Source organism: Pelecanus crispus, chromosome 18, assembly GCF_030463565.1.
Source record: "Pelecanus crispus isolate bPelCri1 chromosome 18, bPelCri1.pri, whole genome shotgun sequence".
NCBI lineage: Eukaryota > Metazoa > Chordata > Aves > Pelecaniformes > Pelecanidae > Pelecanus > Pelecanus crispus.
Genome location: NC_134660.1, coordinates 2,316,447 through 2,450,930, shown reverse-complemented (window position 1 = coordinate 2,450,930; position 134,484 = coordinate 2,316,447). Strand labels below are relative to the sequence as shown.

The 134,484-nt window shown below is 58.7% G+C and overlaps 12 protein-coding genes across 13 annotated transcripts in view; 4 read left to right on the top strand and 8 right to left on the bottom strand.

Moving 5' to 3' along the window:
- Positions 1-2,379, bottom strand: part of ZPBP2 (zona pellucida binding protein 2) — a 6,010-nt gene extending 3,631 nt beyond the window's left edge. The window contains exons 1-4 of the mRNA XM_075723015.1: positions 2,307-2,379; positions 1,555-1,635; positions 890-1,015; positions 175-336 (exon numbers count right to left, since the gene is read on the bottom strand). Coding sequence (XP_075579130.1) covers positions 175-336; positions 890-1,015; positions 1,555-1,635; positions 2,307-2,379 — 442 coding nt within the window. The remainder of the gene's footprint in view (positions 1-174; positions 337-889; positions 1,016-1,554; positions 1,636-2,306) is intronic.
- A 5,697-nt stretch (positions 2,380-8,076) lies between these two features.
- IKZF3 (IKAROS family zinc finger 3) lies at positions 8,077-42,935 on the top strand. 2 transcript variants are annotated; one of them, XM_075722625.1, is made up of 8 exons: positions 8,077-8,110; positions 13,447-13,500; positions 14,776-14,886; positions 27,932-28,192; positions 28,886-29,053; positions 30,783-30,899; positions 36,899-37,015; positions 42,238-42,935. In XM_075722625.1, exons 1-8 carry the CDS (start codon positions 8,104-8,106, stop codon positions 42,933-42,935), a joined length of 1,533 nt encoding a protein of 510 aa, XP_075578740.1. In that variant the 5' UTR covers positions 8,077-8,103. The 2 variants fall into 2 exon arrangements, with proteins under 2 accessions (XP_075578740.1, XP_075578741.1); XM_075722626.1 differs by lacking the exons at positions 8,077-8,110; positions 13,447-13,500; positions 36,899-37,015 and having other exon boundaries at positions 14,797-14,886.
- Positions 42,936-51,330: 8,395 nt separating this feature from the next.
- Positions 51,331-54,741, bottom strand: LOC142595227 (retinol dehydrogenase 8-like). Its single transcript, XM_075722950.1, has 6 exons — positions 54,645-54,741; positions 54,407-54,568; positions 53,161-53,340; positions 52,992-53,085; positions 52,716-52,899; positions 51,331-51,570 (listed from the first exon to the last, which is right to left on the bottom strand). The coding sequence occupies exons 1-6, from the start codon at positions 54,739-54,741 to the stop codon at positions 51,331-51,333; spliced, it is 957 nt and encodes a 318-aa protein (XP_075579065.1).
- Positions 54,742-55,909: 1,168 nt separating this feature from the next.
- Positions 55,910-59,854, bottom strand: GRB7 (growth factor receptor bound protein 7). Its single transcript, XM_075722717.1, has 14 exons — positions 59,709-59,854; positions 59,415-59,562; positions 59,164-59,320; positions 58,958-59,079; positions 58,746-58,823; positions 57,987-58,124; positions 57,784-57,894; positions 57,553-57,651; positions 57,150-57,230; positions 56,947-57,063; positions 56,806-56,866; positions 56,598-56,685; positions 56,135-56,228; positions 55,910-56,056 (listed from the first exon to the last, which is right to left on the bottom strand). Exons 1-14 carry the CDS (start codon positions 59,852-59,854, stop codon positions 55,910-55,912), a joined length of 1,587 nt encoding a protein of 528 aa, XP_075578832.1.
- A 5,618-nt stretch (positions 59,855-65,472) lies between these two features.
- MIEN1 (migration and invasion enhancer 1) lies at positions 65,473-68,038 on the top strand. The gene is made up of 4 exons (XM_075722946.1): positions 65,473-65,558; positions 66,207-66,304; positions 66,807-66,883; positions 67,311-68,038. Exons 1-4 carry the CDS (start codon positions 65,473-65,475, stop codon positions 67,875-67,877), a joined length of 828 nt encoding a protein of 275 aa, XP_075579061.1. The 3' UTR covers positions 67,878-68,038.
- Positions 68,039-69,119: 1,081 nt separating this feature from the next.
- Positions 69,120-75,905, bottom strand: ERBB2 (erb-b2 receptor tyrosine kinase 2). The gene is made up of 26 exons (XM_075722945.1): positions 75,756-75,905; positions 75,491-75,677; positions 75,077-75,214; positions 74,929-74,997; positions 74,274-74,386; positions 74,037-74,178; positions 73,845-73,961; positions 73,527-73,653; positions 73,367-73,440; positions 73,199-73,289; positions 72,900-73,099; positions 72,681-72,813; positions 72,483-72,573; positions 72,242-72,402; positions 72,105-72,152; positions 71,827-71,965; positions 71,603-71,725; positions 71,424-71,522; positions 71,151-71,336; positions 70,916-71,071; positions 70,732-70,807; positions 70,497-70,643; positions 70,305-70,402; positions 70,054-70,224; positions 69,548-69,821; positions 69,120-69,463 (listed from the first exon to the last, which is right to left on the bottom strand). Exons 1-26 carry the CDS (start codon positions 75,888-75,890, stop codon positions 69,120-69,122), a joined length of 3,639 nt encoding a protein of 1,212 aa, XP_075579060.1. The 5' UTR covers positions 75,891-75,905.
- Positions 75,906-80,196: 4,291 nt separating this feature from the next.
- PGAP3 (post-GPI attachment to proteins phospholipase 3) lies at positions 80,197-83,705 on the top strand. Its single transcript, XM_075722839.1, has 8 exons — positions 80,197-80,395; positions 81,337-81,434; positions 81,508-81,660; positions 82,112-82,174; positions 82,339-82,400; positions 82,524-82,660; positions 82,763-82,967; positions 83,589-83,705. The coding sequence occupies exons 1-8, from the start codon at positions 80,197-80,199 to the stop codon at positions 83,650-83,652; spliced, it is 981 nt and encodes a 326-aa protein (XP_075578954.1). The 3' UTR covers positions 83,653-83,705.
- Positions 83,706-84,829: 1,124 nt separating this feature from the next.
- Positions 84,830-87,775, bottom strand: PNMT (phenylethanolamine N-methyltransferase). The gene is made up of 3 exons (XM_075722987.1): positions 87,622-87,775; positions 87,187-87,394; positions 84,830-85,265 (listed from the first exon to the last, which is right to left on the bottom strand). The coding sequence occupies exons 1-3, from the start codon at positions 87,773-87,775 to the stop codon at positions 84,830-84,832; spliced, it is 798 nt and encodes a 265-aa protein (XP_075579102.1).
- A 1,500-nt stretch (positions 87,776-89,275) lies between these two features.
- On the bottom strand, positions 89,276-90,312 carry TCAP (titin-cap). The gene is made up of 2 exons (XM_075723068.1): positions 90,164-90,312; positions 89,276-89,531 (listed from the first exon to the last, which is right to left on the bottom strand). Exons 1-2 carry the CDS (start codon positions 90,310-90,312, stop codon positions 89,276-89,278), a joined length of 405 nt encoding a protein of 134 aa, XP_075579183.1.
- A 1,965-nt stretch (positions 90,313-92,277) lies between these two features.
- On the bottom strand, positions 92,278-113,094 carry STARD3 (StAR related lipid transfer domain containing 3). Its single transcript, XM_075723014.1, has 16 exons — positions 113,071-113,094; positions 106,354-106,633; positions 103,340-103,417; positions 102,971-103,048; positions 102,827-102,880; positions 102,607-102,724; positions 101,391-101,489; positions 100,571-100,626; positions 99,632-99,724; positions 98,107-98,169; positions 96,936-97,031; positions 96,290-96,369; positions 95,785-95,889; positions 94,326-94,419; positions 94,053-94,062; positions 92,278-92,441 (listed from the first exon to the last, which is right to left on the bottom strand). Exons 2-16 carry the CDS (start codon positions 106,567-106,569, stop codon positions 92,344-92,346), a joined length of 1,338 nt encoding a protein of 445 aa, XP_075579129.1. The 5' UTR covers positions 106,570-106,633; positions 113,071-113,094; the 3' UTR covers positions 92,278-92,343.
- Positions 113,095-114,147: 1,053 nt separating this feature from the next.
- Positions 114,148-118,087, bottom strand: PPP1R1B (protein phosphatase 1 regulatory inhibitor subunit 1B). Its single transcript, XM_075723070.1, has 8 exons — positions 118,007-118,087; positions 116,936-116,996; positions 116,388-116,410; positions 115,767-115,842; positions 115,496-115,624; positions 114,670-114,738; positions 114,323-114,472; positions 114,148-114,236 (listed from the first exon to the last, which is right to left on the bottom strand). The coding sequence occupies exons 1-8, from the start codon at positions 118,085-118,087 to the stop codon at positions 114,148-114,150; spliced, it is 678 nt and encodes a 225-aa protein (XP_075579185.1).
- Positions 118,088-133,108: 15,021 nt separating this feature from the next.
- Positions 133,109-134,182, top strand: NEUROD2 (neuronal differentiation 2). Its single transcript, XM_075722858.1, has one exon. The coding sequence runs from the start codon at positions 133,109-133,111 to the stop codon at positions 134,180-134,182; it is 1,074 nt and encodes a 357-aa protein (XP_075578973.1).
- The last annotated feature ends 302 nt before the right edge of the window (positions 134,183-134,484 follow it).

The window sequence follows — 134,484 nt, the reverse complement described above, 5'->3', positions numbered from 1 at the left end:
CAGAACTAGGAGGGGGGCGCGTGTGTGTATAAATACAAAAAAAAATTCTATTCTGGGAGAAAATATTAACTAATTATTTCTTTTTATCAAGCCTTGCAATGAACATGCACTTCACAAACCCACCAAATTACAAAGGCTACGTGCATTAGCTTACTCGTAAGTTAGCAATCCTACCGTACAGCATGAATTTATATGCCTCAAACATTTCTCTTTCTTCTTGTGTCGTAGTTTCTATGATTTTGTGAGCAAGAGTGCAAGTGTAGGCCCCAGACATAGACTCCTTAAAACCCATCACCATCAGCTTTCCTGTTTCTGTGAGATTCACATACATTTGCCCTAGAATAGAAACAGGAAATACTTGATTACTGGAAATGTTTGGTTTCTGATGCTCTGCTCACTTAGAACATTTGAAGATGAGATCTTGCTCTTGTACATAATGACACTGATTCGTGTTAGTCTGAAAGGGTTTAAAATTTATGGCCTTTAGGACTTATTGCAAGTTTCCTTCGATCTCAAGCGTTTGAGTATTTTCGAGAGAGAGAAGAGAAACACAGCCTAATGTCAGAGCTCGTGGAAAAGTTTAACAAAGCACCAAGTGACTATTTGGACCCACCATCCTATTGCGGGGTGGCATCAATAGAAACAAGGAAAATATGTGATTTCACATAATCTACTTAGCCATTTGTGGCTGACTTTTTCCCTTGTAAATAGAAAACAGAAACTATTTCTTTATTTCAGCATATTTTCCTGATTGCCTCCCTGCCCCCTGAGGCAGAGGCTGTTTCTAAGTTTGTGAAAAAGCATGGTAAAAAGCCTGTTCTGTTAGTGACTGGGCAAAAATGGCTAAGGCAGGCAGAGTGGAAATCCTTTGTAGTCCAAAGTGACTAACCTTCTAAACTTCTTCCATCTGGACCAATCCACAAATACTTGGGATCTATTACTTCTTCTTGAGACCGAGCCAAATCCATACATACTAGAAACGGGCTATTTGTAAACACCTTAACATACACGCTTACTGCAATACAAGACAATAAGGTAAACGATGTGAAATGCTTATATTGAACGAAATCACCAAAATACTAATTTCAAAAATATATTTAATGTAATGCTAAGTTTAGTTTTCATGTTTGGACTTGAAAAGTGTAAGGTTACTCTTTTATCTCCATTTGCTCTTATTAATATCGTGGAACTGTCCACAGCGTGGTTGGTGCTGACTGTACATAGGAGACACTCGAGTCCCACACAAATCGCACTGCAGGGTCACAAAAAGCACCGGATTTTGAGCCTTTTGCAGAGTGGGACCCTCATTTAGACGTTAAATTTTCAGAAGTGTTTATAGTAGCACCATGGGATAAATGGATTTCTAAACCCATCCTCCCTTGTTACTGTATGCTATCAGGATCGTACTCTGGAGTTGCCAGCACCGTGTTTAGCGAAGCTTGCTTGTGTCGCTTCCATGTGTAGTGTTGTCCACATAATGATCACTGTACTTAAAACTCCATTTTAAGTCTAGTAAGACCTAAATATATGTATGTAAAAAAGAGACAAGTTTACCTTCATGTTTGATATTGCCATAAACATAATTCTTTTCTATTACGTCAACAGAATGTTGCTCTTCCTTAGGTACAGCTCTCACTGTAGGGAAAAGGACTTATAATGTTACAGAGAAATCTAAACGTGTGATTGCAAAGCTTTTATTTTGTCCTAGGGAGTTTCTGTCTCTTGCCTTACTTTTTCTTTCTCCCCACACCCTTTCCTTAAAAACAAAGGCTCCCTTGTTGCTGTTGCTTGCCAGTTTTTGTTGCTTTAGTGCCCAGGTTGCAAATCTGACTTCATACAGTGGGTTCCAACCTAGCTGAGCCTTTCTCTTTCCAAAAACACAGTAAAATATTTTTAATATCTAACTGGAAAGCTAAGGGATGATGACCGTGGGAAGGTCTTCAAGCATCTGTGAGCCTTTGCCTTTTGGGAAACAACGGGCAGATGTCTAGGCATGAGGGTTTCTGTTGCGAGAGCCCATGGGAGATGTGAAAATCGTTGGAATTTGTGCTGGCTTTTTCAGGCCACGGTGGCAGACTAGGATAGACCTGCCTGAGCGCTGCCGTCGGGGGCTCGGGTCAAGAGGGGGAAGGGCGCTGCTGGGATCCACACCTTCCCACCTAACAGGGGCTTTGCGGCCATCTGCTGACGGGAGGCCCCGCAGAGCACAACCGCTCTCCGCAGGCGGCTGAGGTGCCCCCCGCAGCCGCCCCTCCGAGGAGCCCAGGCCGAGGGGCGCCTCATGGCCACGGGCCCTCCCTCGGTACCTCCACTCGGGGCACCCAAGCCTCCCGCTACCACCGCCACTGCCATTGCCACCGCCACCATCGCCGCCGCCATTATCATCCTTCCCCCCCTCCCCCCCCCCCCGCCTCCCCCGCGCCAACGGCCGCCGCGCGGCGCCAACCGCCCTGCGCGAGGCGAGGCGGGGGGGCGCTAACGGCCCTGGCGCGCGCCCGGCGCTTCCCGCCCTTTTCCTCCCCTCAGCGCCGCCGGGGGCCGGCGAGGCGGGGGCGGGCGGCGTCCCCTTGCCTCACCGCAGCGCTTCGGGCAGGAAGGGGGGTCCCCAGCTCCTCACTCGGCCGCCGCTCTTCTTCCCCACCCACACCCTCTGCTTTTTAAAAAAAAAATTTTTTTTTCTTTTTTTCCTTTCTTTTTTTATTCACAGGCCTGCAAGGTCTGCAGGCCGCTTGGCTAGTGCGGGATGGCCCCGCTCCCTGAGTGCCCGCCATCCCCTCCCCGGGCCTCCTGCGCTGTCGCGCCTCAGCCCCGCGCTTGAGAAACCACCGCGTCGCTCTTCCACGCTGCCAGCGAAATTTATTTTTGACTCTTAAGGTGGTGTTTCCAGCTGTGTGGGCAAGGATAGGAAACTACGAGGGGGTGGAGGAGGGAATAGGTTCAGGCATGGGCTGTGGTCTGTCTGCTCGGTGCGCGGAACCTGCCCTGTAACCGCAGGGCTGGCGTCTCCCAGCTCCATGTTTCGAGTACCGAGGGCTTCGGTAAGAAGCTTTGCAAGCTTTGCATGCCAGGGCGTTCTTCAGCTGCAGGTTTCTGGAGCAAATCATTATGGGACGGGTACCTTCAGCTTAAAACCAAAAAACATTCCCGCCGCTTGCTGTGAGAAAGACTGAGAAAATACAAGCTGGGCATATCCTGTTGGCTCGAAAATAAAGCCGAACACCACATTATTACTTCAGGTACTCCGTGGTTTTTTTTCTCAAGTCAGTGAGATGTTTTGGAAGACTTGCTTATGACTTTTAAACTCTTAAAAGTAGAAATACTTTGTTTCTAGAGTAAGCGTTATAAAAAATACTCAGGAAACGCAGCTGAGCAGGGAGAGGAGGGTACTTGCATTTGACCACACTGCACACCATGAGGCACTCGAGATCAGGAACTGTGGCCAAGCCTCTGGTAATTAGCTAAATCATACTTGTCCTGCAGCCCCAGACCATGCCAGTGTCCAAACCTGATGTAAAAGTATTTGCATAACAAATATGGAAACAGCCAACACAGGAATTAGTTATTTTCATAGATAGCTGTAAAAGTTTTAATTCAACGGTTCCATGTAAAAAAGCACTTAAGTTAGGAGTTTTCTTCAATAAAGCATGCAAAAAAAAAAAGTGTGAAAAAGAAGGCAACAAATTATTGATGGAAACTACTTTTACTCAAGCCTGGTGGTATTTTAAAGTAGTGTCCCTCTCATTTCATGTCTTGCAAAACTCCTTGCCCTACTAAACGTGTGCAGTGCCTCAGTATTTCACTTCTCTCTCTTTGCAGGGAAGCGGCCACACTTTCTTCTTCGTAGACCAAGATATTAACTCTCAAGTGGTTGGTTAAGGTATAAGAACTATGTCAGGGTTTTCATTTTTAATTTCCTTGAGCTGCTGAGCAGTTCATAGTTAGGACCACCTCAAAAGATCCAGCGTTCCCATGTGTTGAATGTTTTCAGTTTTACTCAAAGTTAACATTTCGCGCTTACGTTGTATAGGCAAAATGATTCAGTTTTTAACGTGTCTGCTATAAACTAGTCATATTTCAGTCTGAACATCCTTTGTTCCTAAGGATGTTTATACCCTATCGTCATGTAACTGTCCTACACAGCCCATCGGTCCCCAGCATGTTAATGATTACAAAATAGTATCTTTACTATAAAGCTTTGTCTGCAGTTTCAAATCTTTACAAACTTAGGCTCCTGGTCTGTGTCTTTAGTCAAGTGACTCATTCCTTTTCCAGTCGATGAGATTTCTAAGTTACAGAGTGATAAATTGTCATTACAGATTTGTAAACTCGGGGGGGGGGGGGGGGGGGGGGCGGGGAGCTGGTTATCTTTAAAAACAGGGTAATGGGTGTGGGGGGGGGAAGGATTTGATAGGACAAAATGTGAAGTAATGTATTTATGAATTACTAGGTATTTTTTGCTAACAGCTAGATGCTCTGTCAGTAGGAAATGACAGAAGAGGAAAAAAAAAATCTATTGTAAACTTGTTGATCATGGTGTGCGTAGGTATTTGGTCATTAAAAAGGCAAATATTTTTATCCTAAGAAATAAGTAGAGCTATTTCCAGGAGCACAGGGTCACGTGAATGACCTGGGCAAGGCTCTGGAGAGATGTTACCTGGGTGCAGAACTCAAGTTTTGTCTCTAATCTTTAAGGGGGGTGACCTAAAGCAGGGATAACGCAAAGGAGGGCTGCGATGAACATAGTGGAGGGGTTTTTTTATAGGCTGGCAAACCCAGGCTCTTGATTTCTGCCCTTGAAATAAAAGCAGAGAGAAGGCATGGTTGAGTGTCTGACGGTGAATGTGAGGGAAAGTGAAGATTTAAATTAGAGAACAAATCTGGCAGTAAGAGAAAATGGCTGTGAGTAATCCTGGGGTGGAAAACCGAAGGAGGTTTCTGATCATCACAGCAGTAGAGTCCAGGGCTTCCTCAAAGTTCGTAGGAGCAAGAAACCTTCCGAATTATTAAATGAGCATAGCTGGTCCTGGAAGGGGAATACAGAGATTGTCTGGAAGAGCAGAGAATTGGGCTTGATGATCCCAGATATCTTTTTTTTAACATTGTATTTCCAGAATATCTTTTCAAGTGATGGAAAAACATCAATTTAAGCAGCAGTCACTGACAGAACACATCAAGTAAGTAGAACAATCCTGTTTCTGTGTTGTCTTGTTATCATGCACCCGAGCTATGGTAATCTGCACTCGCTGTCTTTTGGTTTTATGTCCAAGCGATCAGGTCAGATCAGTTTTGTTTGCCACCTGGTTCATTTGTAGGTTCTCAGCTGCATGAGTATTATTCCTGATTTCTGGACTCCTTTGTGGAAAACATGTAGTAAAGAACCAAAATCCATTAGGCCTTCATCAATCTTACCCCAAAACATTCATTTCTCAGTATTAAAATATAGCTGAGTTGCAGGGCCAAAAAAAACCCCAAACCCCAACTCAACCCAAAAGCACAATGTGATGAAATAAATATAAAACTGTAATAAGCCGATGTAGCAATAACCCCAAAGGTCCAGAAGTGCACTGAGCTTTCCATCTACAGCATCTTGGCTTTGTTTTACTCTTTCTCTCTCTGGCTTATCAGCGTTCAAAGCTGCAACTGTGAACTCTGTGCTGATGTCGAAGCACGCCAGGTAAGGGCTGTTCTGCGCTGATGTTCTGTGCTGATCTGAGATCTAGGCCAGCTATTATCTTTTTTAGGCCTTTTCTTGGTAAACAGCTCTGGGCTTCGGGTGAAGCAAAAAGCCGTGACTAGTGCTTAGCTTGCACGTAAAGTCAAGACGGCATTGGTCTGGCCACGTTCACGCTTTCTTGTGAATCGTAGAAGGGTTTGGGTCGGAAGGGACCCGTAAAGGTCATCTGGTGCCACCTCCTGCCGTGGGCAGGGACATCCTGCGCTAGGTCAGGTTGCTCAAAGCCCCGTCCAAGCCCTGTGTAGAGTGAGCCTCTTTTCAGACTTCTGTCTTAAACATACAAAAAAGGCCGTTTAGCAATCCCCCGAGGACTATGAGCAAAATTAATCTTTGCTTTATTAAACAACTTTGTAGCTTGATTTTCTTTTAAGTAGCAATGCTATTTCATTAAGAAAAAGCTGCTAACTTAACATAAGTTGTATTTTACTCTTATCTGTCATCTAACTTTAATGTACAGTCCGAGGAGTGCGACCCGTTAATGAATGATGCAAAGAAAGCAGTGTTTGTTTAACAGTTGAGGCTGCCTCACCATGTTTACGTGATGTGTAAACAGAGCCAGGACAAACTGCACATAAAGGAAATTAAGTATGTAGAAAAGAAATTAACTTTCGCATGTGCGTGGGCATCGCGGCGCACAACTGCCACACCAGTTCTAATAAAGGCTTAGACCGCTTGGCTCTGCAGCGTAAAATAAAATGAGTCGGAAGTCTGCCAATGCAAAATAGCTCTGTGTCGCCCTGCTAAATTCTCCATATGAATAGCTACTGTCCCTTGAGTGACCTAACCCAAGTCATCACAAACGGCTTTCCCGCGCTATTTTGGGTGTTAGTGCTTGCTGCAGGCATTCAAGATGAAGGGCTCCCTAAATGCTAAGCAGTGGTTTTGGCCGGCTGTCCATAACGGGTTGCGGATCCATTTTTCTTGCTGGCGAGCCTCTCGCGGAAGGGGCTGTCAAATGGCTTCCCGCCTGGCAGTGCCGAGGGAGCTGGGGGGAATCGGAGCAGGCCGCTTGCGAGCGGAGATGTGGGTCGGAGGGAAGTGTTGAGCTAGCTCGCGGTGCGGGGGGCGGCTGGGGATCTGTGCCATCGCCCGGCTGCCTTGGCCCCGAAGCTGGCAGCGTGTCTAAGCCCTCGGGCTAGCGTTACTCTGGTTTATGGCTCCTGGAGCTGCTCCCCTCACCCCCGCTCCTGGCAGTGTGCCTGCCTAAGGACCTGCTGTGGCTTCTTCACCCGTGGAGCCACCTCTGATGGTGGAGAAAGGGCTCATCTCCCATGGAGAGGGACATTTTCTCTAAAGCAGAGGGGTTCCCAGTGCTTTGTCTTGGCCCCTTAGCATCTCGGGGGTGCTCCCGGGGGTTCACGGTCTGCCCGTGCCCTCTTTCAGCCTGGTGTGCGTGGGCCTCGGGGCTCCTGCCGCAGCGTGGCCTGGCCCCCAGCCTTCACCCGGCTGCCGGGGGAGAGTGCGGTGCTCGGGCTGCCCTCAGCCTCCTGTCGTGGTTTAGCCCCAGGCAGCAGCTCGGCCGCTTGCTCATTCCCCCTGCCCCGATGGCATGGGGGAGAGAATTGGAGGAGTAAGAGTGAGAAACACTCCTGGGGTGAGATAAGAACAGTTTAATAATTGAAATAAAGTAAAATAGTAATGATAATAGTAACAATAAAATAATAATAATAATAATATACAAAGCAAGTGATGCACAATGCAATTGCTCACCACCTGCCGACCGATACCCAGACAGTTCCTGAGCAGCGATCGCTGCTCCCCGGCCAACCCCCCCAGTTTCTATACTGGGCATGATGCCATATGGTATGGAATGGCCCTTGGGGCAGTTTGGATCAACTATTCTGGCTGTGCCCCTGGCAGAGCATGGGAAGCTGAAAAGTCCTTGACTGGCATGAGCAGTACTTAACACGCTGATGTTTCAGTTGTTGCTATCAGCATTCTTCTCCTACTAAATCCAAAATGCAGCACTGTGCCTGCTACTAGGAAGAAAATTAACTCTATCCCAGCCGAAACCAGGACACCTCCCCTCCTGGAGATGCCCCGATGCCCTTTGCCCTGCGACAACGGCCGGGGTCTCCCTCAGCCCCCCCCCAAAAAAACCCCACCCCACGCTTCGCCCTCACCCCCCCCCGTGCCCCGCCGAGCAGCCGTGGCTCAGCACCGGCTCCGCCTCGGGCAAAGCGGCCGGGGCTGGGAGCGGGGCGGCTCCGCCGGCCGCCGCCCGGCGCCGCTCTCCGCCCGCCGAGCGCGGCCGGGCCGGGCCGGATGTCGCGGTGCCCGCGGGAGGCGAGGCCGGTTCGCTCCCGCCGCCCGCGCTGACAGTCCCCGAGCCCGGGCGGGCAGGTGGAGCCGGGAGCCGCGGCCGGAGCATGGAAGGTGAGAAACGACCCCGCTTTTCCCCGGGCGCGGGGGGCTGCCGCTCCCCCGCCCTCCCCGCCGACCCCCCCGGGGCGCTGGCACCGTGCTCCGCCTCCCGTTCGCTTCCAAGCGGCTTCTTCAGCGCTTTCTGCAGAGAGATCGCAGCTCTGGAGGAGAAATCTAATCGCGTCTTGCAATTAAACAGGAAACGAGCGGGGCTTTTTTTTTTTTTTTTTTAACCCCCCCCCCCCCCCCCCCCCCCGGTTTAATTTCAGAAACATCACAACACGTATGATAAAGTTGGGTTTTAGAGCCGGCTTTATCCACCGTTCATACTCTAGGGCTTAACGAATTAAAAGGCGTCTTGGTTTCTTTTCGCTTGTAAAACTTTCAAAGCCAGCAAAAAAAAAAAAAAAAGCCAAACCAACCAACAAGTTGCGTGTTGATCTCGGGCTGCAGCGTAATCCGCTTTTGAAGAAAAGCAAAATTACCAGTGCTTTTAACAAGCCTGGCAAAGAAGCGTTGCGAAGCATCACTTGATTTATTAGTTCAGAGGTGGATGTTCTGACCGGGCTGTTTCAACTCATCGTTTTAAGGGCTTGAGTTTAGAGTCCGCTGTGTCTCAGTGACTTGAGGTTTTTGGTTATTTTATGTTAGATGCAGTTGTCTATTTAAAAAAACCCTATCTTTTCCTTTGCTAAAGGTTTTTCCAATGTTTGTATTTAAATATTTGCTCTCACAGAATCTGACTTAATTGAGACTATCGCTCCTTGCGAGGTGTACCTAATGTTTTGAAAGAAGGGGTCTGGTGGTAGTTTGGCACTTAAAACGCAGCCTCATTTTCTTGATCAAGTCAGGACGACTGTCTGTCTGTCTCTTGTGGGAGAAGACGGCTCTTTCGGCGTGTCAGTAATTTTAGTCTCTGATTAGAAAATAAGCACGTTTCTGCCACTACAGCTGAGATTATCTGAGAAGTCTCTTTTTTGTGTTCCTATTTCTTGTACGCTTCAAGTCAACGTGCAAATAATCCTTCAGGTTTTAGTTCTGTTTGTGGGGATTATGAGGATCAGTTAATGTGCCTGAGCTTGTTATGTTGGGGATGAAGTTAATGTAAAAGACAGCGATATACTGTATTATCTCTGGATACTGTAACTGCTACGTGTCTCTGTTTTCACGGGTCTTGGGAAAATCTCAGTTCTACTGGACTTGATGGGAAATTTGCTGTTGAGGACAAAGGGGTAACGCTTCTGTCCTCGATTTTCTGTGCTCAGCGTGAGGAGGCTCAGTACGGTCGCTGACCGGGAAATGGGCGCTGGCAAGAGTAGGTGTTTGAGACCTGGGTCTAGGAAGCCAAAGTCTGCAGTCTGCTGCGCTGTATCCCTTCACGACTGGTTTACTTTTGCAAAGATCACAAGAACTGACCTCGTGTCATTTCCATTTGCTGCACTGGGGTGAACACCTTGAGTTACTAGAAGATATTCTGCTGTTTTCAGAAGGTCATATGCTACAATATGAGAAAAATTTTATCTTCAGTTACACGTTGCTGATGAGGATTTCTTCCCAAAATGACATGTGCACTTAAAATGCCTGTGTCATTTCAAACATTACATGGCGCTTAAGACCAGCAAAGTATTACCTGTTATTAAAAGAGCAAAGAGTTTATTTGGTCCAGGTGCCTTCTTCAGAAAGCTGCTGAGACTGTAAATACTGCAGAAGGCCATTCAGTGGGGAAATTAGATAGGCTTTCTCTCTTTAATAGTACAACGCGGGCTGGAGGTGGAAAAACATGCTGGGGTGAAAGAGGTTGACTGCTGTACGCAGCAAAGGCGCTGGCTCCGCTGCGAGCGTTTAGGGATAAGGCTGTGGGAGTCTACCTGCAGGGTGGTGGCCAAGATCGGTGTGGTTTTTATTTTGGCGTGCTCGTGCCTCTCAAGACGGCGCAAAGACAAGGAAACGAGTTGTGTTTGTTCCATATGCTGTGCTAGAAGGACTAAGAGCATATGGGATTTAAAAAGATGTCCGCTTCACGACGTTGTTGGGTTGAAAAATGCAGCTGGCAGTAAAAAGGCAATGTTCTGGTTTTCACTTTGGAGGCAAACAGGTAAGACTATAATAATTCAAGACATACCTCCCGTTCTGTTCCCTACAGCTGTGTTTGTGTTAAAGGATATTAGTGGAATAATTTATTTGAAATTTTTTATTATTATTATTTTTTAGTTAAAATACAGGTAGGCTGTTTTGTTGCTTCTATTAATTGGTCAAATACCAGGATAAAAAAATTAATACATAACTGTATTAAAAAAATGCCATTACACTTTTTTAGCAAGCTATTTGAATATTTTTGCTCACTTTGGCTATTGGCGCAGAACACAGGATGGCTAAGGATTGGTTTCAAGGGCACATGAATTTTACTTCTGCTTTGTAAATGAACCTCGTGCGTCAGCTGCAACACACACAAGACAAGCGTTCCATGCACCCTAGTCAGTGGATCTCTGTGAAGCTTGGGAAGACTAACGTGTTCTGTAAGTGATTTCCCGTGTTGTGCTTTCTGAACGTTAGGTAGAAATACGGTCTTATTTGTACAGAATTGGGGATGGAGGCTTCATGGACCTTCTCCTTCTAGCACACTTAGGTGACACAGTGAAGGATCTGGCTTAAAGTACTTGGGGAAAGAGACCTGAGGTTAAATATTAAGAGACCATTAAGGCTGTAAAAAGCTACTTGAGACTAATATCATAAAGAAACCAGGTACTGATGAGTGGATGTTGGAGGCTTGAAAGTGATACAAAGACTGGGATATTTCTCAACAGAAAAGAGAAACTTTACGTGGTGTGTCATTGTTCTTATCTCTTCAGAAGGATTGTACTGTCCAGCAGCCCATCATGGACAGGAACCTGTTATGCTCAACAAAATGTAAATAAATATGCGGAGATGATCTCAAAATTAGCTAGATGAGTGTCAGAGGACTGGTGGAACAGGTCCTGCTAGGCTGTCGCGGGTTCAGGCAGTACCGTTCTCTAGCAAGTTATCCTGTAGCTGCAGCTCCGAGGTGCTCAGGACAGAAGAGCTGACTTAGGGGTCTTGCTTGTGCAAGAAGAAGAACAATCGCAGAAGCTTGTGCTGATGTGATTTACCCAATAAGTTGTAGCAATGTATGCATCCTTAGTGGAGTGACTGCGCTCGGGAGATGTCCTGGGGAATGCAGTGGTTTCTAAAACTATATAGTTACACAGGAATAGAGGCAGAATTATCGTACTTGAAGCAGCCGCGTAGGGGCTCTAATTCTTCGTTTCAAGACGGGCTCTAAGTCTTCATTTCAAGACCTCCTGGCAACCCAGGGGAAGGCAGAATTGCTGCAGAGTTTCCAAGCCACACCTCCCCCCCGCAGCAGGCACCCTTTTTGCTTAATCCTGGGGCTCTGACCAGTTCAGTGCTTTATCACCCAAATGGGGCAACAGCACAGGATTCCTGAATGCAATTAAAATCGAATTCAAGTATTACAGAATAATGGGGATTTCATTGTCTTGCCCAGAGCTTAATTATTTGCACAATTACAAGGGTTTGTGTAATTTAAGTATCTACATTATTGCAATGTAAAATTAAAATGAATACTAGAGAGAATTTTGTTCACGTACCGTGTGTTTGCTGATGGTTCCCCACCATTATTCGCAGTATAAATTGGTCCGTTTGCTTCTTGTACCTCACTTTTCCTGGTATGCTAAAATGAAACAAAGACAAATTGAGAGCCGTAACTATGGAGTTTCTTGATCTTATTTATTTATTTTTAAAATACAGCTCTAGTAAATATTTGAACTTTTTGTTATTTAATTCCGTGACTATGACACAAGGCAACATTCTTAGCCCTAATAAAAGGCACTTAATGAAAAGCTTGCATTCATGCTCGATTTGCATGAAAGGATAGGAGCTCTGATTTAATTTTAGGATACACTTCATAAGTGCTAATAGCTTAACACCTTGTCTCCAGTCAGGAGTTACACCCTGAAGAGCTCTGGCCACTGCTGGGTGGCTTGAATTATTGCTAAGTCCATCCTTAAATGCATTGGGGCTTTTTTTGCTGCTCTTTGGTAATAGCTGGTTAAGAGTAATGGGAACTACATGCATAATGTAACTCTTAGACCCATTATTGAGAAATGGGAGCTGAATGCTTTCATTTAGGAGACAACAGAACCAAACATTTAAAAAAGATTTGCTGGATAGTTCTATTCTTGCCTTTTTTTCCCCCCTTCCCTGAGTTTGCCTTTATTTTGTTGGACGCAGCAGCCCATCCTCTATTCATGCAGTTTTTTGGATAGCCTCAACTGATACGAGGCTTCTTTGCCGTAGAGTTACCAGAGCTTTATATTTTGACGTTGCAGAGACCACAAAAATGTTCCATACGCAGTGGTGGTAAAGATAGATAATTATGGGGTAAATGTCACTAGTGGTTAACACCTCATGGCCACTGCATGTGTATTTCTGTTATGTAACTGCCAGGAATGAATTTTACGAGTCCTGGAGCTATTATTTTTTATGTTCGAAGATGAGAAAAGATTTTCTGGTATGTAAAAAAAAAAAAAAAAAAAAAAAAAGAGGAAAAAAGCTAGAGGAAAGAAGGGAGGAAGGAAGCAGGTTAGCTGTGACACTTAAGAAAATCAACCCTCATATCAATGAAATCTCAAGACAGCAAGGCATTGAGTAAAAACTTCTCTGGACAGGTCAGATCTGTGCCTCCAGTTAAACTCGCCAGCCTAAATTTGGGCACTGGAGTGGAAGATGTAAATACCTGCAGCTTATATTGTCTTCAGAGCAGTCTGCTGAGTGCTCAGCACTTTTGGAAACCAGGCCACATACGTAGTCCTCTAAAATTTTTTAAAAATTCCTGACATGTGATTCCGATCAGAATTTCTAAATGGGAAATAGACTTGCATCCCCATGAAAACCAAGTAGATCTTGTGAAGATAATAGGGTTTTCCCTTTGTATTGTAAAAGGAATGTAAAAATACCTTGTACTTTATGCTTCATAGAAATTCACTTCATATAGAGTTACTACTGCTGTGCTGTGCTCACAGGGTGCAAAATGAGATGTTAAATCAAAAGTGTAGGCTACTCTGTTCTATAATTTTTTCAAGTTAGAAAATAATACTTAATCCCTTTCCTGTGCACGTGACAGCACTCAAGATATGAAGAAGCTGTACAATGCAACATAACAATTATTTGATATTTATTTCTTTGAGAATTTTGCTTTCTCAATTTTGCTTTCAGTCAAGAAAACGGGAATTTATAAGACTATAACAACTGTGTCATGAATGGTTCTAAATATTAAGCAACTCAGACTGCTTTTCTATCTTTTGCAGATTCACAGGGAGGTATGGACCTCAGTAATTCTCAGGAACAGCCCATGGCTGCAGGTACTGTGCTGTTCAAGTTAAGTTCTTTCACCCTCTCTTGAAAATTTTGAATTTAAATGGAGAAAAATATATGAATTGCAGCTTGTTTAGATTCCCAGGACACTGAATAGCAAATAGTAGAGTCACAAATGCAAAGATGGGCATTAAAGGCAAAAAGTAAATTCTAGAATGGAAATAAAACTGTGGAAGTTCAATATAATATTGGAAAATGATACTAAAGGGGGAAAAAAAGGCTATATAGTAGGAAAGGAAATGTTTTCAGAAGAAAGCTGGAAGTTTTGATTAGGGAAGCAAGAATAATGTGATTCTTTTGGTTGACTGCATTTCTGAAAATATGAAAACAAACCTCCTGTGTGAGTTGGACAAATGTTTTACTTTCTTGTTAATCAAAAAATAAAACTCTTTTTTTTAGATCCAATGTAATATTTAGCTTGAGAAGGATTGGGTTTTTTACTCTCCAACTGTTAACAAGTTAAACAATTTTAACAGCAATTTCACAATGTTGCTGTGAACTTTAAAAATTCACAGGGTTGTTGAAAGAAAATGATGTCAGTTTTTTAAACAAGATACTGATCTGAAACTTAGAGAATATGCATAATACTGAGTTAGTTGGTATTATGGATTTTATGAAAGAGGCTTTGTTTGGAAAACTTCACCCAAATAAATTTCACTATAGTTAAAAATTTGGCTTGCTTTTGGAGAAGAGAGGCTTGGATTTCTGGGACGTACTGCTGCCACAGTGATCAACAGAAAACTTTCTGATAATGTTGATGCTTAAAAAGACGTACGTGAAATAAGCAGAGAAGTGCAACTGGGTTCAAAGAGGCTTCCAATTAAACGTGCTCGAGCAGTTTCCTGGCCTGGGGCCAGAATGATTAATATTTTGCCCAAACGAACAAAGTAGAGCTGTGATTCCTTTTCCATGCTCCGAAGCGCGTGCTTGCGTACCTGCTAGCAGCAGTTGTCAGAGCACCTGGGATACATAGAGCTGCATGTACTGGATTTTATTCCTGTTTTGTTGTCATTTAGAACAACCTCCAGAATAGTTAAATCTGAGCAAAAGCTCAAGACTTAAAGGCGTGTACTCTGTGCGAGAGAATGGATTTGCTTCCCAAAGTCATATACAAACAACCAAACTGCAATTAATGTATCTATAGGAAGAGCATTGTGGGCATTCTGAGCAATATTGGGAGTCTGCAGATACTTTGATGTAACCCCTGGAAATACTCTTGGTGCATAAAGTTAATTATCTGTGTGGTTTTTTTTTTTTTCCAGAAGGACAGGCGGTTTTGACAGACTGTAATCTGAACAAATCCCAGGAAATGGAAAGTATGGATAATGCGGAAGATATGAAGGAACACAATCGGTCTAATGAAGAAGCAGGAGGTAAAGTGGAGATTGAATTCTGAAAAATAGTAGTTATATTTTGTCTTTTTATTCATCTGATTATGCTATGAGAGTGATTAGAAAGTTTATTCTGGATCATGGCTCTGGTTTTCCTGCTTGTCTGTAAAAAGGAATAACAATACAATCAGTTTAGAGCGTTTCAACATGCTCTAAGGGAGGAGCAACTGTTTTCCATCAGGGAACCTCACGTGCATTTTATAAAGGTCACTTTTACAGGATCTATGAAATATGGATAGCGAGATAAAAAAGCGTGTGCATATGGTGAGCTCTTCTAATGTGTGTTGTAGCATACAAATTCTTAAAAGTAGTTTGCATATGACAAATGCGTGTGTTAGGACTGCACTTCTTATTAATGTTGTTAAGCTACTCTGATATCTGAAAGATAACTTGGCAACTTTTTTTTTTTTGAAAGAAAGGACAAGTTACCTCAAATTCATAGGACAACTCAGCCCTGTAAAATTTAAAACTGTAGCAGTAATCCTGTACTTTAAACTGTGGGTGAACAGAAGGCTGGTCAGTTTACCGTGTTTATTGTTTAATTTGAACAGCAAACCCTTCCTATACAACTCTGAAAGAAGACACAGGTATGAATAAAATATTAAACCAATATGTACTATTTTTTATTTAAGAGGTCCCACATAAATGCGTATTTCTGTGTATCTTTAAAAACTAGTAGGCCCTCTTCACTTAATAGAGAAAAGAGAAAAGCAGCAGCTCCTGGACTCAGCAATCTTCCAGGCCCTCAGAGTTCAGGATTTGTATCTGTGTATATGCCATAGATGTAGAGCAAGAGACTTTGAATTTCTTCCTCGATGCAGAAGCTCATAAACTGAAATCACAGCATTAATAAACATTCCTGCCAGTGAGCTGAGCGTGTTCATTTATGCCAGTTCTCAACCACAAACAGTGAAAAATGCTGCCTGGTAGAGGATGTGGTATACATATACTGGGGAAAAGACATACATTGTTTTACCAGTTTCATGTTGCCTTTCAAGTACTGCATGTCCATGGCAGTACAGCAGTGTCAAGACAAATTATGTCTGTGGCTTTGGTTAGCAGTTTTGAGGTAGTGTTTACGTATCGCATGAATCAAGCAAATCACTAAAGAATTATCTCTGTTCTGCTTGCCCTAGTAGCCTTGGTTGTTCCCTGTAACATAAATGTGATTACCTTATTTTGGACTAAAATGATGTGTTCAGAGGTTAAAATTTTGCATTATTAAAGATTAAACTTTTCCTATTTATTAATGAAGTACAAAACAACATAAAGCACTCAAGAAGTGCTGCACTAGCAAAAGAGTCCATGAGGAGGGTGAAATTAATCTCACTTAGGCATCTACAACACTGGTGTCTGGAACTGTACTGGTGTCTGGAACTGTACTGGTGTCTGGAACGGTACTGGTGTCTGGCCTTTCTTGACAGTCGATGGAGAGAGAGCACGTGGGTTTTCTGACCAAATTTGGGTGTCTGACTTTGGATGAAATGCCTCGTGTCCCCAGAGTAGTTGCTTCTTAGCAGGACTCTATTTATAGTCAGTGGAGAGTGGTTTAGTATAGATGTCTGCGGTGTAGAATCTAGCTTGGACAGATCTGCTCTGCTTACCCTAAAAAGAGAAGGGTCATGTTTTTATCCACAGAACATGGAAGGCTTGAGCTTTTTATCTACATCCGAGGCATCTGATCCCTCTTTCAGATCCCACAGCACATAAAATAGTCACAGCCATATTCCAGCTATTCGTCCATCCCTTACGCCATTTCCACTTGCACTACTCACTTCTACCTCTGCTTTCCCAGTGTCCCCACCCTTCGCTCCTCCCAGTCACTAAGCTGTGGATACAGGAATCCAGGACAGGGTTTCTTCCACAAACCCCTCACTATTGACCATCCAGGAGGAATTGCTCTAGCTTCTCCCCACCTCCCGTTCCAGCAGCCCTGTCTGTACCCGCTTGCAGGTGCAGCGTCATGGGCATCTAGCAAGTCTTTTTTCAGTTCCATGACTATCCTGCGCCCTTCAGCTTCAGCACCATTTCTCAGGCTCTTTTCCATACATTTAAGTCAGGTACAACTTAAACACTTGTGAGAGAATGTTTATATTGATACTGCTCTAATATATGATTCATCTTTTTATATTCTTGCTGATCTCTTGATGTCGCTTTACAATTTGTTCTGGAATGCAAATACTGAAAATTTACATCTCAAAGATAATGCTATAAATATCAATAAAACATCATTTCACTCTGATAGACTCCCTTACCATTAGAGCGTTCATTCATTATAAAGTGAGTACAAACCTACTCAGTACCACCGTGCTCTATTCTTTGATTCTCACTGTAGAAATAAAGATGTGATTGCTAAGAGAAAGCTTTTTTAAATGCACAAAAAAGATAGCTACAGTATCTTAGTGTTAAGTGGCACAAAATAAAATATATATTGTGTTTACTTCATTGCTTCGCATACAGTTCTCTACAATCATTCTGATACCGGAAGCACAATAAATCTTAAATATTTAAGCACGCTGCGCTAGTACTCTAGGCTGTGTGGGTATCAGTAGGTGCATTTAAATTTCTTCCTAAAGCCCAGTGCCACTTCAGTTGCTGTTGGATACTAAAATTCACAAATAATCTTTCATGTCATGCCTACTGTATTACAGTAGCAGCTATGTTAGTTGCTGAGCAGTCCTTGCGGTTCAATAACTATCTGTCTTACTTCTAGATAAGTGAAACCACATTCTGACAGTGCTGGCCTGGTGGGAGTATTATCATTCGGGGATCACTAGCCCTGGTAAAAATGAATATATAGTATTCTCCAGAATCATAGAATAGAAATATCGTCAGTATCAGTGATGGCTCTTGGGAAATGCATTCTGTCCTGCCTACACCTGAAAAGTCTGTCTATTTAGAGGGGAAGAAAGAAACCCCAAACCACTATTGGCACTTTTCTGGGTGCAATCAATAATACCCTCATTACATATCAAATTTAAAGAGAAATAATAAAAAATGTTTGTGTGGTTCTCATAAATGTTAATCATGGTATTCGTGATCCACCCCTTTTGTGAGTGAGCAATTCTGCTTTGGTATCTTCACAATTCATCATTGATGATAGCCTGCATCACAGAAAACTCTCCTTTTTTTTTTTTTTTATCCTGAACCCCTGCATGATCCATGCCCACAGGGTTTGTTCCATCTGCTGAAGGCCATCATAAAAGAACATGAGGCCACTGACTCATAGATGAGATCAAGCATTTGATAGCCTGCTTTCCACTGCCTTAGTATGTCTATAACATATTTTTCTTCAATACAGTTATGTCTGGTTTTTCCATGTTTTGTCAAGCATTCATAGTAAGTAGTAATCTTCCAGTTTCTTGGACTACGCATTCTTAGTGAATCTTGCATTATTAATGGGTGGCACTCTACATACATTGTGGGGACTTACTCTGAGACTGTGAGCAGAAGTTGGAGCCTGATCAAATCTAGATGTTGTCTAGCTCTAGTTTGGTGGAGCCTTTTATGTTAGGTCTGCAGAAAGTGGTACTGTGATCCTTTCAAAAGGCTACAGAAACGCTGTAAAGACACTAAAACTAGTGTATAGGGCTGAAGCATCATCACAACTGGTGCTCTTTTGGTGTAAGAAAATCCACTTTTTCAGCAAACAATTCCATATTTGTACTTGGAGCACGTGCAAACACACTGGCTGATGTGTGGTTCATGATGTGTCATAACTGACGAAGGTGAGATGCCGCTCAATGAAAACAGTTCACCCTGTCCTATTACACACCCCTTTTAAAAGGACTTCAACTATGATGATTGCTAAGTATAGGGCAAACGATCAGGCAGAAGGCTATAGTAATATGTTAATTAAAAGCTTGATGGAGAACAAGAAAAAAAAAAAGAAAGAAAAAACTTTTTTTTTTTTTTTTTTGCCTCAAGGGAATGGAAGCTGCATGCTGTGGTGCACATGGTGTATGCTTGCCTGCAACCATAAAAATACACTGTTCCCATGGTGCTTCCTGTGTCTAGTCTGAAAAGAGACAAGCAATGAGACAGATAGGGGAGGAAGCACTTAATTTCCCTTGTTTCTTTATGTGCCCCCAACACTGTCACCTTTGGTGGCCGAAGTTGAAGCATCCTTAATTTAAAAATTAAATTTAAAAAGCCACATTCTTTCCTATGGGAGTCACAGTCAAGCACGAGTGTTTAATTATGTCTTAATTCCCTCATCTGTTGAGGCAGACAACTTTTCGGGTGTTATGAATGTTAGCTAGCTTTCATGGTTGTGAAATAAAAAGAAATAGAAGCCACATTTGTGGTTTATGGATGCTAATTGCTGCTGCATTTAGGTGTGTGAAAGGGGGCGGTTAAAAGGCTGGAGTGAGACAGGAGAGGATGACAAACCCTCGCTTAGGCGTGTACTGAGGTTCCAGTGGTGCTGCTAGCACACGCACTTATCTGCTTGAAAAGGAAGTGCCGTTTTTTATCAGAATATTACATCTCCCAAGCCCAGATCGAGCCCTGCCGCTCATGGGACTCTGGGGTTATCTCACAACATCAGCAGTACTGTGCTGCAGAAGTTCACTTAACAGGGGATTTCTGTAAGTGTTAAAACCAGGCAAGGAGCCTGTAATGCTTAACTGTGTCAGGTCTCTGCTTTGGTGGCTGTGCGTGAACTGAAAGTTGCATCTGAGTGTTATCAACAAAAGATCCTCTTGACTTTGTTTTATCTCTACAGTACTGTACTATCAGCAGCAGGAATGCTGCCAAGCACGTTCAGTGACATCAAGGCAGTCAGTTGTGTCACCGCAGCCTGTGAAGGGTTGACATCAGCGCGGACTCTCCTGCACAATAGGTAGCCCAGAGCACCCGGGGCTGATGCAGAAACACGGGTAGTCTCATTGCCTCGAAGTAATCAGAAAAGTGCAGCTATTTCTTGCTCTGATTAACCCACTATAGTTAGCAGAAAATGGAATTTGCTTTTGCGATATCCTGACTATCGGTGTCAGCCAAGACGAGGTCTGGAAGGAGATGCACAGCGTTATTCAATAGATGATGGACTCCTTTCCATAACTTTTAAACTGCATTTTTCTTCACTTGTTCTACAACCTGTATCTTGGATTCATACAAAAGAATTCCTTGAAATTAAAAGCGAGAGAAATACTTATTCCTTTGGCGTCAAAATAAGATCTAGTCCAGGGTGGATGAGTTGTGGTGTGTTCCCTCCCTGCCAGCCTGGCAGGAAATAAGTGAAGATGAAGAAAACGGCCCTAGGAACTCAAATCACATGTCACTGTAGAAAATAATCCATTTTTAGAAATTTGGGTTGGTGGAAAGGAAATCAGTTAATTAAGATGACTCATGTGTTGCCCCCAGACTAGGCTGTTCATTTGGCACAAAATGTGTGAGTTTAAGGGGCAGGTTTACTACTGTTTGTGCTGCTGGAAAGGTATCGGAAAGCAGAAATAAATCCACAAAACTTTGCTAAAATGCAGCAAATAGTTCCATGAGCGTTGGAATTGATGAAGCTCGGTTTCCAGTGGGTTATGTCTTGTCGCTGGCTGACTTTTAATTGAATTGTGCAAAGTTTGCATCATGTGCTTGACACCATATTTTAGTGCTGGTACCTCAGGCTAGCTTTACCATATTCTCAACGCCGTCTCCCATCACGCTGCGTTCAAGTGCTCCAGTTCTTGTTCCTGTTTTTGTTCCTTCTGCTGCACCTCACCTGCCAAGTGTGCCAAACACACTGACTGTTTCTCCTGGTGCAGGAGCACCACCTCCAGGAGTGGTTTTGGGAGATGCAGGTACTCCCGGGCCGTCTGTTGAACAGGCCAATTGTCAGAATGGAATAATTCTGAGAAGCCTTCCCCTCTGCCAGATAGGATCGGATTTGGTGTAGGGGTCTGAACGTTACTGAGGGAACACAGAGTGGATGCATATGCTTCTACGGAAGACCAGGCTAAAAGTAAACCACAAGTATTTAATTACAAAACCCTCAGTTTGGAGAGAATGTACTTGTGATCCAAAATTCAAGTCTCGGAATCAAGATTATTTACTACTGAAAATTTTTTTATAGCTGAATCAAATCAATGCACTTAGTTGTGTGAAGATCGTGCTGTTCAAGGATTTTGAACGACGTCTTAACCAAGCTTCTGTCTTCAGTTTATAGGTGTTAAAATTCCATTGATATTTATCACAGATTTCCCTGTTCTTCATATTATCATATTTTCTCTTCATATTATATTTTTCCGGTACCAAACACAAGAGTATATTGCATTGTAAGAAAGTCTTTTGGGAGATGAATTAAAAAAGGCTAAATAAAACCACGCTTTCAACTTCTTGGATTTGAAGTTCATTTGAAAAAGCAGTTGACCAGAGACGCTCATGCCTGAGTGGTTGTATTAGTAATAGGTCCCTTGATATAACTAATGAAGGCGATTATCTGAATTTAACATGTGGCCTTTTTCAGTCTGACTGTTAGGTCCAGATGTTCTCTGATTAACTGTCTAATTGAAGTCTGATTTAACGGTTGTGATTGTATCTGGCTTTCTGGACTTTAGGAATTGTAATTTTAGAAATGTTTTCTATAAGCGATGTTAACTGTAACAGAAGGGAAGAACTCATACAGTTTCATCATCTTCTGTGTTCTTTTTTTTTTTTTTTAAGAGGGAGACTTTAAAGATACTAAGATTTGAAAGGATAATGTTAACAGGTGTCATAAATGAAACAAAATTCATCTGGGACAGACTTTGGAAAATCTGGGCACTGCAGGCCCGGGGATGTGGATGGCGTTCCCTCTGATCCCCTGGGCTCCTGTGCAACACGGGGTACAGGCAGTTGAGGAAAAATGGCAAGCTATTGACACTTTTTTTAAAATTAAAAAATAAAAATAAAATCCCGGGATAGTTTTAGCATAGTACTAACCATAGTTTTCTAGCCCACAGTCATACTGTCTCAGGTAATAACATTCTGCTTCCCCAAATTCTGTTTGTAGTGTCAGTTAAATGCATTATTTTTCATTTCCTTCCCTAAACCATGGCCTAGTGCTGCCTGGTGTTGTTGTGCACTTGTCCTCTTTAACTCCAGCTTTGGTAGCGCTCAGTTTTGGATAACATTTTTCCTTTATCACTATTTCTGTTAGTGTAACTTTAACATACTTTGGAAACCTTTTGAATGAAAGTCCTAAAAACCCCACACGATTATTATTAGGCGGAAATTGGTAATAGATGGGAAATGCCAGGTATGAAATTAGAGATTTACACAGGAATATACACCTTTATAAGAAAAATCCTTGTATTTGAATAAGAGGCTTTAAGAACCAGTTATATAATTCAAGTTTCCTGGCTCACATGAGCTGGGAGATGATGTGTGGTGTTTGATTCTTTTTTGTTGTTGTTGTTGTAATTAATCGTACAACTAGATAAATTATACTGTGTTTTAATGATAGAAAGACGCTGGTATTAATGAAGTAGAAAATACACATCCGAGTGCTTGGAAAATGATGCCTGGTTTGAGTTTTTTTTTTTCTTTCCAATTCTCAGTGCTGCATTTCAATTTGATTTGTTTCTATTTTTGTTTCAAGTCACAATAAAAACAAGGAAACTCATTACCATAGAGCATGCACTCCACAAAGGGGAATTATGAAAGTTTCTCTCCTATTTTTAGAAGTGAAATTTCCACCAGGTGCATGCTGCACTGGTTCATTTAGGAATTACCACTCAAGTATGCTTTATACAGTATCTGAACAAAATAGAGGCTTTTTTTTTTTTGTACAGAAATGGATGCTGAACAACAGTATGAAGAAAATACTGGAAGGCAGAAAGATAAAACAAAATCCAAGCCAATATGTCCAAGTAATAATTTTTAGTAAGTCAAGGAAGTGAAATCTATGGATTTCCAGTGCATTGTGGAACAGAGGCACTGAATGCAGTACTTGGGATTTTTAGTGCAGAAGAATCTGCTTTGGCCTGCAGCGGCACAGAAAGGGGACCTCAGCTGTGGGGACCCTGAGCGGGACGAGCCCAGCGGCGTCTGCGCTGCACGAGGGAGTGCACGTTCGGTGCCACTACGCCTTCGGTGCTGTTGTTGCCACTGCTGTCTAGCTGAACGCTGATGCTGCTTCTAGGTGATCGCTTCTTCCTTTGTTGGCAAACGGTGATCTCATAAAAGCATTGCCGCTGTTGTAAAAAAGGGAGTTTATCGCTGGAGTCAGTGGAAGAAACAAAGCCAGGTTGAGCCAAAAAGGCTTGAACTCCTTTCCCTTTCCTAGAATTGGTATCTGCAGTGGGGTGGAAGACAGACGTGGAGAAAAGTTGCCTTACCTGACCGTGGTGCCTCTATTAAAAAAAAAAAAAAAAGTCATGTTGCTGTTGTGTCACTTCACATTTTATAATTCCCCATTACTTATAGTCTCCAAATTTTCATTATATACATGTATATCACATGTACTTGTTTTCTTCTTGTTATTTAAGGAAAAAACCTTAGGTATAGCGGGGTTTTTTTCCTCCCCTCCCAGTTTATAATTTTGATGGGATGTACTGCAGACCTCCCTTTATTCATTAAGGAATATGGGTGGTTTTTTAATTCATGACATCTTCCCCCACAGCGCGTTAATTCCACTGTAGAGGTGTTTTTCATAAACATGCAGGATTCTGACTTTAATTTGGAAACTCCGCTGACTTTTTCAGTTTCACCACGTATGTCTGTTCTGTTTCAAGCTGGTTTAGGTAAAGGAATCTCGCATTCTGGGAGGGGAGCGACTCTAGTATGTGTACACTAGGTTTTGGCTTTATACTGCTATTTCTGGGGACAATTTGTGGGGACAACGGTGATGAATCATCAGCTAATACCTGTCAAAGCCAGGTAGTCACAAGAATCCTTCAATATGCACATGTATCGACTCCCTTGTTCTTCGGCATCTGAATCCTATTAACAGCTGTCAAAACCTGGTAAACTATTTATATGCTTTCACAATTTGTTTAATTGGATAGTTAGGAAATGGCATACAAGAAAAGCTTTTCTTTTTTCTTTTTTTTTCTTTAGTCTGGCTGAACATCTGTAGCATTAGGGGCTCATTATCTCTGAATTGGCATAGCAAATCAGCAGCATCATTAAAATGCCACATTAAGATGATTAAGTTTCTTTGTTATCCAGTTGACTTTTTGCATGTGCTGAGGATTTCATGATTATGACCCCACTCCTTGTAAAACACTTGAGCAACATCACCCTTTTGTGCCGTTGTCTTTAATAGCTTCTGGTTTTTATTCTTTGTGCTTTTCATAACACTGCTGGCAAACTTTGCTTAACAACAGTACGAAACTTATGTTCTTTTCTCTATATTTGATGCCAAGGTCTTGGATTAAATATAGTAACTGGGGGGTTTTCCTTCCGAGACTTCCTCCTAGAGAGAATAGCTAAGATAACACTCTAGCTTGTCCTAATTGTTCGCTGCTATTGACTTCTTTTTTTATTCATGCATTTTATAGAACATATACAAGCACTGTGCATGCGGTGACTCAGTCTGAAGTTGCCACCACAGCTTTATTTTGGATTTTTTCCAGAACCCATTGTTTTTACAGTGTTTCAGGTGAAACAAAAATATTACTCTGGAGTATGTCTTTCATCTTGTAATCATCTCCCCAGGAAATGAAACCATGTGCATCAGCCTTAACGCATCACACTGGTACTTTGTTGTGTAAAATCTACAACATTTTTTTTTTTTCTGCAGTGTGTATTACCTTCATGAACTGCCTCGAGAAAAATAGTTACCTGGGTTGGACACCATGAATGCTTTTTTCCTCTTACAACCTCTATGCTTTCCTAAGCATTTCTTCTTTCAATTGGGGAACTTTGTTAGTGTTGTTAGGGATAATCATGTTTTTCCTCAGTTAAATTTCCCTTTTCTACTTGAAGTTACAGCCGCCTTCCTCTTGGTTAAGGTGGACCCACCTGGAAACTCCCTAATCTCATTAAAATATGTTGATATGATTTTTTAGTGACAGATGCAAACCTTTCCACACAGCTGCCAATCTCCTGATCTCACAGTATTCCCTGTGCGTGCCAGTACACAGAGCAAAAGTCAGGGCTGAAAAAGGAATTTGGTTGCTTCAGACATCTGCAACCACTTGGTTAATTTTAGGCTGACCTGTACTGAGCCATCTTTTCCTCAGACTGCTTTGTACCAAAGGTTTCTTGAAAGGAAGGCAGAGTAGACTCTAAACAATAGCAGGTGTGTTAGGACAGAAAAATTCCAACCCTTCTAACACTTATTTGGTTAAAAAAAGCCTCTTCCCTAGTGGCTTCTGCTGTCTGTTCTTCTCAGTCATCAGAAGGTGAATTTTTCCGTTGAGGTTCCTCAAATGCCTACATGCAAACCATGAAAAGCACTCGAGCTTTGGTGGGATATCGCTGACAGCTGGAGTGGTGGTGATGTTTGCTGGGGGGAGGCAGTGGTGGAAAATCCTTGATCAGAACTCAGGTGCATCCTTCTCTGTTACCATAAGAAAACACAAGTATTGCAAGCAGTCAGCATGCAATATGGAAAATGCAGAGGTAATTATTTTCCACAGTGGAACCAAAGGATGGCTCGCCTGGTTTGTGCCAGTCAGCAAGTGCTTGCCATGGAGAACTCAAAACCAGCTATGCTGTGCTATGCTACGCTACATGAACGCTGGCATAACTCTGTAAAAGAGTGAAAAGCTGTGAGCCATGAACTTGTGGTGAGAAACAGTAGAAAACGGTAGAGAAGTCTTCTCCGTTGGAGGTTACAACTAGTCCTCCACTGCTAAGCAATTGCATTTGATGCAGACAAAAGGTGAGACGTTAAGTAGAAAGTGGGAATTGAAATTGTTTCTGAAAGTACCAACAAGGTGCAGCTGCAATGTGTACTTCCTTTTACCATGCTGTGCAGGATGTAGCAAATTATTTTGGAACTGCCTCCTTTTGAGAGGGAAAAAACCCAACCAACCAACCAAAAACCTTTTTTTTTTTTTTTTTTTTTTTGGAAAAGAGATGCTGTTGAAAGCTGCTTTCAGCAATAGGCAATAATTTTTCCTTAGAGTGATGGCAATGGATGCATAAACTAATTTTGAAGGAGTCTTGATCGCAGGATCACCCTCGCACACTCAGACACGAAGATGCCAGCAGAAGGTTCCTGCAGAGGAAACACTGTTTCAGTGGAAGTGGGAATCCCTGGGATGTGAAGCGGAGCTAGTACTGAAGAAGGTGCAGAGAAAAATGGCCCATTTGTAGGTGAAGGTAGACCTCCCCGTCACCCTCTGAGCAAACACCCAAACCTGCGTGAGCTCTTCTGGGACCAGGGCAGTCAGTCCCAATACCAAACTCTAAAAAACCGTCTAGGATAGGGAGATAAAAACCACACAATATGGGGAAAAAAATCCATCCTTCTGTGGGTATGATCATCTAGGGAGAGCACCAAGAGGAATCTCGGAGTTTTCCACGCTACTGTGGATTCTTGCATAGGATGAAGAAATTATCGCCCACCTGTTTCTTCCACCTCGCTTCAACCCAAAGTAAGATAGATTGGCTGGGCTTAGTGCAAACATTTAGGGTAAAGGAGTGATTTTATCACTAAAATACAGTTGAAAATTTTGATTTCATGAAAGTATTGGTTGCCAGATCTTTATTTTTCAGTGCTGCTTTTATGTTGCCACCTCATTTTCGCTGTCACCCATTGTTTGTTCTTGGCATTTGATGTGGTTTATTACTCAGAACCAGAGCTAATACATATTCAGCAGTCCATGTTCTGTACTTTGGAGAAAGGACAAGTGATTAAGTGCCATATTTAACTGTCTAACCCTCAGTTTGAGAGAGGAGCAGGTGGCCATGAGAACAATACTTTCAAACAGGAAACTATGTATTTTATCTCTTGGTGCTTTTCTTCACTTGGTAGCTTGAGGCATAACTCGGGTTTCAGCCGTAGCCTAGCTCTTGGCTAGATGGAAAAGTTAGCTTCAAGCAGAAAAAAGCTGTCCTGTCAGTGAGGATTTTAATGCAGGTGCTGGTAATGCTGGAGTTAATAGTGGAAAGGAAGTTCAGCAACATAAGTTGGGAATTGTCAGCTGTTCATATAGTGTGACCAATTTGCTTATATTTTTACATGGGAGCATTATTGTTAGTAAATTATTAGCTACTTGTTACAGTCTCCTCTTGTCATGAAATTGCATTCATTTAAGGCAATGTCTTTGGTTTTCTCTGGACACGGCTACAGGTCCAGGAACCTATTCAAAGGCCATGGATGCTGATCTTCATGAATCTTTGGGTTCTTTGCCGCATGCTTGCAATATGACTTCGGACAAATCTTTTAACCTTTCTGGGATAAATAAATGTATCAGGAAATCTTTACCCTAGCTCTGCTAGTTTTACTTGCATAGTAACCTTATGATACAGGTATCAAGATTATCGGATGCTCCTCACACATTTGAGATCTTTGGATAAAAATTGCAATTTGCAAGTGAAAATTAGGATTATTGATTAGGGCTAACGGATGAGAATCTGTACCATAGGAGCACTGGAAGTCTTACACTGGATCATACATATTTCTTAGGCACGTTTCAAGCACCAGAGGTTCCGCAGGAAGATATAAGTATCCTTTTTAATTTGTGTCTTTCTGTATTTCCAATTCACAGGAACAGCCTGAGACACTAATTTCTGTAGGCTAATTGTGAGTTGTGGGAATAAGTATTTTCTTTTGAATCCTGAATCGTACCCTGTAATTGCAGAAGAAGTTTGTAGTGTATTATACTTTTATAATCTATAGAAGGAAATAATCCATCAAAGCTAATTAACAGGCAGGTCAACATTTGTAAAGGTTATCTCACTGTGAGTATCATTAAGTGTACATGACCCATGAAGATTCATGTCTCAGCTGCATTTCTTCATCTTTGGTGTTTAAGTAAAACTTTTAGGAAGACTGATAATGTAATGTTATTTAATTTTTGGTGCGTTTTTTTCCTAAGATACTTCATTGTGCCTAAGATGAGCATTTTTTCACTTTTGTGCTTTGTTTTACCTGCAGATGATGTGGTTAAAGTGAAAGGTGAATACAGTGAAAGAGAGGAGAGTGCTTTAAATTCAGAGCCTATGGAAAACCCAGAAGAATCTGAAATGCCTTACACCTATCCCAGAGAATATAATGAATATGAAAGCATTAAACTGGAAAGACATTCTGGTTCATATGACAACGTCAGGCCAGCTAGTGGAAAAATGAATTGTGATATCTGTGGATTAGCCTGCATTAGCCTCAATGTCTTGATGGTTCATAAGCGTAGCCACACTGGTAAATATCCCTATATTATTCTTGTACAAGCTGAATACTGAAAGGATAATAATTTGTAATCTAGACTACTTATTTTAAAAAAGGATACCAAAATCAGTATTTCCTTGTTGTGTCCTTGACGCCACATGTGATCTCTAGCAAGTTACTCGCTTTTCTGTGCCTCGCTTTACCCAGCTTTCTTCTTATCAGGATTGAACGTTAGTAAAAGCATGTTGGTGAGGCATTTTAAGAATTTTGGATGAAAGGCACTATGTAATTTAAGTATTTCAGGCACAAAACACAAGTTAGATTGGTTTTGTGCTGCCATTTCCAGTCTGTATATGTATTTCTCTTTGTGCTGTACTTTGGCAACAAACCAATGAGCATATTAGGTTTTGACCTGCAGTAAGATAAGACCTTTTTTTTTTTTTTTTTTCTAAAAATTGCTAGCTTGTTGGAATCAGCCTCCTCCAGAACACTTATTTCCATGGAAAAACCGTACAGTGTTTTCCATAGTCGTACGTATGTTACAAGAAGCTCTGACACCAGAGCTGCACGCAACTCCCACTGAAGTCAACGGAAGGGCTCTGTGTGTTTCTATAGAAAGAAATTGATCCAGTATCTCATTCTTTCCTCTTCCAAAAAGGAAAGGGTATGAGGATAGCATGATACCCACGTAACCATTAAATGTGCTTTTTTGTATGTCATTTTAAGGTGAACGGCCATTCCAGTGTAATCAGTGCGGAGCTTCCTTTACTCAGAAGGGTAACCTCCTCCGCCACATTAAACTACATACAGGGGAAAAACCTTTTAAATGTCATCTTTGCAGTTATGCCTGCCAAAGGAGGGATGCGCTAACAGGTCACTTAAGGACACATTCTGGTAAGTGACTTCAAAGACACTTCATGTGTTTTAGATGTGTGTCACTAGGACACTAGGTGTGGAAAATAAAGAGTCACGTCAGCAAAGTTTGCTCAGCCGGTCTAGTTCTGAAGAGCCGACAAATAGCAGTGACCACTCGCTCTGCCTGCTGTGCTGATGGAACCATCTCGGGACTCGGCTGCGCTCTTAATGCAGAAAGAGGGCACAGGGAAACCCGCTGTCACAGCTGCATGCTGTGAGAAGCAGCCAGCCTCGATACCTGCTTGCACAAAATAACGCCTTGTTTTTTTTTTCAAATGAGTAGAGCTAGCTATGCCAGCAAGCTCTGAATCTGAGGAGTAGCACGAAGACATGCTTTGCTGGGACTTCCTTCCGTTCCTATCCTGAGCTGTTAGGGTAGCTCTAGGAGCATAATCCAGGGCAGCATGACTCTATTGCCAGTTCACACCTCGCTGTTGTGTAGTGCCTTTCATCTGAAGGTCTTAACATGCTCAACAAATGCCAGCGGTTTTTCTCAAGACTGGTAGGGTGTTCCATCCATTTTGCAGATGGGAGAAATGGAGGCACAGAGCTGAGGTGACTTGAATAACAAGCCAGGTATAAATTGATTAATCTTAGTTTCCCCAGTTCTGCAAGAGCCAGGCTGTGCTTACTCTTTGATTTGTGTATATCCTGTGTTATACAGGGGCATAGAAAGAAAACATTTATTCTAAATGAGAGATTGTATCTCTGCACTGCACTTTACAGAAAAAAAAGGTTCAACCTCACAAAGAATCAAAGTTAAAAATGAGATTATCTGACGTGGATACATGAGATTCTGATTTAATCAAGACCCAGCACAGTGGTGGTGACTGTCCCCCACCAGCACAATGCTAAAAACATCATGCTTCAAACACATCGTGTGGTTATTGTGACTGAAGTTTTAAAGAGCCGGCTTATTAAACAGTATAAAGAAAATCTCTTCAAGTGAATCACATAAATAAGTGAACAATTGCATTAGCAGTAAGGGAGTATGGTCTTTTTGCACAGTATACAAAGCAAGGCTAGTTATATTTGCGCTGTACAGGGATGATATTTTGCCTGGGTGTGTTAGAGGTTGGTTGTTCACAAAACAGTAATGAGAGAATTTAGGAAGTGCTTCCAGTCCTTGTGTATGAGGCACTGGGAAAAAGGCTGTGTGGATATCTTGAGTTTCAAACAGGTTTGCTTTAGCTTAAATGAATTGGGAACATAATTCGCTTTACAATAAATGCCTTTGGAAATGAAATAAACCTCACATGTGGTTTTGGTTTGGTTTAACTTCATCAGTGTCATGAAATCCTTGAAAAATTCTGTATAGACAGGACCTGGGTCAGGCAGTTAGGAGAGTTGCAGTCCCGGTTTAGCAGCGGTACAGTCGGTCTTCCCTAGGAAAGTTATGCCAAGAAAAGTTGTCAGCTAGAGCAGGGCTCTAGGAACCTGAGCTCCTGCGAGCAGTGTCTCGTTGTAAGCCCTCGTCTTTCCTGGTGCTGAGCTCGGGGGATGCAGAGGAACTCTGTGTGTCTGGTGGGTTTCATCCTATGTAACCCTAATTTTGTGATGATTACAGTGCTCATAAACTTAAGAGAAATTTAAAGCATTCTCCATGAGCTGAATGTATGCTATTAGTAACTATATACTTGAGTGTCAGGGAAGACAGTGTTTTAGTAGTCTCTTGTGGTTATTTTATACTGCGCTCTTATTTTTCTAGTGGAGAAGCCATACAAATGTGAGTTTTGCGGAAGGAGCTACAAGCAAAGGAGCTCATTAGAGGAGCACAAGGAGCGGTGCCGTACTTATTTGCAGAATGCTGGCATGTGCGAGGCTGGTGAGTTTATCACATTACAGTGGTTTTGGGTTTTTGGTGCTTAGAAGGAGGCATCTGGTAAGCTGTTAATTCACAGGCTGAGAACAGTTTTTACTGCAATCATTTTCAGTAACCTAAGGGGCTGTAACATCTTATAAAAGGGTCTGGTTTAATGCATCCCTCAGGCAACTAGTTAAAGAATGCTTTTATTTTAATCACTTTTTTATTTCACAGTTACTTTGAATAAAACATCTAAAGTACCTTCTACGCAGCATTTCTGTAGGTGACACAGTAAGTTAAATTATTCCTACGTTAATGCTGTTATGTGGCTTATTTTATTGGATGAGTGGATGGCCATGATTGTTGACAACAGTTGTTCACATGTCTCGGTCCGTTTGGTGCTTCCTTTTCTTTAGAATGAGAACTGTTGGTCAGAATCAGTTAGAATTTGCAGAAGTTTTAGTGGTATGGATCTAGGGCATGGAAATGGGGTGGTATCCCGAAAATCACTGATCACAGCTTAGGAGGTAGTGAGAGGTAAGGGACTTCTTTAAGTGTACAACTGTCTTTGAAAAAGGCTGAAGAGAAAATGTATCAAACCACAGTTTTTCTTATTTTCCTTTCCACAGTCTCAGCACTGCAGTTCTGAAAATACTTTGGTGAAAAATAACTGCCATAATCTTTGAGTCTGCTTCACCTGAATATTTCAAATCCTAAAATGAATTTGTGTGATTTAAGTCCCACAATATGCCAGTAAGTCAGGAAAGAATTACTTTTCCCATTCAGAGGCAGGGAGTGGTTGTGACCTCCCAAAAGATTATACGACTAATCTGTAGCAGAGCTGAGGCTACAATTTCAGAATTCAGGTTCCCATTCTTTTGCTATGCAGCCTTAAAAAAACAAACAATAACTTTAAGGACTCGAGCTTCCTCGTTTTGATTGTGAGTTTCAAATAGAATTTTCTTTTCAAGGACAAGGTTAAACTGAGTTTTCAGAGAAGAAATCTAAAATGTAAAAATATACTTAGAGACATGACAATGTTTACCAAGGCCCTTTATTAATTTAAAAAAAAAAATTATTTAGTGATGTGATTATCAAGCAAAGATACTGCAGGCATCATCACAAGCCGGGCCTGAAAAGCAGTGTGAAGACCCGTTGATATGTGATGATAACTTTGTGGGTACGAGAGTCCTTACCCTGCGCAGAGGGAATAGGTTGGTGTATCAGGCTTTACCACACGTGCACACACAAAAACTGCCATAAAGGAACAATGATCTAACAAAGTTAGAGTTTTATAGTTTTTCATGGACTGTCTTCTTTTTAGCAAATTACATGTTTTTTTAAAGCATTAGTAAAAGTAAATGGTTATCAAAACATCGGCAAGTTTTGGTTTTCATGAGAACCCATACATATTGTAACTGTGGTTTTATGTTACAGTACATACTCCCATGATGGCAATCACTCCGAGATGTCCACCACGTGAAAATGGAAAACATGATACCTACTATAGATTTCTGCTTTTAAATGATTCTCATGGTTTATATTCATTTCAGAATAGCAACATTTCACTTATCCAGAATCTGCTCTGCAGTACTTACTGCAGTAGTACGGTATGCCTTAAATTGGTCACAGAGGAAATGTAAATTTCCAGTACGACACGATGTGGCTGTACCTTATGCCTTTAAGACCTTTGCAGTTTAAAAAAATACTGCAGTGTTTTTAGTGGAGTAGTAAGTTTTATGAAAAACAGGAACTCCAGTCTTGCTGAGGCATTTCCATTCAATTCTCTGGTATCAGCACTATGTTAGATCACAGAATCAGAGAGAGGGAAGGCTAGAAAGGACCTCAGGAGGTCATATAGTGCGTTTGATTTGTTTTTTCCCCTAAGTGTAGCGTTTTGCACTTGTGTTTAGTGAACACTGGGTTTTGATTTCTGACCATTTTCCTACTTATCCGCATCACTTTGAATTTCGGTACTTTTCTGAAGTCCTTGCAACCTTCTCATATGGAGCCACGTTTAAGCGCAAGTCCGCTCTACATGCCATCATCCAATAATTAATTAAAATATTGAAAAGCATCAGGACGGTAGTAACCATTCTAGTTGCTTTTTAGTACGAGGTTTGCATGTTCCAGACGTAGCAGTGTGGAAATATTTCTGAAGGAAAGGTTTTATGTAACAATACTGTTAGAGTATTGCTCAGTTCTTGATAATAATCTCTGGTCACATTGTTCTCACTGCACAATAACCCACCTCTCTGTTCCACTCTCCATTATTTACTGACCACATAGAGATGCTACAGGAAGCAATGCCTCTAATTCGAGCTCTGCTTTGTACTTCAGGGTTTTGTTAACGATGGCCGCGTGTTCTAAAAATTGTACTCACATTTACGGTGTGGCAGAAACCACACTATGGAAACAACTCAGTACAGGCTAAATGATCGTGTGTTTGTGCTCTGGGCTGGAAGAAGAGTGTCTGCTCTCTGTACGTCTACAGAATGACATGATGGCTCAGTGACAGCATTGTTTTAGAGGTGGCTCGCCACCCAGTGATTACAAGAAAACACACGTCGTCCTTGGTCATGGATAAATCATGTTTACACAAAAATTCTCTTATGGAAGTGTTTTATAAACATAAGGTTGCAACTGAAGCATACACGCCACTGAGGTAGGCAGCAGTATGCAGAAGCACCACAGAGACATCTCAGGTGGTGATCGGGGAACGCCGTAATCAGTCACTAGTGCTGGGGAAGTAGGAGATGGTGACCCAGGTTTAAAAGTGGTCAGGACACTGGGGCTAAGCCCCATCCTACTGCTGTGTAAAATGCCCTGGTTAGGAGCTTGACTTTCCATGTAAGTCCAGAGGCACATGCGAGAGCACCGATCAAGAGGGAAGAGGGTGATTTCTTTGCTCTGCAGAGCTTCTTTCAGCATCCTTAGAGTTTTTGTTGTTTTCTAGCCATGCAGTTGAACCCCAGAAGAAAGAGGTGGGCGAGATCTTTTTAAGTCAGCTTTCGGGCAGGGAGAGCAGCGTTGTGGGAGAGAAGCAGCGTAACCACCTGTGTCTCAATGGGAGCAGTCTGTTTCCCTAAGGCTGTATTATGAAGACATTGTCAAAGACCTTTTGTACCCCATAAATAGAGATTATTTTTTTTTTATGTAGGAAAAAATGGCCGTTAGCAAGGAGTAGAAAACCCTAATGTGAAAGAAAAGACCCTTAACGTTAAAATAAAATGGCAGGCAGACATCAAGCTGGAAGATTGATACTTACAGATGTCCCAGAACATATTATGTAGGTCAATAGTTACTGTCTCTTCAGCAATCTCGTCTGAGTAAAGACTATTGTTACCTCTGCAGGAAGCCGCTTGTCTGCCCTCTTGACACTAATTTAATAAAGTTCCTTTGGTGGCACATAAATAACCTTGACAAGACAAGTAGACACTGATAGGCTACGTGTAGCTTCCAATGGGTTTCTAGGGCTGGCTAAGAGGACTTACAGAAACCTCACTCTTTGAGTTCTCTCAGAAGATAGAGAAGCAGGTTCCAAAAACGTGAAATTAAAGCTTTAATAGAACATGAGTACAACTCATGAAGTTAAAGATTGAGAAAAAGAGGAACTAGAAGAACAAAATAAGAAAAATTAAGAAATGGTAGGGACCAGGGAGCTGCTTTTATGACATGGATGAATTGTGTTCTTTTTCTTTTTTTTTGTCTTTACAACAAAAATTTTTGAATATACAGCACTGTTTGTATTATTATCTTGTTCAGGGCAGTTGTGGGTTGCCAGAGTTTTTGAAATTTAAATTACTATTATTAATGACTTGTGCAATGATCCTGTCAAGATGACAAGCTTTCTGGGTTGGGGATAGTTCAAACCTTGAACCGCAGTTACCTAAAGGCAGTGTGAAGAGCTCAGAAAACATATGCTAGTTCTTGGAGCATGAGAGTTAAACAGAAGTTCTGAAATTAAAAATCCCATAGCATTATTCTCAAGAATTAACTAGAGCTTCTGGCCAAAATCCAAACAGATGATTATGTTCTGCCTACCTAACTTGCCCTTAGAGTTTCAGCTTAATCTGATGTTTTGTCTCACTTTATGTAAACTCTTACGTAGTGTCTTGGTATTTCATGCTGGAAGCAGGTGCATTTTAGCAGTTGATGAATATATTCATGTAAGTCTCTAAACATACTAGAGTAATTAGGAATAAAGATCAGCCCAGAAAAGCAGTATGTTATTACCTTTAAGGCATTGCGTATGCATGCCCTCTGTGGGTCTGGTTATCACGTACATCATGGGGTTACAGCCTGATGAAACAGGACTAAGGTAGTGCTGAGCTGAGCCCTGTTATCCCATCCATCCTGAGTCATATTCGTAGCTAGTATTTGTGGCATCAAGTACTTATGAAGCACTTTACCTTTTCAAAATGCTGAACAAACATTAACAAATAGTTCTGGCTGAGGTTTGGTGAGTCATGGTTTGTGCTGACTGAAACTCATATGGTATCAATAACAGCAATAATAAACAAGTAAGGAGTGACTGACTTTGAAATTTATGGGGAGATGCTGCACACTAAGCTATGGAAGGATGATACTGCATTTTTATCACTTGCTGTACTTAGCAAACTGCAATTTAAGTCCAATACTTAATAAAACTGCGTTTAGCAGGACTGAAGTGATACCGAAGTGCTTGTATCATTTTTCTCTGGCATTCCTTCTCTCTTACGTAGATTATGCTTCATATATTTAGGTATGCTAGTGCGACAGTACAATAACACAGCAGCCAGGATTCTTTCACGGTGAGGTGTGACCTTTTGTATTACCTTGGCACAGTAAATTTCCCTTCCTTGTCTTCATTTTCCTCTACTTAGATACCAACCCTTAGAGGCGTGGGCAGTCTCTTAAAATGTGTCTAGTTTTCACCACAGTGGTCCTTAATGCTGAAACTCTTAGTGCTACATTTTAATATAAAAGTACCACTACCGATACTTGTTCTTCAGGCGAGAGCAAGCTTTTTGGGGGGGGAAGCCGCAGCAGTTATATTCAGTATTAGTCTGGCAGTAGTGATATGAGGTGGCAGTCCTTCAGCTTGGCTGATCCAGCTCAAAAGCCTGTGCAGCCTCCCTGAGGTGAGAGCAAGCAGTAATTTCCGTGAAATGATGGGCACTGGTTAGCACGGCTAAAGGAGAACTCTGGAAAATGGTAAGATCCTTAAAACAGCCAGTGGCCCAGTCTCAAGGGAGTGATCATAGGGCACATGTACTTTTCCTAAAATTCAAAATTCTGGAAGTTGTAAAGAGCTTTAAAACACCTAATGCTTACAAGTATGCCAGAGAGAAAACATTCTTAATTAGTTTTAGCTGTAGCATTTAGGAAAAAAAAAAAAGTGATAATGACACCTGGAAAAAATGAGTTAGAAGTGAATATTGAAAGGTTATATTATTTTGATTTCAAGGGAAGATTGATATATTTCATACAAGTTTCTTAATGATTAGTTAAGAAGGCATCTATGTATGACTGATCTCTAAAAAAGTGTAGCAAGAGGACTGAATGTCTTATATTGAAGTTTTGAAGCACTATGTCGGTCTGCAGGTGTCACACAGTCTTAGTCAGAATAAAAAAGAAAGGCTAACAGAGGTTATATCTCCATCTACACTTTGTAACCAACCCTTCCAGCCAGTTTATTTTGCACTTCCTCTTGCTAATGAAGATATTGGTTTTGTATGGTTTATGCTCTCCTTGCATGAGCTCAGGACTGCAAGATTAGTGTCTGTTTCTGTGCTTGGTTCCACTGACCGCAACTGGTGCCCAAGATGCAAAGAGCAAGAACGACAGAAAAAGCAAAACAAGTTTTCATCAGATCTCCAAACTGTTTCCTCCCAGTTAGTGTGGCAAACTTCGGAGATTAAACCATTCATCTCTTCCTTTTTTTTTTTTTTCTTTTTTTCTTCTTTTTTTTTTTCCTTTTCACCTACGTGTTGTTGTTTTTGTTTTTTTTTTTTTTCTTTTCACATTTTCCAAACTAGCAAGCGTGGAGGCAAGGCACATCAAGGCAGAGATGGGGAGTGAAAGAGCCCTTGTGCTGGACAGGCTAGCAAGCAACGTGGCAAAGCGAAAAAGCTCAATGCCTCAGAAATTTATTGGTAAGAACAAAAAACCTTTTCATGTGCAACAGTTAAATATGTGCAAGTTGGTAACCTATAGTACAATGCCTCTGCTTATTTTAAGTATCCTTCTCAAGTTTATAATCTAATATAATGCAAAAGAATATAAATAAAGTAACTTTGATTATTCTGATGTGTTTTTAGTGATTTTTGTAGGGGTTTGATTAAAATAAAAAGAATATGTTGTTAGATACTTAAACTGGATGGAAGCTACTGTTGTGCTTTGTGTCTATTTGTGTAGGCAATTTATAAATATATTTTATGAGCTGCCACGTGTTGTTTTCTATACCTGTGCATTTGAAATGTTCTCTGCTAGGTTCTTTACAGGAAAAGAACAGGAAGGCTTAACGCTGTTAAGAGCTGAGTGCTCTTTCTAGTCAGCAGTGGAAGATACTTGCAGGATGCATGTGTGGAATAAGGCCTAAAGACAGAAAAGTGTTGGATTTCAGTTAGTCATCCTGCTGAATTTGAATATGGTTAAAAAAATATCAAATCCTTTCTTGTGGTAACGTAAGCAACAAGATGTTTCCATAGCATTTTCTTTGCATTTAATTTTATGTGATCAGAGTTTTGCATGCTGGGGATCTTAAATACTAGTTTGGCAGGTTCTGTGTTTCAGTGAACGCCTGATCCTCTTGGCTAGCTTTATTTCATTAACTTGCCTTTTAAGAAAATAAAATGCAACTCTTGTGTCCTCAGTAAAGATCTGACTTAGTCAGCAATTGCATAATACTAGCACTAGTAATGCCTTATTTCTTATATTCTGTATGGTTATAGACGGTACTGAGTGCTTATTTTTCTTCATATAAACTTCACCCTCAGAATAGGGGCCTGTGTGGTGGCTGGTGTGCACACACATGACTGGGGAGGGGAGAAGCGTGGGGCTGAGTGTGCAGGCAGGGATCAGCTGCGCTCGGCCAGACCCACCTGGCAGAGGGACGTTCTGAGGACCTGGCTTGAACGTCTGGGGCTGAGGGCCAAACCTAGGGAAAGGGGTGCTGCTAAATCCATTCCTGTAAAAGCAACTTGATTTTCTGAAGGTAAGGTAGCTCTTACTGGATTCGGTGGGTAGCACTGGACGTTCATCTATGAAAACTGGTAACTTTTATTTAGACATCTTAGTATCGCTTTGAAAAGGTCACCTTTTTCTACAGGAGTGAAGTGACACCGGCAAACTCCATCTGAGTGCCTTTGGGTACTTAATATTGAAACTGTTGACTGTGTGACTTAGACCTTGCATGTCATGCTGTGATTCAAAAAGTAATACTAATGCAAATGTTTTTGAAAAATGTTTTTAGCTTCCTTTTTTTTTTTAGCACTGAGATCAGCTTCACCCTGTCTTGTTTTACAATAGCTGCCAATTCAATCTTTATGTATTTTAATAAACACATCTGCAGCAGGACACAACCATGCAGCATACGCTTAAAGTTAAGTACTAGTGGTTTTCTGATTTCTTTTACCAGCATACTCGTTACCATATGGAATAGATCCTTTTTTGATTTGTGATTGTGCTCGGTAGGTGGTCTGCAGATGGCATGAACTGATACTGTGTCATGCAAGTGTTTTTGTGGAGAACTTGGAGAACCCAGGGCAGTTCACCTAAAGGAACAAAATAACCAATTTCTGAAACTTACTGTTTTTCTAGAACCTATGTGATTGGCATGTTCTTGTTAAGTAATGTGTGAAAAAATTACTCACTGGGTCCCTTTTATCCCTGGGAAGTATGTCTGCAAGAGCAGTCTGTCCGACCTTGATTTGACTTCTGTGACTTTCTCAACTCTATGTGTAGGAGTGCAAATCTGCCAGGACAGCTTTGTGATTTCTTGGGAAATGGCGTTCTCAGAATGGGTGCTGATTTTTCATTTTGTCAGGAAGAAGGGATAGAGATGTATACTAACAAGGCATCTTTGTTTGGCTCATTTCTGTGAATGAAGTCTATTGATCAGAAAAAAAAAAACCCTTTATTATTATTTGAGGGCTCTACAGAGATTCATAGAAGCACCAGGAGTCTTGTCCACTTTATTTTTTCACATTTTCATCTTCAGTAGCTACCTCGTGTGCACAATTCTAAGTCTCAAATAAAGATGTACATCAGCAGACCGTATACTTGACTCTTAACCTCCACACCAGGCCCCCCTTCAAAGGCTTCTCCTACAAAGGTTTTGTCCTCAGCTTTTCTTTTAGTTATGAGGGAATGACGATTTGAATGGAAGTTTATGATTTTGTGTTTCCTGTTTTGCTGTGGATTTCTATTTTGCATGTATATGGACGAACTCTACAAGCCTTGGCTTTTTGTACTTCCTGGTTTGATTAATGAACAGATATTTAAAAAAAAAAACCCAAAACCCAAATAAAAATAGCCCAGCAGAATAGATACCTGTGCCGGTGGTACTTCACTGCTGTATGAAACACTCATGGGGCTCTATCTTCAGTTGACGCAAGTCGAAGTAACCAGTGCGGTCAATGCATTTCTACCAGTTTACACCAGCTGAGTATCTTGACCCAGAGACTTCTATGTCTTCCTTTTTAAAAACAAGTTGTCCCTGAGATCAGGAGTAAAAATATATTTCTCATAGTGGTAAAAGTGCTAGTGCAGTTCTGACACGGTAACAAACACCATTTATCCCCCAGCGTGCAAAGTCTAATGAGAAATGGCCTGCTTTGGTTAGCACAGCGGCAGGAAGCAGGTTACTCCCTGTTTCCAGTGTCCACACCTCATCAGGCTGCAAGAATCTACGTACATTTTAGAGTCAGTGAAGCACCACTGAGCAGCACATGAGTATGTGTCATACGCTATGGCTCATGTGTGAATTTTGAAGGGGAAAGCTTTTGCATTGCAGTGAGACAAAAAAAAAAAAAAGAGGAAAGGGGTTCTGCTAATCAGTGGCTGCTTTGTAAATGAACACTAGAGAACCTGTAAATTTAATTCTTAATGTAGAGTTTTTCAGTAACGTTATGGCACTTCCCCTGGTGCAGACAGTGGCTTAACTCAGAATAATCTATGACATTGTCCTGCCGGCTGCAAAGATAAAGCATCGACTGCTTTAGGGACAGTCCATCTTATTCATCCCCTGGCCCCCATATACTCCTTTCCCTTTCTCTAAATCATCAATACCAACTTTCTCCTGACCGATTGCTGTCATTTTTGAGTGAAGCACTGATCTGGCTTTTTGTCTCTTTCCATGGAAAAGTTTGCTGTATTTGACTGAGGGGAAACAAAATCAAAAATCAAGAGTGTCCCCTCCATCCACTTGATTGTGATACGGTGCCACAGCTTGATGTTCTGGATATACGATTAGCACTTTCTGTGGCACTTCTGTGCAGATTCAGCCTACCTAAATATAGGCGTCTTACTGAGGTATCGAAATCAGATGCGCGCTTGCCTTGGGGTGTCTACTGAGACAGTGGGGAAAGCGAGAGAAGCCATTCTCTCAGAGGCATTAGCCTTTTCCTCCCAAAGCATCTGAGAAATGTCGCAGTCGGGTTTACAGCCTGATTTCTTGTCCTCTCGTATAAAGAGTTCGCTTCTGATGTGCCGTGGCCTTTTAAAAGCGTACAGCCAACATGACACGTTAATGTCTGTCAGCAGAGCATTTGGGTATTTGCATTTCATTTGATATAACTTGGTAATTCAAGGGAGGCAGAATGGGCTATTGTGGGGATCTTAAAAAGCCACCAGGATAGTGGAATTAACAGAATACTGTGAGAGCCTCCGTGATGGTGTTTTTTGTGTCTTATGACAGTGACTCCTAACGCAAAATTTATAGGGAGTCCTGTATATTTTTGCTCTTGTTGCCTTTTTTATTTTTTTTTTCCTTAAATTTCAAATTTGTTCACTTCTTTCACTTGCCTGGAGCTGGTTTTATGAGTCATACAAACGTGCTATATCGTTTTGTTTCCTTCTGTGTAAAGTTGGATCGCAAGTTTTGTTGAGGGTTGGAAGCAGTTACACTCTTGTGGTTCACTAACCTTTTTGAGTGTTTTAGAAGAGAAACGTGAGCTCCTGGTTTTCTGCCTCTGCAGTGAAACCTAATGAGTTTCATATACATTGAGTCATGGTGTTGACAGGTGACTGATAAACATCTGCACTACTCGAGTTACCGTAACTAAAAGATTAGTGGATCTGATGTTTGCAAGTCTCTTACACATGAAACATTTGGTCTGGTCCATTTTTTTTAAAGCTATGAACAATTTTCTGTTTTATGTAACCACAGAATTCGGTTACTTATTTCTAGACATTCACAAAAAAGGTGACTTTAGTCCTTCTGGGGTGCAGTTTTATTTCTTCTCTGCCCCTGGCATAGAGAAAACTAGTTGCAGCGTGCTGCCCAGCCCACCCTCCCTTGCCTCAGTCCTTGCTAGAAGAGGCGTGAGCAGAATTTCAGGTACGCGCTCTCTTAGCTCTCCTCCCGTTCTGTCTAATTTAGAGCTTTCAAAGCCCTCGCACAACCAGAGAGGAATGCGTTTCACTCCTCTTTGACTAGCCCCATATCAAGTCACCCTAAACATGTTCTTCTATACATACGTACGTAGCTGCCAGCGTTAGATTATCAGAAAACCTGTGTAGAGTTCAAAGAAACCAGGCGTGGTGCAGGGGAAGCTGTAGTTGTCAGAGGACAGTGGGGAAAATTGACTTCAGAGTCTTCTTTTATACATCCTTGGACACTATCAGGTGGGTAAAAGTAATGAAAAGTGCATCAGATGTCAGCCAGCACTTGTCTTCACTTTTTCTATTAGAGAGGGGTACGCTTCTCGGGGGACAAGTCAAGAAGGAAAGGTTGCAGTCTTGGTACCGAAAATGGAGTATTTTGGTTCATTATCCATTAGCTCTTTTACAAGTATTTTCATTAATGATTATTTACCTTTTTCTAGAAGAAAGGCAAGATAAGTTAATCTATGGAAGCTTTGATAAGATTCTTCCCCTTAAATCCTAGAATAATTTTTAAAATTTAGTGATGATTTGTCCAGTAAGTATCCTCACCGTCTCCTCTATTAAATTTTTGCTTCCAAGGCTGGACTTTAAAAAATAAATAACAATCCCCCCCCAGGAAAAACCCCACCCAAGAGCTACTTGTGTATATGAACGGCCTCCTTCCGCAGAGAACATTTCGTGCCTTTCTACTTTCCAGAGACTACTGCCATTTAGAATTTAAATACCGCTTTACCCACCCAGGTGATTCAATACCTCTCCTCTCTTGCAGGTGAGAAACGACATACTTTTGATGTTAATTACAATTCGAGTTTCATGTACGAAAAGGAAAGCGACATAATGCAAGGACGCATGATGGACCAGGCCATAAACAACGCCATCACCTACCTCGGGGCCGAAGCCTTGCGCCCTCTCGTGCAGACGCCGCCAGCTCCCACCTCCGAAATGGTCCCCGTCATAAGCAGTCTGTACCCCATTCCGCTGACCCGCGCCGACGTGCCAAACGGCACCTCGCAGGACGCGGAGAAGGGCCACCTAAGGGACAAAAGCCTGTCTTCCGACAGAGGCCTTTCCCCGAACAACAGCGGCCAAGACTCCACAGACACTGACAGCAACCACGAGGAGCGGCAGAACCCCACCTTCCATCAAAGCCAGATGATCCCCGCTCAGGCCCGCAACGGCCTCCAGTCCTTGAAGGATTTCCCAAGGCCGTACGACATAATCAAGCCACCTGCCATATGCCCACGCGATGCCTTCAAGGTCATCAACAAGGAAGGGGAAGCCATCGGGGTCTACCGGTGTGACCATTGCCGCGTCCTCTTTTTGGATTATGTGATGTTCACCATCCACATGGGCTGCCACGGGTTCCGCGATCCCTTCGAGTGCAACGTCTGCGGGTACAGAAGCCACGACCGATATGAATTTTCCTCGCACATAGCGCGAGGAGAGCACAGAGTAGTGCTCAAATAAAAGGACTGGCTTTCCAAGGTCAAAGGCTTTGTTTTAGATCGGAAGGGAGGCTTGCTTGTTTGTTTTTTAATTAGTGTAAAGAAACTTCCTGAAGTATTTTTCTATGCCGGTTTTTAAACGACTGTCACAGGGTGATGACACCTTTTTAAATTTTTTTTACAAATAATTCAGTGTTCTGTAGCATCTGTGCCTAGCTGCTGTGGTGAGTGGTACTGTATAAAACACCAGGAGCAGAGACCGATTTTTATATGAACTTTATTTTTGTGAAAATTAAGAGCCATTTAAGATGTTTCTGATTTTTAATGTGCATTTGTTTTTATAATGTGTGCTTTAACTCAGCGCAAAAGGTTTTTATGGCCTGCTGCCAGTGTCCCCGCTTGGTCAGATGTATAGTCAGAAGTATAGAGGAGTTTTTTCTAGCTGTTACGCTCCCGATGGTCTTCAAATGGCTAATCACCGAAACGAGGAAAACGCGTGTCTAGGAGGGATTATTAATTCCTCTTTAAAGGTTTTCCCCCTAAGTCTTAAAGAGCATGTGGCCCCACCACACTTTCATTTTTCTTATCCCTCCGTTCACTTTCTTTAAAGTCACTCCCACATGTGTCTTACTCAGTAATAGCAAAATAAGAAATGAGACCTATTTTGGGGTTGGGGTTTTTTAACAGTACGCGTTTTTGGGATACCCGGTGAGGTCACTGGTTGGCTCATCCATGCAGTCTGGGGGAAATCCTGATTTTTGTTGATGGAAAGTCCTCCTTTCTGACGGGTGCCAAGAATGAGGACGAAAACGGCGCTGTGTGTTGTGCCCCCGCCTTGCTCCTGCTCAGCTCCAGCAGCAGCAGAACTCCCGGCCGTGCCGTCCGGTCCGCGGCCAGCCCTGGCACGCAACATCCCTGCGGACGGCGGAAGGCGTTGGGCTCGGAGCGGGAGTCACCCTGTCCTGGCAGCAGACACCGTGAGAATCTGCATACATGAATGTGTGGGAGCTGACAGCTCAATCACACTGTCTGGTTTTACGTGGGGATATCCCTCGGAGTGAAATGTGCTGTTTTGCAAAATGAGTATTTACCATTACTTTGAAGCTGGTTTTTAAAATAGTTCTTTTAATCTAATCATTGCTCTGCAGCTGTATTATTAGTCACTGTGCTGAAGATATGAATTTGATAACAGTTTTGCTGAGTGAAAGTTTATTCTTTGCAAAGTTATTTTTGTATAATGTAGAGTTAAGTGTGTTCTGATGGACTTTTTGCATCCATTGTATGGTTTGGTATCTACACTGCTTTTGTACTTTTTCGATGTTGCCGTGCTAATGTCTGTGGTGATCCATCCTTTTCCGTGAGGGAAGGTTGGGGCGCAGAGGCCTAGGTGGAAAGCCGAGGGTCAAGAAATACTGAATTTCGTTCCTCCCTCTGACCCGGGCTCACTCTTTTGGCTCAAATACTTTCTCCCTCCCTGAATTTTAAGGTACAAGAAAGAAAATTATATTAATTTTTCCCAATAAGCGTACGTCTGAAGAAGGATAAATTAGTCTGCAGAGTGCTTGAGTGTAGTGTGCTGTAGAAGTGCCGGATCCTAGATCCTGCTTCTCCTTGGGGGTAAGGAGAACTCTTTTGCTACCTTGTGTGACGTTATGTGTGCAGTTATAAAATAGGTTTAGGATCTTGTCCAATAACCAGTTTCCCATCATGAGGCGCATACAGCGAGCGGGTGGATGTTGGTTCTTCCCTGATGAATACCCGTTGTCACGGCATGCCGAACGACCCTTCCGTGAGCGGGGCTGCGGTTCCACCAAGGGCTTAACCCGACCGTCTGAGGACTGCCTTCCGGGCTGCAGCCTGGACTGGAAAAGCTTTGGCCAGTTCCCCGCTTGGGTTGGTGTAAAGCCTTCGATAACTCCATCTCTCCTGCTGCGTTTTCACGGGGGAAGCGACTGAGGTACTCGCACATCGTGGCTGATGAAAACGCTCCTCACGGTTCAACAGAAATGCATAAGATTACGCATAGTAAAACGTAACTTGTCGTTTGCACAGGAAGCTCCTCAGATTGCCGAATGTGTGTCACGCAGCACCGCTGGTTTCTTTCTCACGCCGCTACCGAATCCTTGAAAACACTCTTCAGATTACTCTCCGCTCTTCACTTACCGCCAGGCAGGGCTTCAGCCACCTACCCTTGCTTCCCAGATAAGGTGAGCAATCAACCGCTGCGCCTCTGAGCAGCTCAGCGTCAGCAACGCTGCCAGGTTTTTGAAAGGAAGGAGGGAGGCTTTCGCAGTGTCTGGCCTAGACGGCACCGTTTTCCCACCACTGCTCGGGCAGAGTCACGATTTCGAGATAGGCTGCACCAAAAGAAGTTCCCTGCGCTGTCTGGAGTCGATGAGCGGTAACCTTGTTACAGCTCCGCTGTTGAACGGCCGTGTGTTGTGGAATTTCAACCCAGTCATTTATTAAAACATATCTATATTTTTATGAGTACCGTTTATCTGCTGTGTGATGCTCGCCGCTCCCTGAACCCCCAGGGCCAGAGCCTTGCCTTAGCTGTGTCCTGGGAGCGGGGCTGGAGAGCTGGACGTGCCGGGATCAGCACCCTCTGCGTGTCCGACCCCCCCCTTTGCCGGGGACCCCGCTGGTGCAGCAGACCCCGTCCCGCAGCGCTGCCCCGAGCACCCTCCCACGGGGGCCGAGCCCCGGCCGCACTGGCGTGGGAGGCAGGAAACCCGCCGTGCCGTGCCCGTGTGTCGAAGGGCTGCGCTCGCTCTCGGGTAGGTCTCTGAGCTTTGCAGAGGAGCTTTGCAAATCACCTCATCTGGGAAAATAGAGGTGGGGGGGAGCCAGCTGGTATTTGTTGTGAGCCTGATTTATTCTGCTCCTGGTTTGGTTATTTTGGTATGAAACAAATTTCTGTTTGGACCGTTCTCTTTGAACGCATTCCAGCCAGCTGTTTCGTCTGTCTCACTTGGTTTCTTTATTTACTGCTGAATTACACCTAAGCAGCGGGCAGCACAGAGGAGGCTCAGGAAACCAGCTTTTAGCATTAAGAAACAACCCTCTGGTGCTTAAAAGTTTATCGACTTTTTTTTAAAACTTCAGTAAACTCCTCGTGTACGTAATAGTTGAAAGGACCCCGGGTGCTGCACTGTGCTTCACTGCTCTCCCGCACCGAAGCTCCTTCCTTACGGCCATGAAAGCGGAGGCGAGATGGCAACGCTCGGAGCTGGAAAGGGAAGGGCGAGAGCTGGCTGACGAGCAGGAGCGAGCTCAGGGGATGCAGGCCCGGAGTGCCAGGGCTGGAGCTGCTCGCCTTTTATCGCCTCGGGGAATCTGTAAATCACAAAAGATGCGATGAAACCTGTGACCAGCCTGTAGCTGTGGTGCTTCCACGCGGGGCTGCCGAGCTGATGGCGATGGCTGTGGTTAGCAGAACACTGACTAGTTACTCAGTGGAGTGCTGATACACTCTGAGATTTAAATATGATGTAGCCTGCTCCTCTAACTGCTGAAAAACGGTATCTGGCTTTAGTTCTGGTTAATAGATGAATGATATGGTTCAAGGAAGTGTGCCCTTGTCTGACCTGGGGCTGCCACCGGCTTTCCTAGTCTCCCCAGCAAGCTCGGGAACAGCCCAAATTTGCCCCGGTAGAGCAGAAGCAATTCCCGTGGGATGCCCCTGGGCGCCTGCCCGAGCGTGCGGGCAGGCAGCCGCTCCCAGCCTCGGGACTCGCTCCTTGCGACGTGATGTGTCACGAAGCCCCATCCTCCTCGCCTTGGTGTTACCGAGCGCAGTCATAGCGAAACCAGGCTCCGGTAGAAGCGCAGAGGAGCCCTGACGCGCGTGTCGGTGGTGGCCTTGCCCGGGTGCTGAGCCGCGGGCGCTGGCGAATGCTTATGGCCAGGTTTGCGCCTGGGATCCCAGGCGTCTGCAGGGGATGCCGGGCGCGCGCGAGCACGTGCGCGCAGGGCGTCCCCCTTGCAGGCAGCGCGGGGGAGAGGAGCATTTGGGAAGGGGACGGTGGAAGGGGCACGCGCCCCTCGAATTTCGAATTCCTCCCCGTGCAGCCGCGCTCCTGCCGCTCTTCCCGGCAAGGCCTGTGGCGATGGCCGGTGTCCCCCGTAATCTGCACGGGGACAGCTCTGCTCCCCTTGCAGAAGCGTGGGGTGAAGGCGACGCTCAGCCCCACGTGCCTGGACCCGCTCCAGGACGTGCTTGAAGCACGGCTGCTCCAGCGAGCGTGGGGTGGGCTCAGGGTTTCCATGGGGCGACGGGGGCTGCGCCCACCGTGCCGGAGCATATCAGTCAGACGGAAACATCCCGGCAGGCGGGGAGGGTGGAGGTTCACGCCAACCCTCCCGCAGCCCTTTTTTAGCACGTTTTAGCAGGCTGTCGTTGTTCACGCTTATTTCATATTCTCCTGACACCTTCTACCACAAGAAGCTGGACACGCTTGAAACACAGAAAAGGGAAAAAAAAAAAGAAAAAAGTCAGAGGATCCTTTTTTTCTTTCACCTTCACTTCCTTCCTCGCCTGGGTGAAACGCAAGCGCCAAGAGTTATTTTCCCCTCGCTGTGACGCTGCCAGGTAACTCTGAAGGACTGGGTGAAACGCTGCCAGCGCTCGCAGCCCCAGCCGAGGGGGCTTGGGGCCGGGGGGCGGCGAATCCCACAGCGTACCCCCAGCCTGGCTTTTCCCTGAATAAGAACTAAAAACCCCCTCTGCCCTCTTCTGCCTGCAACCAAAACCCCTTTAAAGCACCAGGCTTATAAAAACGTTCGGTTGGTGTTATGACAGAGAGATCCTTATCTGCCGATACGCTGTAATTATGATAGAGCAGAGGGGAACTCTTTCCCCCCGTCGTGTTGCAACACGCTTTGCAATGCACGAAAAATCCTATAAAACTCTTGCCGGGTGCTGAACTGCATCCGCTGAGCATCCCCGCCAGCTCCTGCTCCCCTTCGGGGTCCGGCACCCCAAGAGCAGCAGTGCCGGGAGGGGAGAGCGGGTGAGGGAGGACTGAGTCACCGCCGCCACCTCCTCCTTGTCCCAATTCTCCAGCCTTTCACTGAGTCACGCTCCTCCGCGCCATCCCGCCGAGGACCCGCCGGGTTTCGCAGTCCTCCGCGTGGGCTGGGCGGCTCTGCCGGGGCTCCCGCTGCCCCCGGGAGGGTGCGGGGTTCCAGCTGCCCCCTTTTGCCGGGAGGGGGCAAGGTGTGAGCGGGGCGCGGGGCCACCTCTGCGTTTCCCTTGGGGGGCTGAGCGACAGCGGAATGGGCGCCCAACGCCGGCACCGCCGAAGGGAGCTTTGCAGCCCCGGGGCGCACGCCCTGCGGGGCACGTGGGTGCAGGCAGCAAAGCGGGGACAGGGCCATGGCTGTCACCGGGGCACGGCGATGGGGGCAGCGGGTTCACGTCACGCCCGATGCCCCCCTCGCTTTGCCGGGAGGGAAGTGAAGCCCCCGGGGAGCCGCGCGCTCCCGCGCCACCGAGCCATTCCCTCCGGCGGGGTTATATCTGGCATCACATTTGCATCGCGGCAAGCCGGCGCACCTGGGCGGCGAGCGAAATCCTCGGGGGAGCGAGAGCGCGGGGAGTGGCTGACAATTGTCACACGCGGGCTCGCCGGGGAAAGGAAAGTCCCAGCAGACAATTGTTTTTAGACGAACCTGCTTCCAACCTGAGCGGCTTCGGCCCCTCAGGCAGAGCCTCCAGCCTGACACCCGGCGGGGCTGCAGCGAAGGGTGGGGTGAGGAGGATGCTCCTGGGCTCTGCGTGGTGCTCCGCGAGCAGGGAGGACGCTCGGCCCGGGGGCCCCCCGCCGATGGAGGAGCTCCCCACCCAGCCCAGGCCACAGCAGCTCCCTGTTCCCCCCTTGCTTTGCCCGGGACCCCCTTCCCACTGCAAGCGTCGGTGCGATGGGCTGTGAGCGGGGCTGAGGCCATCGCAGCGCTGCTGCCCCCAGACACCCACTGCCCCCCTGCTCTGCAGTGAGTGCTGGGGTCCATCCTGCTCCCCCTTTGCTCTGCAGTGAGTGCTGGGGTCCATCCTGCTCCCCCTTTGCTCTGCAGTGAGTGCTGGGGACCATCCTGCTCCCCCTTTGCTCTGCAGTGAGTGCTGGGGACCATCCTGCTCCCCCTTTGCTCTGCAGTGAGTGCTGGGGACCATCCTGCTCCCCCTTTGCTCTGCAGTGAGTGCTGGGGACCATCCTGCTCCCCCTTTGCTCTGCAGTGAGTGCTGGGGACCATCCTGCTCCCCCTTTGCTCTGCAGTGAGTGTTGGGGACCATCCTGCTCCCCCTTTGCTCTGCAGTGAGTGTTGGGGACCATCCTGCTCCCCCTTTGCTCTGCAAGTGAGTGCTGGGGACCATCCTGCTCCCCCTTTGCTCTGCAGTGAGTGCTGGGGTCCATCCTGCTCCCCCTTTGCTCTGCAGTGAGTGTTGGGGACCATCCTGCTCCCCCTTTGCTCTGCAAGTGAGTGCTGGGGACCATCCTGCTCCCCCTTTGCTCTGCAGTGAGTGCTGGGGTCCATCCTGCTCCCCCTTTGCTCTGCAGTGAGTGTTGGGGACCATCCTGCTCCCCCTTTGCTCTGCAAGTGAGTGCTGGGGACCATCCTGCTCCCCCTTTGCTCTGCAGTGAGTGCTGGGGTCCATCCTGCTCCCCCTTTGCTCTGCAGTGAGTGCTGGGGACCATCCTGCTCCCCCCTGCTCCCCCCAGTAGCAGCCCTGTTGCTGCTTCCCTGGGGGCTCGGGGACACGGTGGGCCTGGGGCTGTCGGGGGGGTCCTGTCCTCCCTCCGCCCTGTTCCCTACGGCTGTGGCTCTGTGCCGGGGGGGCTGAGCCGCAGGCGGGGGCCCCCCCCGCTTTGTTGCTCCCCAGGGCCAGGCGCAGCCCCCCCATCCCTGCCCCCTGGAGCGGAGAAAGTTAGTCAAATCTGCAGAAACCGCAGCGGGGAGCAGGGGGAGAGGCTGCGTCTCTGCCGCCGCTTTGATGTCACTCCTGCACATCCCACAGGTGCTGCGCCGTTGCCATAGCCCCAGTGCCCCACCGCCGCTTTGCCATTAACGCGTGCGAGAAGGGGGGATAATGCAAAAATATTTCCTCTCCCCCCCTGCCCCCCATCCTGTCCCCAAGGTGCCTGGAGCCGGCCGGGCCCAAGGAGGCCACGTGCGTGGCACGGGCTGCTGCTCGCTGCTCGCTGCACGGTGCTGCAGCTGCCATCCAGCCCCTCGCTCGCGGGGCTGGGGGTCCTGGAAGAGGTTTGGGGTTGGGGGGGGGGCTGCACCCGGGACCTTGCACCCATGCCACACGTGCATCCCTGCACCCTCCATCCTGGGCGCTTGGCGAGGCCGCGGGGCGTCCCTGGCTCCGGTGCAGTGGCACCGGGAAGCTTGGTGGGAGCCAGGAAGGTTTCTGAGAAACAGCCCCGCGGCGTTGAATCATGCCGGGCCTCCCTGCGGTTTCCCCCTGCTCTCACCTCCCGGGTGCAGTCACGCCAAGCGCCCACACACCAGCACCCTGCGCCCAGCTCGGGGGGCGGCACAGGCTGCACCCCCCTCGCCATCGCCATCCCCCCGAGCTGGAGGGGACCCCCTGGGGCAGCGCAGGGTGCTGGGGTCCCCCTGACACGCCTGCTCCCGGCGCCCTACCTGCACCCATCGCGCACGCTTGCACCCAGCACCCCTGCACCCACCCTGCACCCAGCAGCCATGCACCCTGCAGCCCTGCACCCAACCTTCACCATGCAACCCACACCCGCTCTGCACCGGGCCCTGCAGCCCCTTTGCACCCACCGTGCACCCCCCACGCACCCTTTGCACCCTGCTCCTGTCCCTGCACCACCTCCTGCACCCTCTGCACCCGGTGCTGCAGCCGAGCTGCCGGCGCGGTGCCCTGGAGCCCTTCGTGCTGCCCCGGTGCCGCGGGGCTCGGTGCCAGAGCGGGGGTGACACAGTCCGTCGTGCGGGAACCCCCCCACCGCAGGGCATTGCCGACCCCGCCGCAGAGCCCGGGGAGAAGGGGACACAACCGGCGCTGGCGGCCGGGGGGGTGCCAGGGCAGGGCCCCAGGGTGCCACATGCCCACGGGCGCAGGGGGCCGGGGCGGGGGGGCCGGGTGCCCCCAGGGAGCGGGAGGCAGGTGGGGGGCAGCTGCCAGCCCTTCCCAGCCCCGTCACGGCCGCTGCACTCTCGGAGGAAGCCGCTCTGCTTTTTCACCCGGCGCTGGTTAAAAATACCACTCCCGATTTTAATACAGCGGCGGCGGGCACTATTTTGAGCCAGGAGCAGGAAGCGAAACCCTGCGCGGGTCCTGGCCCCGCTCGCCCCCCGCCTCCGAGTTGCCCCCCGAGGTGAACCGGGTGCCCGGGCGGCTGCGCCGGCGCGGTGCCCCGAGCTGCCGGGGGCCGCCGGGGCTATTTGAAGCCCAGCAACCGGGCGCCCTCCTTCACCTTCTGGGCCTTCCAGCGGAGCAGGCGGATGGCGCGGAGGCTGAGCCGCAGCACCGCGTCGTACTTGAACACCAGCTTGTAGAAGGCGTCGGTCATGAGGGCGCCGCTGGGGTCGGCGTGCTTCAGCGCGGCCATCGGCGTGTACGCCACGTTGGTCTGGTGCCGGAAGGGCGGCCGGGCTGCCTCGATCACCCGCAGCGTGTGCTGCACGTGGGGACGGTACTGTCCCCTTCCTGTCCCTGTCACCTCCTCGTCCCCATCCCTTCTCCATTCCCATTGCATTCCCATCCCCACTGTCACTGCATTCCCATCTCCCTCCCATTCCTTTTCCATCCCCATCTCCATCTCCATTCTATCCCCATCCCATCCTCAACCCCATCCCATCCTACCCCCTTCCCTGCCTCATTCCCATTCCATTCCTATTCCCATTCCCATTCCATTCCTATTCCCATTCCCATCTCATCCCATCCTATCCCCATTCCCATCCCCACTCCCCATTCCCATTCCCATCCCACTCCCCATTCCCATCCCATCCCATCCCCATTCCCATCCCCATTCCCATCCCCATTCCCATCCCCATTCCCATCTCATCCCATCCCATCCCCATTCCCCATTCCCATCCCCACTCCCCATTCCCATCCCACTCCCCATTCCCATTCCCATCCCATCCCCATTCCCCATTCCCATCCCCATCCCCATTCCCATCCCCATCCCCATTCCCCATTCCCATCCCCACTCCCCATTCCCATTCCCATCCCATCCCCACTCCCATCCCCATTCCCATTCCCATCTCATCCCATCCCATCCCCATTCCCCATTCCCATCCCCACTCCCCATTCCCATTCCCATCCCATCCCATCCCATCCCCACTCCCATCCCATCCCCATTCCCATTCCCATCCCATCCCCATTCCCATTCCCATTCCCATCTCATCCCATCCCATCGCTATTCCCCATTCCCATCCCCACTCCCCATTCCCATTCCCATCCCATCCCCACTCCCATCCCATCCCCACTCCCATCCCATCTCCATTCCCATTCCCATTCCCATCTCATCCCATCCCATCCCCATTCCCCATTCCCATCCCCACTCCCCATTCCCATCCCCATCCCATCCCCACTCCCATCCCATCCCATCCCCATCCCCGCTCCCAGCCAGGCTCAGCCCCCCAGGATGGAGCTGGTGGGAAGGAGCCGCCGGGGCAGGACCCTGCCCTGGGGCCGGCTGGGGGTCGCTGCTCCACACTGGGGCTGGCAGGGGCCCCTCCAGAGCCGGCCAGGGGCTGCCGGGTGGGAGGCGTGGGAAGAGGGCAGCCCCCGGCCCGGCGGGGCCACCCGCCCGCCCGTCACCTCCGCGATGTCCTCGGGGCTCTGGCCCAGGCTGGCGAAGATGTCCTTGGAGTTCCTCAGGTAGAGGTTGGTGAAGATGTCGGCCGTCTCGGGGTCTGTCCGCGAGTAGTCGGCGCGTTTGGCTTCCTCGTACAGCTTCACCTCAAACTCCGTCATCACCGGCCCCGGCTCCACCAGGCTGATCCTGCCCGGGGATGGGGTGCTGGGGACCCCGGCACCTCCCCAAATCCCCCCCGCCCCGGGGGGCCGCGCCGGCCGCCAGCCCCCGCCACTCACGCCACGTTGAAACGCAGCGCCTGGACTACCAGGCTCTCGCAGAAACCCTCCACCGCGAACTTGGAGGCGGCGTAGATGTCGTTGAAGACGATGCCTGGGCGGGCAGGGGGTCCCAGTCAGGGCTGGGGGCGGGGGCTGGTCCCACCAGGACACCCCGTCCCCCCCCTACCCTGCAGGCCCATGATGCTGCTGATGACCACGATATGGCCCCCGCGGCGCCGCTTCATGTCGGGCAGCACCTCCTTGACCAGGCGGACGAGGCCGAAGAAGTTGGTGTCCATGAGGCTCTGCATGGCCGCCAAGCTCTGGCACTCCAGGGGACCCGCCATGCCCACCCCGGCGTTGCTGACTGCAGGCACGGGGTGTCAGCAGGGCAGCCCCTGTGTAGGGGGGGGTCCCGTGCCCCCTGCTCAGAGGGTCCCCGATGCACAGAGGGTGCCAGGTGCATGGAGGGTCCCCAGCATGCGATGGCCTGGGTGTGGAGGGTCCCTGGTACACGGGGTGTCCCCAGCACAGAGGGTCCCCAGAGCACAGAGGGTCCCTGGTGCGGGATGTCCCTGGCATGGAGGGTCCCCGGTGCGTGGGGTCAGGGGGTCCCTGGCGCACAGGGTGTCCCTGACATGGAGGGGTCCCAGCACTGGGTGCACAGAGGGTCCCCGGCACAGGACATGCTTGGCATGGACGGTCCTCAGTGCACAGGGTACCCGTGGCACACGGAGGGTCCCTGGTGCAGGGTGCCCATGGCGCACAGGGTGTCCCCAGCATGGACAGTCCCTGGCACAGGACATGCTTGGCACGGACGGTCCCCAGTGCACGGGGTACCCGTGGCGCACGGAGGGTCCCTGGTGCAGGGTGCCCGTGGCGCACAGGGTGTCCCCAGCATGGAGAGTCCCCAGCATGGGACATGCTTGGCACGGACGGTCCCCAGTGCACGGGGTACCCGTGGCGCACGGAGGGTCCCTGGTGCAGGGTGCCCATGGTGCACAGGGTGTCCCCAGCATGGAGGGTCCCCAGCATGGGACATGCTTGGCACGGACGGTCCCCAGTGCACGGGGTACCCGTGGCACATGGAGGGTCCCTGGTGCAGGGTGCCCGTGGCGCACAGGGTGTCCCCAGCATGGAGGGTCCCCAGCATGGGACATGCTTGGCACGGACGGTCCCCAGTGCACGGGGTACCCGTGGCACATGGAGGGTCCCTGGTGCAGGGTGCCCGTGGCGCACAGAGGGTCCCCAGCATGGGACATGCTTGGCACGGACGGTCCCCAGTGCACGGGGTACCCGTGGCACACAGAGGGTCCCTGGCGCAGGGTTCCCGTGGCGCACAGGGTGTCCCCAGCATGGAGGGTCCCCGGCGCAGGGGTCCCTGCCGCAGGGCACCATGGGGACGCGGTGGGAGGGGGGGTCCCAGCGCTCACCCAGGATGTCAACGTGGCGCCCGGGGATGCTGTCGAGGCAGGCGCGGATGGAGCCCTCGTCGCAGACGTCCAGCTGCTTGATCTCCAGCGTCCGGCCCAGCGCCGGCCCCGCCGCCGCCGCCAGCGCCCCGCTCCTGCCCACATTCCTCATGGTGGCGATGACTGGGGGCAGAGGCGGCTCAGCCCCGTGCGGGGTCTCTCCGGGGAATGGGGGGGGGGGTCCCTCCACCCCGCTCACCTCGGAAGCGGCGCTGCTTGTCCCGTGCCAGCCGGACGGCCAGCGCCAGCCCAATGCCGGAGGAGCAGCCGGTGATCAGCACCGTCTTGGGAGCCATGGCGCAGCCACGGCCCCGCTCCCTGGCCCCCCGCCTTTAATAGCAGCTGGCCTGGCCCCGGCCCTCCCAAATCCGAGCCCTTAATCTCCCCCCCGGCCGCTAATCCCACCAGGATTTGCCGGCGGCCGCGTGGCTGAGCCGCACGTGGTGCCCGGGATGCACAGAGAGGCCTTTGTGCAGGACGCGGGGCACGGCGGGGACACGTTGGGACATGGGGACGCTGCCAGCCGCGCGACTGCTGACAGCGGGGGGCTGGGGGGACGGGACCCCCCCGGCACCCCGGCTTTTTCTTTAGAGGGGGCGAGGCGGGAGCTCTGAAAAAATAACCTTTATTCTCACTGGTATAAAACACATCACAGTTCGACTGGCCTCGCGGGGACGGGGGGGGACGCGGTGGTGGGTGCTCCCCCCACCCCCCCAGGACCCCGCCTCTGGGGCTGGGGACCCCCGATCCACCTGGCCCGGGGGTGAGGAGTGCCAGGGCCCCACGGGGACACTCGGGGACACTTGGAGCCGGTGCTGCGGGGGGTGGGGGGGAGAAAGTGCTTGAGTGTTGGGGGGCCCGGCGGCGCCGGCACCCCAGGACCCCGCGGGCAGAGCCAGCACCTGGGGCGCAGGGCGGGCGGCTGGCGGCGGAGGAGCCGTCCTCAGCCCTGTGCTTGCTGCGCCGAGCTGGCCCCGATCCTGCCGCCCCATGCTGGGCTGTTCCAAGCCGTGCCGGTGGTGCTGGGCTGTGCCAGGCTGTGCCAAGCCATGCCGGTGGTGCCAGGCTGTGCCAAACCGTGCTGGTGGTGCTGGGCTGTGCCAGGCTGTGCCGTGCCGGTGGTGCCAGGCTGTGCCGAACCTTGCCGGTGGTGCTGGGCTGTGCCAGGCTGTGCCGTGCCGGTGGTGCCAGGCTGTGCCGAACCTTGCCGGTGGTGCTGGGCTGTGCCAGGCTGTGCCGTGCCGGTGGTGCCAGGCTGTGCCGAACCTTGCCGGTGGTGCTGGGCTGTGCCAGGCTGTGCCGTGCCGGTGGTGCCAGGCTGTGCCGAACCTTGCCGGTGGTGCTGGGCTGTGCCAGGCTGTGCCGTGCCGGTGGTGCCAGGCTGTGCCGAACCTTGCCGGTGGTGCTGGGCTGTGCCAGGCTGTGCCGTGCCGGCCATGCCACGCGGTGCTGGTGATGCCGGGCTCAGAGGGCCACGCAGGTGCAGTAGTGCCGCAGCTTGCAGGGCAGGATGCCGCGGTTAATCTGGTGAAACTCCACGAGCTGGATGAGGTCGGCGAAGCGGGTCTGCCCGTCGTCCATGGTGAAGTAGAGCTGTCCCTCCTCCTCGCTCTGCCGGGGAGCGTGGCTCAGGCCCTCGCAGCCCCCCGGTGCCCCCCCGGCCCCGCACCGCCCCCCGCCAGCACTCACCGGCAGGATGAGATAGTGTTTGACTCTCTGCAGGTGGCACAGGGACAGGACGAAGCCCTTGGGGTTGCGCTGGCTCTCCCGCACCAGGAAGACGCTGCAAGCCCCGGGGAGGGGGTCACTGCTGGCCCTGGGCCCCCTCCGCTGCCCCCGTGTCACCCCCAGGGTCGTCCCCCCCCCCCGGGGTGCTCGACCCCCCAGAGCCCTGTATCCCCCCCGGGAGCCCCAGGGTCCTGCCCCCACCCCCCAACCCCAAGCTCCCGTACCCCTGGGGGCTGCAGATCCCCTGCAAACCCTTGGGGGTCCCAACCCCCCTGGGATCCCGTTCCCCCGCCATCTCCCAGGGGTCCTGCATCACCCCAGGAACCGCAGGGCCCTATAACCCCAGGGGTCATGTACCCCCCAGGGGTCCCATGTCCCCCCACAATGAACCCCGGGGACCTCGACCCCCCTGGGGTCCCCGTACCCGTCCACCAAGCCCTGACGGCCGATGAGCTGCTGAGTGTCCTCCCGGGAGATGCGCCCGTGGAACCAGGGCTGGGTGCGGTGGATGGCTGCAGGGAAGATGGGCGTCAGGCTTGAGGGGGGGAACCCCCACATGGGGCAGGGACACCCCCCGCCCTCGGCACAACCCAGCTCTGCCGGATGGGACCCCGTGGCTGGGCGCTGCTCACCGGCGCTCAGCGGGGAGCTCTGGCAGGCTGCCGGCAGGCTGTACCGGTGCGTCGTCTTCTTCTGGATGTGCAAAGCAAGGAGAGGGCGTTAGGGTGGGCTCGGGGGGGACTCCCCCCTCGCACCCCTGCACCCCAACTCACCCTCCAGGCCTGTGCCTCCTCCAGGGCCACCGTCAGCACCTCAGTGGGGTTCTCGATCACCCGGCCCGTGCATCCCGAGAAGTCCATGGCCACCAGCGCGTTGTCTGAGACGCTTCGCTGGGAGGGACGGGCAAGGGTGGGGGGTGACGGGGGGGCTCCCTGCGGGATGGGGGCTGCAGGGGGGAAGTGGGGGGGGCACTCACCAGGGGTGTGGGGCCGATCCAGGGGGGCTGGCTCAGCCGTGCTTGTGCTTGCTGGTAGTTGCGGTAGAGCTGCATGCCGTACTGGGGGGAACAGCCCTGTGAGCTGGGGGGGGTCCCGTGGGGCCCCCGTCCCACAGCGGGGTGGGGGAGCACCCGCCTGGTGTGGGAACGGGGATGTCCGCATCCTCCTAGCTTGGGGCTGGGGACATCTACATCTACCCCGCACGGGGACGGGGACGCCCATCCTGCATCTGTTCTGGCACAGGGATGGGGACATCCCTCCGGCATTCCCCCCAGCATCCCCCCAGCATCCCCCCAGCATCCGCCCAGCATCCCCCCAGCATCCCCCCGGAATCCCACCCAGCACAGGGACCGGCACCACCCCGCTGGGGCCAGAGCCCACCTTGAAGAGGCGGAAAGCCGCCATCCAGCAGCTCCGGCTCTGCTCATCCTCACTGCAGAGCAGCTTCAGGCCCTTCACGCCGCTCCGCACCTTGTAGGGCTGCGGGGAGAAGCCAAAGCCGTCACGGGGCAGCCCCGGTCGGCTCTCGGGGGGGCAGAGACCCCTTGGCAGGGGAAGGCACGCAGAAGGGATGGGACCCCCAGCCCTGCTTCCAGGCAGGGACATCCCCACCTTGATGCAGAAGCCAAACTCGGTGGGCGTCCCGTAGTGCTTCTTGCCCTGCGTCACGTAGTAGATGTTGGACTCGGTGAGGTCGGCAAAGTACTGGAGGTGCCGGGGGTCCTGGGATGGGGCGGGGGGGGGGTGTCAGGGCTGTGGGGTGGGTGTCAGCCCCTCCGCACCCCCCCAGCCGTGCCCCCCACCCGCCCCCTCACCTTGGAGGTGCCTTTGGTGGAGTAGTAGAGCCCCGAGCGGCGCAGGGAGAAGTAGAAACGCTTCCAGACCTTGCGCCCAGCCTCCCGCAGGTGCAGGAAACCCTGGACCTCGGGGCAGCTCCCGGAGTTGAGGAAGTTCTGGGGGGGAATGAGGGCTGAGGGGCACGGCAGGGTCCTCACAGCATGGCGGGGTCCCCATGGCACAGCAGGATCCCCATGGCACATTGGGGTCCCCACGGCATGGCGGCGTCCCCACAGCACAGCAGGGTCCCCACAGCACATTGGGGTCCCCATGGCACAGCAGGGTCCCCATGGCACATTGGGGTCCCCACAGCACACTGGGGTCCCCATGGCACATTGGGGTCCCCACAGCACAGCAGGATCCCCATGGCACATTGGGGTCCCCGTGGCATGGTGGGGTCCCCATGGCACATTAGGGTCCCCATGGCACATTGGGGTCCCCATGGCATGGTGGGGTCCCCACAGCACATTGGGGTCCCCATGGCACATTGGGGTCCCCACAGCACATTAGGGTCCCCATGGCACATTGGGGTCCCCACGGCACATTGGGGTCCCCATGGCACAGCAGGGTCCCCATGGTACATTGGGGTCCCCATGGCACAGCAGGATCCCCATGGCACATTGGGGTCCCCATGGCATGGTGGGGTCCCCATGGCACATTGGGGTCCCCACGGCACATCGGGGTCCCCGTGGCACATTGGGGTCCCCACGGCATGGCTGGGCACGGTGGTCCCGTACCTGGATGAGCTCGGAGTGTGCCATGCTCTTATTCGCCTCCAGGCAGCTGGACACCATCACCTCGGGGAAGAGGGACTGCTGGGGGGACAGGGGGGTCAGGGGACACCCGCGGGGTGCTCAGGGTCCCCGTGGGACGTACGGGTCCCTGTGGGGCATCCGGGTCCCCGTGGGACACCCGGGTCCCCGTGGGCTTTGCTCCGGCAGCCACGTACCGCGTTGCTCTTGAAGAGCTCGTACTTGGCGAAGTTCTTGCGGAAGACGAAGCGGCTGTCGGCGCCCGGGTGCCAGGAGCTCTGCACCTCCACCACCGACTCGTGGTCCTCCAGGCATCGCTCTGAGAGGGGGGACACACGGGGCTCAGTGGGGCGGCCGGGGGGGGCCCAGTGCCGCGCCGTGCCGCGCTGTGCCGGCGGCTCACCCAGGGCCAGGTGCTGGTGCAGTTCAACCAGGGCCCAGCTGTGGTCCTGCAGCGCCCGCGTCCTCCGCACCAGCGTCTCGCAGAGCTGCCGCGCCGTGGTCCCCGCCGACGCCTCCAGCGAGCGGCACGCGCCGTCCTCGCCGAAAACCTTCACCACCTGCCGGCACGCGCCAGGGCGGGCGTCAGGGAGGGGACCCCGCGTCCCCGGGGGGCCGAACCCCCCTTCCCTTGCCCCCTGCTCCCCGACTCACATGGGAGGTGCCTTCGCGGGGGGGACCCTGCCCCAGGGTCGGGCTGCTGAGGATGGGCGAGTTGGAGGGGCTGCAGAGCTCGGGGAAGGGGTTGGGGATGCTGGGGAGCGACGAAGCGCGCGGCTCCTCCTCCTCCGGCAGCTGCCGGCTGCGGGCAGAGAGGGGCTGAGCGCCCTCAGACCCCCCCCAGCACCGGGTCCTGTGCCCCCATCCCCACACCTTTGCCCCCCCTCAATCCGCTGGACACCCCCCCACTTCCACGGGAGAGCCTCGGCATCCGGGCCCCCCACCCACCTGCTGCCATGGATGAAGAGGGGCTGGGAGCGCTTGACCTCGGGCGGCCCCTCGCCCCCGTCCCACTCGCCGAGGACCCCCTCATGCTCTGTGCCGCCCGGCCCGGGGGGCTCCCGGAGGCTGCTCTGCTGAGCCCCCCCGTCCATGGCATTATCTGGGGGGGGGGAGAGAGAGTGTGTCCTGCACCGCACGAGGCTCCGGGCCTTTGTCCCCGGGGCAGCGGGGCTGGGGGTCCGTGGCCACGTGTGGGCAGCCCCCGTGGGACACCGCGCCGGGCTCCACGTGGGCAGCATGCCGGGAATCGCCGCCGCGCCGGCGCAGGCAGCCAGTGCCGCGGCGCTGCCAGGGGCTGCCCACCCTTGGCACCCGCCTGGGTGGTGTTTTGCCGGCGCCCAGACAAGCGGTGAGTCAGTGCGTGCCGGCGTGACTCAACGCCGCCCCGCCTGCCCCCGGCCCCCCGCACCCCGTGGGGGTCCGGCCAAGCCCCGAGCAGCCGCCAAGGGTTGGGGGGTCCCCGTCCCTCCAGCCCCATCCCAGTGCGGGAGCTGGGGGGGCAGGAGCGTGAGCCCAGCGGGGAGCACGGCCCCCCGCGAGGAGACCGAGAATCCCCCAGCGCCTCCACGTCCCACGCGGGACCCTCGCCGGTGCCCCCACATCACTACGGAGAGCCTGGTGACGCCGGGAGACACCGACGGAGCCGGGCTGGGGCTGGTGGAGCCGAGGTGGGCTGAGACGAATTGGGCCAAAGTGAGCTGGGCTGTGCTGGGCTGAGCTGTGCCGGGCTGAGCTGTGCCGGGCCGAGCTGTGCCGGGCTGGGCTGTGCTGGGCTGAGCTGTGCCGGGCTGAGCTTTGCTGGTCTCAGCTTTGCCAGGCTGAGCCGTGCTGGGCTGAGCTGTGCCAGGCCAAGCTTTGCCGGGCTGAGCCATGCCAGGCTGAGTTGTGCCGGGCTGAGCCATGCCAGGCTGAGCTGTGCCAGGCCGAGCTGTGCCATGCTGAGCTGTGCCAGGCTGAGCCGTGCCAGGCTGAGCCGTGCTGGGCTGAGCTGTGCTGGGCTTAGCTTTGCCAGGCTGAGCTTTGCTGGTCTCAGCTTTGCCAGGCTGAGCCATGCTGGGCTGAGCTGTGCCGGGCTTAGCTTTGCCAGGCTGAGCTTTGCCAGGCTGAGCCGTGCCAGGCTGAGCTTTGCTGGGCTCAGCTTTGCCGGGCTGAGCCGCAGCGGGCAAGCACGGCGCCGGTGGGAGCAGGAAGTGGAGCATGGTGGCGGCCCAGCCCAGACACCTCCTCGGGTCTGGCCAAACCAGTTCTGGCGGCCGCTCCCAGCTCCACCTCACCGCGCTGGCATCCGGGCCGGGGCGGCCGCGCCGACAGGCCGGGGGCGAAGGAGCCGGCGCCCGTGCCCGCCGTGGGAACTGCCCCAAGCCCGCCTGTCGGCACGGCCCCCCATGCTGCGGCGTCACCCCTCGCCCCCGCCCCGCCGCCGGTGCCAGCGCCCACGCGGTGCTGCAGCGCTTGGGGAGCGCATGGCCACCGGCCAGCGCTCCGGTTTCGGCCCCAAAATGATTTGCAACGGGTCTGCGGGATGTGCACGGCCCTGGGCTGGCCCACGGAACGGCATGGCATGGCATGGCTCGGCACGGCACAGGTCGGCATGGCGCGGCGCAGCCTGGCACAGCTCAGTACGGCTCGGCACAACCGGCCCTGCCGCTGGTCGCCTGGGCCAGGCAGGGGCAGGCGCAGCCCGGCCATGGCGATGCGGGGCCGTCCGGCACGCGGCACACGTAACACACGTGCGGTGCCCACGGCCGTGCCGGCGGCACTCGGTGGCTGCGGGCTCGCGCCCGCCAGGCCCTGCCGTTCCCAGGATGCCGCGCGGACCCGGGTTAACCATTCACCCACTGCCCGTCCCCCTCTCCCGCCTCCTGGCCAGCTCGGGGTCCAAGTCCACAGCCGGGCAGGGCCAACGCCATTGCATGGCTGCCACCACCGTCCACATCCCACCCCTGTCCCCGCCATGTCCCCATCCCTGCCCCGGTCATCCCACTGGTCTGGATCCCCTGTTCCGTCCCCGCTCCCCTGCCCTGGCTGTGCCGGAGGGGCTGCGTCGGGGTCTCCCTGCCTGGCCAGGCCCCCGGTGAACCCGGGGACACGGGGGACAGCCCGGGGTCACACGGGGTGATGCTGCCCACGGTGGGACACGGCGCGGGGCCACCCCAAGCCACGCAGGGGACACCAGAGGGGCTGACGGGAGATGTGAGAGATGGGGACCCCACAGGGCACTGGGACAGTGACACAGCCCTGCCACCAACCTGCCAGCCCATCACCGTGGCCTCAGGTCACCCCGATGCCAGCCCTGTTCTGGTGGCCGCGACAGGGCTCTGATGGGGGGGTGATGATGGGGGTGGACACACAGGGTGTCCCTGGGGTCTGGGACAAACAGAGGGACCGGGCCCCTGGGGCTATGGGGCAAAGGCCACCAGGGTTATGGGGCGGGGGACTGGTGGGTGTCAGAATTATAGGGCTGGGCCCCAGGGCCACCAGGGTTATGGAGCAGGGGAACCAGGGCCACCGGGTTTAGGGGACAGGTTCCTAGGGCCACCAGGACTATGGGATGGGGTCCCAGAGCCACCAAGTTTAAGGGACAGGATCCCAGGGCCACCAACACTAAAAGATGGGGTCCCAGGGCCAGCAGGACTGTTGGGCAGGGGGGCTGGGGGATGTTGAGGCTATGGGATAGGGTCCCAGTGCCACCAGGGCTATGGGGCAGGTTCCTAGGGCCACCAACATTAAGGGATGGGGTCCCAGGGCCACCAAGTTTAAGGGACAGGATCCCAGGGCCACCAACACTAAAAGATGGGGTCCCAGGGCCAGCAGGACTGTTGGGCAGGGGGGCTGGGGGATGTTGAGGCTATGGGATAGGGTCCCAGTGCCACCAGGGCTATGGGGCAGGTTCCTAGGGCCACCAACATTAAGGGATGGGGTCCCAGGGCCACCAAGTTTAAGGGACAGGATCCCAGGGCCACCAACACTAAAAGATGGGGTCCCAGGGCCAGCAGGACTGTTGGGCAGGGGGGCTGGGGGATGTTGAGGCTATGGGATAGGGTCCCAGTGCCACCAGGGCTATGGGGCAGGTTCCTAGGGCCACCAACATTAAGGGATGGGGTCCCAGGGCCACCAAGTTTAAGGGACAGGATCCCAGGGCCACCAACACCAAGACACGGGGTCTCAGGGCCAGCAGGACTGTAGAGCAGGGGGGCTGGGAGACGTTGAAGCTGTGGGATGGGGTCCCAGGGACACCAGGAGTACGGGAAGGGCCCCAGGACCACCATGGCTATGGGGCAGGTTCCTAGGGCCACCAGGATTAGGAAACAGGGTCCCAGAGCCACCAGGACTACAGGGCAGGGGGACCAGGACCACCAGGGCTATGGGATGTGGTCCCAGGGCCACCAGGGCTATAGGAAGGGTCCCAGGGCTACCAGGGCAAAGGGATGGGGTCCCAGGGCCCCCAGGGCTATGGGATGGCATTCCAGGGCCCCCAGCTGTGGGCAGGGGTCCTGGTGGATGCCGAGGCAGTGGGACAGGGATCCCTGGGCCACGGGGACTGCAGGGCCGGGGGTGCGGAGGCTGCAGGGCAACGGCGGCGGCGAGGCCGTGCTGGGGCAGCAGAAGAGGAGGAAGAACCGGGAGGAAGGAGGAGGGAAGGGGCGGGGGGTGCAGGAGGGGGCCAGGTTCATGCCGGTGGGATGGGGCCGACATCCCGGGATGGCCAGTAGCCCCACAGCGTGGGAGACCCCCACCCCGGCCCCGTTCCTACCTGCAGGCGCCCGCCGTGTCCTGCCACCCTCCCGCCGGACCGGGGATTCCTGTTCTCCCTGGCTTTATCTACCTGCGCCAGCTCCCGCCCCCGCCTGACATCATGCCGCCCCGGGCCGGCCGCCCAGCACCCGGCCCCCCACCACCACCCAGGGGTGTCCCCCGGCCCCCCAGCCCTGGGATGGGGCACCCAGCCTGGTCCTGAACCAGCACAGGGGGGTCCAAGCCCCCCCACCCCCACCCTGCATCCCACCACCCCACGGTGGTGATGGGGAGTTTCCCACAATGCACTGGGGTGACCCCACGAGCAGCCGAGCTGGGGGGCAGAGCTGGGGGGGGGGGACCCCAGGGCCCCGTGGCTGTCCTGGGAGTGTGGGTCCAGCATGGCCCAGCCCGCCCCCCCCCAGGGGGGTCCCCAGCCCCAGGCTGTGGCGTTTGGGTTGGGGATCCCCTGGGACCCCACATGTGGGGGGGCCCATCCCTTAGCTCTGGTGGCCCTGGGACTCCATCCCTTAGCCCCTGTGGCCCTGGGATCATTTCCATAGCCCTGGTGGCCCTGGGACCCCATCCCATAGCCCTGGTGGCCCTGGGACCCTTCCTATAGCCCTAGTGGCCGTGGGACCCCATCCCTTAGCCCCCATGGCCCTGGGACCCCATCCCATAGTCCTGGTGGTCCTCGGACCCTTCCTATAGACCTGATGGCCCTGGGACCCCATCCCATAGTCCTGGTGGCCCTGGGACCGCATCCCATAACCCTAGTGGTCCTGGGACCCTTCCTATAGCCCCAGTGGCCCTGGGACCCCATCCCATGGCCCTGGTGGTCCTGGTCCCCCTGCCCTGTAGCCCTGGTGGCCCTGGGACCCTGTCTCCTAGTCCTGGTGGCCCTGGGACCCCACCTCATAGCCCTGGTGGTCCCAGTCCCCCTGTCCTGTAGCTCTGGTGGCCCTGGGACCCCACCTCATAGCCCTGGTGGTCCCAGTCCCCCTGTCCTGTAGCTCTGGTGGCCCTGGGACCCCCCCCCCCCCCCCATAGCCTCAACATCCACGGGGTCAGCCCAAGGACTGAGGCAGGTGGGGACCCCATGGGGTGCAGGGGGTCCCGTGGGGGTCCCATGCAGGTGGCAGGGTCCCCTGGGGTTTGGAGGGTTGTGGGGACCTCATGGGGGGGGCCTATGGGTTAAAGGGAGGATCTGTGGGGGTCCCTTAAGGGATCTGGGGGGGTCCCATGGGGATAGAGGGTGGGGTCCCTCGAGGGTCCCCATGGGTGCTATGTGGGGGTCTCTATTGGGGCTGTGGGTGTCCTCATGGGGGTATGGGGGACCCCATGGGGAAATGAGTGTCCCCCAGGTGCCGTGGGAGTCTCCATGGGGTGGTGGGAGCCCCGTGGGACCTGTGGGTGGCTCCGTGGGGTCTGGGGGTGTCCCCATAAGGGGGGGGGGTGTGGATGTCCCCACAGGGGGTGGGTGCTTGGGGTCCCATGGGGCCACAGAGTCCCCAGGGAGCTCCCCATAGGGCGTTCAAGGGGTCCCCGTGGGGGATACTGAGGGTCTCATGGGCTCCATGGGGGTCCCACGGGTCCGCGGGTGATCCCTTGGGGTCTGTGGGTGTCCCAAGGCCCTATAGGGCTCCCACGGGGGGGGGGTGGGGGGGCAGTGGGGGTCCCAGGGTGGGCGGTGGGGGTCCCATGGGTCTGTGGGGACCCCCATGAACTACAGAGCTCCCTCGGGGGTCGGTGCGGGAGTCTGCGCGGGTCCCGGGGGGGGTCGGTGCGGGTCCCCGTGGGCTCCGTGGGGACGCGGCGGGCGGGGACGGCCCCGCGGCTGTGCGGTCCTCCCGCCAGCAGGTGGCGCGGCGCGACCCGCCCGGCGCAGACGAGAGGAGCGGTGCGGCGCGGCCGGAAGCGCCGCGTCACGTGACGGCAACCCGGAAGCGGCGGGCAGGCGGTGGGACCGGCGGCGATGAGCGGCGGGGTCGAGGAGGCGGCGGCGGCGGCCGGGGCTGATGCCGAGGCCGAGCGGCGGGTCCGCATCGTGGTGGAGTACTGGTGAGCGCCGCGCCGGGCCCGGCTCCTTCCCCGGTGCCGCTCCGCAGCCTGCGGGGGAGCGCGGCGGGGCCGGGGGGCGAGGAACCGGGGGGGGAGTGGGGAGGCCGAGGGGCCTTAGGGGGGTGAGGGACCCGGGGCGGGCAGTGGGTGGGAGGGTGCTGGGGAAGGGGACACTGGGGTGCCGGGGGCAGCAACTGGGGGGACTGGGACGGGGCGTGCGGGGGCTTTCAGGCACGTGGGGGTCTGGGGGATAAGGGGGGGCTGAGAAGGGGGATGGGGGGCTCTGCGGGGGGGATTTGGGGTGCAGATGAGTAAGCGGGTCACAGGGTGCTGGGATATGGGGGGGCTGAGGGGTGTAGGGAGATGGGGTAGTGTAGGAGTTGGGGGGCTTGTGGGGATGAGTGAGGGGGTGTAGGGGGGTAGGAAGGTGTCGGGGATGGGGATTTGGGGGTGCAGGGGGTGCAGGAGGTGGGGGGACTTTTGCGGAGGATGTGGGGGCCTGGGGATACAGGTGGTAGCAGGAGAGGGGGATGCTGGGGGGCTCCTTAGTTTGGGGTGGGGTTGGACGGGGAGTGTCTGGGCGAGGGGTGCTGTTGGGGGCTCCCCGTGCCGAGACCCCAGCTCTCACCTGCTTCTCCCTGCACCCAGCGAGCCCTGCGGCTTCGAGCCCACATACCAGGAGCTGGCAAGCGCTGTGAAGGAGGAGTACCCTGACATTGAGATCGAGTCCAGGCTGGGGGGCACAGGTAAGGGCCCATGACAGCCCTGCTGCAGCCAGCGCCGTGCAGGGATCACTGCTGGGGTGCCCTGCGGTTGGGGTGCCCCTGACCTACCCCCGCTTACGGTTCTGGGTGTCAGCCCTGTCTTTGGGGAGTGCAAGGGGGGCTGAGCTGATGCAAACCTTGCAGTGAGGCTGGGGGCTTGCGCCTTGCTTGCCCGAGCGCTGCGCATCGCAGGGGCTGCCCCTCACTGACCTCTTGGGGGTTGCAGAGACTCTGGAGCCTCGGGGGCTGCCAGGAGCAGGGCAGGAGCCTCCCGAGCTCTCTGGGGGGGCACAGTGTGCTCTGCCAGCCCTGTCCTGCCGCTGGGGTTATGGCCTGCTGAGTCTGGGGGTGCCACCGCAGCGTTTCTGCCTCCCGGACGCTTGTGCCGGGGTTCGGTGTGGCAAGAACAGCTGCAGGACGGGTGTGGGAGTTGGCGGCACTGTGCAGGGCAGGAGCACGGCTTACGGCCCCGTGTGCTTTTAAGGTGCCTTCGAGATTGAGATCAACGGGCAGCTGGTCTTCTCCAAGCTGGAGAATGGAGGCTTTCCCTACGAGAAGGATGTAAGTACCCAGCCCTGCGGGGTCCTTGCGTCAGCCAGGCTGGTGGCCGCGGGGAGGTTGGTTTTGCAGCGAGCTCCCCTGCCACTGGTTTTTCCCTCGTCGTCTCCATTTCATCACCCACCAGCTCTGCCCGAGCTCCGGTGATGCCTCACAGTCCCGTTGGGTGTTGTTCCCCCTCCTGCCACCCTGCCGGGACCTGCTCCAGGTCCCGCTGCGGTACAGCACGAGGCTGAGCTGCTGCGCATGTGGGGAGAGTGGGGACGGTTTCGGCATGGCTGTCGTTTGGGCCCGTGGAGCTGCCTGACCTCCACGCGTTGTTCCAAGCGCTCCCAACTGCTGCATTCCCCAGCCTCGAGTGCTCCTTCCCCCACCAGACCTCGTGGTGAGGCCGGCCCGGAGCATGACCCCCTCCCCTCTGTCTCCTCAGCTGATCGAAGCGATTCGCAGAGCGAGGAATGGGGAACCGCTGGAGAAAATCACCAACAGCCGCCCCCCCCTGCATCATCCTGTAGCCCCGCACCCAGCTGGGAACTCCCAGCGCCCGGCAGCCAGTTCCTGGCCCCCTCCGCGTCTCCCTGCTTCTCTCCTCGCTGCCTTCGTTAGCTTCCTGTGTGCCCGGGGGACCGGGGACGTCAGGGGAATGCGAGAGCGTAAGGAGCCTCCCAGGGAATTGGGGGTGCAAGTTGGGACAGGCAGAGCTGTGGTACTGGTGTCACTGGTGGGGGGGGCATTCCAGCCCATCCCTTTGGGTCGCGTCCCCCCCATGCCTGACCCACTGCAGGGCGGAGCTGTGGCGCGGGGTGGCTCCCCTGCCTGCTTTTGCCTTCCCCATCCCTCTGCGCCTGCGTCCCCCTGCACCCAGCAGTGCAGGGGGGCTCTCCCCTCCGCCACTGGGGATTTGGGGGCCCCCCCACGAATGCTCTGCGCAGCCCTCAGGGGAGCCGGGCTGGGCGTTGGAGGAAACTTTGCAGTTCCATACCTCCCAGCAGGTTAATGCAGAGGAAAAACCACTCGCTGTAAACTTTAGCGTGATTCGTTAATGATTAAAGTCTCTCCTGTCACTGTTTAAACTGGTGTGAGGGCAGCAGGGACCGCCTGCCCGGGCCAGGCATGGGAACCCCGGCTCAGCTGCGTCCCCACGGCCAAGAGGTTTATTTAACGGCTGCGAGCTTCCCCCACCTCCCTGTTCTCAGGCTCTTGGCTCTCGCTTTCTGCCTGTAATGACTCTGCCCTTCGCCACGGGGCGGCTGAGCTGGCGGAGGGGCCCCCTGTTTATTCTATACTGTGTATAAACCCAGCGGCCCGGTGCTGAATAAAGGACGGAGGAGAACGCAGCCCCTCTCATGTCCCTCAAGTACAGGGTGGGACACGGGCACCGAGGTGTGAAAGCGGGGTTAGATCAGGTCCCGTCTCCTGCCTGCCCTGCCTTTGGTTGGCGGCCAGGCAGGATCAGGACGTTTTATCCTTCAGGTAAGTGGGTCCTGCCCTTCACTGCCTCCTCAGGCAGTGGCAGCTGAGGCCAGGAGGGAAGGGACACGATGGTCCTTGGGAGACGGAGCTGGCTCCCCTGCACTAGTGCCGGCGAAGGGGGAACCACACAGACAAGGGGAGTAGAAAAAAAAAAAAAAAAACCCAATGTACAATTATCAAATATACATCTCGGTGCGATACAGTCGGCTTCAAAGGAATCCAGGAGGAGCCGGGATGCGGGCCCGGAGTCCGCCTGCTCTCAGTGCAAGTCCATGTGTGCTGGCGCGGCTGGGGCGCCGGCGGGGAGGGCGGTGGCGAGGTTCATGGATGAGCCGGACCGTGACAGCCCTGGAGAGGTGGGTGGTGGCAGAGGAGCCTTTGGGGTGACGGTGGCAGGCTGGCCTTCTCCAGGCCACGCTGGGGGCTGAGCTTCCCCAGGCTGCTCCCGGTCACAGTCTGAGCACCATCCGGCTTGGTGCGGTTTGTGGGTCACCTGCGCCGGTGCCCAGCTCCAAGGAGACCCCCAGAGCAACACCTGGCACGAAGGGTGACCCCCTCTCTGTCCCCACATGTACTGCCGCGCTGTCCCACAGTGTCCTGGGCTCTCCAAGCCCTCCGTGGCTGGCATCGCCCTGTGGCATTAGCGTGGCCACCACCGGGCAGAGGGGACAGCCACCGGTCCTGAGTCCGCGGCTCGCCGTGCTGTCCCTCCCCAAGCTGCCTCAGCGAAGTGGGGTGTGTGTGGGGGTCTCTCCGTGGCCTGGCCCTATGCGGCTGCGTCGTCAGGGCCGGCCAGGCCGAGGTACTCGGGGTTCTCGGCCGTAGGCGTCGTGCCAGGGCCGCCCTTGGGACCGCCAGCCTTGGCGGGGTCCTGGTTCCAGTAGTAGGGGTTGTCGAAGGCCTGGCTGAAGGGGCCAGGGGCGGGCTGGCCAGGGGGCACCAGGTACTCGGGGTTCTCCACGGCGTGGCCAAAGGGCGCTGGGAAGGGGTGCTTGGCTTCCTTGATGAGCCCATTCTTACCCTGGTGCCCCTTGGGCTTGTCCGGTGGAGACGGGGGTGCGCGGGGGTGCCGGGGAGGGGACTGCCGCTCCCCGGCCTGATTCACGTACTCTGCAGGGACGAGGGATGCGTTAGGGACCACCGTGGCCGCGCTGGGAGATGGGGCGGGTGCACGCTCAGCCGTCCCCTCCCTACCTGGCATGGCGGTGCGGGGGGCCGGCGCGGTGAAGCCCTCGGGGTCCAGGCCCTCACTCTCCTCGGCCGACAGCCCGGTGGGATCCTCGCTGTACCGTGGCAGGGTGCCAGGCTCCCGTGCCGCTGGGCTCTGCAGAGCCACCTTGGCCCCGCTGTCCCCCTCCGGCACCTCCGGCACGGGGCCCTCCGGCCCCTCCGCCAGGCCCTGGGGGGGGAAGGGGAAGGCGGCCAAGCCCCCACCTTCCTCCATGTCGGCTGGGGTCTCCACCGTGCTCTGGTTGCAGGAGAGGGCGCAGAGTCAGGCGCTTGCAGCCCACACCGAGGAGCCTGTCCCAGTGCAGACGGGCTCCCTGGGCAGCACGGGGTGGGGGGCTTCGCACCCCACATCTCCCCCAGCACAGATGTGGCTGCAGCCTTATCCTGGGCTGCCCTGGCACTGGGACACCCCACAAACCTGTGCCAGGAAGGGGGGGGTCCTGCCTGGCCCCCCCTCCCAGCCCACCTACCCGTGTGGAGGAGATGCGGCTGCGGTAGGTGGTGGAGGTCTCGGCGCTGAAGAAGCCCTGGTGAGGCACCAGGTACTCCTCGGCGTCCACCAAGTCGTCCATGTCCTCCTCCTCGAGCAAGGCCCGGTAGAAGGTGCTGTCGATGGAGCCAGGCAGCCCCACCATGTCGTTCTGGGGGGGGGGCGAGGGCAGGGGTCAGTGCCCGCAGCAGGGTGCTGGCAGGGGGACAGGACCCCCAGGGACCCACGTACCTGGATGACCACGAAGCGCTGGGGGTCCCGGGCCATGCGGGAGAACTCGGTGACCAGCTCCCGAAATTTGGGCCGGCACTCGGAGTCAATCATCCAACCTGGGGCAAAGCCAGGCACCGTCAGGGCCGGGAGTGAGGTGCCACCACGGCACCCTGTCCCTGGGCCGTGTCCTTGTGTCCCCCCGCCCCGTACATTTCACCATGATCATGTAGACGTCGATGGTGCAGATGGGCGGCTGCGGCAGCCTCTCGCCCTTCTCCAGCAGGTCGGGGATCTCCCGGGCGGGGATCCCATCGTACGGCTTCGCCCCAAAGGTCATCAGCTCCCACACCGTGACGCCTGGGGGGGACAGGGATGGGGGTGAGCGGTGCCCTGGGCCCCCCCCTGCATCCCCCTGGCACCCGGGGATGGGGCCGCCCCGACGTACCGTAGCTCCAGACATCGCTCTGGTGCGTGAAGCGCCGGCGGAGGATGGACTCCAGTGCCATCCACTTGATGGGGACCTGGGACAGGGAGGATGGAGAGGTGAGCAGGATTCGGGGCGGTCTGGCTGTCCCCGAGGGGGAGCATCGTGGTCCCCATCACTCTGTCCCTGCGTCCCCAAACGCCACCTTGCCGCCGTCAGCGTGGTACTCGGTCTCGTCGATGTCCAGCAGCCGGGCCAGCCCAAAGTCGGTGATCTTGACGTGGTTGGGGCTCTTGACGAGGACATTGCGAGCGGCCAGGTCCCGGTGCACCAGCCGCACCTCCTCCAGGTAACTCATCCCCTGGGGGTGGCACGCGTCAGGCTGGCCCTGGCCGCCTCTGTGTCCCCTCCCCAGGTCCCCCTGGACCCCCTCGTCCTACCTTGGCGATCTGCACACACCAGTTGAGCAGGTCCTGGGAGCCGATGCGGTCCTTGTTCTCCCGCACGTAGTCCAGGAGGCAGCCGTAGGGCATCAGCTGCGTCACCAGCTGCACCGTGGAGGTCAGGCAGATGCCCAGCAGCCGGGACACGTAGGGGCTGCCCACCCCTGCCATCACGTAGGCCTCCTGCGGGCAGCGTTACGGGGTGGTCAGGCTGGGCAGGGGCTGCCACCGGCACCGCTCGCCCGCCGCCGGCACCGCTGGCACACTCACGTCCAGGATCTCCTTGTTGGCTTTGGGCGACGTGTTCTCCCGCAAGACCTTGATGGCCACCGGGATCTTCACGCTCTCCCCGTCGGGGATCCAGATGCCCTGGGGCGGGGGCAACACAAGTGAGGGGGTGCGGAGAAGGGAGGGTCCCAGCCTGCCGGCAGCACCCCCCCACCCCTCACCTTATAGACAGTGCCGAAAGCACCGGAGCCCAAGACTTTCACTTTCTTGAGCTCCGTCTCCTTGAGGATCCGCATCTGGGCCTGGTTGGGGAGGGCCCCGCTGGGCGTCAGCGGCTCCACCAGCTGCGGGACACAGATGGGTGAGGGGGGCCGGGCTCCTGGCACCCCCCCAGGCGCTGGGGGTCCGTCCCCTCCCCGAGAGCCACGGGTTCCGGCGTCCCCACCTCGGTCTCCTGCAGCAGGCGCCGCATGGTGTGCTTCCGCTCCTGCTGCCGCCGGCGCTTGACGCAGACGACGGTGATGAGCAGGAGGACGACGACCAGCAGAGCCCCCACCACGCCGGCGATGATGGACGTCACCTGGCTGCAGGACAGGAGGTGACCGGGGAAGGGAGGCGGGGGGGGGAGATGGTGACAGGGTGGGGGGTCCCAGCTGGAGGAGCCCCCCCCACAGCACCCAGAGGGGTGGGGGTCAGGGTGGCACAGGGCACCCACGCTCGTACCTCGGCTTCTGGTCCACGGGACAGCCGTCCTCGTCCCGGATCGTGCACCTGGGGACACAGTGTGCAGCAGCAGCCCCCCTGCCAGCAGCCCCCCGCCACGCCACCCATGCCTGGCTGGCCTCCCCCCCCCAACTCACGAGTGGGTGCAGTTGGTGGGGCAGAGCTGGCAGACGCCGTCTTCATCCGGATACTTCCAGACGGGCACGAAGGAGGCATCCGCCTTCACCCCGCTGGGGCACCGCCGCACGCACTGCTGCCCGTCCTTGTAGTGGGCACAAGCCACGCACTGGTCCGCTTCCTGCGGGAGCGGGGAGCGTGAGGGGACCTGGGCGTGCGGGGCCGCCCCCCACTCCCCCCCCATGTGCCCCCCATCCTCACCGATCCAAAACAGGTCTCGGTGCCGTTCTGAGGCTGGCACTCGGGGTGGCAGGGCAGGCACCGCGTCCCGTTGGCGTGCTCCCGGATGGCTCTGCGGGGCGAAGGGACCGTGGGGTGGGCGTGGGGAAGGGATCCCAAACCCACCGCAGCAGGCAGGGCGGGATGCTCTGCCCGCCGTCCCCAGGGCTCGCTGCTTACCCGTCCAGGAGGTTGCAGGAGGCGACGCACTCCTGGCCGCGCAGGAACCGCTCGCAGGCAACGCACTGGGTCGGGCCGGGACCCCAGCAGTGCCCGTGGGCGCAGAGGTGGAAGCAGACCAGCCCCTCGCTCTCTGCGGTGGGGCACCGTGAGCAACCAGGGGGTCCGCCAGCTCCCCCCAGCCCCGTCTGTCCCCCCCCCGCCATGGGTGCTGCTTACCGCACTGCTCGGGGGGCTTGTTGTGGGTCTGGAAGAGGCGCTGGCGGGGATTGCGGAAGATGCTGCCCCAGGGCACCTTCTGGAGGAAGCAGAGCTGGGGGTTGTGGTGGACGAGCACCATCCCGCTGCTGATCTCCTGCAGGGCGCGGAGCCCCAGCGCCTGCACCGCCAGGTCCCGCAGCGTCAGCGAGTAGGCGCCGCTGCCGAGACACCGCCGGGTCAGCACGCTCGGACCCCCCCACCACCACCCCAACTCCGTGTCCCCAGATCCCCCCGCACCGTGTTCCCACCCCGCTCACTTGTGCAGCACGCGGCCCCGGATGACCCGCAGGTTTTGGAAGACGCCCAGGTCCTGCAAGCCGGGCGGCCAGGCGGCGATGTAGAGGAAGCCTGCGGGGAGCCGAGTGTCACCACCCCGTGTGTCCCCCTGCCAAAATCCGCAGCCCCCCGGCTCCCCCGACTCTCACCCGTCAGCTCCTCCAGGCTCTCAAAGATCCGCAGCAGTTTGGGGTCCAGGGGCGGTGTGTTGGTGCTGGGGTCCCTGCCGGGGACGGGAGGGAGGTTGGGACGGGGGGCAGGGGTCCCGGGGGCCGCCTGCGGGCTCGGGGTGGGGGCCACGGCACTTACCCGGCAAAGGTCTCGGGCAGGAAGGCCAAGCTGCCGAAGATCTTGGTGCAGCCAGTGAAGTGCTGGATGTTGGAGGCGTTGACGGCGCGGACGCCCTTGAGGAAATCCACTCCCAGCCCGTAGCACACTGCGGGGGGGGGGGCACAGCGGGGCTGGGGTGCTCTGCCGGGACCCCCACTCCCCAGAAAACACTCGCTGCTCCTGCCCCGCCGGCCATGGAAGGACCCCCCCCCCCGCCCCGGGGCATGGCCAGCACCCCCCATGCAACCCTGGGGGTCCCCAGGGCCCCCCCGCCAGGTGCCGGGGGGGGCTGCTCACCCTCTGGGCAGGGCTTGCTGCACTTCTCACACTTCTGGACGTTGTTGACGGTGACCTCCTGGCTGTTCTGGGGGCACACAAGGGTGCAGGACCCCACCTCCGTTGCAAGGTAGTTATCTGGGGGGGGGTGGGAGGGGGTCAGGGCCATGGTGGCTCTGCACCGGACACCCCCCCCGCCGGCGCGGTACTCACAGGGGCACTGGCTGACGCAGCTGGCGCCGAAGGTGTAGCGGCCGTCGCGGTTGGGCACCGACTCGAAGGTGTCCGAGTTGTAGATGACGAGGGGGGGACAGTGCAGCTCGCAGATCCCGCTCCGGTTGAAGTTCAGGCACGCCTGGAGCGGGGGACGACGGCTGGCGTGAGACCCCAGCGTGTGTCGTCCCCCTCCCCGCCCCAGGAACCGTCCCCATCCCCGTCGCCGGTGCGCACCAGGCAGTCGGAGTGCTTGGGGCCGGTGCAGCCGGCGGCACACTGCTCGTGGCAGCAGTCCGTCGGCTTCGTGCCCTTGCAGCGCGGGCAGCCGTGGCAGATGCTGTTGGTCACTGGAGGCGGGGGGGGAGAGAAACACGTGGTGGGGACGGGGACCCCAACAGCTCCCCCCACACCCAGGGAATGAGGGGGTCCCCAGGATGAGGAGCTGGGGGGGTACGGGGGTTCCCAGGGTCCCTGCGGTGGGGATTTGGGTGCCAAGAGGGGGCAGTGGGGCAGGGATCTCTGGGGGCAAGTGGGGATCCCCAGGGCAGATTTTTGGGGGGGTAAGCAGAGGCCCCCAGGGCAGGGATTTTAGGGGTCTCTGGGGCAGGGATTTGGGTGCCAAGCAGGGGTCTCTGGGGCAGGGATCTGGGGGGGGCAAGTGGGGGCTCTCCAGAGCAGGGATTCTGGGAAGCCCATGGGGAGTTGCGGGGGGGGGCAAGTGGAAAGTCTAAGGGGTCTCTGGGGCCAGGATTTAGGTGGCAAGTAGGGCTCAATGGGGCAGGGACACGCAGAGGGAAGGGGGGTCCCCAGGGATTTTGGAGGGGCCTGCAGGTCAGGGGTTTTGGGGGTCCCAGGGAGGGGCAGAGCCGGCTGCAGGCCCCGTACTCACGTGTCTGGCAGTCCTGCGGCCCCTCGCCCCAGCAGTGCCCCTCGGCACACAGCGCCCGGCAATCGGGACCTGCACCGGCGGAAGCCGTCAATGCCATGGGGGCCGGCAACCCCCACCCCCCCCCCCTCAGTGGGGTCCCGCTGCTCACAGCTGCGGTTGCGGATGGTCTCCACCTGGGTTTCCTCACGGAGCTCATTGTGCCGGTGGAAGATGTCGGACCAGAGGATGGTCTCCTGGAAGCAGAGCTGGGGGTTCTTCTCGATGTGCACCCCTCCTTTCAGGATCTCTGCATGGGGACAGGTGGGGAGGGGGTGTCAGCATGGGGATCAGGGGGTCTTGCAGCCCCATGGGGACTCCCAGCCCTGGGCAGGGACCTGGAGCTCCACAGGGACCCCCAGTTCTGGACGGGGACCTGCTACCCCACGGGGACACCCGGCCGCAGGCAGGGCCAGCAGCCCTGGGCACCCACCCCAGGCAGGACCCGGCAGCTCCCAGGATCAGCAACCCGCAGCCCCGAGCCCCCCACACCGGGAGCGACCACCCCGGGAGAGCGGTCCCTGACCTGTGAGGTGCCGCATGCCGAGCTGGCGCAGCCCCGGCGTGCCGGTGGGGCCGGCGTTGCCCACCACGGCCAGGGCGTAACGCTCCTGGAAGAGCTGCGTCCCCCGGATGATGCGCAGGTTCTGTAGCTCCAGCCGGCTCACTTGGTTCTCCGCGATCAGCACGTAGCCCTGCACCTCCTTGATGTCCTGGGGACGGGGGCACAGGGGTGAGGGGCCAGCCGGACCCCTGCTGTGATCTCCCCAGGGTGTTCCCCACCCACGCACCTTGAGGAAGGCGGTGTCGGCGTCGGGGGGCAGGTAGGTGAGCTCCAGGTTGCCCTGCACCACCTGGCAGCCCTGGTAGAGGTGCCGCAGGGTCTCGTAGTGGCTCTCGGGGCTGGAGGGACGCAGCAGCTTCATGTCGGTCCCCGTGCAGACTGCGGGGACGGAGCGGGAGCTCAGCGGGTCCCTTCGCCCGGCCCGTCCTCACCCCCGCGGGGAAACCGAGCCGGTGGCGGCGGCGGCGGCACCAGCCTCCGCAGGAAATGCTGCGGATCTGGCGGTGGACGTTTATCTCCGGGGCTGCTTCCAACAGCTTCCGATGGGCTTCCTGGCTCGCTGCTCCCGCCCCGGCACGCGGCAAAGCTGCTCCCGCTTTGGCACCCGGCCCCGGCCCCGCACGAGGGACAGCCGGGGGCCGACGTCGCCCCGTGCCCGCCGTGGGCGTCAGGTGCTGCTGGGGGGGGGCCAGGCTGGGACCCACAGACCCGGCCGTGCCGTGCCGGGGGCTGGAGCGGGGGCCGCAGGCAGGAATGCTCTGCCCACGCCGGCGGGGGGGCCACGCCGAGACAAGACCCGATTGTTGAGCGGCGATGGCTGCCAGAGCCCGGCCGGCCCGGTCCCACCGGGGGCTGCTGGCCGGGGGACCATCCCCGGGGCATCGGGGCAGGCGGGGGGTGCAGGGTAGGGGGTGCAGGAGCCCGCCCTGGGCCCCGGGCCTGGCGGGTGAGTCACGGCCACGGGTGGCACGGGGCCCCCGGCCGCCCGCTCCCAGCAGGAACCGCCTTTTCAGGTCGGGCGTGTTTGGGGAGCAGTGGTGACGCAGGGCTGGCGGGCACGGCCCAGCCCCGGCGCGCCCGCGGCCCCCGGCGCCCCGACGGGACAACGCTCCCCACCCCAGACCCCAGCCCAGCTCCGCCACCGACCCCGGCACGGCTCCAGCACCCACCCTGCCACCGCCCCGGCACGACCCCAGTGCCGCCAGCCCCGAGCCGCCACCGTCCCCTCCCCGGGCGCAGGGGAACCGAGGTGCACGGGGCTCAGGCGGCCGTGCCCTGCCCTCTGCCCAGGGCAGGGGTTTGGCATCCCCGGCCCCGGCTGGAGGGGGCTGCCGGCCGCACCGCGGCTGAGTGACAGCCCCCGGTGCCGGCAGCTGCCTGCGCGGCCTCATGGCTGGGGGACCAGGCTGGCAGCCGCCGCCTCTGCCTGCTCCAGGGCCGCCGAGCCAGGGAGACCCGCCCGGGCACGGCCGGGGAGGGAGAAGCTTCCCGAATTTGGGGTTCAGCTCTCACCCCACCGCGGTGGCCTCGGCCGTGCAGCGGAGGGTTCCCCCCCGGGAGGAAACGGTGCAGTCACGGCGGGCGGCCAAAGCTCAAGGTCTGCCCGCCACCTGCCCCGCGGCACGGGCAGAGGATGCCGCTGGATTTCCCAGGGCGAAGGGCAGGCAGGGCGGGCAGGCGAGCGGCGGCGGCGGCAGGGCCAGATCCTGGTGGGATCCTGGCTCTGTCCCGTGGGCTTCGGCCCTGCCTGTTCCTCCGGGTCGCTGGCCAGACGCTGGGAAGGGAAGTCAGTGATCCATCCTGCCCGGCTCGCTCCAGCGGGCAGTGCCGCCGTGCATCGCGAGCCGTGCCACCGTGGATCGCCCCGTCTGCCGAGTCGTCCGGCAAAGTCCCGTTGGCCACGTGCCTGCAGGGCTGCCCTGGCTCCGGTGCTCCCCGGTCATCCCCTCCCAGCCAGCACACGGATTCGGCCCCAGGGATGGGGTTGGGGCTGTGGGGAGACGCTGGTGCGTCCCCAGCCTGGAGCTGGGAGCTCCTCCGGCACAGACCCTCTGAGCAGGGCGAGCCGTGGGGTGCCGGGAGCAGAGGGCACCCAGTGCATCCCCAAAATTCCTGCCCCACGACCCCACACCGGCTCAGCCCGGCCGGGCGTTCGCTTCCCAAACCCCTAACCTGGGGCTGCATGGAGGCAGCAGGCAGGCCTGGAGCAGGCAGCGGGGTCAAACGCTGCCGGTCGCTTTTGGGAGCTGCTGATGCCCACCTTGGGGCCACCAGCCCTGTCCCCGTCCCCTGCCAGCCCTGTCCCTGCGTGCCCAGCCGAGGCCTGGGGACAGGCAGGGCTCCTGCCCAGGCTGCTCCCCTTCGCTCCCCGGCCGCTCTCCCGGGCTGGGCAGGGTGCGGCACGTCGAGAATGTGGATGGGAGCGACGGGGACGCACCCACCCGCCCACCCACCCGCTCCGTGGGGCACCGCGCCTGCCCCAGCACCCTGCGGCTCCCTGCCCTGCACCCCAAAACCTCCCCGCGGCTCCGGGAGGGGAACCCCGGGAAGTTGGGGTGTCCCCCTACCACCACCCCGTCCCTGCTTCCCCGAGCGTTACCGGAGCCCCGGGAGCGGCTGCAGCCGGGGGAGGCGGGGGGGGGGTCCCGCTCGGGGCAGCACCGGGTCCCCCCAAACTCCTCCCGGGGCAACGGACCCGGGGCTCGTCCCGCTCGGGGGGGCCGGGGCGCAGCGGGCAGGGCAGCCCCGTCCGGCCCAGCCCGGCCCCCGGCCCCCGCGGGCGATCGCGGCGTGGGGCCGCCGGGGACGCGGTGCCCGCGGCGGGGAGAACCGGGGGGGACGGGACGGGGACACCGGGGGGGCACCGGGGGGGGGCGATCGGGGAGGGACTGGGGGAGGGGGCGGGCCCGTCACTTTCCACCGAACAGCCCCCGGGAACGCCGGACCCCCCAGCCCGGTGCCCCCCGGTCCCTTCCCGGTGCCCCCCGGTGCCGCTCGCTCCCGTGCAAAAACTTTGCACAAAGTCCCGGCGGGGGAGGGACGCTCCCGCGGCCCGGTGTCCCCTCGCTCCCCGGTGCCCCCTCGCTCCCCGGTGCCCCCTCCCCCCGCCCCCGGTGTCCCGCGGTCCCGGGACCCACCTTCGGCGGCGGCGGGGGGGCAGAGGGCGGCGAGCAGGAGCCCGGCGCAGAGGCAGCCTCCGGCGGGGATCATGGTGCTCAGCGCGGGCCGCGGCCCATGGCCCCGCCGGCCGCTCCGGGAAAGTTTGCGGTGCGGAACCGCCGCCTCCCGCCGCTCCCGGGGCTCCGCCCCGCGAGGGCGCGCCCCCCCCCCCCCCCCTCCGCGCGCGCTCCCGCCGCCCACGGACCCCTCGGTGTCGTCGTGTCCCACCCCAAACCCCCGGGAGCACCGGGGACCCCCCCGCTGCGGAGGTGGGGGCTGCAGCCCGCTCGGTGCGGGGCCCCCCCCCGGCCCGGTGCTCCCCTGGCCCGCGGGGTCCTGCCGCGGCCCCCGGGGGGGGGGGCTGCGGGGTGGGGGTGGGGTGTGCGGAGGCTTCGCTGTGGGGTCGCCCAAATAGCGGGGGGGCGACCCCCTGACTTGCCCCGTTGGGGCTGGGGCTGTCACCGGTGCGGGGGGGAGCAGTAATGGGGGCGGGGGGGGAACAGTCCCGGGGGTGTGAGGGACAGGGCTGACACCCAGGGGTGGTCCCGGGGGACAGGAACAGCCCAGGGTACGGGGACGGTGCAGCAGCATCCGATGGGTCCCCACGGAGGGGGCCCGGAGCTGGCGTTTGACGCCCACCCCGGCCACAAGCCACTGGTGCAGCTTCACCTGCTGCCCTGGCTGCACGAGGCGGGATTGGGACGTGGGGTCCCCACGGGAGCGTGGCAGCCCACGGCGGGGACCCCGCGCACGCCCAGCTCCGTCCGGACCCCCTGGCCGGATCGAGCACGGCGTCGCGGCCAGGAGCAGCCGTGCCGGGGGGCCGAGATGGGATCCCCACATGGGGCTGGTTCTGGCCGCCATGTCCCCATTGGCCGCCCCATCCGTGCTCCCACAGGTGCCACCGTAGCCCCCGAGGAATGAGCCGGCACCCGGCTAGGATGGAGAAGGGGGTCCCAGTGCTGGGGGGCCGGGACCCCGTGCACCCAGGGGTGACGGCTCCATGGGGACGGCTCGGTGGGGATGGGAGCGGGGAGCCGGCCCATCACCGCCACCCCAAGCCAGGATGGCGGCCGCCCCAGGGGACGGCACAGCGGGGCTGGGGGCAGCACGTCCCCCCCGTCCCCCCATCCCCAGCCATTGGCACCCCGTGGGAGAGCGGCCGCCTCGGGGTCCTCGCCCCACGGCCCCTGCCTGGGGTCCCACATGGCCGGGGCCTGCAGGGCCCACCCCGAGGCGAGGCAGACCAGGCCACGCTGCCCCCAGGCCCTGGCCTGGCCCCGAGCCCCGCCAAGGAACCCCGCACCCCCCGGGGCCCAGCAACCCCCCGGGACACGCAGTAGGCGAGTGGGGGGATATATCCCATGAGCCTCTGCGCAGGGCGCCGGGGGGGATATATCCCATGAGCCTCTGCGCAGGACGCCGGCGGAGGCGCTATATCCCATGATGCCCCGCGCCGCCACCGTTTCCGGGGTGGGCCGGAAGTGGCGGGGCCGGGCCGGGCGGCGATGGCGGCCGGCGGCGCGGCGCGGGCCGCGCTGCTGCTGCTGCTGGGGGCAGCGGCGGCGCCAGGCCCGGCCCGGGCCTCTCAGGGGGACCGGGAACCGCTGTACCGCGAGTGCCTGGGCCGCTGCGAGCGGCAGAACTGCTCGGGGGCGGCGCTGCGGCACTTCCGCGCCCGCCAGCCGCTCTACATGGGCCTGACAGGTACCGCCCCCACCCCGCGCCCATTGGCTGCCGGGCTGGGCCGCGCCCCCGCGGCTGGCAGGTCCCGCCCCTCGGGGAGGCCGCGCCCACTCGGAAGCCATGCCCCTCGCAGAGGCCACGCCTCCGCAGCGGGGGGTTGGGCGGGCGGGGCCGGGGCACCGGGCCGTACTGGGAGGCACTGGGCCGCACTGGGGCTGGACTGGGGAGTACTGGGGTGTCCTGAGGCTGTACTGGGGGGTGCTGGGCTGTACTGGGGCCGAGCTGGGAGGCGCTGGGTCTGGCTGTGGCCACGCTGAGGGGTGCTGAGCTGTACTGGGAGGCACTGGGCCATACTGGGGACCGTGCTGGGGGTCACTGGGCCGTGCTGGGGGTCACTGGGTCATACTGAGGCCATGCTGGGGGGCATTAGGCCATGCTGGGGCTGTGTTGGGAGGCACTTGGGCTGTACTGGTGGCCACTGGACCATGCTGGTGGCTATTGGGCCATGCTGGGGTCATGCTGGGAGGCACTGGGCTGTATAGTGGGGTAATGGGCTGTGCTGGGCCATTCTGGGGAGTCACTGGGCTGTTCTGGGGAGGTCACTGAGCCATACCGGGGGCCACTGGACTTTGCTGGGGGAGGTGCTGGCCTCTATTGGGCCATTATGGGGGTCACTGGACCATTTGGGGGACACTGAGTCGTGCTGGGGGTTGCTGGGAGCCCCCTCGGGAAGGCTGGGGTGTCCTGCTTGCACCCAGCACAGCGGAGGGTCCCCCAGCCACACAGAGTGAACCCCACCCAGCTCCCCCTCACCCGAGCTGGGACCTGGCACTCCCAGTGCCTATCGTGGTCTGACCATGCAGCCTGATGGTCCATACTGGGAGGGACTGGGAGGGACTCAGCGGCCAGGACAGGGGCCGTGCCGGCTGCCCCCTCCCACCGCTTCGTCTCGCCGGCTGCAGGCTGGACCTGCCATGACGACTGCAAGTACGAGTGCATGTGGCTGACGGTGCGGCTCTACGTCCAGGGCGGCCACAGGGTACCCCAGTTCCACGGCAAGGTGAGTGGAGGGGGGAGCAGGGGGGTTGCTGGGGTCCCCCTCCGCCCGCTGACGCCGCCGTTCTCCGTTGCAGTGGCCCTTCTCGCGGTTCCTGTTCTTCCAGGAGCCGGCCTCCGCCTTCGCCTCCTTCCTCAACGGCCTCGCCAGCTTCATCATGCTGCTGCGCTACAAAGCCGCCGTCCCCCCAGCCTCCCCCATGTACCCCACCTGCGTCGCCTTTGCCTGGGTGAGCCCTGACCCCCACTTTCCCCTCCCTGGGGGGCTGTGCTGCGCCCCATGTCCTCGCTGCTCTGTCTGAGGGTCTTCTTGCAGGCCCTGTGGTCTCCCCTCATTGCAGGGACCTCCCAGGACGACCGGGGGGCTTTGGGGGGCACAGCCTGCGCTGGCAGAGCGGCACCAGGCCAGCAGCTCTTCCCGGGCATCTTCTGCCAGAGCGCAGAGTCTCGAGGGCTTTTCGATAACCAGCTGATCAGCAAACCCTGCACGGCTCCGGCTGCTGCCGCTGCCCCGGCCGCCGGTGCCTCCGCATCCAATTTTTGGGGCACTCGTCTTACTTAATGAGGCTGACGAGCTGCTGAGGGGGGAACGTGACCCAGCCGGGGAGCTGGCACTTAGCTGGCAGCGGGGGCCGCTCAGCTTCTCCCCCCCCTCACTCCGGGATTCCGCTTCTCCCGCAGGTCTCCTTAAACGCCTGGTTCTGGTCCACCGTTTTCCACACGAGGGACACGGCTGTGACGGAGGTGAGTGGCACCCCACAGAGCCGGCGTGACCGCGGGTTTGTCACCCTCTGTCCCCAAACCCGTGCTGGGGTCCTGTCATTCAGCCCCGCTCGGGGTCGGGGACACCTGTGTGCCCTGGCCCTCCTCGAGGTGCCGGCACGGCTCACCCGGCCCCGATCCCACAGAAACTGGACTATTTCTGCGCTTCGGCCGTCGTCCTGCACTCCGTGTACCTGTGCTGCGTCAGGTGAGCCCTGCCAGCGCCGTGGGGCACCGAGCCGTGGGGTAGGGCACTGGGGACGCCGGCGGTGGCCGGTCCCCGGGGCTGTGAGCGATGCCTTCCTCCTCCTCCTCCTCGCCCTCCCCCCAGGACAGTGGGGCTGCAGCGGCCAGCCTTAATCAGCATCTTCAGGGCCTTCCTCCTCCTCTTCCTCGCCTGCCACATCTCCTACCTGACCCTCGTCCGCTTCGACTACGGCTACAACATGGCCGCGAACGCGGCGATCGGTAAGGCTGAGACCAGGGAGGGGCTGGAACCGGGGGCTGTGCCTGCGGGCGGGTGCTCCCCTTCTCCCTGTGTGTCCCCCCCCGCTGTCCCCGTGTCCCCAGGGCTCCTCAACCTGGCGTGGTGGCTGCGGTGGTGCCTGCGGAACCGCCCGCGCCTGCCCCACGTCTGGAAGTGCGCGGCCGTGGTGCTGCTGCTGCAGGCGCTGGCGCTGCTGGAGCTCCTCGATTTCCCCCCCCTCTTTTGGGTGCTGGACGCCCACGCGCTCTGGCACATCGGCACCATCCCCCTCAACGTCCTCTTCTACAGGTCAGTGCCCCCCGCCCCGGCACCCCTTCCCTGCAGGGTGCTGGCGGGCCCCCCCCTCTTCAAATATGGGTGCCTGGGGCCCCAGGCTTTCCCACAGGGTGCTGAGTGCCCCTCTCTTGAAATTGGGGTGCTGGAGACCCCTCTGTTTCCTGTGGGGTGCTGGGAGTCCCACCCTTGAAACTGAGGTGCTAGGGAACCCGCTCTCGCCCACGGGGTGCTGGGTGCCCCTCTCTTGCCCATGCTGCGCTGGGTGCGCCCCTCTTGAAATTGGGGTGCTAAGGGGCACCCCCCTTTGGTGCATGGGATGCTCAGTGCTCCCCTCTGGTTCCCATCGGGTGCTGGGGGCCTCTCTCTGGCCCATGGGATGCACAGTGCCCCCCCCCTTGAAATCAGGGTGCTGGGGGCCCCCCTTCTTGTCTGTGGGGTGCTGGAGGGGACCCCGCTGCTGCTCCCCAGGGGCCCCGGGGTCTCGGGGGGGGTGCTCGGGGGGGGTGGGTTTAGGGCTCCCCTGATTCTCCACTTTCCCCCCACAGCCGGCGGGGCCTCCCCAAGGCCGGGGGGCTGTGGAACTGAGCCCCCCCCCGCCCTGGCAGCCCCCACATTTCCCCTCCTTCTCTGCAGTTTTTTGGTGGACGACAGCCTCTACCTCCTGAGGGCCAACTCCGACCTCTTCAAAGTGGACTAGAGCTGCCGGGGGGGGCGGGGAGCGCGGCCCTTCGCACCCCCCCACACCCCGGGGTCCTGCCCTGCCCTGTGCCAAGTGAACCCCCGGCCCCCCCGCCCCGGCCATGGCCTCCTTCCCCCGCCTCGTTGCCTTCTGAGGTTTGCGTTTCTCTCCACCCCCCCCCCGCCCCCAATCTCCTCTCCCTGGGGGGGCCTGGGCATCCCCGCTGCCGGTTGCAAGGGGCCAAAAGCAGCTGTGGACCCCCCCTTTGGCCCCCCCCCCCCGCCCCGGCTGCCAGTGCTGAGCCTGGGGCCCTCGCTGCCGTGGAGCACGGCAGCCGCGAGGTGGCAATGGCTGCCGGGGCCCGCGGTGCCGGGGGGGGGGCCGTGGGCGGCCGGGGGGGGCCTTGCTCAGCCCCCCTGGCTGGCTTTTGCAGGGGGAGGGGCGGCAGAGAATGTGATGTGTGGGGCTGGAGCGGTGCCTTGGGGCGGGGGGTGCCCCCCCGCCATGCCAAGAGGGGCTGGGGGGCCCCCCCCCGGGATGCGACCCCCCTCCCCCTCGCCCAGGTGTGCTGTGGGGTGTGAATAAAGCTGAGCTCAAACAAATCTCGCCCCGCTGTGCCCCCTCCCTGCCCCATGGGTGCCCTGTGCCCCCCCCATCTTCGCCCCCTGTGGCCCCCCATCTTCCCCCCCTGTGCCCCCCCCATCTTCCCCCCCGTGCCCCTCATCTTACGCCCCTGCTCTGTGCCCCCCAGCTTGCACCCTATGTCTGCCCTGACCCCCCCCAGCGTCCCCCATTCCCCTTGCTGGGGCACCCACATCCCCCCTCCCCTGCACCCCATTTCTCACCCCATGCCCACCCTGTGTGCCCCCCCGCACCCCAAACCCCCTCGGTGTGCCCCATAGCCCCCCACCACGCACCCCATACCCGCCCCACCCCGCACCCCATCCTCACCCTGCCCTCAGCCTCCGCCGCAGCCTCCCCTCTGCCCCCCACCCCGGCTCCCTGACCCCCCCCAGGATCTATGGGTGCCCCCCCCGGGACACCCCATCTCCCCACAGCCCCGAGGCAATGCCAGGCCGTGCCGTGCAGCTCGGGCTTTATTGGGGGCACCGGGGCGGGAGCGGCGGGGATCGGGGGCACAAAATGTGATTTTTGGGGGGGGGGGTGGGGGGTAGGTTTCCCCCCGGGGGGTCCCTCAGGCTTCCAGCGGCTTCTGCGCGTGGGCGAAAAAGACGCCGTCGACGTCGTCCACGCCGGTGCGGAGGGCAGGCGGCATGGCGTAAGAGCGGAAATCGCGGAGGGCGAAGCCGGCTCCGGCCAAGGCCGTACGGACGTCGTCCTCCGCCAACGGCACCACGGGCAGGCGGGCGGCCCCCGCCAGGTAAAAGGATTCCCCCAAAGCCCCCAGCAGCAGCGCGTGGCCCCCCGGGCGCAGCAGCGAGCCCGCGTGTGCCAGCGCCCGGGCGAAGGTGGCACGGTCGGGGCTGACGGCTTCCAGGCAGAAAGCGGAGAGCAGGGCATCGGCCGGCGGGCGCAGCGGGGCGCCCAGCGGGTCCGGCCGGTGGACGTCGATGGGGAGGATGCGCCGCAGCCGGCTCCGCAGCCGCCGTTCCTTCTCCTGCCAGGGCTCCCTGCGGGGAGGTGGGCGTCAGCGGCGGGGGATCCCCCACCCCCCCCACCCCGGGGAGCAGCCCGGCACCCCCAGGGATCAAGGCGATGTGTGCAGGGATGGGGGGCTGTGAGCCCATGGGATGGGGGGATATGCTCCTGCGGGAATCATCCTATTGTACACCAGGCCGTGGGGCTGTGATCCCATGGGATTTAAGGACACACTCCTGCAGGAATCGTCCTATTCTACACGGGGGCATGGGGCTGTGATCCCATGGGATTTGGGGACATGCTCCTGCAGGAATTGTCCTACTAGCCACAGGGACACGGGGCTGTGATCCCATGGGATTTGGGGATATGATCCTATAGGGATCAGCCCAGTAGCCAGAGGGACATGGGGCTGTGATCCCATGGGATGTGGGGAATGCAATCCTGCGGTGATCAGCCCTGCATCTGTGGGGAATGTGGGGCTGTGGTCCCATGGGATTTGGGGGATATGATCCTATAGGGATCAGCGCAGTATCCAGAGGGACATGGGGCTGTGATCCCATGGGATGTGGGGGCACAATCCTGCAGGAATCATCTGACTAGCCACAAGGACCATGGGGCTGTGATCCCATGGGATTTGGGGGACATGATGCTGCAGTGATCAGCCCAGTATCCTCGGTGACATGGGGCTGTGATCCTATGGGATTTGGGGATACAATCCTATAGGGATCAGCCCAGCATCTGTGGGGAATGTGGGGCTGTGGTCCCATGGGATTTGGGGACACAATCCTGCAGGAATCATCCTACTGTTCACAGGGACATGGGGTTGTGATCCCATGAGATTTGGGGATACGATCCTATAGGGATCAGCCCAGTATCCTCAGTGATACAGGGCTGTGATCCCATGGGACTTGGGGACATGATCTTGCAGGGAATCAGCCCAGCATCTGCCGGCATGTGGGGCTGTGATCCCATGGGATTTGGGGGGACAATGCTGCAGGAATCATCCTACTGTCCACAGGGACATGGGGCTGTGATCCCATGGAATCTGGGGACATGATCCTATAGGGACCCGCCCAGCATCTGCAGGGATGTGGGACTGTGATCCTATGGGGATTTGGGGACCCGATCCTATAGGGATCAGCCCAGCATCCGCAGGGACATGGGGCTGTGCTCCCGTGGGATGTGGGGACATGATATTGAAGGGAATCAGCCCAGCATCTGCAGGGATGTGGGGCTGTGATCCCATGGGATTTGGGGACACAATCCTACAGGGACCAGCCCAGCATCTGTGGGGACATGGGGATGTGATCCTATGGGAACTCAGGGACGTGATTCTGCAGGGATCAGCTCAGTGTCTGCGGGGATGTGGGGCTGTGATCCCGTAGGATTTGGGGACACGTTTGTGCAGGGATCAGCCCAGCATCTGCAGGAACATGAGGCTGTAATCCTATGGGGATTTGGGGACACGATCCTGCAGGAATCATCCTATTATCCACAGGGACATAGGGCTGTGATCCCATGGAATTTGGGGACACGATCCTGCAGGAATCATCCTATTATCCACAGGGACATAGGGCTGTGATCCCATGGAATTTGGGGGACATGATGCTGCAGTGATCATCCCAGTATCCTCAGTGACATGGGGCTGTGATCCCATGGAATTTGGGGACACGATCCTGCAGGGATCAGCCCAGCATCCGCAGATATATGGGGCTGTGATCCCATGGGGATCTGGGGACACGATCCTGCAGGAATCATCCTACTATCCGCAGATATATGGGGCTGTGATCCCATGGGATCTGGGGACACCCTCCTGCAGGGATCAGCCAGCATCCATAGGGACCTGGCGGGGGGGGGTCTGTGCTCCCATGGGCCACTCAGCCGTGATCCTGCGGGGATCCCACCGTCACCGGCTCGCCTGCTGCCCGTGGCCCCGCCGCCGCGCAGCCCTACCCGCGTCCCTCGATCTTGCAGACGTGCCGGATGAAGGGGCTCCAGTCAAAGGTGCCGGGCTCCCCCCGCGCCCAGCGCCCCAGCTCCTCCCGGTTCACCGCCAGGTAGTCGGTGGCCACGATCTCCTCGAAGTGGTCGCAGGCGCTCAGCAGCTGGTAGATTGTGGGGCCCGAGCCCACGTCGATCAGTGTGCGCCCGCGGATCTCACCTGGGGAGGGGGGGCACAGGACATGGGGGGGGGGGTGTCCCACACCGAGCAGGGCACCAGGGAGGGGACGGGGACAAGCAAGGGGGTCCCACCCCAGGAGCGGGCTATGGAGCCGGGTGGGGAGCAGGCAGGGTGAGTGCCCTAGTGGTCTCCCACCCCGTGCCTCAGTTTCCCCACCCCGCAGCGAGGCGAAGGGAGAAGCAAGGGGCTTCCCTGGCACCCCTCACCGCTGGCGAAGGTCTCGGCCAAGCATCGCAGCTTCCAGGGCACCACGAACTCCTCGGAGGAGAAGTCGGCTCGGGGGGGCAGGTAGTTGTTCCGCAGGTAAGCGCGGGGGTCGAAGCGCTCGTAGCCCTCCCGGAGGGCGGCCAGGCTGCTCATGGCGAGGGGCTGCGGCGGCCGTGCCCGCCCGCCCCCCGAACCCGCTTTATATCCCCAGCCGGTGAGCGACGGCGGAGACGATGGCGGCCATCCATCGTGGCTAACCAGGTTAGCGCCAGCGCCCCAGGGCCGGGGGACGCGGCTGGGCGCCGGCGCTGCCGGATGCGGCCCGGCGCTGAGCAGTAAGGCTCTGCCGCACTCCCTGAAGTGGGGAGGGGAGGGGTAAGGATCCAGGAATCCTGGCTCCCAGCCCTGCGTCCTGATGCTTTTGTCCACCGAGATGTGGCCGGCCTCGCCGTGACTCCCACATGTGCTGCCCCAGCACCAGCTCGGCCCATGAGCATCCCATGGGATGTGGGACGGACCTGGGAAGGGATTGGGATGGGGCTGGGATGGGGCTGGGGCCCCCTCTGCTCTCTCCCTGCTGCCTCCATCACCAGTGAGCTGAGTGCGCTGGCCCTCAGCCCCTGCCAGCAGCCGGCACCACCAACCCTGCCGGCTCCCAGTGCTCCCAGTGCTCCCAGCACCCTGGGATAAGGGGCAGCATGGGACCCCCTGCTTCAGAGACTGGGGAGAGGGATGGGGGAGGGTGTTTAAGGATCCCGAATCCTGTCTGTGCTGGAGCTGTAGGTGGCCAAAGGTGGTGGGGACAGGCGGCTCATGGGGAGGATGGGGTTGGGGACAGGGAGGGGACAGGGACTGGCGGTGGCCCAGGGACAGCAGGATCCGACCGGGTGGGAACAGCTAATCTGGGTGCTGGCGCTGGGGCCAGCCCGGACCCTGGCACCAGCTGGGCTGGTGAGGGGGGGGTGGCGGGGCAGTTATATAAGCAGAAGGGTTCCCCCCCAAAACCTCCCCGCCCCCCCCTGCCAAAACCTGAGACCCTGCAGGGCGCCTGGGTCCCTCCAGCTGCCGGCAAGGTGCTGTGCCTCAGTTTCCCTATTCCCAGCAGGGTCCCTCCCCCCCCCCCCAAACCTCAACAAACACCCCCCCCACCCCCCCCCCCCCATCTCATGGGGCCCTCATAACCCCCCCCCCCCCTTCCACCCACCCCCAAAAATGATGCCGCTGGGCCAGGCTGGGCATTTATTGCCGTACAAAGACCATCGTTTGTACAACCCCGCAGAGCGACCCACTGCAGCCCCCCCACCCCCCCCCCCCACCCCTCCTCAGCCCCCCCAGGGCCCCGCTCGGCCCCAGGCGGGTTTCAGCGCTCGCCATCCTCGCACCCCTTCCTCTTTGCCAGGGAAACCGAGTCGCGCCCGGTGCTGCCAGGAGCCCCCCGAACCACGGGCACCCCGTCCCCGCCGGCCTCCGCGACACCCGCTGCGGGGTGGGGTCCCAGGTGAGTGGGAGCCCACCCCCACCTGCCCCCCCCTCCTCCTGCGCTGCCTTTTTTGGGGCGGCCGAGTGGACCCAGGCATCCGGGCCCCGCCCGCCACCCCCCAGCATCAGCCTCCTGCCCCCCCTAACCCCCCCACCCCAGCCCCACCGCCGTCCTCAGCCCCGCTGGGCCTCGTGGGAGAGGGAGCGGGAGAGGGTGCGGGGGACCCCCGCCTTGGCACCGCGGAGGTCTGGGGGGGCGAAGAGGGGCAGGGGCAGGGTGCGGGCGTAGGGCAGGAGGTGCTGGGTCAGGGGTTGGCCCAGGCACCCGATCCGCAGCAGCCCCCATGGTGAGCGCTGCTCCAGCACCCGCATCTCCCCGCGATGCTCCACCGTCTCCCGGCGCTGCTCGTCCACCTCCCGCCGGCACCACCTGGGAACGGGGGGGCTCGTGGGGGCGGGAGCAGGGTCCCAGCGCCCCACAGGGACCCCTGCGTCCTGCTCTGCCCCGCTGGGGACCCCCCCCACCCCCTGGGGACCCCCTATGTCCCACCGTCCCACCCCACCTCGTGGGGACCAACCCACCCCTCGGAGGTCCCTGTGTCCCCGCTGGTGCTCTGCAGCCCCTCCCCCCCCCCCCCCCCCCCCCCCAGCCTCACCAAACCCATGGGGACCCTCGGAGACCCTCCAGGACCTGCACGGGACCACCCCACCCCATGGGGACCCTTGGAGACCCCCCCCCCCCCATTCCCTCAAGGCCACATGTGGATGCCCAGCCTCCCCCAGCCCCATGAAGACCCCCTCCCCCCACCACCACCCCCTTGGACACCCCCCCCTTCCCTGGAGCTCGCACGACCCCACAGGACCCTCAGAACCCCCCCCCAAGCCCCCTGGGGACCCCAGAGATCCCTGCAGCGCCCCTCCCCACCAGGACCCTTGCAGCCACCCCATAGCCCCTATGGAAACCCCCCCCCAGCCCTTGGGGACCCTCAAGCACCCAGTGCCCCCCCCTACAGCCCCAGCACCCCAAGGGCCACCCGCCCCGGCGCCAGCGGTGCCCCTCACCCCTCCTCAGGCCGGGTGCTGAGCTCCAGGTCCAGCCACTCGGCACTGAAGGTCTCGCGCCGCCCCACGTCCTCCTCCCGCACACGGCAGCCCAGGTGGGCGCCCGAAAGCAGCCCCCCGCTGCGCACCACCGCGCTGGGCCCCAGCATGCTGCCGCTGCCCCCCTGCCCGCCCGCCCCGCTTATATGGCCCCGCCGAGGCTATTTTGGGACGTGTCGCTGGCACCGCGGGGACGGGAGGGTGCCAAGGGCCCCCTTGGGGCAAGCGGCGCGGGGCAGGGGGGGCGGTGGCGGCATTTGGGGACACGTGCGTCAAACCCGTGTGCGTCCGGCCACGCTCGGCCCCACGTGCCCACCGGTGACTTGCCACCCCGTGGTGGTGGCAACCGCCCCCCCCCGCCCCGGGCTGTGTCTGTGGTGGTACCCCCTGCCCCGGGCTGTGACCCCCGCGGGGATGCGGGCAAGGTGCCGGCGCAGGCAGGATCCCCTGGCCCTGGCCCAGGGCACGTCTGGCCTTTCCCTGCCCGCCGCCGCGCTGGCACCGGGCCCCCCGGGACCAGCGAACACCACGGCACCCCGGAGGTGTTAACGGTTTTGCGGGTGCCCGCTGCCAACACGGCAGCCGCGCTACCCCCGTGCCGCCCGGCCCGTGGCGGCGACGGACCCGAAGGGGTGCTGGGGTCCCATCCCAGCGCGTCCCCCCATCCAGGGACGCAGGGAGAGGGTGGGCAAGCAGGCAGCGGGGTGCTGGCCATGGGCCCCCCCCCCCCCAAGCTGGGCTATTTGTAGGGCCAACAGATGAGGGCTGCGAACAGACGGGCGCTCACCGGGTGCCAGCGGCCGGGGCTCACGTGGCTGTGGCTGCAGCATGGGTGACCGCACGTCTCCGGCCCCGGGTCTCCGGCTGCTTCCAGCCGCAGTGGTCCCGCTCCATGCGAAACAACCCACGACCGGGGGACATTTGGGGAAACCTTTGCGCGCGGCGAGCAGTGCAGATGCTCCACGCCACCACCCGGGAGCTGCCGGTGCCACCGCGGGGTGGGGGACGGTGACACCCGTGGCCAGCGGCTGAAGGAGCCCGGAGGACCCCATCCTTTGAGCCCTGGGGGGCTTTGGGTTGGCCCCAGCCCCGTGGCCACCCACGGCCCAGCCGGGCCAGCGCTCCTCCTCGCTTTTATCCGCTCCAGTTACAAAGGGCACGTGGCAGACAACGGATGCAAACAGTGCAAGGCTTTTTATTCTCACAGGTGCCAACCGAAGGCGTCACCCTTTGGGGGCCCAGACCCCCCCCCAGGACGGGGGCAGAGAGCCCAGTGCAGGGGGGGGGGGCCCGGCGTGGGTGCTCCCCCCGTCCCCGCAGCGCTGCCGGCGCATGCCCCCGCGTGCGGGCGGCTTCGCGCTGTTTCCATTTATAGCGCGGAACACAGCACCGGCGCTCGCAGGTAGAAAGAAGCTGCAGTCGCCCCCGCATTTTCCCCCACACACACCCCGCACCCCCCCCCAAAAAGGATAAAAGTCTCTGCTTAAGGCAAACCGTGCTCTGCCTCCACCAGGAGCTGTAGGCGGTGGGGGGAACGCGCTCAGCCAGGCCCCGAGGGGAGGTTTTGGGCAGCCCGGGGAGGTCTGGGCACCCCGAAGCACCAGGGAACAGCCTCAGAGGGGTCCCCTGCACGGACCCCCCCCATCCCCTCCTGCAGGGAGCCGGGTGGGGGGCAGAGCCCTTGGGACGACGGCCCCGAGCCGGGCAGGAGCTGCCCCTGTGCCCCCCTGCGCGGAGGGCAGAGCCTGGCACGGGGCTTCATCCAGACAGACAGCGAGAGGGGACGGACGCGTGTCCTCACCCTAAGGTGGCCGCCTCCTCTGGCCCCTCTTTCTCATGGAACAGGAGTCTGGGGGGCACAGATGAGCCCCCAACCCCTGGGCGAGGGGCAGGGGGAGGTTGGACCCAGAGGAGGGCAGGGGTTTGGCACGCAATAGTCAGTGGTTTCAGGGCCCCGGTTAGGGGGAACGGCGCTGGGAGAAGGAGCTGAGCACCCCCCGGCCTCATCTCGGTGCTGTTAGTATGGGGTATCCCCTCCGGGGGGGGGCGCAGCGAGGCCCCAGGGGCCGCAGGGTCCTCTCCCGGCTGTCCCCTGGTCGCGGAGGGCAGAGGAATATCCAGCGAGCGCAGGTCCCCGCTGCTCAGGGCTTGCCGGAAAGCTCACTGACCCGCTGGCGGAGGTGGAAGGCGAACTCGAACATGGTGGCAGCCAGGCTCTGGTGGATCAGGTAGCGCGACCCTGCGGGGAAAGCAGACGGGCACGGAGCCCTGAGACGGAGGCAGCGCCGGGTTTGGGGCTGGGGGCTGAGCCCCCATCCCGACGCGGCGGCGTCAGCCCGGGCTGAGGGGTGCACGAGCACCGCAGCGGGGAGCTGCCATTTTCAAAGAGCTTGCTCCGGGGGAGGAACTGAAACGCAGTTTGATTTCTTTAAAAAAGCCCTGCACGACTCAACCCCAGCCGCCTCAGCCTGTGCTCTATTATGCGAGATGCATTAAAAAAAAAAAATAATCCTTGCCTCTGCGGGGGAAGGGAGCTGAGGCAGGCTGGGAGCAGCAGTGGGGGCTTGCACAGGGTCCCAGGGCAGAGGGGGGGTCCTGGGTGCAGGCGGCTCAGGCAGGGATGGCTGCCTGACAATCTGGGGGGGTCAGATAGACACAGGAGGACCCCCCGCCTTGGACTGGGGTGTTTCAGCAGGGCAGGGGGCTGAGACCTTTCCCTGGAGCAGGTTTTCCCCGCGACACAGGGGCAGGAGGTTACGAGACCCTTGGTCCAGGGGCCATTTCAGACACCTCCTTGAAATAAGCTCTGGGGCGAAGCTCCGTCACGGACACAAACACACACACACGTGTGTAATTCTCACCCTTCGCTGTAGGAAGGGATGAGCCATGTGCTATAAATACTTCTTCAGGGCCAAAGGAAATAGCGAGGCAGTGCAGAAGAGGGGTCTGGGCACTAGCAGAGCCCTTCAGGAAGATGGTGGAAGCAGTTGACAGGCAGGTTATTAATAGCTCGGCCGCTACGGCATTTCTTCCAGCAGCGGAGGCAGGCAGTGGGCGAGTGCTGTCCGGCCCGGGAAGCACAAGGAACGTCTTTCCTTTCTGAGCCCCATCTTGCACAACCCAGCGGGTTCAATTATCCCTCCGAACCCACGCGTTACGGAGGGGCAGAAGAGGCACGGGAGCCAGATCAGCGAAAGAAAACGCATCTCCAGCGCCAAGGGGCACGAGGCCGCGCTCCGCCCTGCCCCTGCTTTCGCTGCCCAGGCCGAGCGCTTCTGCAAATCCTTTCCGAAGCGTTTCACAAGGCAGGCAGGAGCTGATCTACTTTGTGGGGAGGGAGGGACGTGGGAGGGGAGGGGGCCGCGCAGCTTTGCAGCAAAGCGCTGATGAATGGAGCCTTTGTGCTCGCTGCTGCAGCGCTGTTACCACGTCAACCTTCAGCGGAGAAGGAAAACGGGCCAGCTCCGCTCCCCCCATCCGCCCGACCCCGGCTCCCTTCGCACGCTGCCTTTTGTCTGGGCCACCAGCAAGGACTCCGACGCACAGCTCCGCAAGTAACTCCCGATCTGGATCATCTCGTACGGCCGAAGCGCTTTTTTCCCCAGCTGCGGACGCGGCCCCACGCGCTCCAGGGGTGGCCATGTTTGTACCGGGGTGTCTGGGAGCAGAGCACGCAGGAGCGAGCGAATCACCCCTTCAGCGGGTTCCTGGGAGCAGCCAGTCACCATTTCACACTGTTTTCAGTCCCCAAAGAGGATAAAAAAAAATCTCCTCTCCCCCAGTCCTGCACAGAGATGCGAAATCCCTAAGCAAGATCTGTGCCAGGTAAGGAAGAGCTTCCCCACCTCACACTGGGGCAACTTGAGGGAGAAAGAGGGCGATTTTCACGTAGCATTCAACCTCCACCAGCAAAACTCGAGTGCCTTTAGGGCAGCCTTTGATAACGAGCGGCTTTCAGAAGCGGCCGGCAGGCCGGCAGCCCCGCGCCGCTCGGCTGGGAGCACAGAGCGGGTCCTCAGCACGCAGCCTGCACTACGCAGGGGATGTGGGAGCCTGCCGGCGAGCTCTGCGGGGGACGGGATGCGGCCGCAGCGCTCGCGCATCTGCAAAGAACCGGCTTTACCTTCAGGTCCGTGTTGAGAATCCAGATGAACGTGCAGACCCTGGGGTTGCTGGGACATTTCAGTACGATGAATCCTCCCGGCCCATTCTCACCCCTGCAGGGAAGCAAAAGCACAGAGTCAGAGCCGGGGCCGGCCAAAAAGCCGTTCTGCGACGCTCTGGGGTGCACCGCACCGATCCTGCGCTAGGCTCCTGCGGCAGCGGCCACCCCCTCCGCCTGGCAGCGAGGACTAGAGCCCAGCGGGGTAAGAGCAGATGCGCAGAGTGCCCGGGGAAGGTATCTGCTTTGGCTGCAGGCGCACGAGTGAGCATGGCAAGGCAGGTTTCCCACAGGTGCCTTGGCAGCGGTGGTGCCAGGGCTGCCGCAGGGCTGCGGGCTGAGAAGCAGCTTCTGCCTCCGGATCGGGCCAGCCCAGCCAACACCGGCTCTTCACCGCGGGGAGGTTTCCGAGCCACAAGCCTGTGGTAACGGGGGCGAACAAGAGGTCCCAGGAAAGCCGAGCGGCCAGGGAAACCCTGCACAGTCAGGACAGGCTCGGCACGGGGAGCCTCGTCACTACAGCCCCCAGATCCTTCCTCGCACCATCTGATCCATCTCAGAGACAAGAGCTGTGCTCACACACAGAGCCCAAACACAGATTTCACTTCCCTGTTCAGGAACACACTATTTTTGCTGCACACATTTTTAAAAAGATTTTTCTAGGCCCCGAAGTCCCCAGCTCTTAAATAGACTGAGGCAGCTATAACGGCTCCGAGTTAAAATGTCAATTACTTTAACCAGATTATTAGGAAAAACAAAGTCAGTGCGCGAAGTGGCACAGCTGGGCCCCAGGCACCAGAGCAGACAGTAACAAGGAGTCCTTGTTTGATGAGACTAACCCTGCCGAGATCCGTCGCCAGCCGGGCAAAGCTGTCCCTTCGGAAGGGGAGAGGCCAAAGACCTGCCGACACTTTGGGAGCCAGTCCATTCTGATGCAGCTCCTTTCACCCACGGGACCGTCTCTCAATGCCCGCAGCCTTTAAAGTCAGTAAGTGACTGGCTTACGAGAAGCAAAAGGCATCTGAGAGGCTCAAAGGGAGCCACGGTCAGCTGTTTACTGCCCCTCAGAAATGGCACCTGGCCCTGTTTGGGAATTAACCGCTACATAAACAGGATGCAGCGGGGTTGGGGTTTGTGCTGTTACTGGTCAGCACCTCCACTCCCCTGAGCAGAGAGCTGGGAAACGCCCGAGCAACACCGAACAGCACAGAGAGTTTCTTTAACAAAGGAAGAAGAACAAGGGAAGCAAGGTCTCGTTCCACAAATAGATTAGCTTCCTGCAAACGCTGCCAGAAAGACAGCAGGGTTTTCATTTAAGTGGCTCTTTGCCCTAAGCTTAAGCAAAGTGCGTGTGTCAGATAGCAGCTAAAAAAAAAAAAAAAAAAAAAAAAAGAGAGAGAGAAAAGAACCTGCCTCTTACCTGACATACTTGGAGAGCGGAGGCTTCAGGCTGTGCGTGGTCGACATCCCTGAGGAAATGTACCTGTCTCTTCTTCTCTCGATCCGGCGCACGTTCACGAAATCCCTAAGCAAAGAAAGGGCGCCGACCGCTTTAAAACGTGCATGGGACTTTGAAGGAGCAGAAGCCGCTCCCCGGACTGCTGGGAAAGGCCGTGGCAGCGGTATGTCAACACACAGACAAAGCACAGCGCAGCACTGTAATCAGGGAGACCGACTGATTGAGACAGATTTTGAGCTCCGAGACTCCTGCCAGAAACGTCTGGAGGAGAATTCAGGGGCTCCTTGCCTTTGGGAACGATACCCGCACCGCCAGCCAGCCCTGCCTCGTTGACACTGGGAGCTCCCAGCCAGCAAAGAGCGGCAGAGCTGGGGCAGAGCGCTCTCACTACAGTCAGACGCTTCTCTCCATATTTTGGGAGGGTGTTTAGGGGCTCGGTACAAAACAGACAGTGGAATAAACTGACCTTGGGGAAACGACACCGCCCGCGGCCCCAGCTGCCACGTCGTAGGAGACGATCGTGTTGTCTTCAACTCGCTGCAAGATCTGGGGAGGGGTGGGGGGGGAAAGAAGAGAGATTTCCTCAGACTGCACCCGCAGGTCTGCACGTGCCAACAGCTGGGCGATACGGACCCTCCCCTAAACCAGCAGCAGGATTCAAAGCAACCAGTGTGTCTTTAGCAGCTGATCTGCGGCTGAGGGGGCCCAACTCTTTGGCAGTGTGGGCACAGGTTTGTCTCCTGCCCCAGGACTGGTCCCTCTGCCTTTTCGGGGGGCGGGGGGGGAGGCACAGGCGTTACCTCCGGATCCCTGCCACACCAATGGCGCAGAACGCCCAAACCCTACCAAGCAAAAGCAGGCTTGGCTCAGCCGCTGGCCCATCTCCCTGCCCACCTCATGGGCTTTTGGATAGGCACATGCATGCAGCTGGCTACCGCAGAGCATTCGGATCGTACGGATGAGCGGCGGAGATTTAACGCCTCAGTGACTCGGATCCAGCTAAGCTCCAGTAGGGCCTGGGCACCGCCGACAGCCGGTGTTGGACTGGGAAGCTCCAACTCTCCGCTCCAAGGAGCTCCTGTGATTAAGCCATCTTTGTCCGGCACGCTCACCTGGCAAGCTGCCACCGTTCTGTTCCACAGGATCATCTTCTCAGGCTGGAGAATAACCTCCTGGTAAACTGTTTCAGCAGAGCACTGTAGGAAAGCCTGAGGAGAGAGCCAGAGCAGTTAGCCAGTCCCCCACTCCACTTTGCTAAGATTATTTTTAAGGAACGCGGGGCAGATCACAAAGAACAACTGGGATAATACAGGAGGGGAGCTGGAGACCAGCCTGGCTGAAGGGCACGCAAAGCCAAGGCTGTCACCCCCGCTGCCACAGCGCGCTTGTTCCCAGGGGCCTGGAGGGCACACGTGGAGAGGACAGACCGGACCTCAGGTTTCAGCAGGTGTTGAACTGCTGCCTGCCGAGGTCCGTGCTGGTGTAAGAGAGGGCAAGTGTCTGTCAGTCTGTAACAGGGCGAGACAGACGGACCTCAGGGCTGACTTCGGCTGGCTCCTCTCCCACCCTCACCCCGCTAAAGAGGTTTTGCTGCGTGCACCATTGCTTTGGGAAGTTGCTGAAAAGCTATTCTGAGCTCCAGCGCAGACAACATTTATTTTTCCACGTCTCCGTGGGACAGGGGATCTTTGGAGGCAAACGGTTAATGCAGTAAAGTGGGACCATCCAGCTTTTTCTCGCGAATACAGAGCTGCTCCATTGGCAGCTCCTGCCAGCGAGGCAACATATGCACTGGAACAAAGAAAAGCCACCGCAGCACCAATGCTTCATTAAAGCATGGTTTACAGCCAAGCCACTCCAGCGAGAGGGCACAGAGCAAGGCACTTCCGAGCAGCTCTTCTCAATGCCAGGCAGCAGCAGACACACGCTCAGCCCTGGTCTTGCTGGCAATTAGTTGCAATTAGCCTCCTTGGTCAGATTAGTCCTAGACGCTGGGGTTGGAAGCAAGTCTTGCAGTCACCTGCTCCCACTTCTACCGGCAAAGACCGGGGCCCAGCATATTTGCTGGGGAGTTTGTCTGCCAGCCAAGGGGCTTTCCTGGAGAGATTCCCTAGAGCGTGCAGTGCAGTTCATCTGTCTCAAGCAAAGAGAGCGTGCTTTGCAGCCTGACCTGTCCTGCCAGGGCCAGGAGAGAGTGTGAAAACTGAGCCGTGGCTCCGAGCAGAGCAGTCGCTCTTTGCCTGCACCACGCAGACTAAGGAAGCGATCCAGGAAGGTTCTTACCTTTAAAATAAAGGTCTTGCCATGGAAAGGTATTTCAAAAGTGTAAACAACGTCACCAAAGTCCTGTGCGAGAAATAAAAAAAAGTACATTTATGTTAGCACAATGAATGGCTTCTATCTGGGGCAAAGTCTGCCAGTCTGCAAACGCGGCTGCAGGAGTCGTCCTGCCTCACGCATCGCTCTGAAGGACCCTCTCCAGGCCCCACACGTCCCCTGTCCCCCTGATGCCAGGCAGCAACCCCAGCACGGGAACCGCACCGAGCACATTTCAGATGCACATGCACAAATTTCCATAAACAAAACAATATCCAGAGCAGCAGCAGTGATGAGACAGAAAAAGAATCCGCCCCATGCCAGGCTGCAAACTCCACGTCAAGGTCAAATTCTCTTTGTAGCAAGCTACGAACACCAGGGTAAGAGAAAGGGGTTAGATTGCCAACACTGCTGTTGTTACCTACATCTGAGAAGAGACTCCCTGGAGGGGTTAGGGATGGACAGATGATAACCTTTCATCATTAGCCCTGTGTTAAACTCTGATTAGTCTATTTAAATCCATCCCCCTTTGGATAAAGAAAACAATCTGCCCAGATAGTTTGGCATCAGACAATGGATCACTTGACAGGGGAATTTTAAACACCAGATGAGACTGCAGTTTGCAGGACTCGCACCCCAATCATGTTGCGAGCCCACAAGCAGAAAGCAAGGTTGGTTTTAGGGGGGCAGGGACACTGCCCCTTTCTCTCCACCCTTTGGAGAGAGAAAGGAGCTCTAGGTACTCCAGAAAACTCTACTGTAGCTCAGGGAACAAACCAGCACAGTGAGGAAAGAGGCAGGGCAGGGCCCACTTTGCTTTGCGAGCCTCCGTGCTGCCTGAAGCAAGAGGTGCGACTCGCAGACCCCTTTGGCAAAGCCACAGTGGAAAGATATTAAGGCAGAGAGACGGCCCCGATTTACACCCCGGCACCCACAAGGTCCCTGTCCTGGAGAAAGGGACACACAAACAGCGTTGGGGGTGGGAGGAGCAGCCTGTGCCTGACACCCTCCTGCTCTCTTGCGGGCCAAAGCTGGCCAGAAAGGCCAGACCCCAGCTCGGCTTGGTCTCCCCAGGACGCTCAAAGGCACCTTGCCGTGGAACGAGGGCAGAAGCTGCAGCAACGGGGCCTTCCAGCACCGCCGCAGGGCCGGCATGCCTCCACCCCTCCCCACGCCGGCAGCCGCAGCTCTGCATCCCAACGCCTACCAAAGGTGAGCTGTCCGCCCCTGCCCGCCTGCCGTCTAGAGGGAGGAGTGATGGGCTCTCTCCTGTCAAACAGGAAGGCAATTAAACGTCTAATTAAATAAGAGGGGATTTTACATTTAACTGAACTGGAATAGATTCCTAATTCAATCAGGTAATTGTAACGCTTGTTAATTTTTCATGTCGCAAGGAGGTTTCAAAAGCCTCATTTGTCCTCCCATTTTTGCTAAGCCATCCGTGCTTTCTGCCGGCAGCGCTGCCCGGCAGGTGGGGTGGGGGGACACTTGCATTGTTTTTCTCGAACTTCCAGTTCTCCTCCTGGGCGAGGATTTGGTCCACAACCTCCATTGCGTCTTTGCCTTGTCGGACATATTCTTTCTCCTAGGAGAGAAGAGAGCATTTCATTAGCTGGGTTTGCAGAAAGCCTGAAGTGTGTGCATGCAAGGCTTGCTACCCCCCTCCCAGGGCTGGCAGAGGGAAAGGGGACATCTCCCATCACCACACCACAGAAATCTCTTAATTTGGGTCACAGAGGCCTCATTTTGGAGCTCAAAGTCACGCTCCCCGCCCTGGCTTGTATCCACACACCAGCTGCGTCTACCAGTGAGTCTGCCACCTTAACGTAAGGGTTTCCAGCAGGCAAAGGGCTACGAGATGCCCAGAGCCTCCTTCTGCGAAGGTGCCAGAACTGGGGCTGAACGGCAGCAGAACCACTTGGAAAAGAGCACAAAGCAGCCTGTGCCCAGCCAGGCTTCGGGGAGGCGAAGGACCGGCCCCGTGAGCCACGCTTCAGCGGGGATGGTTGAGGCGATGCCCTTCTCGGTATGTGACCATGTAAACAGGGACCGAAGAGGGAAGGGGAGAGAGGGGCAGGCAGGAGGCAGAGCCAGAATCACGTCCCTGCGGGGTGCTGCAGGGGAGAGCACGCAGCCCTGGGGAAGTGGCTTAATGTTGGGTGTTACCCAGAGGACCTCCTCCCACGGTGGCCACGGTGCCACCGGTCCCGGGGCACAGAGGGAACAGCCTGGTGCGGAGGGACGGGCAGAGCTCCTCGGCCAAATGTCCCCAGAACAGAAGGCTGTGAAATGAGGGACGGCAGCCTCTGGTGCTCTGCAGATGCAGCACCCTGACGGGCCTGCAGAATTGTCAGAGACTCCCGCAGCCCTGGGTCAGCCTGGAGCCGACGGGCAGGGATAGCCGGCCTCAGGCCACGCTGCCTCTGTTTACCTGAGCTGTCAGCGCCTTCCTCCCTGCACCTTCCTCATCCGACTCGTTGTCCGACCCTAGGAGGGAAGCACACAATTAACACACGGTTGATGAAGACCCCACTTGTACAATCTCCCTTGGACAGACAATCCCCGCACCCTATCCGACAGGAAGGGCCATCAGCAGGGACGACCCCGACGCAGAGCAGGCCCTGCCTCCCCGAACGCCTCCGCTCCGCAGCCGGCTGGCAGGCGCTGCTCTGCTCTCCGGAAGGCTGAGCACGAACCGGGTGTCAGCTACACCAAGACAACTGCTCCGGCTGATGTCTCCTCGCTCCCGAGTAGGGTAGGTCTTCGGAGCCAGCACGCAGCGGTGTCACAGGGCAGTGGCGTGCTGCCAGCTCTTACCCTCACCTGCTTGTGGCAACTCGCCCCCATGCCCTCATCCCGAGGGCAGCGTTTTTCAAGTCCTGTAGCCACAGCTAAAAGCATTTAATCCCAAGACCACAAAAGGCTCCAGTTTCCCACAGAGCTGAAGCCAGGCGCGTGGGGCTGAGCCCGACTCTGCTCCGCAGATGGCACAGAGACAGCGCGGCCGTGCCTCCCCTGCCCAGGCACAGGCGCAGCGCGAGGAGAGGGGAGCCCGTTTTGCAGTGTCAGTTCTTGGAGGCCCTGCCACCCACCGCTGCCAAAGGCCGGGATAACGAGACAGAGCTCGGGGAGGAGGTGATTATAGAAGTGAGGAGACCCAGGAGGAATGCCATGAGGGGAACGAGCTCGGGAAATGAGGCGGCCCGGCTGCCGGCAAGGTGACGGCAGAAGGGGAGGAGAGCACGTCTTACCTGCGAAGGACTCTGGCGGGGAGTAGAACTGGCCCTCGGAAAGGGCTCTGGGGTAGAGCAGGGGGCCGCGAGCGGCTGCAGCCTGGGCTGCCAGGTACCCTGCGAACCAAAGCACAGGGTTTTACACACACAGCATCCAGCACGTCAACACCAAGGGGTCCTGGGGCCCCCGCCCCATCCGCCCCTACTCAGCCACCCTCCCAGCCACTTTCTTCCAGATACAGCCGGTCTTTTCGCACTGACACCAGCCAGCCCACAAGCTTTTCAGCTCCTATTGCCTCATCTTTTGTTTGAGACGTTTTATCTGCATGGAGATCAATGGGCTCTTTTGCCTGTCAAATCCAAAGGCGATTAAGCATCTAATTAAATAAGAGCTTCCCCTGGAAGCAATTTGGAACCTGAGCCTAATCCAATAGAGGCATTAAACACTTGATCATTTTTCATCTTAAAGCCTCCTTGCAAGACCCAAACATCCTCTGGTGTTTTCCAGTCAGGCAGTGCCTTTCTGATTGAGCCCCGATTGACAAATACTCCTTCGTTTACGTGCCATTTCCCAATCCTCTTTCGTCAGTCAAGCCTGGGAGAGCGACAAACTCCTTTTGCTGCTTTAGAAACGGGCAGCCGTGCCAGTCCAGGCTGAGCACCACTCCCTAGAAGGACCCCTGGAAGTTACAGGTGCCCGGCACTGCAGGGTAATTTGTAAAACATTAGGTCAGACTCAATCTCCATTTAGTCTGACCTCAGCGACCAGAGGCTGTAAAATTTCACACACCATAACTCACGCCACGCCCCTGCAACGTGTCTGTAACCGAAGCGATCCTCTCTGAAAGGTCTCCAGCCCAGATCTGAAGACAGATACCCAGAGATGGAGAGTCCAACAGTCCGCCTGGCATTTGTCCCACTGTTTCAAAACATTTTCTCCGATGCGGAGGTGAGCTCTGTTTCCAACACGTCTGGCTTCAGGATCCAGACATTGGGGAATTTGGCACATTTTTCTCCACTCAATTAAAAGATGCTTTTTATAATCTGGTATTTTCTTCCCCTGAAGGGACTTATATACCATAACAGAATTGAGTCAGGCACTTACCGTCACAGCCAGCCTGGAGATCACTTCTCCATAAATGTCATATCTGTCAAGGTGCTGCCAAAGCAGCAGAAACCCCAGGCCTGGTAGTCTCATCTGCCAACTCCTACCAGAGAGGAGCAAAATACTCACATCGTTCCTCTTCTGCTTCCTGAGTTAGGACTTTAAAATCCAGGAACCAAGTCTCTAGCCAAGCAATAACAAACGAGACGATAGGAAGTAAATAGCCGAAAGCCCCTTTGGTCAGAAGCTGTGTGGAAGAAAGCAGAAACCACAGGGAGTTTACACAAACGGGAAAAGAGCAGCATCAAGTAATCACAAAGCAATCCCCTGTGAGCCCAAGGAAACCAACCTCGGAGAGGATGACCTTCACAATCAGGAAGGCACTGGATACCAACGTAGTGACCTGAAAAATATATTTACGTATCTCAGATCCCGGCAAACTGTAGGTGGAGAGAGAAAACTAAAAACAGGAAAGCAAAAATTGCCTTCTTACCGCTATGACCCACCAGTGGCGCAGCTTTACAATTGCATAGGCCAGCAGCAACACAAAAAACCGAAAGAAAGCCAAGACCTTTAAAAACAAAAAGCCATCGACACAAGTCACTGCCCTTGACCTGCTGCCAGGTGCTGGGAGGACACAGACACGGGCCAGCTCCCGAGGACCTCACCACCTAGACAGATGGGGTCAAGGCTGCAACAGGACAGGCTGCGACCTGCCCAATTTCACCGAGCCAGGCGAGGGGCAAGGCTGCGGGGAGACCCCAGCCCCCCCCAGCACACGGACCCTCCCCACCCAGCCTTCGGCCGCGCCACCCCTCTCTCCAAAGCTGTTTCCTCACCTGCAGCAGTCTGGGATACTCACAAATATATCAAAGAAAGAGGTCTTAAAATGGTACTCGATGATTTCGTTCTCCAAGTTCTTCTGAATGCCATCCTTGGTCTGAAGGGGAGACAGGAAACCAGAAAGCTATTGAGTGCACTGATAAGAAACTAATGGTAGAAAGAACCCGGCCAAGCGGTGACCGAGGTTACCGCCAGGTCAGGGTATGCATCAGGCATACAAATGCCTGCCGCACGCACAACACGGGCTCATCTGCCAACGCAGGACCACGGGAGGATACAACAGCCCATTTCACCCTCGGTTTCACACCGAGGAGCGCGAGTCGGGTAGCCAGAGCCGGAGTGGCACGCGGGTACATTAAACACTTCTACGTAGGGGCTTTCTAACACCGAAAAGCCGCTCCTTCGGCTCAGCGCATCCAGCGCCACCGGATCACAACTCTCACAGCCTAAAGCCCTTGGTCGGACAACACCTCCCACTTGTGCCCACTGCTTCCACGTGTGGTTTCAGGTGACTGACTTCAGCCCTGTGTGAGGAGGCGTGGAAAAAATGAGAAAAAAAAAAAAAATCACAGGAAACTGCTTCTCTAGCCCCTTCAGTAACACACTGAACAAAGCGTCTCCCACAGCTGGAAAATCAAAACATCTCCCCTGTGAGGGCTCTCAAGGGTCACTCAGCAACCTGGTGGAATTTAAGCTGCGATCGTCCTCGTCGTGCAAAGCACCGAGGGGTCCCCTCTCCTTTCTTCCAGGCCAGCTGGCTTCCCACGGCTCACAGCAGCGCTGAGCTGCCCTCCAGGAAATCTGATGGAGGAAGTCAACCGGCAGGTTCAAACGTACTGGCAAAGGGGAAGAGGGAGGAGAGGAGGACGAGGGACGTGCACAAACACAGACAGACTGCAAGGAACTCTGAAAGAGGCAAAACCGCTTTCTGGGATATCGTATGGGAGCGTGGAAAAAGCTCACAGAAGAGCTCTCTTGCCTCACCCCGAGACAATCTGGGGCCTGACAGCCCTGGTACTTTTGACACCATAAATCCTGTTCTCAGGAGCCCGGAATCGCTGTTTATGAGGAAGTGGATGGCTCAGGTAACTGGAACAAATGCTTCACCTTTAGGCTATTGGTTTGAACGCAGCCCAGCTGGCCTGGAAGCTGGTATAGGCTGACAGCTGTTTGATGATCTGTGAGAAACAAGTTGGTGGATCTCAGGCCAGTTCTTGGCAGCCTGGTGTCCTGGCACCCTCTTGTCAGACAGTCCAAGGACAAGAAGAGGCAGCCGTCGGGAAGCGGTCCCTCTCGGTCAGGGCTGGTGCTTAATATTCAGGGGAGAGGGGGGCCAAGCAGTTCGGCACTATTGCTTTATCTGATCTGCGGCTACAGGACTCGCGCCAGCCAGCTTTGCCGAGCTGCCACTGAAAGCCTCTTCCCCACGCTGGGACTCCGCTGTGAGATGCTGCAGGAGGAACAAGACACGGGGAAGGCTTTTGATGATGATTTCTGGGAGCTCTTTTCGGTTTAAATACAGGCCACTGCCATGGACAAGGAAGAATCGTCTGAGGCATCTCTCTGTCTCTGAGAGCAGCAAGCTCGCGGAATTACAGTTTGCAGGCAACAGACATTTAACGAGGGCCAATTTGCTCAGCTTATCTTGCAGCAAAGGAAACCGTTTGATAAAAAAAGCATTAGTCATGATATAAAATCGTTGCTCTTCATAACTAGGCAAATAAGCTATCCTAATAGCTTTAAATATGCAGGATCTCGGCTCAGGGCCCAAATATCAGCAGTTAGTCACTCGTTAATGGCTACCTGCAAGACCTACGCTCAGAATCACCCTGGTGACCGCGCTGGCAGATTATCCCCCCGGGGCTGGATATTTTGATTTGTAGACAGCACCTCGCCAGAGAGCCCAGAGAGCAGGGACAAGAGCAGGAGGCCAGGGTCCAAGCCGGGCGTGCAGGACACCATTGGCATTGCTGGAATGCTGGCCGAGAGACGCTTTTTCCTAGTCGGGGGGCGGGGGTCTCTTCAGGCTCTCGACACCGCATGGGCAGGGCAAGGGAGCTGCTGGCCGAGACAATCTGTTAAGTGCAGACACCACAAGAGATAAACAGGGCAGAGATAAGAGCTGCTAAGTGAGCGCAGGATCCAGTGCTGATAAATAAAGGCCAGACGCTGGCAGGGCTGCACGCAGAAGCGCTGGGGTCTATCTGTTCATCTCGCCTCTCTGCTCAGGTTGTTCCATGGGAGGACATGTAGCACCTGGAACCCGCCGCCAGCACGGCTGAAACCAGTCGGGACCAGTTCAGGAAAAATAAAATAAAATACAGCCCAAGGAGTAATTCCAACCCGATGGGACTAAGGTAAATAAACTGGATTTCCCTGGTCATTGCAACAGTTGACATGTTGAGCAAACACAGCAGCCTGCGCAGGTGTGACAGCGCTGCGGAGAGGACCGAAACCCTCACCGTCCCCTTTGCCGGTCCCCTATGAGGTGGGGCAGAACCTCTGGTTTTCAGAAGCTGAGATTAGCAGCAGTATGTTGGGACCAAAGCTCAAAGCCCTTTTTGTCTCCGCCCAACAGCTGGGTGGGTGAGAGGAGGGTCTGCACATCCCACCTCGCTCCTCCGACGCTCTGAGAACAAGACACTGCAGCAAAGCTGGCAGCTGCTTGGCAAACACAGCGAGCAGCCTCACTTAAGGCGAGGGGAGCAGGAGAGAAACTTGGCCAACTGCTCAACCTGGTGATTCCACGGGCCCCAGATCTTATTACACTACAACACAGAGCGCTACACGTGACAGTGTTAATGACCCCGGACAGCCACAACAGAGCCCGGCTGCAGGACATGAGTTGGACTTTAGTTTACACTGACTGCGCAGCGGTTTCTCAGCCAGCGCAAATCAGCAGAGTGCTGGGAAGAACAAACAAAGACTTGGTCCAAGACTGCTGAAACAGAGCAATTAATAAGGAGGGAGCTGAATTAAGAAAGCACAACTTGAAAGGGCAAAGACTCCACAGATTTGCTTCCCCCAACTTACATTCAATTCGATTATCCACAACAAAGAGATGAAGAGCAGGTCGAAGGTGACGAAGAGGCAGAAGGTCCTCCTCACATCTGAGATGGCTTTCCTCTTCTCCGGAGAGAAGTAGCAATACGGGGAGAAGCCCTGGCTCTGGGAGAACGAGGTGCTGATGGACGCTATGGCTGGGAGGCTTCGTTCCAGGTCGTGCTGCAGGTCTGTCGGCTTGCTCATCCTCGGCCCAAGCGACTTGGGTCCTACGTCGATCGGGGCAACATCTGCCACCTCAGTGCGTCACCTGTGCGGAGACACGAAAGGGACCCTCAGGCCTCGGGTCTACGGATACCCCTTCTCCTCTCCCCCTCTAAGGGCAAATGGTCCTTTTACCAAATCAGATCCTGTCTGCTTTATACAGTTCCTGAGGGAAAAGGCTAATGCTGGCCTTTGGGCTGCCAAAGAGCCTCCCTCTCCGAAGCGAAGACATCCAGGGCTGCCCCATCTCACCCTGGCACCCCATATTCACCAGCACAGGCAGGGACCCTCCTTCCCTCTTGCTCGCTGCAGGGAAGGAGGAATCAGCTGTGAAAGGCTCAGAGGCGCAGGGGGTCCGCAGAGCCACCAGCAAGCGTCCCCGGCACCTAGAGGCAGCCACCCAGAACGCGCTCGCAGCACGGCGAGCCAAGCTGGGGCTACGGCCAGAGCAGCAGATGGCAAACCCTGCAGAGATGCCGCGGCAGCAGGAAAAGGGGCCTCAGGATGCTTCTGCGGAGGCCCGGGATCCGAAAGGGAGCGGTCCCCGGGATCCCAGAGCCGCCCCGAGCTACGGCAGCGTCCTCTGCAGGGATGGATGCAAAGCTCCCAGGGGCTCGACATTTTGCAGAAGGCAAACCGCAAAGCCTCGGGAGCCGGTTATCCCATCGGATCCCATCCCGCACGGCCCAGAGAGGAGCCTGCACACTTCAGGAGCAGGACGCTGGGTTTCACGCCCGACTCTGGCCAAGCGGAGCAGTGGGAAGGCAGCAGGGGAAAGCACTGCTCTCCGTCCTGGCTGTGGTGGCTGGCAGTGCCGGGCACACAACCCCGGCGCAAGCGAGGTGTTGAGGTCTGAAGGCTGTTTTCACGCAGCCTGTGCCAACCATTGTATTAAAATTTTTCCTCTCCGTCAGCACCGCACAAGAAGGCCACTATGTTAATGGACCGTGCAACTAAGCACACACTGGAGACAAACAAGGAAGGAGGATGCCAAAACAGGTCAGGCCAGGATCTGTCAGTCCCCAGCTCTGCCACCTCCAAGTCACCCACGGCAAAAGCACAGCTACGAACTCCTTCTCTGCAAAATACTCCTGCTCAAGGACATTTTGCCTCCAACAAAACACATTGTTGCTGCCTTAGCTACTGCTAAGACCTGTGGGAAGGGGCAATCCACAGGGCAGGCGAAGCCAGGGGTGCTGGAACAATTCCAAGAGCTGAGCACAGCCTGATTTTGGGCAATTTTGGGTCCCTGCGCCAGCGGCTTCTGCGTCCCAGCCCCCGGGGAGTGGCAGGGCTGGAAAGGGAACAAAGCTGGACTCCTGTCAAGTCCCTGTTAAGTCTCTCTCGGAGGCACTTTGGAAGGAGCTGGAAGACTTGTCACTTCGGATCAGCTGCAACGACCGCGGCCCTTCGCCGCTCCGAGCGAGGGGCCCATCTCAAACTGAGGAAAGTTAAAGACATCTGTGAGCGCTAAATAATACATCACCTCATGCATGGGCTGCCTCCTCCTCTACGGCAGGGCGTCACCGCCTCCGTCCCTCAAACACCACTTTGCACTTAGGCAGCCCCCCGCAACTTTCACAGCGCTTTAAAATCACCCTGCGAGACTCGCCGGCCCCGCTCCCCCGACGCCGAGGCAGCGCTGGGGCCATTCTGCGGTGCCGGGGACGTGGCAGAGCGTGGGCACACGGCAGAGCGCAGGCACACGGTGCGAGCCCTCGTGCACCTCAGCCAGCCTAAACCCAGCCATCGTTAAAACCCAGCCTTCCTGGCGAGGTTTAACACTGCTTCAGAAGCACGCCCATCCCAAACCAACTGGCAACAACCAACTTCTGGGGAAGAACCAGCGACAAGGGCTTTACCTTCAGAGCACCGAGGGGCAGAGCAGGGTTTTGCAGAAATATTTTAAGCCCAGATGAGGCCCCCCCCGACTGGGACTGCTCCCTCAGGCAGGAGAAAGCTGAGAGCAGAAAGAGCAAGGGCTGGATCTGAGCGTGTTGAAATGTGCCTTTTTCTGGGTGACAGATAAATTATTGAGCGCCCCGGTGTTGTATTATGCATTCAGACATCCTCCGCAGCCTGCACCGCACCGGCTGCCGAGCCACGAGCCGCTTTCGGGGGCTCTCGAGCGGCGCAGCTCCAAGAGCCGACACGACAGACCGGGGAAGCGTGAGCGGCACACACTGCCCGCAGGGACGCCCTGGGTGACAGTAACACAGTCCGAAGGGGCACCCACACCGGGCACCCCTCAGGGCTTTTCTGGTTAAAAAAAAAAAAGGGGCTCTCGAGGCCCTGAGGGAAGATTTGGTTTCCTTTTGCTGGTGAGACCTCCTGTTTTGAGGATGAAGCGGGAGGCGAGAAGGGCTGAACGGACGAAAGGTGATGCCACCGTCGGCAGCGAACCCGCGAATCCTAGCGGGAAGCGAACGCAGAGGAGAGGCAGCCGGTGAAATCCTGAGAAAACACCAAGCGCCAGCACCCAACAAGTGCTGCCGCAGAGGTCTACGCGGCAAAACGCCGGCATCCCAGCCCAGTGCCAACAGGATGCCAGGCACCAAAACGGACCCAGGACCTGTGCCGAGGCACGTCCCGTCCCTGGGAAAGGCCAGAGCAGCCCCTGCAAAGCTCCAGTGTCACCCCCTCCCCACTCTCGGCTTTTAGATTCAAATCACAAGCTCCTCATTAGCACACATTTGCATGGTAATGACATGTCTTACAGTAAGAAGCCTTTCCATCTTGTGACATTGCTTCTCCTTTCCTCCCGCGCCCCCGACTTCCTATTAATGTGTCTTCTCAGCTCACATGACGACTTCAACAGCTAATTCTCATGTCACCTTTTCTGAGAGTTACAGCCTTTGCACCAAACGCTGCACCGGGACACAAAATGCCCGGAGAACGAGCGGGACGGGGCCTTTCAGAGAAACCAGCCGCAGGTGTTTTACCAGATGCTAACACACATCCAAGCTTCCTAGCAGGGAGAGATGCCTTTAAAACAAAAAGGTCAAGATATAAGGTCAAGTAAATCAGACACTAAACCTCACTCCAAAAAAATCCACCAAGTGATCCAACTTCTTCAGCAAACCGCCGGACGGGCCCTGTCACTTTTGCGGCCGGGGCCCGTGGGGCTAAGGCTGATCGGTTTTCGAGCACCCCCAGACGCTGCCGTGATCCCACAGCAGGGCCCGGCGCGGAGCTCCGCACTGAGCTGACCCCGCACTCATTTGCAGCTTTCCCTGAAGCACCCTCTAGGGCTAATCCGAGCCCGTGTCTACGCTCGGAAAGGTCACCCTGCCGGGCATGTTACGTTGTGGCTCCCGGCAGCGCTGGCGGCACGAGTGACAGCGAGTAGAGGAGCGCGGCCGAGAGGCAACGGCTGTGGTGAAGCAGAGCGACGGGGGGCTCGGGGCTGCGGCTCCGGTCTGTCCGTGAACAGCCGCTTGTTCAAAAGGCCGGGAGCCGCCACTGCTCGAGTTCAGCATCCGAGCGTGCATGAGGTGCGGGCACACAGACCCCCGGGGAGCCCGTCCCCTCCCCAGCGCCACAGGCAGAAATGGGGAAACTCAGAGGGATGCATGATCGGTGCTTTTCCCCTGAGCCAGCACAGCAGCCCAGCCCCAGCCACCGGCTGTTTTCACTTCCAATCCCTTTGCCCCAGTCTCTCTGCCTGCGAGCCGTGCCCCGGGGAGCCGGAGGAAGCGGGCTTGTGGCATGGCAGCCCCTTGCCGCCCGGCATGCCGAGGGTGGGAGCGGCTCAGCCGCACACTCGCCATGTGCCGGGGAGCAGGCACCATCCGGACGCCACTTCTCCGAGCCGCTCTCTTGCTCCTGCACCATGCATCAGGGGAGCAGCCCCGCAACCACCTCTGGAAGCGCTGGGAAACCCCGCAGTGTCCCGCGTTTCCCCCGGCCCCGCGCATCGGTTGAGTTGAGCTGCTGCCCGCCAAGGGCTGGGCCAGCTCCGGCCTCTCCCCGCGGGCGAAGGCATCCCTGCGGCCGGCCCACGGCTCCTTGCAGCCAGGCCAGGTGCTACTTCCCCGCAACTGCCCCCTCTCTACACCCAACATGGAGGTGCAGACACCCCCCCCCGCCCCGCACAGCCTCCTCATCAGCGCTTCCCCACCAATTTTCAGAACGCTTCAACAGCAACGGAGTTGCCTGAAGCCCCAGTTGGCACCAGCTGAGATTTGGGGGCTCAGCCCCTCTCCTGCCCCCCTGGGGGGCCCACGGTGGGTGCCAGACGCCCCCTATTTGAGAAGGCAGCCAGAGGCACGGTCTGCCTGAATATTTGGGAGGGTTCCTGCCCCCGGGAGCCACCCTGGGACGCCATGGCAGCGCCTGGCATCCTTGCGCCGCGACCGAAACCCCAGCTGCGTCTTGCCCGGTGCCACACAGTCGCCGCTGCGTTTCGTGACGCAGAGCGGGACGTTAAATGTTGGGGACAGCCTGGGTTTACAGCCGGGGACAGCCCGGGTTTACTGCTGGGGAGAGGCTTCATGCTGCTGCGCGAGTCTCCGAGGGCTGGCGGAGGGCAGCGATGACCACCAGCCTCACCCCACTGTGCTCCACGGAGAGTTGTCCGTCTGTCCGTCCTCGCGCCTCAGCTCCATGCTCGAGCGCACCGGGCGATCGGACCCTCGCGGGAGTGGGGTAAAGCTCGGAGTCTTTGCGGAGACCCCGGAGCAGCGGGGATGTGTCCGTGATAAGGGCGCAAGCCAACCACTAACACGAACCCCCAAAGCAGAGCAGCCCGGCAGCCCGAGCCCCCAAGGGGTACAAACAACAGTTTTAGGATCACCAGGATCACCATGGGATATTCCGGAGCCGTTCAGGTCAGCGTTTGCCAAGGAACTGAGGGGAGAGCAGTGCCAGGACCCCCACCAGCCCCTCCACCAGCCTCTCCGCCCCCCTGCCAGCCCCTCTGACCCCCACCAGACCCTCTGACCCCCTGCCAGCCCCTCTGACCCTCACCAGCCCCTCCACCAGCCTCTCCGCACCCCTGCCAGCCCCTCTGACCCCCACCAGACCCTCTGACCCCCTGCCAGCCCCTCTGACCCTCACCAGCCCCTCCACCAGCCTCTCCGCACCCCTGCCAGCCCCTCTGACCCCCACCAGACCCTCTGACCCCCTGCCAGCCCCTCTGACCCTCACCAGCCCCTCCACCAGCCTCTCTGCACCCCTGCCAGCCCCTCTGACCCCCACCAGACCCTCTGACCCCCTGCCAGCCCCTCTGACCCTCACCAGCCCCTCCACCAGCCTCTCCGCACCCCTGCCAGCCCCTCTGACCCCCAGCCAGCCCCTCTGACCCCCACCAGACCCTCTGACCCCCTGCCAGCCCCTCCACCAGCCTCTCCGCCCCCCTGCCAGCCCCTCTGACCCCCACCAGACCCTCTGACCCCCTGCCAGCCCCTCTGACCCTCACCAGCCCCTCCACCAGCCTCTCCGCACCCCTGCCAGCCCCTCTGACCCCCACCAGACCCTCTGACCCCCTGCCAGCCCCTCTGACCCTCACCAGCCCCTCCACCAGCCTCTCTGCACCCCTACCAGCCCCTCTGACCCCCACCAGACCCTCTGACCCCCTGCCAGCCCCTCTGACCCTCACCAGCCCCTCCACCAGCCTCTCCACACCCCTGCCAGCCCCTCTGACCCCCTGCCAGCCCCTCCACCAGCCTCTCCGCACCCCTGCCAGCCCCTCTGACCCTCACCAGCCCCTCCACCAGCCTCTCCGCACCCCTGCCAGCCCCTCTGACCCCCTGCCAGCCCCTCCACCAGCCCCTCTGCCCCCCACCAGCCCCTCCACGGTGCCGTCCCCGGGCAGGAGCGGATTCCCCCTCCCCGGCGGGGCCGCAAGCTCTCCTGCGCTCACGTTCATAAAAGCACCCCGAGGTGGGTGCCTGGAGAGAAGCGGGTTTATTCCTGCGGGTTTATTCCTGCCATTAGACGGAGGCACAGTTTTTCGCCGCCCCCGGCCCCGCGGCCGTGAGCTCCGCCCCGGCGCTCACCCCCCGTGCAGAGCCGCCGCCGCGGCCCGGAGGCTCCCGCTCGGCCCCCGGTGCTCCGCGGCGGGGGTGCCCGTGGGGGTCAGTGCGGAGGCGGCTTCGGGAGGATGCGATCGGGATCAGCCGCTGCTCCAGGCCCCGGTCCCGGGGCCCAGCACCGGGAGGGGACCGCAGCGAGGGCCGGGGAAGCGCCGCAGCCGCACCAAGGGTTCCCGGGGAGAACCGGTGCCCCGGTGCCCGCCCAGCCGGGGCTTCCTTGGGGAAGGTGCCTTCGGGGGAGCCCGGTGCCCCCCAGGCCCAAAGCCTCCGGGCAGCCGGTAACGGCCACCCCCCCCCCCCCCCCCAGTACTGAACCCCCAGGACCCGGTAACCGCCGGTGTCCCCCCCAGCACTGAACCGGGGGGTGCCCCCGAGACAGTCACCCCCCACCCCCCCTCCGCGGCCGCACTCCCGGGGCCCCGCCCGCCCCGGGGCCCGCCCGCGGTACCTCCTGCCCCTGCCACTGCCGCCGCCCGGTGCCGGGCCCCGCCGGAAGCAGACCCCGGCGCGAGCCGCTTCCGGCCCCGCGCACGGAGCCGCCGATCACCTCTGACCCCGGAAGGGAAACGCGAGGCTGCGCCGGCGCCGACCATCGCCGGCCGCGGGGGGGGGGGGGGAGGGGGGGAGGCAAGGGGGGACGGAGGGAGAAACCATTCGCCATGGGGGGGGGTCAGTGGGGCTGGGAGGAACCATTCGGCAGGGGAGGGGGGTCAGTGGGGTGGGGGAGAGACCATTCCCCGTGGGAGGGCGTCAGTGGGGCAGGGAGGGACCATTCTCCAGCGGGGGGGGAGTCAGTGGGGCAGGGAGGGACCATTCTCCAGCGGGGGGGGTCCAGTGGGGCTGGGAGGGACCATTCTCCACCGGGGGGGGAGTCAGTGGGGCAGGGAGGAACCATTCTTCACCGGGGGGGGGGGGGAGGCAGTGGGGCAGGGAGGGACCATTCTCCACCGGGGGGGTTCAGTGGGGTGGGGGAGATACCACTCCCCACGGTGTGTGGGGGGGGTCCCTGGTGGCACCTGGGTCTGACCCCATAGCCCTGCCCCACAGCTCCCTGCTCTCGCCCCCACAGCACCCCCAGCCCCACACCCCCAGGCTGTCGCCCCTCAGATAGGGGGGTCAGGGCCCCCCAGCCCCCCCAAAGCAGGCTCCAGCCTCTCTGTACAGCCGTTTATTGCGGGCGGGGGGCTCTGCTCCATGGGGGGCTCGGGGAAGGGGGGGCAGGAGCTGGGGGGACCCCAGACCCCGCCAGCACCCGGGGGTCCTGGCCCCAGCTCCTGCCCCAGCAGCCGGGGGGGCACGAGGCCTCGCCGGCCCCTGCCGTGGGGCTCCCCGGGGACGGGACCCCCAAGCGCCGAAGCGGGGCTGGGGGGGAGGCAGCCGTGGCCATGCGGGGGGTCCGGCACACGGCACGGCACGGCACACAAAGCGCAGGCAGGGCAGGCAGCGGGCGAGGGGGGCAGCCGGGGCGGTGGAGGGGGACGCTGGCAAAGCTGCTGCGGCCGGGGTAGCCGGTGGCCGGTGGCGGCTAACTGGTGCCCAGCGGGAAGGTGGGCGAGTGGCGCTCGGTGCCGATGGGGCGCGAGGGCACCTCGGCGAAGCCGACGTGTCGCCGCTCTGGGGACGGAAAGGCGGCAGGGTCAGGCGCGGGGCCCACCGGCACCGGAGCCACCGGGGACGGAGAGGGATGACACCCCGCGTACCCCCGGTGCCGCCGTCCTCCTGCTCCCGTCCTGCCTCTTCCTCCTCACCCTCCGCTCCCTCGGGGTCCTCGGGGATCTCCGACACCGTCAGCGACTTCAGGTCCTGCCCGCGCTCCTCTATGCCGCCGGCGAAGGACACCTTCTGCCCGCCTGCGGGCAACGAGGCCGGTGGCCCCCGGGGACCCCCCAGCTCCGGGGTGACCCCGCTGCAGCACGGCGGGGGGACAGGTCCCCGAGCCCTGGCACCTGCCCAGCATCCCCGGGCGAGGGGCCTGCAGCGGGCGGGTGGGCAGCCCCGTCCCCTCGTCGTCCCCATCCCCCCGCCATCACCGTCCCCATCCCGTTACCTTTCCGCTTGTGCGCCTTGGGGCCGGCGGGGAAGTAGCTCCGCTCGGCTCTGGCCTGGCTCCCCGGGGCTTCTCGGGCGGGCGGCGATGAGACGGCGGCAGAGGAAGGCACGTGCGGCACCGGGGCACCACCGGAGCCGGCAACCAACACGTCAGCCGAGCGGCCGGGGGTCCGGCTGGCGTCAGCACGGCCCCGGTGGGGGACGGAGACGCTGCCCGGCAGGGGGATGTGGTGGTCCCCATGGGACCCGCTTAGCCCGGGGCGAGCGGGCAGCAGGTCCAGGCAGCACCGGCAGCAGCCAGCCTGTGTGTGTCCCCCCGGGCACCCACCCTGTCCCCAAGGGCTGTGGGGGACGGTGGCACCCATCCCTGCACCCCTGGGCTCCGGCAGCCCCATCCTCACAGCCCCACGGCTCTGGCAGCTTTGTCCCCACGTCCCCCAGGCTCCAGCAATCCTGTCCCCATGTCCCCTGGGCTCTGGCAGCCCCATCTCCACATCCCCCCGGCTCCAGCAATCCTGTCCCCATGTCCCCTGGACTCCAGCAGCCCCATCCCTGCATCCCGGCATCTCCTGGGCTCCAGCATCCCTGTCCCCATGCCCCATGTGCCCGCATCCCCCAGGCTCCAGCAATCCTGTCCCCATGTCCCCTGTGCTCCAGCAGCCCCATCCCCGCATCCCTGCATCTCCTGGGCTCCAGCATCCTCGTCCTCATGCCCCATGTCCCTTGGGCAGCCCCATCCCCATGTCCCCCAGGCTCCAGCAATCCTGTCCCCATGTCCCCCCCAGGCTCCAGCAGCCCCATCCCACATCCCGCGTCCCCCTCACCAGGCTCCAGGGCGCTGTCGGGGTCGCAGGCACGGGCCAGCTCATGGTCCCCATCATCGGCCTCCCCGTCAGAGCTGTCACCCCCGGCCAGGCCGCTCTCCAGGTGGGACTGCACGATGCGCTGCACCGCTGCAGAGGTGCCAGCGTCAGGACCCCGCTCCGGGCACTGGGAGCACTGGGGTCTCCCCACAGAGTCAGGTGGCACCAAGAGAGGCGTGGGGGGCCAGCGTGCCCCCACTCACCCCCATGCCTCAGTTTCCCCATTCAGTACCTTTGAGCGAGGGCGGCGTGTAGGCACACGGGTTGGTCCTCTTTGGTTTAAGCAGGCAGCCGTCGCCGGAGGAGCGCTGCGGAGGGAGCGGTGTTGGGGACGGGGTCCTGGTGTCCCCCCATGCTGGGGGCCACCACGGCCCCAGGGGAGCCAAGGACCCCCTGGGGAGCTGGGTGCTGTGACGGGGGTCTCGTGTTGGGGACCCCGGGATGAGGATGCTGTGATGGGGGCCCCGCGATGGGGACCCAAGGCTGACCCCCACCCACCCAGGACAAGGACCCCGCCATGGGGATCCTGTGTTGGGGACTCCGTGAAGGGGACCCCATGAAGGGGACCCCGCCACGGGGATCTGGCGTTGGGGACCCTGGGGTGGCGTCCCTGTGATGGTCACAAGGCAGTTTGCACCACGGCCAAATCCCACAGCCTGGCTCGGCTCTGCGTCCCCGTCCCCGTCCCCGCAGCGCTGGCGCCGTGTGTCCGCGCCGGGCAGGGAACCGATAAGCGCTGGGGCCAGGCCGGGACAGGGCGGCGGGCGCCCGGGCTGCACCCCAATAACCCCCCGATGCCCAGGGAGCCGCGGGACGGGCAAGGGGCTCCCCGGGGGTCCCGGCGCCCACTCACCTGGTAGGGCAGGGACTCGTCCTCTGGGTCGGCAGCGCCAGGGAGAGAGGGGTGAGCGGGACGGGGCTGCCGGCACCCAACGGAGCTGGGCAGATCCCTGCCCACCCCCGGACCCCCGCTCTGGGGGGGTTACCCTGCTTGCCAGGGACCTGCCACCCTGTCCCGTCCCACCACCGTGTCCCGTCCCACCACCGTGTTCTGTCCCTGCCACTCCATCCCGTACGTAGCACCCCGTCCCCTCCCTGCCACCATGTCCTGTCCCCGACGTCCCATACCATGGGTGACAGCGCATCATCCCATCCCGCCACCATGTCCCCTCCCTGCCACCATGTCCCATCCCGGACATCCCATACCGTGCGTGACACCACGTCCCATCCCTGCCACGACATCCCACCCCTGCCGTGACATCCCACCCCTGCCGCCCCATCGGCGACACCGTGTCCCATCCCTGCCACCACCTCCTGTCCCTGGACCAGATGTCCCCTGCCACCACATCCATCCCTGCCCTGTGTCCCGTCCCCGGCTGTGCCCGTCCCTGCCCCGCTCACCTGGGGAGGAGTGCTCGGAGAGCTGGAAGAGCATGGCCGGCGTGGGCCTCCGCCGGCGGATCTGGGGCACAGCGGGGTGTCACCGGCCAGGGACGCCTGGGGTCCCCTGTCCCCTGCCCTGCACCCCAGGACCGAGGCCCCATGCACATGCCTGCACGCGTGTGAGCGTGTGCGCGTGTGTGAGTGCGGGCGCGGGCAGGGAGCGTGCAGGGCCGCGCACCCACCCGGCACAGGGGGGGAGCACCCAGCCCGGGGCCGCTAGCGGGGAGCAGGGGATGGGGGCACCCAGCTCTGGCCGGGGCGGGGGGTCCCAGGGGTGGGGGTCCCTGCTGAGCCAGCGCTGCTGAAAGGTGCAGTGACCCACAGAAGGGCCATGGCCCCATCGCAGGGTCCCCATGACATCCCTGGTCCCTCCCAGCCCCACGAGAGCCCCAGCTCCTGCCCGGCCCCTCCGCGGGGGCTCCGGGTCCGGTGTGTGCTGGGGACGTCCCCTCCGGCCAGGCGCAACAGGCTGGGGGGTGGCTGCAGTGTCCCTCAGCATCCCCTGTCCCGTCCGTCCCATCCCTGTCCTCATCTTGTCCCCTCCATCCCATCCCTTCCCTCCTGTCCCATCCCTGTCCCATCCTTGTCCCTCTCCCTGCCCTGTCCCCCTGCACAACTCTCCCTCTGCCCAGGACCGCGGCTGACTCGGGGACCTCGGAGCTCTCTCGTCCCATCCCAATCCCGTTCTGTCCCCCCGTCCCTCTCATCCCAATGCCCTGTCCCCTCCAACCCCCCTTGTCCTGCTCTCCCCATCCCATCCCATCCCATCCCATCCCATCCCATCCCATCCCATCCCATCCCATCCCATCCCTCCTGCCCCACTCTGTCCCCATCCCGTCCCATCTGTCCCCAACCCTCCCGCAGAACCCAGCTCACTCCGGCACCTTGGGGCTCTCCTATCCCCCCCATCCCTCCGGGTCACGCCGGGGGTCCCTTGGCGTCCCGAGGTCACCGGCAGCACCACGGTGCTGCCGGTGACGTCGGGACGCCAAGGGACCCCCGGCGTGACCCCCAAATGTCCACCCTCACCATCTCGACGGCGCGGGGGTCCAGCTGGCTGGGGGGTGCCGGCACGGAGAACTGGATCTTCTTGCGGTCCTTGGGGTCCATGGCCTTGACCAGGCGTCACCGCCGCTGCCGGAGGAGGTGTGGGGGGGGTCTCTCCGTCTCTGGTGCCGAGCGGAGTTCGGTAGCACCCGGGGCTCGGTACGGCAAGGACTGAGAGCGGCGGGAGGTGGGGAAGGCAGAGCCGGTGAGGAGGAGGAGGAGGAGGAGGAAGGAGAGGGAGGGAGGACACGTCTCCTACCAGGCGCTGAATTATTCATTCCCCCCCCCCTCCCCGGGCAGGGGGGCTGAGGTCGCGGTAATGAGCCCTTGGGGAGCCCCCGAGGGGGTTCAGCCAAGCCGTGGGGGGCCCTTAACCCCTTCCCTGCCGGGGAGGTGGCCCCCCGACCACAGTGGCCAGGTGGGACGGGACGGGACACAACAGGGATGGGAATGCGTGCTTCCACGTGAGTCCACATCCCTTGTGCCTCAGTTTCCCCACGGAGCCGCAGGCAGGGGGCAGGGGCACTCTCGCCCTTGGAGGGGCAGCAGGAAAATCCCCCCAGCTGCTCTGTGCCCCACGGTCACCCCAGTGCCACCCCGCGGGACAGGGACACTGCTCTTCGGGGGTGGGATCCCCCAGGGGATATGGCCAGGGGGCATCCGCAGGGACACTGGACCCCAAAATGTCCCATCGCCTGTGTGCCAGGGCTCCCCCCCCCCCAGCTGCAGCCCCGGGGATGCCTGGGTGTGCCGGAGGCAGGGGACTGTGCTCTCGCCCGGGGCTGTGCCCAGCTGCCCCCGGCTCTGCCCCGGCTCTCAGCGGTTTTCCCGGTGGAAAATTCCACCAAACCCCAAGTTTCCCCCTGGGGAAGCGGGGGCTCGGCCCCCCCAGGGCACAGCCTCCAGCCTGGGCACCACTCGGCACCGGTGCTCGGCGCTGCGTGTGCCAGGCTCTGCCGCAGCCCTGCCAGGAGGGACCCGGGCATGGAGGGCAGCTGTCCCATGGGGGGCACAGCCAGGGGGTCCCCGCGCAGGGGGACGGCGGGGTCACCGGCAGCCGGATCGGTGACACCCAGCCCCTTGCAGGGCGTCCTGGCCAAGGGGCCGAGGCGGTGTGGGTGACGCTGGGGCTGAGGAAGCTGCCGAGGAGGAGGAGGAACGAGGAAGGGGGAGCCGGGAGCTGGCTCCGGCCCCCGGATCTCCCGGTGCTCCAACGGCTGCGGGTGGCCGCGGGCCAGCAGCCGCCGCTCCAGCAAAATATTTACCCGAGTGGCACCGTGCCATGGACCAGCCTCCCGCCCGCCCGGCCCCACGCGGCAAAGCACGGCAAAGCCCGGCTCTGTGCGGCAAAGCTCGGCTTAGCACAGCAAAGCGTGGCAAAGCTCAGCTCTGCGTGGCAAAGCGTGGCAAAGCTCGGCTCAGGGCGGCAAAGCGTGGCAAAGCTCGGCTTAGCACGGCAATCCGTGGCGAAGCTCAGCTCTGCGTGGCAAAGCGTGGCAAAGCTTGGCTCTGCGTGGCAAAGCGTGGCAAAGCCCGGCTCTGCGTGGCAAAGCGTGGCAAAGCTCAGCTCAGGGCGGCAAAGCGTGGCAAAGCTCAGCTCAGGGCGGCAAAGCGTGGCAAAGCTCAGCCTTAGCACGGCAAAGCACGGCAAAGTCGGGCCCTGCTCAGGGTGGGGACACCCCAGGGACGGCCACCAGCAGAGCCCGTGTCCCCACGGAGGGGACTGCGAGGCTGAGCCGGGGGGACAGGGTGAGGGGTCCCTTGGTCACCCCCGTGCCCAGGCTGGCCCCGTGCCGGGGGTCCCCGTGCCAGGCTCTGAGCATTGTCCCCATCCCTGTCCCCATCCCAGCACGGGACCCAAGTTGTTATGGCAACAGGTTCCCGGGCTCCTTCCCGCTGCCGTTCCCGTTCCTCCCGCCCGCGAAGGCGCCGTGCGAGGGGGTGGCCGGGCCCCCTCCCTTCCCCGTGCTGCGGCAGCGGCAGCACCCGCAGCCCCCCGGGATCGGCACGCGCCGCCCGCGCCCGCACCCACGCAGCCTGCGCCCGCGGGTGGCACCCGCAGCTGGGGCGCAGGGGGGTACCGCACCGGGCCACGTGGCTCCGGGCACGCACACGGGCCCGCTCCTCGCCGGGTCAGCCCCATCTTGGCACCGTGGGCACCCAGGCTGCTCCGTGGCCGTGCCGTGCCGTGTCGTGCCCATCCCCGTGCCGCGCGGCGGGGGCTGCAGCTCCACGCAGCAGAGAATCCTCCTGCAGAGAGAGTAAAAATAGCAGCAGGTTCGGGGAAGCGGCGCTTGCCGCCTCGCCCCCCACCAGCGGGCACCGGCAAGGAGCGGGAGCCTTCGCCCGCCGGCGGAGCGACGAGGGGGCCGTGGGGCCGGGCACGGCGGTGGCAGAGGGGCAGGGTGCTGTGGGGCTGGGGCGTCGAGGTGGACGGGGCAGCGCGGGGGGACGGGGGCTGCGGGGATGGGGCATCGTGAGGATGGGGAAGCACTGGGGCAGGGTGCAGTGGGGACGGGGCACCGCGGGGACAGGGCGCCATGGGGATGGGGCACTGTGGGGACGGGACATCGTGGGGATGGGGAAGCACTGGGGCAGGGTGCAGTGGGGACGGGGCACCGCGGGGATGGGACATCGTGGGGATGGGGCACCGTGGGGACAGGGCACCGTGGGGACGGGGCAATGTGGGGACAGGGCACTGTGGGGATGGGACATCGTGGGGATGGGGCACCGTGGGGAGGGGGCACCGTGGGCACAGGGCACCGTGGGGACAGGGCACTGTGGGGACGGGGCACCGTGGGGATGGGGCACCGTGGGGAGGGGGCACCGTGGGGAGGGGGCACCGTGGGCACGGGGCACCGTGGGGAGGGGGCACCGTGGGGACGAGGCACCATGGGGATGGGGCACCGTGGGGAGGGGGCACCGTGGGGAGGGGGCACCGTGGGGATGGGGCACCATGGGCACAGGGCACCATGGGGACGGGGCACCGTGGGGATGGGGCACCGTGGGCATGGGACACCGTGGGGACAGGGCACCGTGGGCACAGGGCACCGTGGGGACGGGACACCGTGGGGATGGGGCACCATGGGGATGGGGCACCGTGGGCCCAGGGCACCGTGGGGACAGGGCACCGTGGGGATGGGGTACACCAGGGATGGAGTGTCGGCGGGGACGGGGCACTGTGAGGATGGGGCACCGTGGGGACGGGACACCGTGGGGACAGGGCACCGTGGGCACAGGGCACCGTGGGGACGGGGCACCGTGGGGATGGGGCACCATGGGGATGGGGCACCATGGGGACAGGGCACCGTGGGCACAGGGCACCGTGGGGATGGGGTACACCAGGGATGGAGTGTCGGCGGGGACGGGGCACTGTGAGGATGGGGCACCGTGGGGACGGGACACCGTGGGGACAGGGCACCGTGGGCACAGGGCACCGTGGGGACGGGGCACCGTGGGGATGGGGCACCATGGGGATGGGGCACCATGGGGACAGGGCACCGTGGGCACAGGGCACCGTGGGGATGGGGTACACCAGGGATGGAGTGTCGGCGGGGACGGGGCACTGTGAGGATGGGGCACCGTGGGGACGGGGCACCGTGGGGATGGGGCACCGTGGGCACAGGGCACCGTGGGGACAGGGCACCGTGGGGATGGGACATCGTGGGCACAGGGCACCGTGGGGACGGGGCACCGTGGGGATGGGGTACACCAGGGACGGAGTGTCACGGGGACGGGGCACTGTGGGTTCAGAGCATGGTGGGGACAGGAGGACACTGGGGGTGGAGCAGCGTGGGGACAGGAGGACACTGGGGACAGGGCATCGTGGGGTCGGGGCATCGTGGGGCCAGGACACCGGTCCAAAAGGTGAGTGACGGGGGGGCGGGGCCTGTGCGGTGGAGGGGGCGGGGCCACGGAGGGGGCGGGGCTCGGGCGGGGGGCGGTGGGTGCCGGAGTGTCCCCCCCCGCCCCGGGTCCCCCCCTCCGGACGCCTGGGTCCCCTGCCCGGCCCTGCGGGAGGGGGGTGCCCGGGGGGGGTCACTCCTGGGGTCCCCCCCCAGCTCCCCCCGGGCTGCGCACCCCGAGCCCCCCGCACGGCAGGACCCACCGTGGGTGCAGCCCCCCCCCCCCCTCCCCGGGGGGCACAGGGCCCCCGGCCCCCCCCCGGCTCAGCGCCCCCCACCCCCGGAGCTGCAGCGGGGGCGGCCGGGTGGGCGCCGGTGCTCCCCCGGGCGCAGAGGAGGTGCCGGGAGTGGGAACACGCGTGGGAGCCCGAGGGGGCGGGGGCGGGGGGGGGGGGGCCCTTAACGCCTTCCCTGCTGGGAACCCCCCCCCCAGCGACAAACGTGGGGTGCAGCAGAGGGGAAGGGGGACCTGGGGGTGGCCCCCTCCCCAAATGGGTTGGGGGTCCCTCGTCGCATGGGGTGGGCTGGGGACCTGGTCATGGTGGCACCCCAGTGCCACTGTCACTGCCCAGAGGGGCTGGGCAGCACTGGGGGGGTCGGGGGGGGGGGGGCTGGCACCTCCTCTGCGCGATGGGGAAACTGAGGCACCGGGCAGCACTGGCAGGACTGGGGGGCTGCAACCCCATAACCCCACCATGATGGGGGTGGGGGCTGCATTCTCGTGTCCTCAGCACGACGGGGGGGCTCCAACCCCAGCATGACTGGGTGGGGGGGGCTGAGACCCCAGATCCCCGAAAAGATGCCGGGGCTCCAGGCCTGGTGCGAGGAGGGGACGCGTCCCCGTATCCCCAGGGGACGGGGGGGGTTTGACCTCGCACCCTGGCAGGATGAGGAGGGGGTCCCACCCCTGCACCCCAGCAGGGTGGGCAGGGGGCTGTGTCCCCGTGGGCTCAGCCTGGCCCCGGTGCCCTCGCCAACCCGGCCGTGCCCGTCGGTGCTGCGGCACGCTGCCGGCAGATGTCATCCCCGGCACGGCTGGCATGGCCTGGCGCTGGCATGGCGGTGCCCGACGCTGGCACGGCCTGGCTGGCAATGGCCACCCTGGTGCTGGCATGGCCACCCTGGTGCTGGCACGGCCGCGCGGCGAGCGCGGGGCCCGGGCACGGGCTCAAGGGCTTTGGCACGGGGTGGCCGGAGCGGAGCCGCGGCTGGAGCCATCCCGGTTGGCAGCCGCCAGCCACCGGCCCACGCCAAGCCTTGCGCCGGGGCTGTCACCGGGGTGGGGGGCACTGGGGGGCGGTCCTGGGACAACACCCCCAGGGTGCGCACCCACCCAGCACCCCCAGGGTGGGCACCCACCCGGGCAGGGGGATGCCCCGGCTTTGGGGGGGGGGGGGTCTGTGCACATGGAGCCCGGTGCTGGGGTCTGCCTGCCCCGGGAGGGTCTGAGCGGTTAAAACCTTGGGGGGGGGGCTGGTGGGGGGTGCGAGCCTGGGGGTCCCGAGGAGGGAGGGGTGCAGCAGTGAGACCAGGAGGGGAGAGGCACCCCGGGGGTCTCCTCTTGCTGGGGGACGTCAGCGGTGGCCGTGCCTCAGTTTACCCACCTGTAGCACGTGCCCTCCACAGCCCCCGGCCGCCACCGTCCCCGAGGAGATGGGACCCCAGGGGACCCAAAAGCCCAGGCCGGTGCCCCCACGGTGCCCTGCCAGCCCCGCTCCCCCCACCCCGTCCCCATCGACGGGACCCTCCCGGGGAGGGGGCCCGGCCGCCTGCACAGACCAGTTTGCTGCCTCCATTCCCAGAAGAAAGAATAAAGTTAAAACATCTGTTAATTTATAAACCAATTTAACCATGACTGGTTAATAAATAGCTACCAGCTGCCAACCCCCCACCCTCCGCCCGGGCGAGGGGCGCGTGGGGAGCTGGGGACGCGCAGCCAAGCCGGGTTCGCCCGCTCTCCCCGCGGCCCCCCGCTGTCGTTGTCACTTGTCCCCGTGGGGCTGTCACCGGGGTCCCCAAGGGTTTGCCGGGGAGATCCGGGTGCCCGCGGGGAGGGTGGCACGGCCACGGCGCCCGGGCATCCCGGCGAGGGGTATGTCGGGTGCAAATGTGTAAGCGGGGGGCGAGTGTGGCCTGGCCGGGGCTGGGGGTCCTGCTTGTGCAGGGGGGGACGGGGACGCGGGGACAGGACCCCCTGCGGGGGGGCTGCCATGCCTCAGGGTGGGGGTTTGGGTGGGTGCTGGTGCGGTGGGAACTGGGGCTGGGGGGGTGTGTGCATGCGTGTGCCGGGGCTGTGCATGTGTGTGCACGAGTGTACACGCGTGTGTGTATGCGTGTGCGTGAGTGCACATGTGCACGCACAGGAGTGGGCGCATGCATGTGCCAGGGATGTGCATGCATGTGTGCACACAGGAGTGGGGGCATCTTTATGTGTGCACACATGTGTGTGTGTGCACAGGAGAGTGTGTGTGTGTACGCATGTGTGTCAGGGATGTGCATCCATGTGTGCATGCATGCATGTGTGCGCACAGGAGTGTGTGCATGTTTATGTGTGTGCATATGTGTGTGTGCGTGCGTGCATGTATGTGTCAGGGATGTGCATCCATGTGTGCGCGCATGTGTGTGCACAGGAGTGTGTGTGCATGCAGGTATGTGCCAGGGATGTGGATCCATGCGTGCGCACAGGGACGTGTACATGTTTATGTGTGTGTGTGTGCCAGGGATATGCATGTGTGTGCACAGGACTCTGTGTGTGCCTGCATGTATGTGCCAGGGATGTGCATCCGTGTGTGTGTGCATGTCTGCGTGTACGCATGTGTGCGCACAGGAGTGTGTCCATGTTTATGTGTGTATGTGTGTGTGCTCCAGGGACGTGCACATGTGTGCATGCGTGTGTGCGCACAGGAGTGCGTATGTATGCATGTATGTGCCAGGGATGTGCATCCATTTGTGGGTGCATGCGTGCACACAGGAGTGTGTGCATTTTTATGTGTGTGTGCATGCCAGGGACATGCACGTGTGTGCACACGTGTGTGTATGCATGCGTGTATGAGCCAGGGGTGCGCAGGTTTGCCCAGGCATGTGCGTGTGCATGCGTGTGTGTGCGTGTGTCCGTGCACAGCAGCGCGCGGGGTGCCCCGTGCGTGTCCCCATCCCGGCGGGGCCGGGCGCCGAGCAGGGAGCTGCTGTCCCCACGGGGCCGGTGACACGTGTGCCTGTGCCAGGCCCGGCCTGGAGCACCCTCACTGCGCACGGATCCACGACGGATGCGGACGGAGAAGGGCCTGGCCCCGGCGCTGCGGCAAAACCGGGGATGTCCGTGGCGAGGGGGCCGGGTGGTGGGGACCCCGCTCCTGCCCCCCTAAACCCCCCTCCCAGCTCCCCCATCCCCTCTCCCGCTCCGTGGGGCCGGAGGGCGCGGCAGGGTCACGGTGCCCGGGCACGAGCCCCTTCCCGGCCGCGCGCGCCCCGACACGTGTCGCAATAGTAATGTAATTTGTACGTTAACAATGGGCAGCTTGAGGTTTATATTTAATTACAACGTTTGCACCAACCTGAACTCACCCTTATTCATCAATAATGCATGGGTTTGTGTTTATCGCTGCTTAATTAATCTGTGCTTACGACAATTAAAGGCTTGCAAAATCCCCAAAGGTGGCGGCGGGGAGCGGCTGCGCGGTGCTGGCGTGGTCGCGGTGCCAGCGTGGTCGCGGTGCCGGCGTGGCTGGCAGGAGCGGCTGCAGACTGGGGTGACCCCCCCCCTCGCTCCGGCACCCCCATCCCTGGGGGTCTCCGCGCTGCAGGGTGAGGGGAGAGGCCACAGTTTTGGGGCGCTGCGGTGGGCAGCACCGTGCGCCTGCTGCCCAGGGGGGACCCCGCTCCGTGCCTCAGTTTCCCCAGGAGGAGACAGCCCGGGCTACCGCAGCCGCCGGGCACAGAACCACCGCGTCGTGACCGGCCCTGCACCCCCAAACCACCCACTTCCCTCCTCCCCATTGCTTTTTTCTTTCGTTTTTTCCCTTTTCCTGCCCTGTTCTCCATCCCCTCGCCCCCTCCCACGTGCCAGGGCCGGGGGTGCCGGTGCCCCCCGAGCCAGGCAGCGTGGCCAGGCCATGCCACGCCAGCTCTGTGCCTTTAAGCGCGGCTGTCCCGGATCAGCCGGAGCGCCTATTAAAATTTTATGCGAAGTGTAAATGGGCCAGGTCTCCAGCTTCCCGCTCCCTCCGAATGATTTATTACTCGCAAATACCACAGAACTAATTAGTATAGTAATTAATTAATACGAATTTGCATATTTGCATGTGCAATTAGTGCAGTGGAGTGATTACTCTGAAAATGAGAAGTTGGGCTTGTCAGATGGTAGTGTGAACTGGAGTGGAAAAGCCTCGTGCAAATGAACCTGGGCGGCGGCGGCGGCGGCAGGCACGCGGCGGCACGCGGCGGCACCGGCCCCACGCCGCGCCACGCCGGGAGGGCGCGAGGCCCCATGGGCGGCGGGGGGCTCGGCCCCGGGGACCCCACAACCCCGGCCTGGCCCCGGGCCCCCGCCATGGGGACCGCTCCATCCCTCGGCCATCTCCATGGCGACTCGCCGTGCCAGGCGCATCGCCATGGCAACGGGCCGGGCCACGCAGCCTCGCCATGGCGACTGTCGTCATCGGCGCCCTGTCGCCATGGAGACACCCCCCCCACCCCCGCCCCCCCCCCCCAAATCCGCTCCCTGCCGGGTCCCCCTCTCGATGGCACGGGGTGTCGGGATGGGGGCCCCGCTGCTCCCCAGGCTGGGGGTCCCCAAAGTCACCCGGGATGCGGGATGGGGGTCCCTGATGTCCCCGGGGATGGGAGGCCCCAGAGCACCCCCCCAAAATGGGGGCAAGGACCCCAGAGTGCCCGACGCCGGGGGTCCCCCCAGTGCCCTGGGGCTGGCAGGGGCAGCCGAGCCCCGTGACGGCAGCACCGGGCTGGATCGGCCCCCATGGGCCGGGGGCCTGAGGCCCCTCCAGGGTGGGGGTCTGGCACCCCCAGCCCCCCAACCCCGAATCCGACCCTTTGCCTTTGTCCCTGGTGCCACCCCGCACCCCCCTCGCCCGTGGCCCCTGTGCCCACCCGCCCCGCTGAGGCCTGACGCCACTCAGCGCACCTCTGTGAGGGCCACCGGCCGTCTCCCCTGCCCCGCTTTGGGGCCACCAGCGCAGAGGGGTGCAGGCAAGCAGGGGGGGGCGGGGGGAGACGGCGATGGAGGGGGAACGTGGCTGCCGGCAGCCCCCCCGCCGCCCCCCGCACGCCGCGGCCCCCCGCCATCGCGCCCCGCCGGCTCCCTGAAACAGGCCCAAGCGGACGCCATCTGCCGCGGGGGGGCCGGGGGCCGGTGCCAGCAGCGCTCGTTCAGCCGCGCCGCGCCGTGCCCACGCCGGTGGCACCGCCGGGCTGCGCGTGCGGGCCCCCTGTGCCCCCCACACCGACCCGGCCGCGGCAGCCATGGTGGCCCTGCTGCGGCCACAGGGAGCCTCCTGTCCGCTCCTTGGGGGCTTGTGACCTCACAGTCCAGCGGCTGTGATGTCATAGCCTATTGTGACCTCACCTTATTACCTCACCAGCAGCCAGCTCCGCTGGTGGCACAATGGCAGCCCCCTCCGGCCCTTGATTCCGGGCCGCGGTCCCCCTGTCCCAGCCCCCCCGCACTGTCCCCAAATTGCATCTGAGCCCGGCGGGGGGGGCAGCCGGTGACACTGGGTGATGACGGAGCACGGAGCGGGGGACAAGTCCCCTGGGGCCGCCTGTCCCCCCGCCCCAGGACCCTCCGTCCCCAGCCCCACGCGCAGCCGCGGCTCTGGCAGTTTCCCACCGGACAATTCCCAAGGCGTCGTTTGCCCAATTAATGGCGTGCACCTTAAAAACCACCTGAGAAGCCCCCATGGGCGGGGTGGCAGGGTCTGGCCAGGGTGGGGGCAGCAGCCCTCCTCTAGCAAAAGAAAGAGGGTTCGCTAAAAGTCCCCCCAAATCCCAGCTGAGTCAGGACCGCTCCTTTCCTCCCTCCGTGCCTCAGTTTCCCCTCTACCACCAGCTTCCTCCTCCCAGGCTCCCCAACCCACCCGTGACCCCGCGGTCCCCATTGCAGGGACCTTTAGGGACACGGGGACGGGCAGGGCACCCACACCCCCATCCCCCAGAGACCCCCACCCACAGACGGGTCCCTGCTCACCCAGTGACGGGAAGATGCCCAGGGACGGCTCCCACGAGGGAGAGCTGCTCCGGGGACCCAGCCCGGGGCCACTTCGTCCCCAAAGGCAGCGGGGACAGGGACGGGGACGGGCTGGGCTCCCGCTCCCGCCGCTCTCCTCCCCTCGGCTGACATTCCCCGGCGGTGGCTCCGCCGCGCGTTAGCGCATCCATCTCTCCCCAGCCTTCACCTCCCAGAAATATTGCAGCGCGGAGCCGGCTCCATCTGGCAACGTGGCCCCCGCCTCCCCCCCGCCGCCGCGCACGGGGAGACGCCGGAACCGGCTCCGCTGCTCAGGCCCCGGACAACTCGGCCACGCCAAGGGGGGACGGGGACCCCACTGGTGAGGGGGGCCCCGGTTGGGTCCCCCCCTGCCCACGCTGGGGAGGGACGGCGTGGCCTCGCCGAGGCAGCCGGCTGCAGTGCCGCGCACCGGCCTCACGCTGGGGATGCGGCAGCCGGCTGAGCCCCGGCAAACTCGCCCCATACAGGGCCCCCAGGAGCCACCTTGGGCCCAGCTGGCTCCCAGCCGGGTCCCGGCATCACCCAGCGCCCAGCTCCCACCCCCAGCTCTGCCGGTGCCGACCCGCTTCCGTGCACCCGCCGTGTCGCTCCGGATGCCACGTGTTCCCCCCCAGGCACCCACCTCTGGGACGGAGCCGCCGCCGCTCCAGGCAGGGTCCCCATCCCCATCCATTGCCTTCCTGCCGGAGGGAGGGGAAGGGGCACGGAGGATGAATTTTGGAGGAGGAAAGAGCTTCGTGCAGCAGCCAAACGCCCTGCTGTGCCCGCCGGGCAGCGAGACGCCAGGGGACCTGGCTGGGGTGGCCACGGACCAGAGGAGGCAGTGCCAGGAAAGCTGGTCCCTGCACATGGGGACCAGCAGCAGGATGGGGACCAGAGCCCCAGCTCCCCCAGCCCCAGCCTCCTGGGGCAGGAGAAACCGCCCCCCCCAGCCCCTGCACCCAAAGCACCAGCACCCAGCCCTGCCCCTGCTCCCCCCCTGCTCCCCTGCACCGTGCCAGGTCCTGGGGTCACCCTGACCTCGCCCCCTCCTGCTGCCCAGGGCACCCCTATTTCCCCAGGGGCCGGATCCTGCTCCTACAGCCCCTGTGCCATGGTGCTGGGAGCCCCACTCACCACCCTGGATGAACCCCCCCCCAAAGGCACCCAGGGACCAGGATGGGGCTGCCCCTGCCCCGCGCTGCCCTGTGCCATCACTGCCCGTGGCGGAGGGGATGGCACGGGGACGGCACCGGGATCCCTCCTCCTGCGCGCACCGTGGGCCGCGTCCTGGCACAGGCTGGCTGCGGGCCCCCAGCACCGCCCCGGCCCCGGCACAATGCAGCGGTTTGGGTTTTCATCTCCCCTGCTCCCCTTTCATCTCCTCTCCCCGTTTCATGTCTCCACTTTCTTCTCCCTCCAAGCGCTGTGCATGCTGATGAGGCTCACGCCGGCGCCCACCCTTGCCGCTCGCCGGCTGCTAATTAGGCTGTAACGGATGCACCGGGCCAGGGGCTCGCGGCTTCCCACCGTCCCCATCCCCGTCCCTGCACGGGCCAGCCCGGCCACTCATGCCATGGCATCTCCTCGGCCTCGGGCAGCCCCCGTGCCCCCGTGGGTCCCCCGTAGGCTGCGAGCCCGGTGCCAGGAGCTGGGGCACCGCCGGCTTCGCTGCCCCGACACCGGGGGTGCAGCTGGGCTGGAGTGGGGCCGTGCCACCCGCCGAGGGCTGGGGGTCCCCTGGCCTGGGAACTGAGGGCAGCACAGTGGGGACTTACCCAGAGCTGGCAGGAACGGGCAGCGCCGGCTTGCTGCAGACACCGGGTGAAGGCGGGCTCCCAGGCCACGGTGATGCCCGCCCGGCACCCACGAGCAAAAATGAAGATGGCAGCAACAGAGGGAGCTGAAGGGTGTTGCGGGGAAGGGTTGCGATGTGCCGTGGAGGCTGCCCAGGAATCGGTGCCCTGACACGGCACCGGCACGGCTGGGGTGGGCCCTGCCTCCCCGCGGGCCGGCTCCAGCCCAGGTGCCATCTGCTCGGCCGCAGCCGTGAGTGACAGTCGGAGGGTTCGGCAGCGGGAGCGTGCGGGGGGGATGCTCGCCGCCGGTGGAGGCCCCTCTGTCACGTGCCAGCCCCAGCACCTGCACCGGGGGAGTGGGCGACGCCGACGCCGCTGGCACAGACCCGGTGGCCGGGCACAGCCAGCCCTTTGTCTGCGTGTGGGCGCAGCCCCGGCCACCGCTGCCACCGTGTCCCTGCCGCCCTTGCCTGCGGTGCACGGCCAGCACGTGCCGGTGTGTGGCAACCTGCACCTGCTGCCCCTTCCCCTGCCTGCACCCCTCGGGCCAGGAAGGTCATGGTCCCCCCCGGGCTTGCGGGGACAGAGGGGATCCAGGACACGGGGATGTCCGACGGCTCAGCCCCGACGGCTGCAGCCAGGACTGGTGCACCGGGTGATGGGATTCGGCTCCCGGGGACACAACGTGCCCATTACGGGCTCCCCGGCCCTGCCGCTGCCCGCTGCCGGTTCGCAGGCACAAGGGAAATGGCAGCAGTGATTTCTGGCTGCACGCACACCGTGGCAGGGACGGATTTGGAGGCCGGGGGGTGACGAGGCGCTGCCGGGCCGGGTCGCAGGGCCGTGGCCGGTGAGGAGGCCGCGGCAGACAAAGGCCTCGCCGGCTGCGCCGCGGCATGGCCGGGCCTCGGCCACTGAAACCGTGGGACCCGCATCGACGGCGGGGGCTTGGACCCCGTGTGCATTGGGGAGGGCGTGCACGTACATGTGTGTGCAAGCGTGCGTGTGTGTACGCGTGTGTGCACGTAGGAGCGTGCCAAAGGCTGGCTGCATCTGTGCATGCCGGGCTGTGCCGCGGGGCTGCAGAGAGAGGCTGGCGCGGTTGTGCGGCTGAGGGGGTGCCGGTGGGAGCCGTGGGGCGGCATGCAGCCGGAGGGACCATGTGCCACCCGTGTGGGGCCCCCGCAGCCACCGGCCCTGCCCACGCCCATGCCTGCAGCCCCCTGCCCGCACCGGTGCGGCCGAACCGGGCACCGCCACCACCACCGCGTCCCCCGGGCCCTGCCCGGCCGCAGCGCCCAGGCCCTCAGCACCGCAGCCAGCCCCGCTCGGCTGGTGGCTGAGGGTGGGGATGGACCCGGGCGAGCCGCCGCGGTATTTTGCGGCGAGCCGCAGATGCCAGCTCCCGGCGAGGGTCCCCGCGGCTTCTCCCCCCTCGCCCTGGCGCCCGCTGGTCGCCCCTGCCACGCTCGGCCCGGCCGGGATGGCCGGTCTCCCATGCCGCCCTGCCGCTGGCTCCATTGTTCAGCCCGGCCCCGCCATCGCCTGCATCTCGCCCGGGTCCCATTTTGCGGCGTGTAGGCAGAGCTGTAGATTTGGAAGAGGGTTTTTTTTTTTTTTTTGGGTTTTTTTTTTTTTTTTTTTGAGTACAGAGTGACAGATGGCGAGTCCTCCTTCCCCAGAGAGACAAATCTCCCTGAATGCAAGCGCATGTCAATCATTAGCTCTCATGTGATAGCTCTCGCGCATGACGTGCCAACCATATGGCACTGGCAGCAGAGCTGGTACCCCCCTTTGCTGGGTAGAGATGCCACTCTCGCCTCCTTTTGGATAGAGGACTGCAGGAGGCTGGAGCACCTCAAGGAGCCGCGTCCCGGTCCCAGAAGATGCTGGGAACAATGAAATAAGAATTCCTCCGGTCCGCCCGAAGGTGAGTTATGTAAGAAGTGGAGGGCTGGGAGGGCAGCAGAGGAAACTTGAATGGAGAAAAGGCAACTTCCATGTTGATTTTGTTTCTCCGCCACGTCTCGCCCTTTTTTTTTCCTCCCCCCCCCCCCGTCTTTCGTTCTCCCCCGGCCCTCGGTTCTCCCGCTCCCCGCCGGCCCCGCCGATGGGGTGTGTGTGTGTCCCCCTCCCCCGAACTCCCCCCCCGGACCCCCCCCCCGGGGGGGGTGTTGGGGGCTTCGTCCCCCCCGGTTGTGCCCCCCCCCCCCGCTGCTGGGCGCGCCCGGGGCGGCGCGGTCCCGGCGGGACGGAGCGGGGCAGCGGCGGCCGAGCGGCATCAACGAAATCGGCGCGGAGCCGCCGCGCCGCCGCCCCCGGGGGCCCCGACCCGGCGGAGCCGCCTCCCCGCTCCCCCGCGGCGGCCCCGGCCCCCGCCCCGGGCGGCGACCCCCGGCCCCGGCCCCACCGAACCGCTCGGCCCCGGGGGCGACCCCGGCCGCGCCCCAGCCCGCCACCCCCGCGTTGCCCCCCCGGGGGGGGGGACCCCGGCCCCGGCCGCCCCCCGCCGCGCCGCCGTTTGCTGCCGCCGCATTTCCCGGGCCGCGCTCCGGCGGCCGGGGGGACCCCCGCGGCGAGGAAGGGGCGGGGGGGGGGGGCTCGGGCGGGGCTGACCGGCCCGGAGGGGTACGGGGGCGGGAGGGGGGGGGGGCGGCGGCCGCGCCTCGGCGCTCCGGCCCCGGGACGGCGGTGGCGGAGCAGCGGCCGGGGCCGCTCCGCGCCCGCGGCGGGGAAAAGTTGGAGGCGTCAAAGAGGGGCCGGAGGCACCGGGCCCGGCCCGCGGGGCACCGGGGGGTGGCGGGGGGACACCGGCCGGGCCGGGGGCGGGGGGCGCGGGGGGGGGGGGGGGTCCGCAGCGACGGGCGCAGGAGAGGGGGAGCGGGGCGCGGGCGGCGGCCGCGGCGAGCCCGGGGAGGGAGCGGCGGGGGGGGGGGGGGGCTCGCCGCGCCCCGAGGGAGCCCCGGTGCCCCCGGGGTCGGGCGGCCGGGGCGGGAGGCGGCGGCGGGCGACCCCGCGCCCAATTCGTTTTCGCCGCCCCCGGCGCCGCGGAGCCGCTCCCGGGGCGGAGGTTGGGGGGGGGGGGGGGCGGGAGGGAGGCGGGGGGGCGGCGGGGCCGCCGGTAACGCCTGGCTCTTTGCCCCCCGCTGCAGCCACCATGTTGACGCGACTTTTCAGCGAGCCCAGCCTGGTCCCCGAAGTGCCGAAATTCGCCGGCTGGGCCGAGGAGTGCGAGGAGGATGCCCGCAGCGAGAAGGAGGAGCGGGCGGGGAAGGGCTGCCCCCTCCCCGAGGAGCCGCCCGAGGGCTCGCTGGGGGAGAGCAAGGAGGAAGGGGAGCTAGGCGGGGACGAGGAGGAGGAGGAGGAGGAGGAGGAAGGCTTGGAGGAGGCGGAGGGCGAGCGGCCCAAGAAGCGCGGCCCCAAGAAGCGCAAAATGACCAAGGCGCGGCTGGAGCGCTCCAAGCTGCGGCGGCAGAAGGCGAACGCCCGGGAGCGGAACCGCATGCACGACCTGAACGCCGCCCTGGACAACCTGCGGAAAGTGGTTCCCTGCTACTCCAAAACCCAAAAGCTCTCTAAAATCGAGACCCTCCGCTTGGCCAAGAACTACATCTGGGCTCTCTCCGAGATCCTGCGCTCGGGCAAGCGGCCCGACCTGGTTTCCTACGTGCAGACTCTGTGCAAGGGGCTGTCGCAGCCCACCACCAACCTGGTGGCCGGCTGCCTGCAGCTCAATTCCCGCAATTTCCTCACGGAGCAAGGGCAGGAGGGCGGCCGTTTCCACGGCCCCAACGCCTCTTTCGCCGTGCACCCCTACCCCTACCCCTGCTCGCGGCTGGCCGCGGCGCAGTGCCCGCCCGCCGCCGGCCCCGGTTCCCACGGGCTGAGGACACACAGCTACTGCGCCTCCGCCTACGAGAGCCTCTACGGCAACGCGTCCCCCGACTACAACAGCTCGGAGTACGACGGTGGGCTCAGCCCCCCGCTCTGCATCAACGGCAACTTCTCCCTCAAGCAGGACTCTTCTTCCCCCGACCACGAGAAAAGCTATCACTACTCTATGCACTACTCGGCGCTGCCCGCTTCCCGGCCCGCCGGCCACAACCTGGTCTTCGGTTCGGCGGGGATGCGCGGGGGGGTCCACTCCGAGAACATCTTCCCCTACGACATGCACCTCCCGCACGAGCGGGGCCCCATGTACGAGGAGCTCAACGCCTTCTTCCACAACTGACCCCCCCCCCCCCCCCCCCCGCCGCGCCCCCCGAGCCCCCTCCCCGCCCGGCCCCGAGGCGAGGGGGGGGGGGGCACGGGGACCCCCCTCCACACACCCCCACCCGGGGACACCCACCCCCACCCCCGCGGACCGGCCCCCGGGGCTCCGCCGTGGGCTTTGGTGCAATATGGGGACCCGGCCCCGGCGGCGGGTCCCCGCGCCCCGTGGGGACAAAGTGCTTTTTTGGGAGGATTTCCCCTTTTCCTTAAATTATTATTATTCTTGTGCATTATTTAGTTTTTATTCCTATTATTGTGTAT

Coding starts and splice junctions, on each gene's coding strand:
- IKZF3 (XM_075722625.1), top strand. Junction 13,501..14,775: donor GGAACAGCCCATGGCTGCAG/GTACTGTGCTGT, acceptor TTTTTTTTCCAG/AAGGACAGGCGGTTTTGACA. Junction 28,193..28,885: donor TCATAAGCGTAGCCACACTG/GTAAATATCCCT, acceptor TGTCATTTTAAG/GTGAACGGCCATTCCAGTGT.
- LOC142595227 (XM_075722950.1), bottom strand. CDS start 54,741: ATGGCTCCCAAGACGGTGCTGATCACCGGCTGCTCCTCCGGCATTGGG. Junction 54,569..54,644: donor CAAGCAGCGCCGCTTCCGAG/GTGAGCGGGGTG, acceptor CTCTGCCCCCAG/TCATCGCCACCATGAGGAAT. Junction 53,086..53,160: donor CAGCATCATGGGCCTGCAGG/GTAGGGGGGGGA, acceptor CTGCCCGCCCAG/GCATCGTCTTCAACGACATC.
- GRB7 (XM_075722717.1), bottom strand. CDS start 59,854: ATGGACGGGGGGGCTCAGCAGAGCAGCCTCCGGGAGCCCCCCGGGCCG. Junction 59,563..59,708: donor CTCTTCATCCATGGCAGCAG/GTGGGTGGGGGG, acceptor CTCTGCCCGCAG/CCGGCAGCTGCCGGAGGAGG. Junction 57,895..57,986: donor CCACCAAAGGCACCTCCAAG/GTGAGGGGGCGG, acceptor GCCCCATCCCAG/GACCCCCGGCACCTCCAGTA.
- MIEN1 (XM_075722946.1), top strand. CDS start 65,473: ATGAGCGGCGGGGTCGAGGAGGCGGCGGCGGCGGCCGGGGCTGATGCC. Junction 66,305..66,806: donor GTCCAGGCTGGGGGGCACAG/GTAAGGGCCCAT, acceptor TGTGCTTTTAAG/GTGCCTTCGAGATTGAGATC. Junction 66,884..67,310: donor GCTTTCCCTACGAGAAGGAT/GTAAGTACCCAG, acceptor CTGTCTCCTCAG/CTGATCGAAGCGATTCGCAG.
- ERBB2 (XM_075722945.1), bottom strand. CDS start 75,890: ATGAAGCTGCTGCGTCCCTCCAGCCCCGAGAGCCACTACGAGACCCTG. Junction 71,966..72,104: donor CCCGTGGACCAGAAGCCGAG/GTACGAGCGTGG, acceptor CCTGTCCTGCAG/CCAGGTGACGTCCATCATCG. Junction 70,225..70,304: donor AGCGCTTCGTGGTCATCCAG/GTACGTGGGTCC, acceptor CCCCCCCCCCAG/AACGACATGGTGGGGCTGCC.
- PGAP3 (XM_075722839.1), top strand. CDS start 80,197: ATGGCGGCCGGCGGCGCGGCGCGGGCCGCGCTGCTGCTGCTGCTGGGG. Junction 80,396..81,336: donor GCTCTACATGGGCCTGACAG/GTACCGCCCCCA, acceptor CGCCGGCTGCAG/GCTGGACCTGCCATGACGAC. Junction 82,401..82,523: donor GTGTACCTGTGCTGCGTCAG/GTGAGCCCTGCC, acceptor CCCTCCCCCCAG/GACAGTGGGGCTGCAGCGGC.
- PNMT (XM_075722987.1), bottom strand. CDS start 87,775: ATGAGCAGCCTGGCCGCCCTCCGGGAGGGCTACGAGCGCTTCGACCCC. Junction 87,395..87,621: donor GGCCGAGACCTTCGCCAGCG/GTGAGGGGTGCC, acceptor CCCCCTCCCCAG/GTGAGATCCGCGGGCGCACA. Junction 85,266..87,186: donor TGCAAGATCGAGGGACGCGG/GTAGGGCTGCGC, acceptor ACCTCCCCGCAG/GGAGCCCTGGCAGGAGAAGG.
- TCAP (XM_075723068.1), bottom strand. CDS start 90,312: ATGCTGGGGCCCAGCGCGGTGGTGCGCAGCGGGGGGCTGCTTTCGGGC. Junction 89,532..90,163: donor AGCACCCGGCCTGAGGAGGG/GTGAGGGGCACC, acceptor CCCCGTTCCCAG/GTGGTGCCGGCGGGAGGTGG.
- STARD3 (XM_075723014.1), bottom strand. CDS start 106,569: ATGAGCAAGCCGACAGACCTGCAGCACGACCTGGAACGAAGCCTCCCA. Junction 98,170..99,631: donor GGAAGTTCGAGAAAAACAAT/GCAAGTGTCCCC, acceptor TTTCTCGCACAG/GACTTTGGTGACGTTGTTTA. Junction 95,890..96,289: donor GGCGGTGTCGTTTCCCCAAG/GTCAGTTTATTC, acceptor TTCTTTGCTTAG/GGATTTCGTGAACGTGCGCC.
- PPP1R1B (XM_075723070.1), bottom strand. CDS start 118,087: ATGGACCCCAAGGACCGCAAGAAGATCCAGTTCTCCGTGCCGGCACCC. Junction 116,997..118,006: donor ACCCCCGCGCCGTCGAGATG/GTGAGGGTGGAC, acceptor GCTGTGCCCCAG/ATCCGCCGGCGGAGGCCCAC. Junction 115,625..115,766: donor CACGCCGCCCTCGCTCAAAG/GTACTGAATGGG, acceptor GCACCTCTGCAG/CGGTGCAGCGCATCGTGCAG.
- NEUROD2 (XM_075722858.1), top strand. CDS start 133,109: ATGTTGACGCGACTTTTCAGCGAGCCCAGCCTGGTCCCCGAAGTGCCG.